Consider the following 122,045-nt stretch of genomic DNA (forward strand, 5'->3'; position numbering starts at 1 on the left):
GGGAGGAAGAAGCCCTTCTCTACTTGCCCCTCACACTTCACAGTGGTCATTGTTCACTATGGCTGTGCCTCCTTCATGTACCTGAGACCCAAAGCCAGTTACTCTCTTGAGCGGGACCACCTTATTGCTGTCACCTACACTGTGGTAACTCCTCTTCTCAATCCCACTGTTTATAGTCTAAGAAATTGGGCTGTGCAGACAGCCCTGAGAAATGCTTTCTGAGGGAGATTGCTGGGTAAAAGATGAAGGCTACAATAATGGGACAGTTTCCTCTATGTAGGCTGGACATACACCAGAAACCCAGGCCACTGGGCCAGATATTCAGGGCTTTAGACCAAAGCTACCCCACCTCCAATTCCCCAAGAGAGTCCCATCCTGTCTCTTGCATACCACTCGCCCCCCCCCCCCCCCACTCCACCAGGGCTTCTGGGGAATGCAGATGCAGGGCTTCCTGCTCTGGTTACTGTGCTTAACTCACACTGATCTCAGAATCTGAATTTTCACTTTCAGCCTCCCATACACCACACTTAGTTCCTGAAACCCAGTTCATTAAGAATTTTCTAACTGAGCTGAACAAGATGAGGGGAGTTTCAAGTGCCCAAGTTCAAAGCAGGGCTGGCTGGGGTCCTGCCAGGTATACTGTAGAGATTTCTAAAATCATTACATAATTAGATTATCTGACCAATAATATTCTTCCAAGATCTGAAACTCAGTGACTATCAGGTTGGCAAATCAGTTTGAATGCTTTCCTAAATGAAGAGGCCAGTTATTATTATTTTTTCTCTCCCAAAAGGTGTCTTTAATCTTTTTATGTAGTTGTCTTCTTTATCTCTGGCTCATTATTACTTTGCCCTCTTCTTTTTTTTTTTTTTTTTAAACATCTTTATTGGGGTATAATTGCTTTACAATGGTGTGTTAGTTTCTGCTTTATAACAAAGTGAATCAGCTATACATATACATATGTTCCCATATGTCTTCCCTCTTGCGTCTCCCTCCCTCCCACTCTCCCCATCCCACCCTTCCAGGCTGTCACAAAGCACCGAGCTAATATCCCTGTGCCTTGCGGCTGCTTCCCCCCAGCTATCTACCTTACTACGTTTGTTAGTGTGTATATGTCCATGACTCTCTCTCGCCCTGTCAAAACTCACCCCTCCCCCTCCCCATACCCTCAAGTCCGTTCTCCAGTAGGTCTGCGTCTTTATTCCTATCTTACCCCTAGGTTCTTCATGACATTTTTTTCCCTTAAATTCCATATATATGTGTTAGCATACGGTATTTGTCTTTTGCTTTCTGACTTACTTCACTCTGTATGACAGACTCTAGGTCTATCCATCTCATTACAAATAGCTCAATTTCATTTCTTTTTAAGGCTGAGTAATATTCCATTGTGTATATGTGCCACATCTTCTTTATCCATTCATCCGATGATGGGCACTTAGGTTGTTTCCATGTCCTGGCTATTGTAAATAGAGCTGCAATGAACATTTTGGTACATGACTCTCTTTGAATTTTGGTTTTCTCAGGGTATATGCCAAGTAGTGGGATTGCTGGGTCATATGGTAATTCTATTTGTAGTTTTTTAAGGAACCTCCATACTGTTCTCCACAGTGGCTGAACCAATTCACATTCCCACCAGCAGTGCAAGAGTGTCCCCTTTTCTCCACACCCTCTCCAGCATTTATTGTTTCTTGATTTTTTGATGATGGCCATTCTGACTGGTGTGAGATGATATCTCATTGTAGTTTTGATTTGCATTTCTCTAATGATTAATGATGTTGAGCATTCTTTCATGTGTTTGTTGGCATTCTGTATATCTTCTTTGGAGAAATGTCTATTTAGGTCTTCTGCCCATTTTTGGATGGGGTTGTTTGTTTTTTTGTTATTGAGCTGCATGAGCTGCTTGTAAATTTTGGAGATTAATCCTTTGTCAGTTGCTTCATTTGCAAATGTTTTCTCCCATTCTGAGGGTTGTCTTTTGGTCTTGGTTATGGTTTCCTTTGCTGTGCAAAAGCTTTGAAGTTTCATTAGGTCCCATTTGTTTATTTTTGTTTTTATTTCCATTACTCTAGGAGGTGGGTCAGAAAGGATCTTGCTGTGATTTATGTCATAGAGTGTTCTTCCTATGTTTTCTTCTAAGAGTTTGATAGTTTCTGGCCTTACATTTAGGTCTTTAATCCATTTTGAGCTTATTTTTGTGTATGGTGTTAGGGAGTGATCTAATCTCATACTTTTACATGTACCTGTGCAGTTTTCCCAGCACCATTTATTGAAGAGGCTGTCCTTTCTCCACTGTACATTCCTGCCTCCTTTATCAAAGATAAGGTGTCCATATGTGCGTGGGTTTATCTCTGGGCTTTCTATCCTGTTCCACTGATCTATCTTTCTGTTTTTGTGCCAGTACCATACTGTCTTGATTACTGTTGCTTTGTAATATAGTCTGAAGTCAGGGAGCCTTATTCCTCCAGCTCCTTTTTTCGTTCTCAAGATTGCTTTGGCTATTCGGGGTCTTTTGTGTTTCCATACAAATTGCGAAATTTTTTGTTCTAGTTCTGTGAAAAATGCCAGTGGTAGTTTGATAGGGATTGCATTGAATCTGTAGATTGCTTTGGGTAGTAGAGTCATTTTCACAATGTTGATTCTTCCCATCCAAGAACATGGTATATCTCTCCATCTATTTGTATCATGTTTAATTTCTTTCATCAGTGTCTTATAATTTTCTGCATACAGGTCTTTCGTATCCTTAGGTAGGTTTATTCCTAGATATTTTATTCTTTTTGTTGCAATGGTAAATGGGAGTGTTTTCTTGATTTCACTTTCAGATTTTTCATCATTAGTATATAGGAATGCCAGAGATTTCTGTGCATTAATTTTGTATCCTGCTACTTTACCAAATTCATTGATTAGCTCTAGTAGTTTTCTGGTAGCATCTTTAGGATTCTCTATGTATAGTATCATGTCATCTGCAAACAGTGACAGCTTTACTTCTTCTTTTCCGATTTGGATTCCTTTTATTTCCTTTTCTTCTCTGATTGCTGTGGCTAAAACTTCCAAAACTATGTTGAATAAGAGTGGTGAGAGTGGGCAACCTTGTCTTGTTCCTGATCTTAGTGGAAATGCTTTCAGTTTTTCACCATTGAGGATGATGTTTGCTGTGGGCTTGTCATATATGGCTTTTATTATGTTTAGGAAAGTTCCCTCTATGCCTACTTTCTGGAGGGTTTTTATCATAAATGGGTGTTGAATTTTGTCGAAAGCTTTCTCTGCATCTATTGAGATGATCATATGGTTTTTCTCCTTCAATTTGTTAATATGGTTTATCACATTGATAGATTTGCGTATATTGAAGAATCCTTGCATTCCTGGAATAAACCCCACTTGATCATGGTGTATGATCCTTTTAATGTGCTGTTGGATTCTGTTTGCTAGTATTTTGTTGAGGATTTTTGCATCTATGTTCATCAGTGATATTGGCCTGTAGTTTTCTTTCTTTGTGACTTCCTTGTCTGGTTTTGGTATCAAGGTGATGGTGGCTTCGTAGAAGGAATTTGGGAGTGTTCCTCCCTCTGCTATATTTTGGAAGAGTTTGAGAAGGATAGGTGTTAGCTCTTCTCTAAACGTTTGATAGAATTCACCTGTGAAGCCATCTGGTCCTGGGCTTTTGTTTGTTGGAAGGTTTTTAATCACAGTTTCAATTTCAGTGCTTGTGATTGGTCTGTTCATATTTTCTATTTCTTCCTGATTCAGTCTTGGCAGGTTGTGAATTTCTAAGAATTTGTCCATTTCTTCCAGATTGTCCATTTTATTGGCATAGAGTTGCTTGTAGTAATCTCTCATGATTTTTTTTATTTCTGCAGTGTCAGTTGTTACTTCTCCTTTTTCATTTCTAATTCTATTGATTTGAGTCTTCTCCCTTTTTTTCTTGATGAGTCTGGCTAGTGGTTTATCTATTTTGTTTATCTTCTCAAAGAACCAGCTTTTAGTTTTATTGATCTTTGCTATCGTTTCCTTCATTTCTTTTTCATTTATTTCTGATCTGATTTTTATGATTTCTTTCCTTCTGCTAGCTTTGGGGTTTTTTTGTTCTTCTTTCTCTAATTGCTTGAGGTGCAAGGTTAGGTTGTTTATTCGAGATGTTTCCTGCTTCTTAAGGTGGGCTTGTATTGCTATAAACTTCCCCCTTAGAACTGCTTTTGCTGCATCCCATAGGTTTTGGGTCGTTGTGTCTCCATTGTCATTTGTTTCTAGGTATTTTTTTATTTCCTCTTTGATTTCTTCAGTGATCACTTCATTATTAAGTAGTGTATTGTTTAGCCTCCATGTGTTTGTATTTTTTACAGATCTTTTCCTGTAATTGATATCTAGTCTCATGGCGTTGTGGTCGGAAAAGATACTTGATACAATTTCAGTTTTCTTAAATTTACCAAGGCTTGATTTGCGACCCAAGATATGATCTATCCTGGAGAATGTTCCATGAGCACTTGAGAAAAATGTGTATTCTGTTGTTTTTGGATGGAGTGTCCTATAAATATCAATTCAGTCCATCTTGTTTAATGTATCATTTAAAGCTTGTGTTTCCTTATTTATTTTCATTTTGGATGATCTGTCCATGGGTGAAAGTGGGGTGTTAAAGTCCCCTACTATGAATGTGTTACTGTTGATCTCCCCTTTTATGGTTGTTAGTATTTGCCTTATGTATTGAGGTGCTCCTATGTTGGGTGCATAAATATTTACAATTGTTATATCTTCTTCTTGGATCGATCCCTTGATCATTATGTAGTGTCCTTCTTTGTCCCTTTTAATAGTCCTTATTTTAAAGTCTATTTTGTCTGATATGAGAATTGCTACTCCAGCTTTCTTTTGGTTTCCATTTGCATGGAATATCTTTTTCCATCCCCTTACTTTCAGTCTGTATGTGTCTCTAGTTCTGAAGTGGGTCTCTTGTAGACAGCATATATAAGGGTCTTGTTTTTGTATCCATTCAGCCAATCTGTGTCTTTTGGTGGGAGCATTTAGTCCATTTACATTTAAGGTAATTATCGATATGTATGTTCCTATTTCCATTTTATATATTGTTTTGGGTTCGCTACTATAGGTCATTTCCTTCTCTTGTGTTTCGTGTCTAGAGAAGTTCCTTTAGCATTTGTTGTAAAGCTGGTTTGGTGGTGCTGAACTCTCTCAGCTTTTGCTTGTCTGTAAAGGTTTTAATTTCTCCATCAAATGTGAATGAGATCCTTGCTGGGTAGAGTAGTCTTGGTTGCAGGCTATTCTCCTTCATCACTTTCAGTATGTCCTGCCACTCCCTTCTGGCTTGTAGGGTTTCTGCTGAGAGATCAGCTGTTAACCTTATGGGGATTCCCTTGTGTGTTATTTGTTGTTTTTCCCTTGCTGCTTTTAATATGCTTTCTTTGTATTTAATTTTTGACAGTTTGATTAATATGTGTCTTGGCGTGTTTCTCCTTGTATTTATCCTGTATGGGACCCTCTGTGCTTCCTGGATTTGATTAACTATTTCCTTTCCCATATTAGGGAAGTTTTGAACTATAATCTCTTCAAATATTTTCTCAGTCCCTTTCTTTCTTTCTTCTTCTTCTGGAACCCCTATAATTCGAATGTTGGTGCGTTTCATGTTGTCCCAGAGGTCTCTGAGACTGTCCTCAGTTCTTTTCATTCTTTTTTCTTTATTCTGCTCTGCAGTAGTTATTTCCACTACTTTATCTTCCAGGTCACTTATCCGTTCTTCTGCCTCAGTTATTCTGCTATTGATCCTATCTAGAGTGATTTTAATTTCATTTATTGCATTGTTCATCGTTGCTTGTTTCATCTTTAGTTCTTGTAGGTCCTTGTTAACTGTTTCTTGCATTTTGTCCATTCTACTTCCAAGATTTCGGATCATCCTTACTATCATTATTCTGAATTCTTTTTCAGGTAGATTGCCTATTTCCTCTTCATTTGTTAGGTCTGGTGGGTTTTTATCTTGCTCCTTCATCTGCTGTGTGTTTTTCTGTCTTCTCATTTTGCTTATCTTACTGTGTTTGGGGTCTCCTTTTTGCAGGCTGCACTTTCGTAGTTCCCGTTGTTTTTGATGTCTGTCTCCAGTGGCTAAGGTTGTTTCAGTGGGTTGTGTAGGCTTCCTGGTGGAGGGGACTAGTGCCTGTGTTGTGCTGGATGAGGCTGGATCTTGTCTCTCTAGTGGGCAGGTTCACGTCTGGTGGTGTGTTTTGGGGTGTCTGTGGCCTTATTATGATTTTAGGCAGTCTCTCTGCTAATGGGTGGGGTTGTGTTCCTGTTTTGCTAGTTGTTTGGCATAGGTTGTCCAGCACTGTGGCTTGCTGGTCGTTGAGTGAAGCTGGGTGCTGGTGTTAAGATGGAGGTCTCTGGGATATTTCCACCGTTTAATATTATGTGGAGCTGGGAGGTCTCTTGTTGACCAGTGTCCTGAAGTTGGCTCTCCTACCTCAGAGGCAGAGCCCTGACTCCTGGCTGGAGCACCAAGAGCCTTTCATCCACACAGCTCAGAATAAAAGGGAGAAAAAGTAGGGAGAATTAGTAGAAGTATGAGTAAAGAAAGAAGGAAAAGAGGAAAGGAAGGAAGGAAGAAAGAAGCAAAGAAGGAAAGAAAGGAGGGAGGGAGGGAGGGAGGAAGGAAGGAAGGAGGGAAAGAAGGAAAAAAGACAGAAAGAAAGATGATACAGTAAAAATAAAATAAAGTATAATATAGTTATTGAATTAAAAAATATTTAGAAAAAAAAAAAAGGGACGGATAGAACCTTAGGACAAATGTTGGAAGCAAAGCTATACAGAGAAAATCTTACACAGAAGCATACACATACACCTTCACAAAAAGAGGTAAAGGGGGAAAAATCATAAATCCTGCTCCCTGAGACCACCTCCTCAATTTGGGGTGATTCGTTGTCTAAAGGAGGGAAGGAAGGAAGGAAAGAAAGAAAGAACGAAGGTAAAGTATAATAAAGTTATTACAATTAAACTTAATTATTAAGAAAAAGAATTTTTAAAAAAAAGTCATGGACGGATAGAGCCCTAGGACAAATGGTGGAAGCAAGAGTATACAGACAGGATCTCACACAGAAGCATACACGTACACATTCACAAAAAGAGGAAAAGGGAAAAAAATCATAGATCTCGCTCCTAAATTCCACCTCTTCAATTTGGGATCATTCCTTGTCTATTCAGGTATTCCACAGATGCAGGGTATATCAAGTTGATTGTGGAGCTTTTATCCGCTGCTTCTGTGGCTGCTGGGAGAGATTTCCCTTTCTCTTCTTTGTTCTCACAGCTCACAGGAGCTCAGCTTTGGATTTGGCCCTGCCTCTGCGTATAGGTCGCTGGAGGGCGTCTGTTTTTTCGCTCAGACAGGACGGGGTTAAAGGAGCCGCTGATTCGGGGCCTCCGGCTCACTCAGGCCGGGGGTTGGGGGATGGGGGTAGGAGGGGCACTACGTGCGGGGCGGGCCTGCGGCTGCAGAGGCAGCGTGACGTTGCGGCAGAGGCCGGCGTGATGTTGCACCAGCCTGAGACCCGCCGTGCGTACTCCCGGGGAAGTTGTCCCTGGATCCCGCGAACCTGGCAGTGGCGGGCTGCACAGGCTCCGCGGAAGAGGGGTGTGGAGAGTGACCTGTGCTCGCACACAGGCCCCTTGGTGGCGGCAGCAGCAGCCTTAGCGTCTCCCGCCCGTCTCTGGGGTTTGCGCTTTCAGCCGCGGCTCGCGCCCGTCTCGGGGGCTCGCGCCCTCAGCCGCGGCTCGCGCCCGTCTCTGGAGTTCCTTTAAGCAGCGCTCTTAAACCCCTCTCCTCGCGCACCAGGAAACAAAGAGGGAAGAAAAAGTCTCTTGCCTCTTCGGCCGGTGCAGGCTTTTCCCCGAACTCCCTCCCGGCTAGTCGTGGTGCACTAACCCCTTCAGGCTATGTTCAAGCCGCCAACCCCAGTCCTCTCCCTGAGCTCCGTCCAAAACCAAAACCCGAGCCTCAGCTCGCAGCCCCGCCCGCCCCGGCGGGTGAGCAGACAAGCCACTCGGGCTGGTGAGTGCCGGTCAGCACCGATCGTCTGTGCAGGAATCTCCCCGCTTTGCCCTCCGCACCCGTCGCTGTGCACTACTCCGCGGTCCCGAAACTCCCCCCTCTGCCTCCCGCAGTCTCCGCCCGCGGAGGGGCTTCCTAGTGTGTGGAAACTTTTCCTCCTTCACAGCTCCCTCCCACTAGTGCAGGTGCCGTCCTTATTCTTTTGTCTCTGTTTTTTCTTTTGCCCTACCCAGTTACGTGGGGAGTTTCTTGCCTTTTGGGAGGTCTGAGGTCTTCTGCCAGCCTTCAGTAGGAGTTCTGTAGGAGTTGTTCCACGTGTGGATGTATTTCTGGTGTATCCGTGGGGAGGAAGGCGATCTCCGCGTCTTACTCTTCCGCCATCTTCAAGGTCCCCCCGCCCTCTTCTTTTTAATTGGCTTTTCTAGTTGGGTAACTTCTATTTCAGAAAATAGATTTATTTCCTATTTTCCTCAATAATAGTTGTTGCTCTCTAATGACCTCCTAATCTTGGGTGTAAGGACCTCTTCACTTGCGTCACTCCCTAGTATGGATACTACTCTTTAGAATCTATGGTGGAACTCTCTATCCTGCCTATTTTACTTTCCACTCACAATATGTCATGCACGGTACCAGACATTTCTGGGGATAAGTAAAGGTGGAATGAATTCACACAGTTGTCAGGAAGGAGTTTGAATACAGATTCTGCCACTTACAGTGTGACCCTGGGTAAGTTATTTAATCTTTCTCAGCTTCAAAGTCCTCACCTGTAAAATGGTTGTAACTTCATAGTTTTGTGTTCCTGACTAAACAGGGTCATACGTATAAATAATTTAGTGCAATAACTGGATCATAATAATCTTCCAATAAATGTCAGCTGCTACTATTAATAATGTGTTAAGCAAAGTGATACTGGCTTTTAGTTTAGGGAGAGGTTATTCTTGGTAGAGGATCAGAGCAGATTTCATGTCTAAAGTAGTACTTGAACTTGTTCCTAAAGAATGAGTAAATTTTGAATGCAGTAAGTGGAAATAAAGTACATATATTCTAAGACAGAACAGAATAACTACAGTCTCAGTGGCAAGGCAATATAGGCTTATTACAGTGTGGTGAGTTGTCCAGAGGAACAAAAATATCTTACAAATGATGGGTGAAGTTAACTTGGGTTAAGATTTCTTTGAGGAGAGCATTGTGAATACGTTGCTTCAGACTTGATGCTTTTGGTAGTGGAAGATAGGACACAATATACCTTTGAGCAGAGAGTGGGGTTGAATCTGGGAAGTGATTTAGGAAGATTAATCCAGCAGCAGAGAGGATGATAAATCTCAGCAAGCAGAAAACAGAGCCAAAAAGATCAGTAAGAAATTCATTGCCATCATTTAAAGAAAGGCAAAAAGACCTGAACAAGGATAGAGGTATTGGACACTGAAAGAAATGGAAACATAAGAGATTCTGAAAATGTAGGATTCGTGTGATTCTTCAATGAGTTAGAAGTAGGACAAGACTTAAGAGAGAGGAAAGAATACATTGGGGGAATATTACATTGGGGGAATATTTTTCAGATAGGAATCCATATTCTTCCATACTCTCAGGGAAGAAACACATCCTCTAGGGAGAATTCAGTGGAAATCAAATTTGGCAGGAAGAAAGCTAGTGCAAGAGAAGAGAATAGGTTGTAGAGAAGTAGGAGATTTAGTTAAATGGCAGAAAGGACTTGGGTTAGTGGGGAGAAAAGCCATGTACTCTAGGCTCCTTTTCACTAGGTCTGGAAGTAATCTCCTCATTGCATTTAGGTATTTGAGCAAATTCATTTCCAAAACATATTCAGTTCATCTAGCATAACATTCCCTAAATGCACACTCAGCAATGATGGGTAAAGATGTTCTAAAAATTGCTATGTAATACTCAAAGGTCAATCTACCTTCCAAATGTGGTAGTCTTAAGTATGAAAGGCTATAAAAATCACGTGAGGGATCTTTCAGTATATGTTCCTGGGAGCCATCTCAATAGAACTTGACACAATTGATCTGGGGTGACAGGCAGGAATAGTTTACAAAATGTGCCTAGGTGATTCAAATTCCCTCCCTTGATTACAAATATGGCCATGTGCTTAAAAAGAACAAATCCTCCTCCCAGGTATATACACACATATACACATAGCAAAGCAGAGGTCCCTCTGATGTGAACATGACCACATATGCTCAACCCATGGTTCTTTTTTTTTTTTGGTGGTACACGGGCCTCTCACTGTTGTGGCCTCTCCCGTTGTGGAGCAGAGGCTCCGGACGTGCAGGTTCAGTGGCCATGGGTCACAGGCCCAGCCGCTCCGCGGCATGTGGGATTTTCCCAGACCGGGGCACGAACCCGTGTCCCCTGCATCGGCAGGCAGACTCTCAACCACTGCGCCACTAGGGAAGCCCCAACTCATGGTTCTTTAAAGAGCCAATTAATTCCATAAAGCTCTGGAGTCAGATTTCTTGAGTTTAAAGCCTAGCTTTGCCACTTTTTAGATGTGTGATCTAGAGGAAGTTTATTAACATTTCTGTGCCTCCATTCTCAATGGCAAAATGAAATTTTAACAGTATCTATTTTGTAGGCCTTTTTGTGATGATTAAGATAAAATCTTTAGAACAGAGTCGGCCATACATGAAACACCCAATATGACCATATTTTATTATTTGGAGTTTCTAGGCAGTATCACTTTAGCATGACATATTTGTTACCTAGTTCATGCTGGCAGAAGCCAGCGCCGGCAGTGTCCAGCACCTTATATTTCATGATATAACCAGCCAAAGAAGAGTAAAGTGCTGTTACCTGGCACTTTACTAGGAAGATGGACCTAGATCCAGAGACCCGAGAAGAGTAGGTACTGGGAAATGGATCAGGCTATAGGAAAAAAGAATCAGATGGCTTCCAGGCAAATGTTTGGCATCAGGGAAGCCCATAAAATGTAAAAGGGAGAGTTCTGTTAAGAGTGGGATAGTTTTTGAGTCCCAACCAAGCAGTAGGAATCATAAAAGAGAAATCAAGAATGTAGCCACAGGGCTGGGTCCCAGGGGCAGGCTCCCCTCTATAAATTTTATAAATATTTAAAGAAGAGAGTTACCAAGGAGCAGCAGGGATTCCAGTTCAAAGTAAGTAAACAGAAGGTCAAGAAAAGATCAGTTTGAAATATGAGGAACTTAACCCTGAGATCAAGAGGAAAATTTGATACAAGTTCTAATTGTTATAATATTATAAATTGAATATTTATAGTCCACAATTATGTATGATAATTTTTTGCTTGAGTGCATGGGTGGTCAGAATCTGATTTCAGAAGATGCTGTATGTAATTCTAACAGTACCATCTTCTTGAGGAATTTTTGTTGATTCTTTAGATAAATACTATCTTCTTTAGCCTCTATATTATTAATCTCTTTTTATGAGATGGTACTACTGGTCCTTTGCCTTAAAGACTCACCACATGCCTAATAATCTGATTTAGGATTTACAGATACTTGGCAGGGTTCAGGAGAAGAATAAAACCATAATCACCTCTGCCTTTGGTTATTACAAACATACATTTTTTAGATTTTCCATATTCAGGCAGTGTGATATTAAATGATACTGATTTTTGATGGCCTACTGGGCTATGAATATTTTCAACTGTAATCATATTTTGTAACTCATAATTTGGTAACACAATTTAGACATTTTTGAACATTTTTTGAAATACTTTTTTTATTGTCATACTTCATAGTACCCAATCGTTTAAGCAAAAATCACTAGAAACACTTATACATTATTAGCAGCAAAGACAGCTTTATAGTTTTAACCAAAATTTCTTTAAATGGCTCCTGTGACAGGATTTGTCCCTTAGCAAGGACTAATTTCTATACAAAGAATGGGATTGAGACTTGAAATAGTAACCAAGTGGCAATATACATGGGTTGGGAGGTGGAGACTGTTCCTGCAGGATACAAAAACAGCTAAGCAGTTTCATACTGAGCAAAGAAATGAACTAAGTCTTCTCACAAGCAAATGACAGCATAAATTTTTACAAGTCAGAACAGAATGTCAGCATTCAAACCTGTTCAGATCAAACCTGGTCTGGAAAATATTTGGAAATAGCACCACCTCTTGTTTTTTTTTCTTTTCTTTTCTTTTTTCTTTTTGAGCTTATTATTATTATTATTATTATTATTAGAGTATAATTGCTTTCCAATGTTGTGTTAGTTTCTGCTGTACAATAAAGTGAATCAGCTATATGTATACCTATATCCCCTCCTTCTTGGACTTCCTTCCCCCACATCCCACTCGTCTAGCTCACCACAGAGCACTGAGCCGAGCTCCCTGTGCTATACAGCAGGTTCCCACTAGCTATCTATTTTACACATGGTAGTGTATTTATGTCAAACCTAATCTCCCAATTCATCCCACCCTCCCCTTCCCCCTCTGTGTCCACATGTCCGTTCTCTACGTCTGTGTCTCTATTCCTGCCCTGCAAATAGGTTCATCTGTACCATTTTTCTAGATTCCACATATATGCGTTAATATACGATCTTTGTTTTTCTCTTTCTAACTTACTTCACTCCGTGGAAGCAACCTAAATATCCATCAAAAGATGGATGAAAAAAAAAAAAAAAAAAGATGGATGGATAAAGAAGATGTGGTACATATATATATATATAAAGGAGTATTACTCAGCCATAAATAGGAACAAAATTGGGTCATTTGTTTTTTTCCTTAATTCTATAAAAATTCTACTGACTCTTAACAATAATAGGAGATAGAAGTAAATCAAAACAAAGATTCTTTTTATCACATTAAAATTTTGGAGAAAATCCAGGGACATACAGGACAAAAAGAAGACCTGCCATGCCCATATTTTGCTGTTCTGAGAGTAATAACATTCACTCTAATGGGGAAGTATGAAAAATGGACAGATTGAGAAGAAAATGTGTGCTGTGCTGGTCTTCTCTGTGTGATTCCATTTTATAGACTAAAATATTGGGGTTTCCCAGAATATCAAATATCTCCATTTTCAAATGTAAGAATTTAAACACATTTCAAGCTCAAGAAACACTGTTTGTAATTTATTTTGGATCTTATGTATCTACTGCACCCAAGCACTTATTTACAGTGTAATTAGCTGTCTATATTTAGATGACAGTACAATTCTCAGAAATATAGAAACCCAATTTGAGTCAGGAACATTTTACTTCATATTGTTCTATCAAAAAGAACTTTGAAAAATGTTTTTTTGAAAGGAAATACTTTATTCTATAATCAGAAAAAAACACAAAATAATAAGGATAGGTAGAACTCAACAAACGAAAAATAGAGACCTTGTTTAATACCCCTCAGCAGTGACTAGTTGCATATAAAACAAACCCATGGCCTCCTCTCCTCCAATTTTATTAATGCCTTTATCTCCCAAGCCTGAGAATTTTTTCAGGTCCTGCAATAAATGTAAAACACACACACACACCCCACACACACACACACACACACACACACACACACGACTATCTTTCCACCCTCTGTACTCGCCTGTCTCCTACATCCCCCAATACTTCCCACAACATCAAGATTCTCTGACCCAGGAATAGCTGCTTATCACTTGCCAAAGTAGGAACTGATGAAGCCAACATAATCATAGCCAGCAGGCTGGCTTCGGCCCCGTGGGTCCATGTATTGCTGCATATGTGAGGCACAGAATGACACTTGTTCTGGGGTTAGGGCCTGAAACATAAAAAAAAAAAAAAAAAGAAATACAGTCATCAGGATTAAAAATAGCTGGCTCTTTGGGGCTTCTAATATGCCCTAAACTCAGGAAATGGAGAGACTTTGGAAGAAGCAGCCAGTCCTGGTCCTATCACGTGCTTTTCTTATAGAAAGAAATCTATAATTTCTAATGAATAAGACCAACTCATCTCTTCAACTTAGTTCTTATCCAAAGAGTCCCATCTCACTCTGACTGCACTATTTACACCATTCTCTAAATTTGGCTTATTAAATAAACAGGATAAATAAATAGCCTTAAAAACCAAGTAGCATGTTTGGGATTGACACTGATAGTCATTAGAGGTTGACTGTAGGTTTTTGAGTTGTGTCAAGACAACATGAGTGATCAAAGCAAATGATATCCAGTGCATAACACTATCTGAGAAAAAGTGGGGGAGGTGAATGTGGTTGCCTATGGTAAGTAGGCAGCCAAGCCTGAGATGAGCAAAATGTTGATTATGATGAGAGTGTAATGAGAGTGGATGCAAACTGGAATCTGACCTGCTTCATGTCCTCTTTGGTAATATAGGCCTTGCCCTCTGCCAGGGCTTGGAAAGCATCCTCTAGTTCATCGCTGGACTTGATGTTCTCTGACTCCTTGACGATCAGGAAGTCGGTATAGTCGGTTTGTGAGATATAGCCCTTTCTGTTGGGAGAAATAGATCAGGAATTGTTCCCTCTCAAGACAAAGAGGAAGGCAGATCCCCTTCTCATCCTACTCAGTGTCTCAGAGACAGAGAGAAGCTGGATTCTCCAAGTGTCTGTCCCATCTCAGCTCTGTGAGACTATGGGGCTATGATCTCTATTTGACCCACATCCTCTTGCCCTTACAGCCAAATAAACAGTTTCCTAAGTTCTAGCCTCTGTTTCCATATGGGTCAGTCAGCCTGACTCTCTAAGTAGAATTTGGGGATTTTCCACTAGCACCAGTCTCTAAGTATCTCAAGCTCTTCAAGTTGAGTTGAAGTCCTCTATTTCTGATTTTTTTGGTCCTTGGTATAAGAAAGAATTGGTCTCTAATAGTAACGTAATCCCTCTATGACTCTGTCCCACCCTCACAATCACACAACAGCCCCATCCGCAGGAGCTGGCCTTTGAATAATCCATGTCTCGTTAAGATCTTACACAAGGGAAGGAATTATTCTCTCAAGTTCCTTTCTCAGAACAAGCTGAAATTCCTAGATCAAACATAAACCAGGAATTGAACAAATTGCAGAGCTGGTGCCTCAGTTGGAGTTAGTGCCATGAACTTCTGAGATAATCCTAAAAGGCCACCAAAAGCTGCTCAATTCATTTATGGTAGTCTGTATATTCCCACTCTCAAGATGAATTAATTTCATATTTTATGGATCATTTTACTTTCTGTGCTTGACCCCCCCCCCCCCCCCACCAAGCCTCATTCCCTGCTACGGTCTGGCCCTTGGTTTTCCTCCTACCTCCCTGGATCAACAGCATCCAGGAATTTCTCAAACTTGGGCTCAGGTTCACCTTCCTCCACCATGGGCAAGTAGTAATTGAGCCCTCTCAGGCAGGACCGGAAATCTTTGTGACTTAAGCGACCTGTCAAATTCTCATCAAAGTGCCTAAAGAATAAAAACATTTTATCAAGTTCAATAAGAATCATATTTAAAAAGGAAAGAATAGTTATTTTTGTACTAGTTGGGGCTTTAGTAGCATTCCATAAGTTTATCAGTTGAGTGGAGAGCTTGCCTGTGTTTCCACACTTTTTTTTTTAAACATAATCGATGGAGGTAAATGAATAAAATGTTGAACATAAAATAAATGTATTTCCTAAAATCAAGGAATCCCATAGACATACTAAAAGCCAAGACTTGAAGCTAAATAACATATCTATATCTTCATTTAAGATCCTACTAAATCACACTGAGGGAAAAAATAATAGTTACTTGGAAATTCATTCTGATTGTCTGGAAAACAAAGAACCAATCAACTATGAAGTTATACTCACCTGAAGGCTGTTTCAAACTCCTGTAGTGTCTCCTCACTCAGACCAGTGATGTCTCTGAAAGGAAAAACAAAAATTAACCTATGAAATAAACAGAGAAATATAAAAAGACATGCCATAAGAATAAGAGAGGAATTTTAGCGACTATTATGCTAGTCAAGTGATCTAGTTCAGGGGTTGGCAAACTATGGTCCGTGGGCCAAATCCAGTCAGTCACTCACTTTTGTATAGTCAATGAACTGAGAATGGTTTTTACATGATTAAAAATAATCAAAAGAAGAAGTCTGTTTCCTTAAACATTAAAAATTGTGAGAAATTCAAATTTCAATGTCCATAAATAAAATTTTACTGGAACATATCCATGCTCATTCATTTATGAATTAACAATAGATGTTTTCTCTTCACAGCAGCAGGGATGAGTAGTTAAACCAGAGGCAATATGTCTCACAAATTGTATGATACTTATTATCAAGATCTTTACAGAAAAAGTTTGCCAGTCTCTGATCCAGATAACTAATGCTGCCAAAAAAGCTATGGAGAACTAAGGCTGCTCTGATATAATTAATTTATTTAGAAAAAAAATTTTCTCTTCTGCTCTATACTTTGAATATTTATTTCATTCTAGACATTTCGGTGGGAATTTTACAAAAGGGAATGCTTTCTGAAGAGGTCATAGATGGTGAATAGACTCAGAGAAATGGATGGTGAGTAGACACAGGGGTTTGGGAGCACTGTGTCCCAGTTTATAATAGCCTCCTATAAAAAGAGAAATAGTCATTCTGTGGGTCAGAAAAGAGAGAGAATATCGGTTCTGGGGATAGTGAGTGTACTATCGCTGAAGCAACTCCTGTATACAGTACCCCAAACTTTAGTTCTTGGAGCTAAGTTTCTAATACCTAACACCACCCACACCCTTGCCCAGCCCTGGCCATGGGTTCTCAATACCTGGCTTGGATCTGTTGTTCCAGACTGTGTTGCCTTCTCATCCCAAGCTGGTAGAGCTGGTCCCACTGCTGAGCCAGCCCAATGGTGCTGTATTTAATGTCCAGGACCAGAGCCTCTTCTAAGTTTTCCCCCAGGTCCTCAATCTTGGTCAGCTTACGCTTCATTGCCTGGATCTCCTTCTGCTTCCTCTGGAAAAAGACAAAGAAGAGAGGCAGTCACCCAAGGTACCAGATCCAAACCTAGGGATGATACAGAAGGTAAGAAGCTGATAAGTTTAGACTTCCCTTCATTGCTCCTTTTCAATTATCTTCAGGAAATTTCCTGTCCTCTGTAAAAAATGAACTACTCAGGAAAACCACCTCAATTATATTTGTATTCCTCATTTATAAAGTGGTGGAAAGGTTAAATGATATGACTTCTATCATTCTGGTAATCTGTAATATATAAATCTAAGTGTCAACAGTTATATACTGCAGATAAAGAAGGGTAGGATTTCCAGGATCCATGCTCCCAGTGATTTGCATCATGAATTATTTGCACTATTGATTGTGGTTGAGCTCTGAGGTCCACTTAAACTTCCCAGTGTTCACACTTCAGTCTCCTTCATTGGCTTGGACAGACTTCCACAAGACTTTTCTGTCATTCAGGCATATTATATGCCAAACATCTACATTTAGGTCATGTTTTCTGAACAGGGGAATGTCTTTTCCTAAAGAGGGGAGGAGTGAATTGGTTGTGATGAGGGGGGTAGTTGTGAAAACATATTAGATATTACAATGGTTTGTGGCCCTCCAAAAATTAATCCTGTCTGACAACATCTTTTTAGCATTAAGTTCTCTGATTAGGGATAAATTAGATTTAATTAGTTAAATTTTTATTCTGGTGGTGGGGGGAAAGAAAATAAGGTTAAGGTTAAAAACACTGTTCTAGCCAACTGTTTGGTTTTTTTTTGGCCATTTTATTTTATTTTTTGAAACATCTTTATTAGAGTATAATTGCTTTACAATGGTGTGTCAGTTTCTGCATTATAACAAAGTGAATCAGTTATACATTTACATATGTTCCCATATCTTTTCCCTCTTGCATCTCCTTCCCTCCCACCCTCCCTATCCCACCCCTCTAGGTGGTCACAAAGCACCGAGCTGATCTCCCTGTGCTATGCAGCTGCTTCCCACTAGCTACCTATTTTACATTTGGTAGTGTATATATGTCCATGCCACTCTCTCACTTTGTACCAGCTTACCCTTCACTCTCCCCATATCCTCAAGTCCATTCTCTAGTAGGTCTGAATCTTTATTCCCGTCTTGCCCCTAGGTTCTTCTGACCATTTTCTTTCTTTCTTTTTTTTTTTTTTAGATTCCATATATATGTGTTAGCATATGGTATTTGTTTTTCTCTTTCTGACTTACTTCACTCTGTATGACAGACTCTAGGTCCATCCACCTCACTACATAAACTCAGTTTTGTTCCTCTTTATGGCTGAGTAATATTCCATTGTATATATGTGCCACATCTTCTATATCCATTTATCTGTTGATGGACACTTAGGTTGCTTCCATGTCCTGGCTATTGTAAATAAAGCTGCAATGAACATTTTGGTACATGACTCTGAATTATGGTTTTCTCAGGGTATATGCCCAGTAGTGGGATTGCTGGGTCTATGACAGTTCTATTTTTAGTTTTTTAAAGAACCTCCATACTGTTCTCCATAGTGGCTGTATCAATTTACATTCCCACCAACAGTGCAAGAGGGTCCCCTTTTCTCCACACCCTCTCCAGCATTTCTTGTTTGTAGATTTTTTGATGATGGCCATTCTGACTGGTGTGAGATGATATCTCATTGTAGTTTTGATTTGCATTTCTCTAATGATTAATGATGTTGAGCATTCTTTCATGTGTTTGTTGTCAATCTGTATATCTTCTTTGGAGAAATGTCTATTTAGGTCTTCTGCCCATTTTTGGATTGGGTTGTTTGTTTTTTTGATATTGAGTTGCATGAGTTGCTTGTATGTTTTGGAGATTAATCCTTTGTCAGTTGCTTCATTTGCAAATATTTCCCTCCATTCTGAAAGTTGTCTTTTCGTCTTGTTTATGGTTTCCTTTGTTGTGCAAAAGCTTTTAAGTTTCTTTAGGTCCCATTTGTTTATTTTTGTTTTTATTTCCATTTCTCTAGGAGGTGTAGCCCACTGCTTCACTCAATTATTAAGAGATAATCTAGATTCAATTTTATTTTCTTACCACATCAAATAATAACAGAAATTTGTCAATGTTGCAAGTTGTAGGCCAGGAGCTTTTGCATTTGTTCCCTTACTTAATCATTAGAGTAAGTCTATAATGTAGCTATTATTGACTCCATTGTATAGATACAGAAATTGAAGTTGAGATTTAAGCAAACTGACATCCATGTCCATGAAGTGGTGGCCAAAGATTAGAATGCAAATTTTTGGCAGGGTTGACACCAGAGACTTAGGCTTTTGACTTTTGGGCCAGGGGACTTACCTAAAAGAATCACCAGTTTCCTTTGAGTAGTTTTTCTTGCACTCTTTGTAATTCCAGCAATGTTTAGAGCTAATGAATGAACATTACTTACTTTATTTGCTTCCAGCTGGGATTCTAGAGTTCCTGTTTCTTTTAGCAAAGATCTAGTTAAGAACCAGAGGAATACATTACTTATAATATCAGAGGTCAGTATTTTACACAAACAGACCAACTCAAAACCCCTACACTTCTATAGTTCTTCCAAGTTATATAGCTTTTCTGAAATGAATTTTCACAATGCCAAATTTTCACAAGACCAAACCCTCTCTGTTTATTGGCAACAAATGAAAAGGAAAGTAAGGCTCTCCCAGTTCTTCTCTGCCTACGAGAAAGCTTCCATACTTCCCTCCTAGTTATTATTCTCAAATATACCCTTAACCTAATGTAGGCAAGACTTCACCTAGTGGGGTGTAGGGCCAGAATGATATACACTTTGCTTCTCTTTCTTACGCCACATTTTACTTAGGGACCATCAGATTGCAATGGGATGAAGATGCTTTAGTACTAAGGCCTCCTTAACTAATTCTTTCAGAATGATACAACAAAACAAACATGATAACATAAAATACTGACCCATCCAGAAAATAATCCCTGGATATGGAGGTCCAGATCAGGAATCAGAAGAGAGAAAAGTGAAATCACACGTTAACATGGTTTACTTAAATGATCTTCTTTCTTCAGATTTATGATACATTCTAAATTCTTTGTACCTAGAAAGCATGAACCTGTTCCAGCCACTATCCCCAAAGTGTCCCCACACTGAGAAGCTCAGAGCCTTCTGTGCATCTCTTTACTTTAGGACGAAAGGCTCAGGTGTCAGGTGATATGCTCAGTGTTGGGCACCTGCTGCCAGGGGAGGAGGGACCAAAACCAGAGGCAGAGGAGGGTGAGCTGTATATCTGCCTTCCGTCAGATGTTTTATTTAGCCATGATACAGAATTTCTTTTTGTTCATTTTCTGATTTATCCTTGTCAATGGGTTTGTAGGAACAGTAGCATGGATTGCCTAAAACAACACTTTAACTCCACAATGCTGACCCACCTGCTGAATATAGTCTACCACCTTTGACCATTTACTCATTTATTATACCCTCTAAGTCTCCTCTTTTCCAGGCCATTTGCCCCAGAAGATGTGACAAATGTTATTTTCATGTATAGAACATTTTGCATTTAATAAAAGCAATTAGCATATATTATCTCACTTGATTCTCTTCACTGTTTTAGTAGTCAAGCAACATAATAATTTCCTATGAAGTATTCACAGTGTACTCTGCTCTGGTTGTGCCAATAAATACATATGTGACCTTGATCAAGTCAATTCATCTACTGAACTTCTTTCCACATTTGGAAGCAGTGGTAATAGGATCAGCTCTGTACACTTTTCAAGGTTGCTCTGAAAGTTGAGATAATGGATCATAGAAATACTTTGTAAAGTACAAAGGGGAAGGCAAACATAAGGGACTGTTACTATTTTTGGACTGTAATTATAGGCAAGAGGGAAATAAAGTATCAAGGAGAGAATACAGAATGGGCAATGAGATGAAATTCTCATTTCTCAATTTTGCAATGATTGATTTAGAGTACAGTCGATTCCAAATACAAAGCACAGACAGGATATGGTGATTTTAGGACAGCATAAATACTGTAAGAGTTCCCCTTCCTTCCCTCAGTTATGTATTTCATCCCTATAGTAAATGGAAAGTATAGTATAGGGATCATGAGTTTGGGGGTATCACAGCACACCTGGTCTGCACGATCCAATCAAGGAAGGCACTGGCATTCTGTTCAAATTCTTGGCACATCTCAAAGTTCTTGACCTGTCTTGACTCTTCCTTTTCCAGCTCCTGCTCCCTTTCCTAAAACCCCAAATCACAGATAGTAATGTGCACATTGCAGGCCTTTCTTTGAATAAAATAACTGTTTCTGAGTCTCACCTGCACATCTTCCCTCTTCCAAATCTCACCTATCTTCCAATACTATTGCCTGTGTGCTCACTTTTCTTCCAGCCCATCTCTTCTCATCTCAGAAATGTGAAAGAAGCTTATGCAACTTCCCATAAGTACTTACAGGTGTTACCAAGCCCAGTAACAAATAAACTAGTAACAAAGGCAAATCTTTCTTCAACTCAATTTTTTTCCAGTTGAAATTTCATTTAAATGAACATAAATGTAGCTTTAAAGGAAAAGATAATGAGTTGCCAAATGAAATTGGTGATTTTATAGTGAAATTTTTCTTTGTAAACTTTTAAAATACTTTCCATAGCTTCAGTAATGAGCATTACTATATACAGACAAAAATTAAACACAAACACATTAAAAAGGCACTTTTGGAGATGTGTATAAAATAGAGAATGCCTTGGAGTATATACACTGTAAAGATATATACAAGCCTCATGAACTTCTCATAACCTATTTTTAGAGCCATCTCCTGGAGCTTGTGCTTGCTTCCTTGAATCACCACTCAACACCCAGATGCTTGAGACTCTAACCTATAGGGCATAGGGCTATGCCTGTTGTGAACATATTTCCAAATTTTTTCTTAGATTGTCTCAGTACATGACTGCTGTCCCAATATAATTATTAATAGTGTTCCTTTCTTTCTCAAAAGTCCCCAAACTTGGATAATATATCAAGTGATCATGCTTACTATAGCCAAAGGAACTCTCTGCTTTGCCCCAAGCTACCTTGACGATGTCAGATAGGTGATTCCAGATCCTTTCTAGCACCTCCACTGTTAACCACGTATAGGGACTAGAGGACACATTTAAGGCCTTAATCTGCTGGTCTAGCTCTAGCAAATAGTTGAAGTCTCCTTGGGCCCTTGCCAAGGAGGCCAAGAAGTCCTCATGGTCCTTCTTCAGCCGCTGAATTGCATCCAGTGAGACACAGTGCACAGGCTCTGACAGGTCCTCCTCAGCATTCTCACACCAGTTGTTGAAAGCTGAAGCCTTGTGTGCAAATTCCATGAATAGATCCTCGGCCTAGAGAGGAAAAAAAAAAGACACCTCCATCTTTTCTGATAAAGCTCGTCAGCAGAAAAGAAGACTGAGGATAAAAAAAATGACTATTGGGGCTTCCCTGGTGGCGCAGTGGTTGAGAGTCCGCCTGCCGATGCAGGGGACACGGGTTCGTGCCCCGGTCCGGGCAGATCCCACATGCCGTGGAGCGGCTGGGCCCGTGAGCCATGGTCGCTGAGCCTACGCGTCCGGAGCCTGTGCTCCGTAACGGGAGAGGCCACAACAGTGAGAGGCCCGCGTACCGCAAAAAAAAAAAAAAAAAAAAAAAAAAAAAAAGACTATTTTCAGGGCCAACACTCTAAGAGGGCAGAACTAAAACCAATGAAGACCATGTGATCAGATGGATGGACATGTAAATTCAAGGTACAAGCCCTGATCCTAGCATTTTCTCTTTTTCTTCCAACAATTACAAATAAAGTTGGATGACTTCTAGGATTATATTAGCTATAAGATTCCAAAAGTGGCAAGGGTAGATTGCAATGATAAGATTTCATGATTTCTTGTTCTGATGTCTGTGTTCCAAGTCTACTTGGCACATAGTAAACATGCACAAATAAGTGTTAAATGAATGAATGGATAATTGATTGAATAAAAAATATCAATTTGTGGCATAGGCATTTCTTCTTTCTCTCCTCTGATCTTCTGCAGACCACACTTCTTTGATGTCTGTTTGCTTATACTGAGTACTCATCCTACCTTCCTTCTGAACCTTGTTCAAGGCTCATCTCATGCCTGAATCCCCTGCTTAAACCCATTTCCTACCCTCTAACCTGTATCCTTATCCATGCAATACTCTTTGGAGTTATTTATATGCTCTGAATGACTTTGAATTTCTAAATGAGAGAAATAGCATGGATTTTCCCAAACAGTAGGTAATAGAAAAGTTTTAGATTTAAAATACATCACATAGGGACTTCCCTGTTGGCTTGGTGGTTAAGAATCTCCCTGTCAATGCAGGGGACACAGGTTTGAGCCCCGGTCCGGGAAGATCCCACATGTTGCAGAGCAACTAAGCCTGTGCACCACAAATACTGAGCCTGCACTCTAGAGCCTGCGAGCCATAACTACTGAAGCCCATGAACCTAGAGCCCATGCTCCACAACAAGAGAAGCCACCGCAATGAAAAGCCCGTGCACCGCAACAAAGAGTAGCCCCCACTCACCGCAGCTAGAGAAAGCCCGTGCGCAGCAAGGAAGACCCAATGCAGCCAAAAATAAATAAATAAATAAATTTGTAACAAAAATTGAAATAAAATACATCATATATTTTGGGTCAGCAGATTGTACTTTCAAAGAGAGTTATGTTATACAGATATGAAAATCAGTTTTCATCTCCAAACATAGGGGTTAAAGAGAAGAAAATTGACCCAAATGGAAGGAGACTGCAAAGGTATTACACCATTACACCTTCTCTGTATTCATTTCAGCAATCTATACACTAAAATAGACCAAACACAGAGAAAACTAATATTGTCTCTACCCAAGAAGGACATGAAAACCTATAAATAATGTCATATTATTTTCATAATATTATGTATCAACTGAATATTTTACAAAGATTTTAAAATCATAAAATAAAATAAAACTCTTTGCAGTTTGAAAATTGAGTAAAATAGAATTAGAACGTGAAGTATCTTCTTATGTAGAATGTGTGTATGTGCATATATGTCTGTGTGTGTGTATATATATATATATATAGATATGGATATGCAGTTTTCCATTAATTGCTTTAACTTTTCACTTAAGATTAATTTCTGTAGGTTCCATGTCCTTCAATAGAGTAGAAATTAATTAAGGGTCTGATTTTGTACTTGTGTGTTTTCTGATTCCTGTAACTCCCTACCTTAACTTGTTGCCAGGTGCAATACTTCCCTTAACTTGTTGCCAGATACAATACTTCTTATGGTCTAGAAATACTCAGCAATTTCACTGACCATCTTGACTTCCTTTTACTATTAATATTTTTATCATCAACATCTAATACCTTAGCAGCCACCACTAGAAAGAACATTTTAAAACTTATATCCATATAGAACATGGTGGTTTATATTGCATTTTCAGATCTATTATCTCTTTTAATACTAATAACATAGAAACAGATATGATGGTGATATTATCTTATTTTATAAATAGAGAAATCAAGGTTCAGAAATGTTAAGTTACACATGCAAGGTCCCCTAGCTAGGAAAGATGAGAACACAAGTTATACTTGTCTAATATTCCTTTTATTTGAGTTAGCAAAAAAGACAAGGACAACCTTGACTCCTACATGCCAGTATTAGTTCTTCCATACAATAAGATCTTCTATCCCTTGTCTCACCTACCTGTTTCCATTATATGTACCTGGCTTCCATCATAAGTCAGCTGGATAACTGATAAATCAGTCAAAAAAATACTCCCTATCAATCTAAAAAATGAATTACTTCTTGCTCATAAGAATGTCTTCCTGATTCTTTGCAATGTACTCACTTAAATGTCTATAGTATTCAAACACGGTTTCCAGTATCTATTTCTGGATTTCATGGCTAAGGTACAGATAATCGAGGCCTGATGGTGATTCATCATTTTTTTTTTTTTTTTTTACCTTCTGTAGGGGCAGCTGTTTTTCCAGCAATTCCTGTCTGTGGGCTTCAGAAGCTTCCAGCAGCTGTTCCCAGAGCCTCAGCAGGGCAGCATGGCGCTCTTTAATGGCTTCAGTCTGGCTGTGCTCAGCAGCCACCAGTTGGTTCTTCAGGTCAGTTATCTCAGACAGTCTCTCTTGCTGGAAACTCTGCAGACTGGCATGCAGTGTGTCCTGAGAAAGACCCATAGAGAAGCTGTGAACAGAAAAATAATGCAGATTCCAAGGCGTCATTCATACCTGGGTTCCACCAGATTGGACCTATACAAGAGTTTAGAGTGATGCCCATGGAAAATGAAATAGGACTTAGAGACTTTTGTAAACATTTGGGATTGGAATTATAGTTAAATTCCAGTGTTTTAAAATTGGATTTTAGATTAGGTACAAAATTAATATTAAGAGAGTATTGAAGCATGATGTGATATTCCAAATTTTTCCAAATCAAAACTAAATTCTTCTTAAGGCTCATATTCTAAGACTCTTTTATATCACTTATTAGATTTTGCATTCTTATTAGCACTAGAAATTGTGGGAGTATGCAAACTAACAAAAGACCTTATATAGGTGCCAGTTATACAAATGATTGTGTGTGTGCATGTGTGTATGCAAATGATATCAGAATCACAAAATTCAGGATGTTCCACTTCCAGCTTTAACAGGGTGGTATTTGACCAATTCTCCCTTTGAGAACAACTTTTAATGCTGGATAGAAGTACAAAAAATCAGCTGTTTGAAAGGGATCAGAATGTAACTCAGGTAGCTATAACTTGAGGGATCAAAATTCCAGGGAGAAGGAAATAGTAGCAAACTAAGAGTAATACTCTCTGTCACTTTCCCCTTTGAAGTATAAGCTGTACAGGGTGAGGTAGTAGAGGAAGCAGATGCTCAGATCTTTTGATCATCTCATGGAACTAAAGGGACAAAAATTGGAGTTCTGGGAAACTGGGGCATCCACGGTTTGAGGAAATCATGAAAAGGGAGCTGCAGAAAAGGAGGCTCAATAATCTCCCTGTATGTCCCCATCAGGGTATTTATAGATTCCTAAACACAAGTCCTAGAAGTCAAGCAGAAAACAGTAGCTAAGAATGTAAAATCTAAAGAATCTAAAGTCTAAAGAATCTAAAATCTAAGAATTTTCTGCAGTCACACAGTGCTGTGATCAGGACACATCAAGTAGGAGCAGACTTAGTGAAAGAGGTTTAGTTGAAACCTCTAAAGTCCCTAGGTTTAAGAGCAAACTGAAAAAAGCTAGTCCTCAGGAAAACTGAAATCACATCTTGAATCATTACTGAAAAAAGTGGGGTTGGATAGGGGATAGGGTAGGGGAGGTGTTAAATTATAGCTTTAAATAAAACTCATGAATTAATTACTTTAAATGTAAATGGATTCACTACTCCATTAAAATCATCAATAGATAATAAATCAATTCTCATCTATATTATATTTATAAAAGATACATCTAAGACTTACAGACACTCTGCACTTCTATGTTCATTGCAACATTATTCACAGTAACCAAGATACAGAAGCAAACTAAGTGCCTGTCAACAGAACAATAGATAAAGAAGATATGTGATATACACATATGGAATATTACTCAGTCAGGAGGAAGAAGGAAATCTTGCTGTTTGCAACAACTTGGATGAAACTTAAGGGCATTATGCTAAGTGAAATGTGTCAGAGAGAAAGACAAATACTGCATAATTTTACTTACATGTGGAAACTAAAAAAGCCAAACTTAGAGAAACAGCCAAACTTAGAGTACATTGGTGGTTGCCAGGGGCTGGGAGGTGAAGGAAATGGGGAGAAATTGGTCAAAGGGAACAAACTTCCATTTATAAGATTAACAAGTGCTGGAGAGCTAATGCACAGCATGGTGATTATAACTAATATTTCTGTATTATGTACTTTAAAGTTGTCAAGAGAGTAGATCTTAAATGTTCTCACCTTAAGAAAGAAATGGTAATTATGTCACAGGATGGAGGTGTTAGCTAATGCTACAGTGGTAACCATTTTGCAATTTATAAATGTACCAAGTCAACAACAAAAACAAAAAATATAAAGGCATAGAAATATTTTTTAAAGGGTTGGAAATAGATATACATTGCAAAGAGTAAACAAAAGAAAATTGGTATCGTATAATAATATATGAAAAAAAATTTAAGAAGTGTTAAAAACAAACGTGTTATTGGAGAGAAAGAGAAACTTTTCATAATTAAAAGAATCAATTCATCAAGATTATTTCATAATTCTAAATGTCAACACAACTTTTAACCTAACTTTAAAATATATAAAAATAAAATGTATAAAATAAAATATTTAAATAACATAAGTAACAAAATCTGATAGGTAATATAAATTATTGCAAAATGCACATTCTTTTCAATTGTACAAAGACTATTCACCAAAAGAGTGAATAAAAAATTTTTTTAAATTTTAAAAAATCAAGTAATATCAAAGGAAGTTAAAAAATAATAAAGATATAAAAAGATATTAATGGAATATAGTACAAAGATACAACAGAGAAAAAAATTGGTTCTCTAATAAAAATGAACACCTACTGGCAAGACTGATGAGGGAGAGAAAACTAGCAAATTATCTCTATCACGAAGGAAAGGGGAACAATATTACAGGTCCTACAGACAATAAAACCACAAATTTAGGAATGAAATAATCCTGTGTGAAGCTTCTGTGTGATATGGGTCTTGGACTTCACGGGCATCTATCAACAAGGCAACCCTGCTCTCACCTGCTTTGCCAGGAGAGTGAGGAAGGCAGCGAGGTCTGCACCATTGCCATTGGTCTTCAGGCTTGTTTCTTTCTCAGCTGAAGAGCAAAGATAATTAATAAGAAGGGAAATAGAGTTGGTCTTGTATCAGCCGTGGTAAGGAGAAAAGGAATATTTACTATAGGCCACAAGACAGCCTCCTAACTCTCAAAGCAGATGATTCATTAGAATATGGGGGGTGTAGGGTCCAGTGAATTGTTTTTCTAGACTTATGCAGGATAAAGCTGACTGAAACAGAGCTGGAGCCAAGAGGACTTTTGAATGTTTCATAAGGAAAACTGCAGACTAGAGATAAATTATAAGTAAGTCAAACACACAGTTTATTGCCTAGAATGTTTTGCCATGGCCCTATCTTGCTGAATATCACATGTGAAATTACCAGTTTCCAAAAAAAGATGTTCTCTGGAATTATAGTACTTAGTTATCCACTCAGCATGTGTCTCTGTGTGTTTGTGTGTGTGTGGGCATATGTGTGCTTGCACATGTGTGAATGTAATTGTAATTGTGTCCAGACAGGATAGGAGTGAGTAATGAAGGGAGCATCTTTATTCCCATGGTAAGCAACAGAGCCCCAGGATCCATTCTATAAATGGAATTATCAGTGTTTCTCAAACCTAAGACCCTGGCCCTCACACATCATACCTATCCAGGCCTCAACCACATCAGCCTTCCAGTTGAACTGCTGAAAGTCATAATCATCTTCTAGTTGTAACTTCCAAGCAGCCATTGCCTTGGCCAGAGAAGGGGTCTTTTCTTTTAGAGCCTCTATCTTGGTAGAAACCTTCTCTTTATGCTGACTTTCCTCCTGTAACACCAAGGCCGAAAGGAGGAGAGACAGATATACTGATGAGTGTCCAGGGCCAGAAATGTGAATTCTTTAGTATTATTAAAAAGCTTTCATCTCTCTCATTCCAAATATATAGCTACTCTCTTCTAGGTCTAGTGAAATTATTCTATTATTCACCTATAATAGAATAATATCTATGCCACCCAGATGATTATTTCTACCCCAGCATTTGGACAATCTTCTCATGTTTGTCCATATAAGTGTGATCTTCTTAGTTGGCATAAGCATCTCAAACGTAAGGAGTCACCTCTGTTTAGGATTCTTTTGTATTCTTTAGGATTCAGCATTTAGATCACTGAGCCTCTGTTAAAACAGGCAGTTAAACAAAACAATGGTTCTCAAATTACAAAGAGGCTTCAGTGGGGTCCTCATCTCTAGAGGCATGCAAAGAAATTTCTTCACATTCTTAAAATACTCTATGACCAAAGCAAGTCACGTATAATATATTTTTAAAGCCCGTATTCTGCAGAGGATAAGAGTAAGAGTGTCAACAAATGATTTTTTTAAAAATCTAAAAAGTGTACCTATAAGAACTTGAAGAAAAAACTTCCAGAAAACAGAAATTGAATAAAAAATTATTTACTGAAACAATAACAAAAACCAGCTTAGAAGAGATTATCAAAGTTCTATGTATGATTTTAGCACTGCTCATGATTCTACATTTGGGCCAGTCCCTTTTTGAAAATCCTTTTTTGACCCGGAACCCCTAGCACAGCTCACCTTGCTCAGGATGTCTTCTCCTTGAGCATACACATTTTGCACTCGGATCTCATGGACAGCGAAGTCATTCTCCAAAGCTTCGAGTTTCTTTAGCAAGCTCTGTGTAAATGAGTCAGTGAGAATCAAAACTTCCAAGACTAGACAATCTATCCCACTTACATTCTGATTCCTTTTGATGCCATTCACCAGGGATGATTCAAGTAAATTGGCAGACCAGATGAGTGTTCCCTTACTCCTGCATAGCTCCACTAAATTCCTCTCCCCAAACTCTTCACTTGCCAGAAAGGCAACCTTACCAGAAAAAGAGCCAAAGGAATACAAGTGACATTGTTTCTAACTTACCATGTGACCTTAGACTTTTCTGGATTTGGGAATGAGTGTTGATCAAGGTAGTACATAAGGATTTCCCCACATTGAAATTTACGTAATTCTAGGAAACATTCCATCTAGTGGAAAAATATTAAGTATCAAGAACATCGTATACTAAGAACTGACCTGAAAGTTTTATTCTTCCACCACAAGAAAGATTCTAATTTTACAGGTGAAAATGCTGACTACTTAAGAAAAGATTCCAAGAGAAGAAAATTGATCCATTCAGCCTGTTACTCACTTGAGTAGCAGCCAAAGTGTCTCCAGAATCCCCTTGGGTAACCATAGCTTCCTTTTCACTGATCCAAGCTTCCTCCTCCTCAGCATTCTCCATGAATTCCAAGTATTCTAGGGACTCTCCCAGCCGAATCCCTCTGTAAGAGGAAAGTAAACCCCAATAGATAAGAAAAAACTAATAAACAGTGGGAGTGAAGCAGAGTGGAACTATCTTGTAAGATTTTAATTGGCTATAGGACTATATGGTTATAAGGGAGAAAAATATCCCTTCATTCATTTATTTATTACTAAGCACTGCATGTAATGTTAAAACTGGAGAGATGTATAAAGTACAATGGGGATGTGGGGGATAACGTGGTATGAAGGATAACATGTGTAGGGCAACAATGATAAAAGACAGCAGCTGCAAGTGAGCACAAGAATAGAGGTATATTCAGAACACAGAGGCAGTGTCATTTCTGCCTGGGGTACATGGGGAAAGCTTCATGGAAGACTTGGCATTTGAGCAGGCACTTAGAAATTAGACAGAGATTGGTAGCTGGGGAGAAATGCTGAGCAAGCACTTAAATATCTTCTCTATACCAACCGAATACCTGTAATCCAAGAAGAGAATTGGGCCTCATAGCCCCAACTCACCGAGCCTTGGTCAACTCTTTGAGCTGGTCCCAGTGTTGAACAAACTGATTCAGCCTCTCCTGGATCTCCTCTCGCCCCACGGCAGCCTTGTCTCCCAGCCTCTCCGCCATATCCAGCACATTCTGAAGAAGAAACCCCCTCCATGTCACATTACCCCGCAACCTCTCCCCATTTATCCACAGTTTCCTGGCAAAAAGTGTCTAGCCCTTCACACCCTCTGGCTCTTTTACAAACTGGAGGTACTCAAGGTGGTCCTGACAATCCTGGGAGAATGAAGAAAGCTGCAGTAAGATCTAGCAAGCTAAACGTCGCCAAGTATTCAAACAAATACCTTGACGTTTGCATGAGGCTACTTTTCAGGATCTGCTTTATGCATTATTTGTGGTCACAGGGTGACCCTGTTGCCAAGCCAAGACTCAGGGCTGCCCTCTTTCCATACGGCTCAGCTCAGGTACAGATTTTCCAGATGTCCCAAACTGTAACCTAATTGTCAGCAATTGTGCCCTGGACTAAAAGTGCTCCTTCCATGGAAGAGCATGAGTTTCCATGCAGATTCTTCTATTCATAGGAGTCAAAATGTGGAGGAGAACACTTGTGAACTCTACGACTAACTCTCTATGTGACCTTGGCATGCCACCTTCATGTTTTGTAGCCTCAACCCATTTATCCATAACATGGACTACTATTAGATTATCCCAGTCTTTTCAGGTTTCATATTCCTACCTGGATGATGGGTTCATGTGTCACCAACTCCCCTTCTAGGCGTTTGTGCTTCTTCAGTAAGTTCTGAACCCCCTGCAGATCCCTCCCATAATCCTGGGATCGCACTCGTACCAACTTCTCCCTAAGACCAAGGAAAATACAAAAAGTGTAGACTTTAGACATCTGAGGTCATCCTAAAATGAAGGTTTTCTAAGAGTGTGTGTTTGGCTGGGGGTGGGGTGGGGGTAAATTCTGGAACACGGTGGTGTCATTAATCACAAAGTTAATTAGAGGCAGAGGCTTTCAGCAAAATATCTGACTGATGGTAATACAAGTTAAAATAACATACTGATCTCTACCATATGCATAGCCGTAACAGCCTTCCCATTACTTCCTTTGCCTGTCTACGTGTGTATATTCTCCATTTTGCTCAAGAACTTACAGTAATGTTTCTCTTTCAAAAAATGTGAAAATTAGAGACACACACACCTACATATATACACATACAAACATATATGCATATATGACTTTTGTCATTTTTGTCTATTAATATCAGTAACTAGGTAAAATAGGTATAAAGAGGGACATTATAGGAATCATGGCCATTGGATAGGTTCTGAGCGTAAAATGTTTGTATATCACCATGAAGCATGGTAAAAGACATCGTAGACAAGATTATATCATCTTACTATTTCTAAAAAGGTTCAAAAATATCCTACTAGTTGTCCTATGCACATTTTTTTCCTCTAATTCATTGATTACAAGTAAGAATCAGCAGGTTTGTAGAAGAGGAACATGATGAGGCAGGGTGGAAGTAGGGCAAATAATTTAATTTCTAAGATATTCCAATCACGTTTTTTATAACAAAAGTAGAATTAGCAATAATACCATACCAGGTACTATGTAACATTTTATGCCAGTGTCAAGTTCAGTGGCATATTACAATAGATACACAAGATACAGAAAGAATCACGACAAAGATCTCATCAGTCCGGTAAGTTGTAAATGCTCAGCTGTCTCATTCAGAATAAGCATTACACATTCTTTCCAAAACAAATATATACAGTTTCTTAATTTTCCTCCCAGAATGTATATGAACTGCTCCCCACTCCTTCCATGCCTGTCTCCCTCTGCCTGCGTACAGTGAAAAAATTTGGGAAAAATAAAACCAATGTTCATTTCAGGCTAAGGCAGACATGATTAAGAAATAATGTGAACTGCAAGAAGCAACTATGTATTTCATTTCAGCATCAAATAAGAACATGTTTGGTGGATTATCTATTTTCTTGGACTAGCCATGCAATGTGAGCTGGCAGTACATACTCTATCCAGAATTCCTCATTGTCTAGGTCCTGGAAGAACTGGAACAAGGCATAAGCCTCTTTCAGTTTCTCATGATGTTCAGCTGCCAATTTCTGGACATTCAGGAAGCGCTCGTTGACATTATCCCTTTTCTCCACAATCTGGTCAGTATTGAAGGTCCCGCTGGAGATCAGATCTGCAGCCAAGGTATTCAGGTCCTTGAGTGCATCCTAGAAAGCCCAAGTGTCCTCAGTGAATAGTATAGTATAGGTATTAAGTAGACCCTGGACTTTAACCACCACTAGTTCAAGTTCAAAGACTGGGTCAAATAGATCATTTTTGAAGATAATGAATTTGACCTTATGCTCTTTTAACTCAGATTGGATAAGGGCAAGACCAGAGGCAATAATGGATAGCATGGCTACATTATTCGAACTATACATTTGGCCTTCTGATGTTTTCCCCTGTATTTTCTTCCTCCTCCCCATATGGAAAATAAGACCTTGGTGAACAATGCTGTGTCTCTGCAGAACTATCTTTTCACAGTGCAGAATATGACGCAGATTGATGGATTGAAATATTCAAGAAGAAGCTACTCTATTGGTAATATTCTTAGGCTGGTCCCACCCAGAGCACAGCCTTCTTCTGTGTCTCTTTGCATTCTAAGTCTGTCGCCTAGTGATGTCACAGGGAATATCATCAAGTCCTGAAACTGAACTTAGAAAGCCTTTGACTTCTTGCCCTTTCTGTGGGTATCTGTGTTACCCAATAAAACCGATAATATAAAATGCTACAGTGTGAAATGAACACCTGTCTGAATGTTTATTACAGCTCTCAGGACACATCTATGCTTGATATTAGGATACAACTGGAATGCTCCATAGAATTTTCAGAGTGTATTTATAGTTCATCTCCACAGCATGTGTCCCCTATTTTTTTTTTTTCAGTTGTTCTGTAAAATAAAATTCTATTTTCTCTCAAAGACCAGATCAGATATTCAGCTTTGGAAGAGATTGAGTTTATATACATAGGTCATTAAAAAGTAAACAAGATCATTTTTAGGATCTACTTCTTGGAGTCTTAGAATCTATTCAATATAATTTAATGAAAATAGGTTAATGGCTTTGAAGCCCATGGACTTGACCAGATTATAATGACTGATGGATGAGAACACTAAGTTCAGTTTTGCAAGCCTATGTTCTCAAGTGGACTCCTAAGACAGGAGAGAGAAATGTCACAAACATTTCCATTCTGGCCAGAGGAGTGGGATTCCAACACTACTTAACCTTTCGGGCCAACATCTCTGTTTCCAATAGCTGATGCTTCTTTAGCAAGTTTCCTGCCGAAGCCAAGTCCCTGGCGTGATCTTTCATGGACAGCAGTGTCTCTGCCTGGGAATGGAAGGATAAACAAATAAAGCTGTCAGACGCAAGCTGTCTTTAAGGAGACCAAGATTAGCAAATACATCCTCCAACTTTTCCCAAGAAGAGTCAAGGAAATTGTTCATGCAAAAGTCTGTTTATCTGACAAGTATTTATTAAGATCCCATGCCCACACCATTTCCAGGTATAATTACCTCTGAGAGCCAGAACTCAAAGTCCCGGATGCCTGTGTTGAACCTCTGCTGGCGACTAGCTTCGTTGAGCTTCTGTCCTTTGTCAATTGTTCTCTCAAACAAGTAGTCCCAGTTTTTCTCCAACTCTTCTACTTGACCCTAGCCTCCCAAAATTGAGTGGTCATTATGGTGTCTAGGGTCCTGTGACAACTTGAAAGGATAACGTAGGGAGGCTCTGGAGTTAGGGTCTAGTCAAAATCTGCCAGTACTGGAATCTTATATATTGATATTTTAAATCAGTTATGCTGGTTTAAATTTGAGAAAGCAACGGGAGGTGTTAGAAGAAATTTTGAATAAAGGGTCATGGGCTGATTACGGAGGCTGATGCCTAAATATCAAAGCTCTTGGTAGTAGGGATAGAAAATATAAGGCAAGCATGATAACACATAGGAATTAAGTCTAAAGCTTTCTTGGAGGTCAAGGTACTGAGTATGATGGGAGTGATAAGGTCTGAGCATCACTATTTTCCTCCTCCTTTGTGCAAAAATCAAAGGGAAGACAATTAACTATGAAACATGTTTCATATCCCTACACATGAAAACATTGAAAGAGTATAAAAGATTTCTCTTCGTGTGCCTTTGTAGCCCAAAATCCATTGTGAGCAGAACCTACCTTCATGGTCTCTTCATTGCCATCACATGCCCTCCTCTCAATCAGAGTGTTCCCCAAGGTGATGACTCCTTTCACCTGTTCAGCTCGGCCATAGACCTCATTTTCAAAGGTCTTGTGCTTCAGATATTTTCTCTGAAGGGAAAGCAGAAACTAAATTACCACCTAATTTAGGAAGCAAGATGAGATAAATTCTGTTTAAAAGGAAGAGTTAACATTTCTATCATAACCAAGGTGATGATAACTTCTGAAGAACTCACTCCACATTAGACTCAGAAGTCCCTGAAGGCAGTGACAGTGCTCTGAACAGTAAGGAAGGGTTCAGTATCACAAGGTGACCATTCATCCAACAATCTTAGTATGTTGAAGTTTTCCAAGATTCTTATCTTGAACTTGCCTGAATGTTGGTGGGGTCTTTGTAAGATTCATCACAGGCTATGGGCAGCATCTCACTGATCCATTCTTCTTGGTCCTTGAGGTCATGGTAGAATTGTTTTAGGTCAGCATAGTCTCCAAGTTTCGTTCGCTCAGCAATCAGCTGTTCTTTGAGAGCTTTCCATCTGGAAGTCGGGGCTAGATCACTCTCTGTCCTCTACCCTTCCACCAAGCTTTGATGCCATATTCATGAATCTTCTTATTTGCTTACCTGCCCTTTCTCTTCTCATTATTTATATATTTATATGTCATATATATAAACATAGTTATATATTATTTATTCATATATTTCCTTATGTATTACATATTATATTATATATTATTATATATTCATATGTTATATATAACACAGTCTCATTATTTTCAGATATAAAATAAAGTGATTAAGTCAGGTAATTTCTAAGGTAACTTCCAAGTCTTTCATTTTATGAGTCTAGATCAGAACATTTCCCAAATTTTCAAGATAGTTTTAAGCATTTAGAAATGAGAACTCAGTGTTACTACCATCCTCAATGTTAACAAAGAGGCCACTTTGCTACATCTACCTATAACTCACAAAACAATTGCTTGGGCCTGACCTGTCTAGTACCCGTTGGCGCCGAGCAGAAATCTCTTCCTGGGCATAGTGGTCATCAGCTATGAGCTGCTCAGCAAAAAGTTCTAGTTCAGTGATCTTATTTTCCTAGATAAAAGAAAGAGAAAAAGCCCAGATGCACGGAAATTAGGCCCTTCATGCAATCCCAGACTCCCTCCTAGAAAAGGTCGGTGATATCTTTGTGGCTTCACAAAGGGAAACAAAACCAAGGCCAAAAGGTAAATGTCTTATGAGGAGGTGGGTTTTAACTCAACAAGAGGAGAAACAATAATGATACTGAAATGAGCTACTTCCCATCTCAGTATGGTGCTGAGTTCCCTATAGAAGAGACACTTCCCATGGCCATTGTAGAAGATGATTCCCACATTGGATGGGATGTTAGGCAGTATATAAAATAGTTTCCAATTTTAAAAGTCAAGTTTTAAAAAGCTGGATTTAAAGTAAAAAGTCCAGTGTCCCATGCTACTTGGCTAAGACTAAGCCACCATGTGCCCTGCCTACTTCAGAGTTTTCTCTAAGAATCAAATGGGAATTAAAATAAGTATAAACCACAAACATGTGTAGAATTTCTGTTATTATTACTAATAGCTATTATTGGAGTTCTTATGTGAGTTGTTATTACCTGGGCAGTGATTGCTTTGTCCAAATCATCACGTTTCTTCATCAAGGCCTCCAGACTGTCTAAGGAACCCTTATCATCTGACCTTAGGTAATTCTCACGTACCACCATCCAGCTCTCAGCCTGATCACAGTTCCCTCGGAAAAACTATGGGGAATAAAGTTGAATGTATATGATATATTCATTCCAGGTGGACAGAGGAAATTATCTCCCCAGTCTCTTGTGATATTGATATAAGGAACCCTGTAAGGTGGGCCAATATTCTTCCAAGAAACATTTATACCATAAATCTTAGATATACTGGATCTTTTACTCTTCCTTGAAAACATGTTTTATGTTCTCATATAAGCTATACTCTCATATAAGTATATATCTCTATATATCTCATATAAGCTATACTCCATCCTTGGAGTATAGGAAATACTCTCACTATTTCCCATATCCTATACATGAATACTGGCTGGTTATTTCTTTAAGACTCTGGTAAACACTATTTTTCAGGGTAAGCTGTGACACTCTCACTCCCTTCCCTTAAAAGTGTTAATCACTCCATCTGCCATAATCTCAAAACACTCATACATTTTATCAGTAATTATCTTACTGTATGAGAATGATCTGCCTACATGTCTAATTTCATTACTTTTAGGAAAGGGACACTATCTTACTAATCTTTGTGTTCCCAGGGCCCTGCACACAGTAGGTTCTCAATAAAACAAAATCAATCAAACCCTCAGTCAATCAATAAAGTATAATCACCCAATTTTATGCCCCCATGCCCTGGGACTGACCCCTATTTTGTTTGCCTTTTTTAACAGGAATAAGGAGTAAAGAACACCACAATGAACAGTCTACAGAGCAGGAAATACAATGTCAAATAATCAAGAGATGCCCTTATGCTTTCACCATGGAAGTCCAGTGAAATAAACACCTGTATTAACCACATAAAGTTGCATAGATGAAACAGAGTGCAGCTAATCCTGCCTAATGATTGGGAATTTGCAGTACCTGCAATTCAAGACACTGATCTAGCATCTTCTTCCGTTGTTTCCAAGCTTTCTCCAACTCATCTCTCTCTAGTTTGACAGCTTGAAGTTCTTCTTCAATTTTAGGGCTGGCACGGTGCCCACTGCTTATAAGATCTGTACCGAAGTCTTCTAAGGCTTGGAAGGTGGGAGCCTCGGCCTCCATTTCAGCAAGATGCTCCTGCGGCGAAAAGTGGGCAGAGACTGGTGAGGCCAGTGACATCTCACCAAAGTTGTAAAATGAGGGAAGGTCGTGAGGTCATGTGATCAGGGACTACAGCTTTTGTAACCATACCTGGTGTCGCTCTATCATGATCTCTGTGCCAGTTAAGTCCTCAGCTAGCTCCTGGGATGATACCATACCACCAATGCCACTGAGCCAATTCTGTTGGTCCCTAGAGAAAGAGAAATATTGACAAGAGAACCTTGTAACTTGCTATAGAACTGTCTGTCCTTGGGCTTTTTCTCCTCTAGAAAACATTTCCATATCAGTATTTTCTATCAGGTTTATATACTTCACAAATTTTAGACTTGTTGTTTTCACTTTATAACTTAATAATAGCATTCCCTTGTCTTTGAAATTTTCTTCACTTATTATCTCTTTTGATTCTTGCAATCATTTTGTGTAGAATTCTGGGAATTCTTTTCTTTCCATTTTGGAGAGGCAGAAGTTGGCCTAGAGAATGTAAGCAATTTGCCCATGTGCTAAAACTAAAAGCAGACATCTGGAGTAGAACCCAGACACTGGAATCCTGGACTGGTATACATTCCATTACTCCTAACAAGTCCTGTTCCTTTAAAGTACATAGATCTTGGGTTTAAAGATCTATTTTAGTATAGAATCTCAGGGAAGGCATGTCTTTCTTCTTACTTTTATTCCCAATAGAATCCAGTACATGATTCTGTCCAACACATACACACACATAGCACCCCCAACCCCTACTCCTGTGCTATTGACTAAATCAGGGCCATTTCCCACTCTTTTAGCAGTCAAGAAATTAGGCAAGGAGAGCTCAAGTCCATCTGCTCCAGATGGTGAATGTCAAATAATAATGCACTGACTTAAAAAATTATATATGATGGTCAGATTAAGCATCTCATGAAGAATGCCCTTGCTCTTGTTTGCTAATTAGGAATCAGTAGCTTTAGGGCAGAATGGTCTCTTCTTTTGTAAACTTATTTATTCACTTATTTAAACAATTAAGTTTTATTGGGTGTTTACTATGCACCAGACATTGTGAAAGAGATATATTTGTGCCTTCCAGGAGCTCACACTTTATATTGAAAGAAGAAAGAAAAAGCAAACAAAACATAGACACTAATACATGTTTTTAAAAAGTACTAAAAAGCAAGACTGTCCTAAAGAGAAAATAAGGTGTTAGAGTTGCTCTGAGGGTGGGGATATTACTTTTGAAATATTGAAGAGTAAGACTTCATAAAGAGAAAGAGGCAGCATTTAACTTGGAATCTTAATTACAGGTAGAACCTATATATACAGAGATAGATGAGCATATATATGATTTGGGGGAATGAGTATGGATGCTATTTATTTATACTGTATGAAAAACTATAGCTTTCCAGAGACCCTGAATTGGGGAAGGGTTTGCCAAGGGCAACTACAATCATTTGCCAAAGTTGCCCCCTTTTTTCTTCAAAAGTGTTGCATTGCAAACTACTACTTCCTGAACACTCAATTCTAAATGATCCTCTCAGCAGACTGATATGATGGGGCAGAATGTGAGAACTGTTCCACAGATAAAGTGCATATTTGCTAAAACGTGATAATGTCTAAAGTCTTTAGCAAGGCAGTGAAACTTCTCCAGGACTTAATTTTAACATTTCTGAGTTTATCTCTTGCTAGTTCTCCTTACCCCTGTGACATACAAAACCCAGGCTCTAGCTGTCCCCACATCATGGATATTCTGTACCTTTCTTATTCTCACACTTTTGTTTGCATAGTTCCATCTATTTGTTAGGATGTGTGTTTTGGGCTGTATTATGTTCTACCATGGTTATCTGTATTCTTCTTTGCTTCTCCAGTAGACTACTCCCCCCCCCATATCCTGTAATTCCTGCTATAGCACCCTATATATAGTATACATGCTATAGAAACTTACTTAATTGGCATAGATAATCTCACATTCCTTCAAACTGAAATATTTCAGTTTGAAGGAATTGGCTTGAAATATTGAAAATGAGAATTTTGTGCCTTACCAGAGGTACAATCTGGACCTAGAGGTACACTCCAAACCCAGCAGTGAAGAGCACCTGTACATAGACTGCTCCTAGATGCTCCACTCATGGGCCAGACTTGGAAATTGCCCACCCCACCAGGTGGAAGTCTGCCTCTGGAGCTTTACCTGGCCTGGCTGAGGAACAGGAAGAATTTTAGGTCCTCCTGTAGGGTCTCCTTACGTTCCTCCGTAAGCCCCAGCAGGTCATCCCAGGCCTGATTCAGCTCCAGTCGCTGCCTTTGCAGGTCATCGGTGGCATCTGGGTGGGACTCACTGAGCCGATCTGCTGTCTCCCCCAGTACAGCCACCTAGGAAGTCAAGAGCTCTGACAATCAGCCTGGAGCCGCACCTGAATCCTAACAAAGGAAGAGTTCCAAGCCCTGGCGGTGCTCCTTCCTCAAATAGACTTCAATGAGGTACAAGAACACCTTGCTACTTTATAAAATATTGTACATTTAAGAATAAGCCTTTGTAAAAATAAACAAATAAACAAACAAATAAATATATAAGAAGGCTATCAGGCAGGGTGATTGACTTGGCTGGTGGCAAGTGTCTAATTCTTAATGTGAAAATCTTTTCAATGTAGACATTTTCTGTGCTTCTTTTTTCTTTACATAATAATGCAAGTTCTATGATGTCTCTGATTTTTCCAGAGTGTATCTGGCAAGCTCTAGAGTTCATTTTTTGGTCAGAGTAAGATTAATCTCCTTCAGTCCCTTGCTAAGGAAACTCTGTACCATACTCAGGCATAGACCTGGCCATTTCCTATTTATCTGAGGCTGCTGATCTCCAACTAACTTTGGTAAGTTCTGGCCTATTGGAACTCACTAAAGAGGTACTTAGATAGTAGGAAGTTAATTTACAATATATTTTCCCTCAATGAAATTTGGTGCAACCACTGTGGAAAACAGTATGGAGGTTCCTCAGAAAACTAAAAATAGAATTACCCTATGATCCAGCAATCCCACCCCTGGGCATATATCCAGACAAATCTATAATTCAAAAGATACTTGCACCCCTATGTTCACAGCAGCACCATTTACAATAGCCAAGGCATGGAAACAAACTAAATGTCCATTGACAGATGAATGGATAAAGGAGATGTGGTATGTATATAAAGGAATATTACTCAGCCATAAAAAGGAATGAAATAATGCCCTTTGCAGCAACATGAATGCAGCTAGAGATTATCATACTAAGTGAAGTAAGTCAGAAAGAGAAAGACAAATACCATACGATATCATTTATATGTGGAATCTAAAATATGACACAAATGAACATATCTATGAAACAGAAACAGAATTATGGACGTAGAGAACAGACTGGTGGTTGCCAAGGGGGAGGGGGTTGGGGGAGGAATGGAATGGGAGGTTGGGGTTAGCAGATGCAAGCTTTTCTATATAGAAAGGATAAACAATAAAGTCCTACTGTATAGCACAGAGAACTATATTCAATATCCTATGATAAACCATAATAGAAAAGAATATAATAAAAGAATGTATATATATATATGTATAACTGAATTACTTTACTGCACAGCAGTAATTAACACAACATTGTAAATCAACTATAATTTTTAACAATTTAAAATGCTTTCCCTCCATGTGAATGGTTCTGGGGCATGCCCTCTTAGTGGACTTGCCTTAGGGACAAGGTAAAAGTATGAGTATGGAATAGGCTAAAAGTACAAGTATGGAGTAGGATAAAACTATAAGAATAAGAGACTCAACAATAAAACCAAAGAAAAGGACATTAATAGGTATAAATATGAAGATGAACGCGTTGGAAAAGCTTAAAAGCACGTCTCACCTTTTCCTCCAGGGGTATGAGGTCTCTCTCAAAGCCCTCGTGCTGTCGCTGAAGGGCCTGAACACTGAACAAGTCTGAGCCAGGGTCAGCAGCACTGAGGGCCTGGCACTTCTTCTCAATCTGTTCCTTGGTGTCATCTGCTTCTCTGGTACACGACAGTGAAGAGTTTAAGAATAATAGGCATACTAGAGGCAGACTAGCTGAGTTCACAAAGAAGTCATCACTACCATCATCATCATCCTTTTTAATGTGTTAGAACTTAGGTGTATTTAATCTTTACAACAACTACTTGAGGCCTAGTTACTATTACCAGTCCCATTCACATATGAGAAAACTATGGCTTAAGAGGCTAAGCAGAAAGAAAAAAAGTTAACTATTTTTTCAAGGTTATACCATTGCCAAATGGTGGAGCCTAACTTTCAACCAGGTAGCCTGATGGCAAAGCTCCATGCTTAACTGTTATGTTTCATGATTTTCCATCTTAAACCATTCTAAACAAGATCTGTCTGAATTTCAGTTTTCCCTTCTCTGAATATTCAAAAATACATTTATACACAGTAAAGGTGTTTGATTTTCATTAGGCTTGTTCATTCGTTTGCTTAATTAGTTGTGTGTGTTTCTTAGTGTAGACACAGATTTGGAAATCAAACATAAAAAATTGTTGAATCAACAGTTAGAGTCAATGTGATGTTTCTTGCCCTCTACTGTCTACTTCTAGTTCAGAAATATAATTACTTAAACCTCTTGTTTCAACTTCAATTTTCATTCACTATCATGAAAACATATAAAGACTGCTAATTATGTATGTACCAGGGCCCAAGCCTAGGTACTAGAAAATTGAAGTTGGTTGTCTGGGAGTAGCCTATGTGCCAAGTGAGGAATCTACTACTGAAGCAACTAATTTCCAATTTTCTCCAGGAAGAAGGGTTAAATTTACAGCTATGGATCTACTATACTAAATAGAATTGGCAGTTCTTGAGTGGGTTCTAGAGTAGCATTGCTTTTCAGGTAAAATTCTTACCTGTGAAACATTTGGACAGCATGGGCACTGCCCAAGAGCTGGCGCTGTTCCTCTGCCAGCCTCTGCAAGGACCCCCAGCGGGCATTCAACTCCTGAAAGAGGCAAACACAGACTTTAGCTAGGGAGCTAACTCAGACAGCTCAGTGGTGTCTAAAGACTAGATGATTGTGGCTAAAACTTCCAAAAGTATGTTGAATAAGAGTGGTGAGAGTGGGTAACTTTGTCTTATTCCTGATCTTAGTGGAAATGGTTTCACTTTTTCACCATTGAGGATGATGTTGGCTGTGGGTTTGTCATATATAGCCTTTATTATGTTGAGGAAAGTTACCTCTAAGCCTACTTTCTGCAGGGTTTTTACCATAAATGGGTGTTGAATTTTATCGAAAGCTTTCTCTGCATCTATTGAGATGATCATATGGTTTTTCTCCTTCAGTTTGTTAATATGATGTATCATGTTGATTGAATTGCATATATTAAAGAATCCTTGCATTCCTGGGATAAATTCCACTTGATCATAGTGTATGATCCTTTTAATGTGCTGTTGGATTCTGTTTGCTAGTATTTTGTTGAGGATTTTTGCATCTATGTTCATTAGTGATATGGCCTGTAGTTTTCTTTCTTTGTGACATCTTTGTCTGGTTTTGGTATCAGAGTGATGGTGGCTTCGTAGAATGAGTTTGGGAGTGTTCCTCCCTCTGGTATATTTTGGAAGAGTTTCAGAAGGATAGGTGTTAGCTCTTCTCTAAATGTTTGCTAGAATTCACCTGTGAAACCTTCTGGTCCTGGGCTTTTGTTTGTTGGAAGATTTTTAACCACAGTTTCAATGTCAGTGCTTGTGACTGGTCTGTTCATATTTTCTGCTTCTTCCTGGTTCAATCTCGGAAGGGTGTGCATTTCTAAGAATTTGTCCATTTGTTCCAGGTTGCCCATTTTATTGGCATACAGTTGCTTGTAGTAATCTCTCATGATCCTTTGTATTTCTGCAGTGTCAGCTGTGACTTCTTTTTCATTTCTAATTCTATTGATTTGAGTTTTCTTTTTTTTCTTGATAAGTCTGGCTAATGGTTTATCAATTTTGTTTATCTTAAAGAACCAGCTTTTAGTTTTATTGATCTTTGCTAGCATTTCTTTCATTTCTTTTTCATTTATTTCTCATCTGATCTTTATGATTTCTTTCCTTCTGCTAACTTTGGGGGTTTTTTTTGTTTTGTTTTTCTTTCCCTAATTGCTTTAGGTGTAAGGTTACATTGTTTATTTGAGATGTTTCTTGTTTCTTAAGGTAGGATTGTATTGCTATAAACTTCCCTCTTAGAACTGCTTTTGCGGCATCCCATAGGTTTTTGGTCATTGTGTTTTCATTGTCATTTGTTTCTAGGTATTTTCTGATATCCTCTTTAGCCACAGCAATCAGAGAAGAAAAAGAAATAAAAGGAATAAAAATTGGAAAAGAAGAAGTAAAGCTGTCACTGTTTGAAGATGACATGATACTATACATAGAGAATCCTAAAGATGCTACGAGAAAACTGCTAGAGCTAATCAATGAATTTGGCAATATATCAGGATACAAAATTAATGCACAGAAATCTCTTGCATTCCTATACACTAATGATGAAAAATCTGAAAGTGAAATTCAGAAAGCACTCCCATTTACCATTGCAACAAAAAGAATAAAATATCTAGGAATAAACCTACCTAAGGAGACAAAAAACCTGTATGCAGAAAATTATAAGACACTGATAAAAGAAATTAAAGATGATATAAACAGATGGAGAGATATACCATGTTCTTGGATTGGAAGAATCAACATTGTGAAAATGACTCTACTACCCAGAGCAATCTATAGATTCAATGCAATTCCTATCAAACTACCATTGGTATTTTTCACAGAACTAGAACAAAAAATTTCACAATTTGTATGGAAACACAACAGACCCCGAATAGCCGAAGTAATCTTGAAAAAAAAAAATGGAGATAGAGGAATCAGGCTCCCTGACTTCAGACTATACTACAAAGCTACAGTAATCAAGACAGTATGGTACTGGCACAAAAGCAGAAATAGAGATCAATGGAACAAGATAGAAAGTCCAGAGAAAAACCCATGCACATAAGGTCACCTTATCTTTGATAAAGGGGGCAAAAATATACAGTGGAGAGAATACAGCCTCTTCAATAAGTGGTGCTGGGAGAACAGGACAGGTACATGTAAAAGTATGAAATTGGAACACTCCCTAACACCATACATAAAAATAAACTCAAAATGGATTAAAGACCTAAATGTAAGGCCACACACTATCAAACTCTTAGAGGAAAACATAGGCAGAACACTCTATGACATAAATCACAGCTACATCCTTTTAGACCCATCTCCTAGAGAAATGGATATAAAGCAAAAGTAAACAAATGGGACCTAATGAAACTTAAAAACTTTTGCACAGCAAAGGAAATCATAAACAAGACAAAAAGACAACCCTCAGAATGGGAGAAAATATTTACAAATGAAGGAACTGACAAAGGATTAATCTCCAAAATTTACAAGTAGCTCATGCAGCTCAATATCGAAAAAACAAACAACCCAATCCAAAAATGGGCAGAAGACCTAAATAGACATTTCTCCAAAGAAAATATACAGATTGCCTACAGACACATGAAAGAATGCTCAACATCATTAATCATTAAATAAATGCAAATGAAAACTACAGTGAGATATCTCACACCAGTCAGAATGGTCATCATTAAAATATTTACAAAGAAGAAATGCTGGAGAGGGTGTGGAGAAAAGGGAACCCTCTTGCACTGTTGGTGGGAATGTAAATTGATACAGACACTATGGAGAACAGTATGGAGGTTCCTTAAAAAACTAAAAACAGAACTACCATACGTTCTAGCAATCCCACTACTGGGCATGTACCCTGAGAAAACCATAATTCAAAAAGAGTCATGTACCAAAATGTTCATTGCAGCTCTATATTTACAATAGCCAGGACATGGAAGCAACCTAAATGCTCATTGACAGGTGAATGGATAAAGAAGATGTGGTACATATATACAATGGAATATTACTCAGCCATAAAGAGGAATGAAACTGAGTTATTTGTAGTGAGTTGGATGGACCTAGAGACTATCATACAGAGTGAAGTAAGTCAGAAAGAGAAAAACAAATACTGTATTCTAGCACATATATATGGAATCTAAAAAAAAAAATGGTCATGAAGAGCCAGGGGCAAGATGGGAATAAAGATGCAGACCTAATATAGAATGGACCCGAGGATAAGGGGAGGGGGAAGGGTAAGCTGGGACAAAGTGAGAGAGTGGCATGGACATATATACACTACCAAATGTAAAATAGATAGCTAGTGGGAAGCAGCCGCACAGCACAGGGAGATCAGCTTGGTGCTTTGTGACCACCTAGGGTGTGGGATACGGAGGGTGGGAGGGAGGCAGAGGCAAGAAGGAAGAGATATAGGGACATATGTATATGTATAACTGATTTGCTTTGTTATAAAGCAGAAACTAACACACCATTGTAAAGGAATTATACCCCAGTAAAGACGTTTAAAAAAAGACTAGATGGGGCTTAAACCCTGGTTGTTTTCATCTTATCTCCTTTAGAAAATGCACAGGTTTCTTTCTTTCTTGGATAGCTTGAACTTGGGTCTCATCTATGCCAATGTAGCTAAGAAAGGAATTAGTTTTCCTCCGAAACTGATGGTCTAGGATGGAACAATCAACCTTAGAGCAGCAATTGCTATTGGCTGCCACAGAGATACATTACAACCTCTGAAAAGTGAGTGGAAAGTGTTGCCTTGGTAGGTAGAAGGTATTACCTTTCTCTATGAGAAATATAATGCCATTCTGCATCGTGAAAGGACTAAACCAGGTAGCTTCTTAGAGCCCTATTTTACTGTAGAGAGTAAGCAAATTGTTCCTATGCACTTTCCTTCTCACTCTTACCCCAGGTCAATCACCACAAAAGGAGGCAGAGAATTCATCCTCACTTGTTTATGACGACTCAGAGAACTGGACTAGACATTCTATTAATTCGTTACATCTCTTATGGAACCACAAGTCCAAATCTGAGTCAGGTCTAGAGTGCCTTCTCCCCCATCTCTACTACCTATATTCTTCTTTCATCAGATTTTACCAGAGTATCTCCTCCAGTAAACTTTCTTGATTAACCACTTCCCACTGTCTGCCTTTTCTTTGTATTCATGCATTTAATCACTGAATTTCTTGTGGTGATGGGGTGTGTGTGTGGCAATTTATAGATTTCAGATCAGTTAAAATGGATACATGGCTGGACTATCTGAACTATTTCCTTTGACCTTTCCTGTAGTTAGCTCCATACTGCCATTACCTTCTGCATGTTCTAGTTGATCTTCAGGATATGCAATTAAGCATTTTTAAATGAAATGAAGATTTCCCAAACCTGGTAGTGAGAAGAAAGAAGGAGCCATAGTTACCTGCTGTATTTGAGCTCCTTCTGGTGTCAGAAGCTCTTCAAATTGAAGATCATCAGCCACCTTGTTGATATCCCTCAGCCGAGGCTCATTGGTCTTCAAATCCTAGGTGGGAAAATGTATCCAGAGCAGTATAAAACCCCTTCTCAAGAATCTTTCATACTTACCTGCTCATCTTTGCCCCGACTTGGCTACAGGTTAAAACGTATTGCTAACCACATTTGCAGTACACAGCAAATTGCCTTCCTCCAGTCTGCCACAAAGAAGAGAACCTTTAAACTCCCTGATACCCAGTGGCTTTCAAAAACGTGGCAAGACAGCTGTTATTTATATGGATTATGGAGCACATTAATTTTCCTAGATTTCTCCCTGGATTAAATTATAACATCAAAGGGGTCTATACCTGAGCCATGTAATGTTCTTTGCTACCAATACAAATTCCTCCATCTTTTGTAGGATTTCATTGTCTGAGTTGCAATTTGCTTATATTAAGATGTTGTAACAGCTCTAGGGAACTCATCACCACGTCTATGGTGATGACATTGTTTATTCCACTATACAATGGCCTTTTAATGAGTTTTCTCATGGAAGTCTCATTCTTGGTATTCTGTTATAAATTGTACCCTTTTTTCTCCCTTCCCTTTCTTTCACTTCTCTCTGTCTCCATATGTATATATATGTACTTTATCTTTATCTATTGATCGATCAATAGCTTTGTATAGCTTTGTATTCCATGTGTAAGGAAAGTACCATATGGAAAAGAAAGAAGGAAGTAGTTTATACTAATTGCTAGTTAAAATAATAGAATGGATCTGAGAGAATAAAGGAGAATGGAAAGGTTTTAGGTAGGCAGAAAATTAGAAATTGTCTGATTGTAAAGTCAGGTTGTTCTTCCCACCTTTCCATCCAAACTTCTGCCCCATAATTAGACCTTGCAAGAGTCTCACAACACCCCATCTCAACCTGGGAAGCAGGAACACAAGACAGTATAGGACAAGTTGTGAAGATTCTGGGAGACCAGCATTTCCAGTAGGATGTGGGAGTGGCAGGAAATGCAGGCTGCAAAGTCAGGGTGACTAGTTTCCTCTGCATTTTCCTTCCACTTGTAATACCCAGAGAAATATTTGAAATGTGGAAGTCTCAGTAGTTTTGGGGAGGATATTTAGCAAATATGAAATTAAGGAGTTACTAAGGAGGAGATATGGGGTAAAAGGAAATGATGATAACCCTTGTAAAGCTGTCTAGAGGAGGTGGTTCTTCTTTCTCACCATTTGGAACTCATCAAACTTTTTCTGCAGCTCCCAAACATCATCTAATTCCACCCCGCTGTTTTCTGCCTTTTTCTCTCGGATCCAGTCCAGCATGTCTCCTGCCTCATAGGCCAGCAAAAACTCATTGTAACGTTGCAGTAGATGACGTCTGCGTTCTTCTGCCCGATCCAGGAGAGAAAGGTACCTGGGTGGAGAAACAAAGAGAATGGGAAATGTGGAATAAGAGATGGAGAAAACACAAAAGAGTAGAAGCAGGGTGAGAAAGGGAGAGAATGAAAGGGAGAAAAATGAGAGGGAGGAAAAAAAGAAAAAGAAAACAGTAAAGAGAAGAGGAAATAAAGATGGAAGGAAAATAGCATTGAGAACAGAGAGAAAAAAGTGTTCCATTTAAAAACAATAAAAATGTCAATGTTCCAACAGTATGACTGTCAATACACCTTCCTCATTCTATAGAAGTGAAAATCTCACATTCCTATTGACAACTGGATATGAAGTAGCTTGGCATAGTAAACAAAGTTCATACGGAAGTCAGAAGACCTTTTGATAACCTTGAAAGAGTGAAAGATTGCCAGGCAGGGAGTCAGAATACGTGACCCTAATATGTGTCTGACCTCTGGCACTTGACTTAATGGTTCTGGGGTTCCCTTTCCTCATTTAAAAAGTAAAGGGTTTGAATTACCCTAAGTTAACTTTCAGCTCTTAAAATCTGTGAATTTGCAAAGCATTCTTAATCTAACAGATATAGACTCGTAAGACGTGTTTTTGACCAATCTGGAATGTTTGGCCAAACACTGTTCTGTTCTCCAGCCTTCAGAACTTACTGGTTTTCAATCTGTTCCTGACGCTGGGTGATGTTGCCTGGTTCTTCTCGCCTCCGTTGCGGGAGCATAGGAAACTCATCACGGGCAAGTTTCCTGACGTAGACAGCTGGCACAAAGCCCTGGTGATCATCAGCTTCCACTTTCCACCAGTCCTAAAGGGAGAGGAAATCCCCACTTCTTCCTTAGTTCTTGGAAAAGCCACATATAGGAGAAGTTTTAACCCTCATAACTAAGTCTCTAGGAAAAGGGACAGGCTGATGGCCAGAAGAAGCAAACCATTGCTTATGGGTAGCATATAATGTTTATATATTACAAAGAACATACATCAGAAGTTGCAGGAAGTGCAGAGATAAGCCTCTTAAGTCAAGGAATTTGATGTTAGATCCTTAACTTTGATGAGGTTTTCAAAAACTGACAGCCATTCTCTTCATGATGGGGCATTTTGTCCACTAGGAATTCACAAAAAACCCATAGGGCCAGGACTGAACTGGGCTTTTCGTGGGTGAAGCACCTGTATATGACAATATTGTATAATAACTTCTCACCATCCCTCTCCCAGAGCCCCTAAAAATTGTGTGTTGCCCTGAAATTCACCTATGCAAATGCTTTATGCTTAAGTATGACCTTTATCTCCACAGGAGGGTTGCTATACTAACTGCTCTGGAGTTAACATCCTCAGAGAATAATGTGGTGAAATGAAGAAGACTGGGCAAAGAGAAAAGAGGACTGGAACACAGCTTATTTGATAATAAAATTCTTGCTTCTCTAAAAAAATTACTTGGCCTCAGAGTAACAAATCCCAAGCTCTCTTCTTTTCTTCTCAATCGTTTTTGGAGATTAATGAAGCATTAGAATATAAAAATATTTCTCATGCTCTTATGAGAAATATATTTAAAATCCTAGACAATACTTTGTCAGTATGCTCACAGTCATAAGGGCTAAAGAAAATCTAAGTTGGCAAAAGACTTATCCTTGAACAGGCTCCTCTTAACACCAGCCATTTTTTTCCATTACTAGGAACACTGGGTCAGAAGAGCAAGGAAAGATGAGAAGAAAGAGGCAGTTTAATCCTGTAAACATATTACAGAATTGTCACTCATAGCTTACATGTCTTTGGGCTAGTTACTTAAGCTCTTTGAGTCCTCACTTTGTTAACTGTAAAATTGGTATTATAATCTCAAAAGATATGTACAGGATCCTACACAGCATCTGAAGGAAAGATACTGCTCAATAAATTATGGTTATTTAAGAGAGAGAGAAATAGAAAAATATTGGCTGGTTAAAATATGGGTATCTGGTAAGGTTGGGAGAGTCGACTGCAAGAGCCACCCTGTTGATGGGAAGAAAGGTAGAAGGGAAAGTCACCTTGTTGATGGAACTGAGCAGTGTTAAGATATCATCTTTCTTCATGGTGACTTCTCGGGGGCTGCGGGCCTGGAAGTCATATAAGGCCACAACCCTCTCTTCTCGAGCAGCTTCCTCCACAGGTGCAGCCTGTTGTTGCTGAACAAAAACAGTAAGCAGAACAAGCCAGTCACCCGTAGGAAAGATTTCTCTGTACAGCCTAGCCATGGTGGGCCGTCTCTGCACCTTGCAGGAGAGAGGAGCCCCTGGCTGAAATCTCTTACATGGCTGCCAGTAACAGAGCTATTGCAATATGCCATCTTCAGAGATATCGTTCCATCCTAACACTTCTCAGGGGACAGGTGGGCTGGGAAATACGAACACAGAGCGAGCAAGTAAGAATGTAAGTTTTCAAAAACATATTAAATGCTCTAAACTACCAGTTCTTAAGCAGGCAATAAAGGATTGTGTGCATCCATGTTCCAGAAAATTGTTTGAGAAAGTGAGAGACCCACTATCTCTCATCACCTTCTCCATTCCCTGGGTCTTTAAAGCATTTTGTCAAGCAACCGTGGACTTTCTTTTTTAGAGATGAGTGATCTACAGCACAGGAAAGGCCACAGAATTTTAAAAATTGAGAACATAAACTGAGATCAAATATCTTGTCTCTCTCTCCTTTTTAACCTGTCCTCTAAGGTATAGTCTTCTCTGATTTTCATTTTTTCCAAATATCATATCTCTCAGAGAATGAACAAAATATAATCCCTCTTCATAAGCAATGGCCCACATCTTCTTCAGATTGGAGCTGAAGATGTACTTCCCCTTACATATCCCTCTGATTTTGTATCCTTCAAATACTGCTTCCTCATAACTTACAATTCATAAATCCACCTGTTTTTGTGTAGGCACTCACTGTGCAGAGCTTGAGGAAGGCACAGCACCGAAGCTCTGTAAATATATATTGACTTGACAGAGTGAGTCTATGTCTTTTCTACTCCCAGTGTATGGATTCAGAGCCCCTCATAAGACAGAATTCCTTGAATGTGAGAAGTGTGTCTCTGTTGCTTCCACTATACTAGGAGATACCCATATCATTTAGTTGATTGCAGCTCCCATCACTCTTCAGGACACTTATTTTCACCTTGCAGTCTAGCCATTCTCACATTCTCAATCCTTTGCATTTCCCATTTCCCAAATACACTTGATTATTTTGTGCTTCAGTGCATTTGCTCTCATAGCTTATTCACTAGAAGAGCCCTTCTTCTCATTATCTGCATAGTAAACTACCCTTAAAAAAATAAACTGGTTTGCCTCAGCTATGAAGATTTTCCTATCCTCCAGCACTCTTATTTCAAGAGAATGAAACACTCCTTTCTTTGAGATTCTTTTTCCTGTTCATATATCTATTATATGCAATTATTTGTTAAAATTTATGACCTAATAGACTGTAATTTTCCTTCAAGTCAGGATTATTTTTTATTCATGCCTGCACATGGTAGACATTTAATAAGTGTCAGTATAAAAAAAAACTAAGAAAGGGAGGAAATAAATCAGGAGGGAATATAAGAGGAGAGATGCAAATAAAAGAAATAGGAAAAGACAGAGAATGAAAGTATAAAATGAAAAAGGAAAGTAAAAAAATAATATACCAGTGAATAAATGATAATACTTACGGAGAAATTCTTATAAACTAAATCTCTGTAGGTGCTACAAAGATGCCACAGTGCCTGCCTAAAGATCGCAGGACTTACTATTTTCTATTGCAGTTGCTTCGACCATGTAAAGTAAAAACTGGTAACAAAGAGAATCTCCTAATTCCTTTTCCTCTGTGGTGGAGAATGTGATTCTTGTCATACCTAAGTCCTTCTTACCTGGCAGGCTTCTGCCTGATCCCGAAGAGCTTGCATACTGTTTCCAAAAGCCTTCAGATCCACTAGAAAGGCCTCATGCTTCTTTAGAAGAGCCTGAATTTGTTGATGGGAAGATCATCAGAAGCAAATACAGGAAGAACACTAAGCATCCCTGGGGAGTGTTTCAACTATTGTTTTGTGTTATACTTATTGTCCTAATTCCTGGTAAGAGACACTCTCCACATATAATAAATTTTTTAACTCTAAATTTGCAAGTATCAAGAAAATAAGAGTTAAATGAACAATATCAATATATTTGCTTTAATCAAAATAAAGTCAAATTGCACAAGTGTCTTCTCAATGCACATCATAGCTGAAAGAGGACACTGCTGAAAACATTGCTTTGTAGGATTAAATATTGGCATAACTTTAGATGCCCATGTCAAGTATTTCTAGTGCATAGGGTTTATGAAATACTATACTGGCTGATCATAAGACAATGAGCAAAACAAAGAAATGGATATAAAGGGTAATTATAACCTTAGAAGTTCTTCTTGCCCCAACGTGTCCGTGTCTGCCTGGCTTTATTACAATAAAGTAATTAAGTATATGTTAAAACTATGGTTGGTTTGTGAAATCCCAAGCTCAGTCTGGGAAATTTAGGATGGGACCAAGACAGGCATAGACGTCTGGTCATGCCTTTTTGGGCTTAGATAATCTCTAAGAAATATGGCTCTCTGTGGGGTTAGGAAAATGTGGTGTATCTTTTGGGATTTCTGTTAACTCAGGTTATCCCAGCAGATGAAGACCAAAGATTATCACTCTGGAAACTCTGAAAAATCTGAGAAAACCTGTAGTTGTCACACAATCTAATCAGGTACTAATTTGGTACTAATTTGGTGAGTACTAGACAATATCCTTCCCTGTGCCCACCTTACCCCAGCTGCTTCTTCATCAGCCCCATAGTTAGTGTTGTCTACTATAGGTTCCCTCTCTCTAATCCATGCTTCTGCTTCATGCAGGTCAGCTAGGTATTGCTGGAACTGGACATTGGCTTCAAGATCATTCTGCCGTCTAGCAGCTCGAGCCTGGAGAGATTCCATATTCTCATTCAAACTCTTGACCCTAGAGGCCACATCTTCTGCAGCAAAGTGTCCTATGGAGTAGTTATAGAAAAGGAGAATTTTACCCTCATTAATATCCACTATACTTTAATCCTTTTGGTGAGCTGGGAGAGAGAAAGGGAGCCATGAGAATGACGCTGCATGTAGCCAATGTGACATTTCACCTGAGTTCCTGGGAACTGGGATGTCATAAGTGAGATTAAGCATCAATAGATGCTAATGAGGGATAGGGTATATGTGTGGTGGTGAATTGGGTGGTACAATCTCTGATATACGGACTGAAAACAAAAGACCTATGTGTGGGTACAGCTCAGAGTTCCAAAAACGTGTATTCTCTAGCTTAAGCAAAAAATTCAGCAGATTTTCATTTTTTTTTAACATCAATGAATTAAAATTCATTCTTAGGATTGTGTTAAGTATGTTTTTTAGAATTTTGTGAACACCTCTACAGATAAACCAAGAAGATACAGTGAAGTGTCAGCAAAAATCCACAAGCAGGTTTTCATTTTTACCCATAAAAGATTGATTACTGCAGGAATTTTTCTCCCATCCTAAACAACTAGAAAACCAGACACAGCATAAGAAACAATGATTTTCAGAAGATAGGCATTCGAGTGTGACTCCCAAGAGAAGGAAAAGAAATGAGCTGTGCCTTATGACTGCCACAGTTTATGCCTGGGGCAGTCTGTAGACTGCAGTGCTGGGAGGACTAGCCCAAATAGAACTAGCAATCACACTATTCTGAGGAGACAGAGATCAGAGTTGGGGGAAGACAAGACAGCTAGAGCTCGTGGAGCAGGGTACTGAGAAGGGTGCTGTACTGGGGATGGAGTTTTGGGGATACACATAGAGGTCCCGTGAAGTATGTGACTGATTACTCCTTTGCACACATGTGTCAGGAAACTCTTCAAGGGTAAGGAAAAGAAGACTGGAAAGCAGTAGGCCAAAACACTCCTAAGGTCACATAGGGCTGTGAATAATTAAAATTAGCTCCCACCAAAGTGGAAAGATTTTATAATACATGAGGTAGTATCCTCAGAAGGGTTATACCTTAGTAGTGGACTAGTCGCTAAATTAGTTCCAGAATAAAAACTTCCCTGGAAGAATCATAAGAAAGCAGATCCAAGAAGCTCAACGATTGCAAAGCTAAAGAAACAAAGACCACTACACCAAGTTATACTGTAATCAAATTGGCGCAAATTGGTGAAAACCAGTGATAAAACAGTCAGAGGAAAAAAAGACCTTACATACAAAGGAGCAAAGATAGTAATGAGAGGAGACTTCTCACCAGAAACTCTGCAAGTCAGAAGACAGGGCAGCAGCATCTTTAAAATGCTCGGAGAAAGACAATATCAGCCAAGAATTTTATATCCAGTGAAAATGTGTTTCAAAAATGAAAGCAAAAGGAAGTCTTTTAGACCAAAACAGAAGCCCAGAGAATTTATTATTAGCAGGGCTTCACTACAGGAAATGTTAGAGGAACTTCATGTAGAAGGAAAATTATACAGGTAAAAGTATCAAAGTAGATAAAGGAATGAAGCCCTAAAATTGAAAAAAACTCATAAATCTGGCACAGTGATGACAGGTCAATTCAATCTGAATCATAACATACCTTCCTCTACCATTTTGTTTCCCCTCTCTGTTATCACTTGGATGCGTGGCTCATGGTTGGCAATATTAGCCTGGATGACTTGGTGTCTGTTCAGAAGATTCTTGGAGGCAATCAGGTCCTTGCCTAGAGATAAAAATAATTTCAAGGTCATTGTTGTAGTGCACAGAATAATAAGAAGCTACTATACTTCTTTTTAACTCTTGGACCTACAATTTCTTCCCATTGAAGTTCATTAAGTGGGCTTCCTAAAATTTATGCTGTTTGTCTGAATTAACTCTGCTCAGCTTGGTTCTTCCGCTTGCCTCTTTGTACTAAGAAAATGCATTATTCTACAAAGGACAATGAATAAATCACTCTTCTCTTTGGATGATAAGTAGAAAGGCATGTAACTCTTCAGCTCAAACTTCCAATAATTTCATGCAACCAATTTTCTTTCAACATATTGTGGTATAAAAAGCAGGATCTTCTATTTGCTTATTTCTATGGATGCCAGAAAGTTATTAAGTCCTCTAAACTAAAAATAACCGGTTTTTAGTTTTCTTTGTAAAGATTAGATGTAACTTACAAAAAGTGCCTCACTCGTTGGTTAACACTAACAAGCACATAGTGCCGTTAATTTCCTGCTTCTAAAGTCCCCAGTTCCAGCTATCTACTTCATCCTCCCTGTCTCCCGTCAACACTTCAACTCTTTTTCCTCCAAAATTTTCTTCCATATAGTTCACACTAAATGTCTCCAGAAACCCTCTATGCCCGTCTCTCCCTCAAAGAGATATTTTCTCTTCTAGGATATTTTCCCAGACTAGCCCCTCTGTTGTCATATGGTCCAGCCTCTCACAGATGTACCCAATACATGTATATTAAGTTTGCATTATATTTATGTGCACTTTTTTCTGTATTTCAATGCAAGTGTCCTGGCACTAACAATGGTGGACTGATTGATTCCAAAGGAAAGAAAATTATATACTTTATCTGCTGCTTCACCCCTTCTATCCTTGTAATAGCTCATACATATCCTTGTGATAGCTCCCCTTATAAAAGGGAGCCACTGACAATATAAACAAAAACACTTTTGACCTCAAACGCTAACCATGACCACTCAGCCAAGGACCTTGGCAATAACTTAGAGCAAGTAGCAAAACCTGGTTACTTTAGCTCTTCCCAGAGGCCTTAAATTCATGGCATTCTTCATGTCTTGTTTTAGGAGGAAAACTTCTCAGTATGAATTATTAAAAAATCTTTTTTTTTGGAAAGCAGGAAAAATGTTCAAGAGTCTAAGGAGAAAGACCTAAGGGCAAACTTTGCTACTGTATCCCAGATCCCTCAAACTATCTGCAGACCTTGGTCTTCTCCTTATGGCTCCGCCTGCTTGGGCTGTACGGCTGTACTAACCAAGGTAGGTGGAAGCTGCAGAAGGTTCAGTCTCTTGGATCCAGGCCTCCTCATCCTCTGTGTCTCTGCAGATCTGGTGCAGGAGGAGAAGGTCAATGAGCTTATTCTTCCGGTTGGCCAGCTGCTTTTTCAGGTCTTCAAACCGAGACACCAGGGACTCCTGCCTTGCCCGTACGTCCCCAGCATTGGGATGGCCTAGTTCTTCAATATATGCTGCCAGGTCTGTGAGGGTGTCCACCTGATCCTGAGGAAGAAATAGAATCGGTGTCAGAAAATCCTATCATTCAGTAGAAAAGGATGAGAGTTTGGTATCTGGCATGGAGGGCAGGACGGGGGGGTGGGTGGTGATGAGGAGAATCAGCTCTATATGTACTCAGGTTTAAACTTCTAATCAAATCAGTGAAATAGAGTGGGAAAGTTTGCTACACTAAGAACCAATTCTTCAAGCTAAAGGCTATTTATAAGAAAGTAGTTCTGAAACCACGTGTTAGAAAGGACAAAATATGTGTAGAGTGTGTCGAAGAAATCAGGGAAACCAGAACTACAAAGGCTTGCTTGTTTGGGAGTAGTGATAAATTGAGGCCCCAAAGAAAACAGCAGGAGGCTTCTTCTATCTCAGTTCCCTTTCCAGCCTCTTTCTCACCCTTTAAAATGAGCTGGAACTGTAAATAACAAGGAAATTTCTGAGGCTTAAGTTTGTTGCGTAACAGGAACCATGCCTATGAGATGAAATGTGATGTCCGAACCTCAGAAAGAAAAATTAAAAGGCCTTTCTTTGGCCACTAACTAGTATGAATTTAAGTAAATAATGGTCCCCATTTGGGTCGTATCTGAGAAAGGAGGAAAATAGAAACAGAAGTTTGAAGGATCTTCCTAGAAATAAAATTTTAATCGTATTACTATATGGTAAAATACATACGAGAGATTCGTCTCATCTTTATTAATGAGGTCAACTGTAACTGGTCTAGCAAGAGCACAGAACACAGGATTTTTGCTTGTCTGCTTGTTTCATTTTGTTGTTGGAATGGGGGTGGTGGTGATAAGAGAAGTTCTTCAAAAAATGGATGAGCAGCAGGTATTGGTTTTACTTATTCTATTTTGCCATCCAGTGTTCAACCTACACAGGGTTTGATCTATCTCTTCTTAATTTGGAACAAACCATTGATCATCAATAGCTTCTTAAAATGTATACTCACTTCTCCATAAAGAAATAAAGGCGCCACAAAGAGTTAAAATTAAAATCTCCTACTAGCCAACGGTTCTCATCTCTTAGGACATTTTAACTTTGAAAAACATCATTGTGTCATAGAGTGATTTTCAAACATCATAATTGTTATCATGATTATGGTTCCATTTTACTAGTTGAAAGCTAATGTAGTGCAAGAGGCTTCAGGCTAAAGAGACAGACTTGACTGCTCCTCAATTGACATTTTATCCAGCTCTTCACCTGTTTTCATAATAGTTTCCTCGTCGATATAATAAGGACTTTGGGCTAGAGAATATTCATGATCTTTTCCAGCTTTACTAGTCCGTAGCTAAAATTTTTTTTTGCAAGCATGATATCTTAGCCGCTACTCCAACTAGGAGTGTAACCAAGGGGAATTCTATGGGACCTTCCCGGGACAGATCCCTCCCATACCCTCTGTTTTAGCTCCTCTTTGAAGTTGCCAGGTAATAGTATCTGATGCATATTTCCTGACTGCTTCAGATGCTAATACCAGCACCAAATGGAAGAAATTAACTAGAATACTTGATGATCATGAGCACAAAGTCCCCAGACCTTCTGGAACTGAAGGATTAATAATGTTAACTGCCATGTTAGCTCAGCATCAACCAATCAGAGAATTGTGCATGAGCTGATCACAGACCCCCACGATGCCCCCTCTCTCTCCTGGCCTTTAAAAATGCTTTGCTACTCAAAATGGATTAAAGACCTAAATGTAAGGCCACACACTATCAAACTCTTAGAGGAAAACATAGGCAGAACACTCTATGACATAAATCACAGCAACATCCTTTTTGACCCACCTCCTAGAGAAATGGAAATAAAAACAAAAATAAACAAATGGGACCTAATGAAACTTCAAAGCCTTTGCACAGCAAAGGAAACCATAAACAAGACCAAAAGACAACCCTCAGAATGGGAGAAAATATTTGCAAATGAAGCAACTGACAAAGGATTAATCTCCAAGATTTACAAGCAGCTCAATAACAAAAAAACAAACAACACAATCCAAAAATGGGCAGAAGACCTAAATAGACATTCTCCAAAGAAGATATACAGATTGACAACAAACACATGAAAGAATGCTCAACACCATTAATCATTAGAGAAATGCAAATCAAAACTACAATGAGATATCATTTCACACTGGTCAGAATGGCCATCATCAAAAAATCTAGAAACAGTAAATGCTGGAGAGGGTGTGGAGAAAAGGGAACACTCTTGCACTGTTGGTGGGAATGTAAATTGATACAGCCACTATGGAGAACAGTACGGAGGTTCCTTAAAAACCTAAAAATAATACTACCATATGACCCAGCAATCCCACTACTGGGCATGTACCCTGAGAAAACCATAATCCAAAAAGAGTCATGTACCAAAATGTACATTGCAGCTCTATTTACAATAGCCAGGACATGGAAGCAACCTAACTGTCCATTGACAGATGAATGGATAAAGAAGATGTGGCACATATATACAACAGAATATTAGCCATAAAAAGAAACGAAATTGAGATATTTGTAGTGAGGTGGATGGACCTAGAGTCTGTCATACAGCATGAAGTCAGAAAGAGAAAAAGAAATACTGTATGCTAACACATATATATGCAATCTAAGAAAAAAAAAGTCATGAAAATCCTAGAGGTAAGACAGGAATAAAGACACAGATGTACTAGAGAATGGACTTGAGGATATGGGGAAGGGGAAGGGTAAGCTGTGACAAAGTGAGAGAGTGGCATGGATATATATACACTACCAAACATAAAATAGATAGCTAGTGGGAAGCAGCCACATAGCACAGGAAGATCAGCTCGGTGGTTTGTGACCACCTAGAGGGGTGGGATAGGGAGAGTGGGAGGGAGGGACACACAAGAGGGAAAAGATATGGGAACATATGTATAACTGATTCACTTTGTTATAAAGCAGAAACTAACACACCATTGTAAAGCAATTATACTCCAATAAAGATGTAAAAAAAAAATGCTTTGCTGAAACCCTTTGGGGAGTTCTGGATTTTTGGGGCTCAAGCTGAGGCAAGAGATAGATGGCCCCCAGGCTGGACAGTTTCTCCCCTGTGGACAGACACTCCAAAATAACAGGAGAGAGGAGTTGAACCCTGCCTAGGTAAGAGCTAAAAAACCACATATTCCTCATTCTTGAAGTCAAGGAGACCTTCCAAACTACACATGTGCAGAAAAGCTCCCTGAAAGTAGAAAGGAAGAGTGCGCCACCCCATAGTAGGTGATGTCAACCTACCCATAGGCCTCTTTGCTAAAATCCATCTTGGCTAAGAGATGTGCATGCACACAAGGGAGAACACTGAGATATACCAAATATAGACTCAGAACCAGAAAAAGCAAGATGACTAGCCAAAGGAAACCCGGAAGAAATGCCCCATATAAGTGATTCAAACTATCACGAGGGTGTGACTCTCTCTCTGAGCCCACCTGTGTGTCTATCCACACATACTCATTTTCCTCCTAATAAACACTTTACTTGTTTCACTACTTTCCGTCTCTCTGTGGAAATTCATTTCTACACAGCTGATGGGCCAGGGCCTTGTCACTGGCCACTGGTCCCTGGTTGTCTAGTGGCTAGGATTCAGTGCTCTCACTGCCTCAGTCCGACCTCAACATCTCTCCGGGAACCAAAACCTTGCTCCAAGCTGCTACAGGCTGAGACCATCTGAAATCAAAGCCACCCATTCTTGCATGGCCCTGCAATCAACCTTTCTCTTCTCCAAACTCCGAGATTTCACTTTGTTGGGCCTCACTGTGTGTTGGGCACAAGAGCTTGTGTTCCATAACAGAACAAATTCCAAACTAGGGTCAAATACTCCTACTTATTGCATGTTTACACATGCTGTTCCTCTTCTTTATATGTTTTTAGTTACTTTTCACCAAATCTTTTCTTTTCCCTTCTTTGAAAATCTGTTCCAAACTCTCCTCCTCCATGTAGATTTCAAAGCTATCTTTGTATGGTTTTCCTAACTCCAGCCTTTTACTTCAAGCTCCATTAAGCCATACCTAGAGCTATGTAAGTGACTGGGTTTGCTTTGTTTATTTCTATTTTCTGTAGATTATTCTGTCTTTTCCTTTTAACCAAGAGTAACCAAAGAGCAGACATCATAAAAGTGTATTGTAACAGGAAAAATCAGTGGGACTTTGTAGGGAAGAGCAGAATAATTTTTAAATACAAGCTAGGATTCCTGGGACGAGAGATTGAGTCAGCTGGAAGTGGATTTCCGCTGAGTTCTCCAGAAACTCACATACAGTATCGATACTCTAGAAAAGTATTGGATAAATTTATTTAAACTAACAGTCTGGTGGGATTTCAGTGGGTAACTCTGAAACTAAGAGCCTAGACATCTGCTTCTTAGTCCTGGCCCTGCTATTAATTTTCTCTGTGACATTAGGGAAGTTACTTCACTTCTCTGGGTTTCAATTTTCTTAAGAAAAAAAAAATGGTATGATTAAAAATATTTTCAAACTTTGAGTTGCAGGATGCCAGAATAGAAAGAGGAAATTTTATAAAAACTTTTATTTTACAGGTGAGGATACAGAGGTGTGAAAATATACACCAAATATCACAGAACTAGTAAGTGATAAGGCTATATATAAAACCCAGGTTTTTGGATTGAGAGTACAATGTTATATTTAGAAGAGTCAATAAAGTCTTACATCAGCCATGGGGTTCTGAGAAAAGACACAAGGCACCCAGGAGAAAGGCTGGATTAAAGGAGATATTGGAAAGAGGTAGTTGACCAACTAAAAGTTTTGAATTTTTACCTTTGGTTTCCTGCTCTCTCTCTGTTTTTTTTTAAACAATAATTACTTATGATCAGTGTGCTCAGAACATATACAGGTGAGTTGGCCTATAATTGGCCAAAGAGCTAGCAACAAACCTGACGAGCAGCCATGGCAGACTCCAGGAGGCCGTGTTTCCTGAGCAGATTCTGTATATCAGCCAGACCTTTCCCATAATCCTCAGACCTAGCCTGCCATTCCACCTCCTCCAGCCAGTGCTTCAGGTCTTCTGCATTATTTTCAAATTGCAGCTGCTTGTTAGCTTCATATAACTGAGTCCCTAGGAAAAGACAGCAAGTATAAGATAACTGATAACTGTCATAACTGATCCTCATTATATGCTAATACATGTTACATCAATTTAAGGAGCAATATAATATTTTGACCCTCCAGTGGGAAAAAGTATAACTGTTTCACATGTGATTATATAAGAAATTATCATAAATTTGTAGAATTCAGAGGGTATTTGTTTTTGAAGATAGTAGTGTTCGCAAAACAAAGATAAACGATTTGTTCATTTCTTGTTGAGGTATAGTGCTGCTATGTTAGATTTTAACTATCTTGGGTATTTTCATGTCACTTGTTACTCTCTATCGAGACCTCCTTTTCAAAGGGATTCAAACACAAACACTGCGTTTTCTGAGAGAAGTATAAAACTTGGGGTTGGCTCAGTTTGAAATTTTGCAGTGTCTTTTCCTAAATATCTTTCTCAGAACTTTGCTAGGCCCCTCTCTTAGTGCCTCTCCTTCATCACCAACCACGCCTTACAATTTTTTCTTCCAGAGAATATCTTGATTATCCACATTGTTCTCAGCTAAATTCTTTATTCTATGATCTTATAGCAATTATTTGTGTTATTTCTGTGAAGCAATTACTATGATGTAGAGTAGCAGCAACTTATTGTTACAATCAAGTTGAATTTTTTTTTCCTAAACCAAAACTCAGGATGACATCCGACAAAATCAGTATGATGTATTTTTTCTATAACCAGGGCAGAGTCATGTCTATAGGTGATGTTTATAACAAGGGGGATATGGACAGAGAAACTTCATTATTGGTGTTAATTATGGCAATTGATTAATTTTCCAAAATAAAAGGTGAAGTTAAATTTAAGTAGAGGCTCTTCAAGCAGACATGGGAATTTTCTAAGAGCTTACAACAAAGCCTGAACATGCTCAGATAGGTAAAATAAGTCATCAAGCCCTATTCATAAGAATAAAACATCATGGGAACATCATATGGGGCACCAACAATATTTTAATGTCTAATTTTATACCCTGGGTCAGAAAACCTTGTTTCATCTATAGAACCAAAATATGTATAATATAATTTAAGGACACTAGTTTTAGGTGCATAGCCAATACTGAATTCATGGTATCTGAATATTTATTCAAGAGGAAGAAAAAAGTGAAGAAAACAAAAGTAATTTCAGTTGAAAAGACTTACATACATGAAGAAAACATAAAATTGTGTTAATATATAGTGTGATATATTAATCACACTAATATATAGTGTGATTATATTAATATATAGTGTGATATATTATCACACTAATATATAGTGTGATAAATTTAGGTTAGATTTTTAAATTTCTTGACCAATACAGGAATACACAGGGAAACAAATGAGTAGCATCCCTTCTTATAGAAGTCACTAGGTAAACTCAAGGTGGAAAAGATGAAGACGGTGGGTTTCAGAATTTAGGAATTCGTTTTCAACAAGACTCTGCTTCTGACCTTTCTGTGCTGTAGCCTCCAGCAATTCCGTCCAGAGTTTGGCAACTTCACTCAAACGAGCATCCACACTTTCAGAGGCATAATGATTGCTCTCAATCATCTCCTGGCCAGTTTTCTGTATGTTATTGAGCTGGATCTCATTAGCTGCCAATTCTTCTTCAAAGACTTGCTGCTTTTGAACCTGGCTCTTCAAGTTCTGTGTATCCTGAGACAAAATGAAAACAATTAAGGAGAACCATTCCTTGAAGAATGAGGAGCAGACATTCTGAGGACAGGAATTTCTTTTCACTATAAATCTAACTGAACTAAGAAGAGGATATAAGGCAGAACTGTCCTAGTCCAAGTATAGAGGCAGAAGAGGCTTAGGAAACTGTGTGACCAATCTCTCCTCTATACAAATGACAGACGTGGCTAATCAACCCCTGAATTTATTTCTGTTGAGTCTGGATATAGTCTGAAGACCATTTTAAATACGACACCCCATGCAAGCACTAACAATCTATCAGAGCTGTCATAAAAGATGGAGATTATTTTCCATTCCTGTCCTAGTATATGAAACATCCATCCTTTTGTCCCATATACAGAAGACCTGTTTACCCTGCATACACTGGAACCATAACTCCTCAGGAGAACACAAGCACATAGTGCTGAGTTTTACAGAATGAAAGGTACAGATTAGATGCTCAAAGTTCTATAAAAAAAAGTGAGAACAAAAGCATCAGAGGTATACATTTAAGACTAAATGTTATCTAGAAAGTAAATACTGTGAATAGATATTGGCCTAGAAATCAAGAGACTAATTCTAGCCCTGATTATAAATGCAAAAATTTGTGAGTATATATGTGTGTGCATAATAGTTTATATTGTGAGTGAAAAATATGTGTTTTACACAAGCAGAAGGTAAAGAAACCTATGTATAGCTCAGAGATAATTCAGAAAATTTTCAAAGTCATACAAACTAAGACAGGAGAGGGAGAGAATTCAAGCCCAGTTTTTACCTTCTCCAAAAAGAATTCATACTTCTACCCCTTATGTTAAACTGCATTCTAAACATTGATTCTTGGCTAACCTTGGGCAACTCACTTCACAATTCAGATCCTTGGTTTCTTCATCTGTAAAATAAGGAGTTGTTCCTTTCCAGCTACAAAACCACATAAGTCTATATTATATCAAACCATTAGGCTACTTTTGAGTTCCGGGTAGCTTGAATGTACATTATGATTAGACACAACATTTTCCTACTATAAGCGTGCAGAGGGCAACAGAGGGCTAAATAAGGAGAGTTCCTCCTTTTCTCCGTTCTGTTACGGACCACTGGAAATTGTGCCAGAGAAAAGGGGTGATGGGCAACAGGGTGTAGGAAAACCAGAAACTTGATGTACAGCCTTGGAGGAGTCATTGCCCTTCTCTGAGTATCTGTCTCTCCATCTATAAAATGAGGCTCACCAGCTGAACGCTATTGTCCTTTCAGTTCCAAGACTAATTCCATGAAATTCAGTCCCAATGAGTATGTCCAGGGTCTGCAGTTTGCAAATCCTGCCTACCTTGTAATCTTCATCATCTGCCAACTTTTTCTTCTTGTTTATCCAGTTCTTTAGGTCATCTGAGTCCTGATACAGTTGCTGCAGAAGCAATGAATCCTCCAGCAATCTGCGTCGAGTGGCAGCCCTTTCACGTAAAGCATTCTGTCGGGCCAACAGCTGCAAAAAACATAAACAAACTCACTGTCAGCAAAATCAAATATGGATACATGAGATTCACTGCCCATCAAGGTTATCATGCTCTAACACTTTCCCTGATCCCGTGCATAAGCAGGCAGAGGCACATATGGGACATTGGACATACCCCATCCCGGATAGCAGCAATGTTCTCTGAATCATAATGGTCATTATCAATCAGTTTGGTTGCAGTCTTGTCTAAGGTCTGGAAAAAGAAAAAAAAAAGGAGTGGTTTTCCCTGAGTGGCCACTGAGTAAGTGGCCACAGTTTGGCTAACTGTTTAAAAAGGAAGCATGACAATGTCGGAAGTAGACAAGTTTCAGGGTCAGAAGATCTAGGTTCTACTTCTGACTTCTGTTATAAATTGTATCTCAAAATGTATTGTATCTCAGGCAGGTTAATTACCTTCTCTATGTCACAATTTTTTTAAAAATCTAGTTTACAGTAAATGAATCCTGATGTCACTACGAGGTGAATATCTGATCTAGTCTTAAATTTTTAAGAGGAAGCATTATTGATATAGTCACATCCAGTGCCACCAGTCTCTATCTATCATCTATCTATCTATTCATCCTTCCATCCATCATATATCATATATCTTTTTATCTACATCTATATCTATAGCTACATGGGGAATGGAGTCACAAATTGCAGACATGAATTTTTACTCATATTCATTCATGATTCCCAAAATTGCTAGGGCTCAGGATGGATTAATTGATTGGGAATAAGAAAATGATCTAAAATAAACAATAGCATTTTATGAACTGTAATTTATTTTACACGGTTAGCTTTTACCAGTGAAAATCAACTTAACAAGCATATGGACTGGGAATGACCATATTAATCTCTGTACTGACTGAAGATTAAGAGAGAAGACTTGGAATTTTGTTTTTAGTGTGGTTGTTGCTGCTGCTGGTGGTATACATGCACACGTACAAGGTTAAAGTCAGCACTGTCCTAGGGAACATACAGTAGATTGGACAAATAAAGTCTTCCTCACACTTCTCTGAGACTTGCTTATGTATTGACATAAGACATTTTCTGGGACATTGTACTTACAGTTCACAGGAAGACTACAGTAGCATTAAATGAGAAACACATAGATGAAGGTATACAGGAAAAATTAGATACTACTTAGATATCTAGATATTACTAAAGAAAACCAAATGGAGATATTATCAGAGGGGAAAAATATAAAAAGCAAATAATACATTCAAACTTTTAAGTTATGATTCTATGTTGGATATGGATCCAATAGTTTCTACTTATACTGCAGAAAAAATAAGACAATCATGCACTTCATCAGAAAATATAAATGGCTCAAAATCTTTAAAACTTTCTAAATATGTTTTGTGGAATACAAATGTATTGATAAAATATGGGTATGATTATTTTTCTGGATGTTTTCTCTTTAAAGAACAACCCTCATGTTATGTCTGATAGTCATGAGTGATTCTAAGGATTGGTATTGTATGGGATGATATGTACAAACATGAAGCCAATACCCAAACCAGGGCCCATTTCTTACTGTGATCTTCTCCTCCTGGGCAGTAAAGGCTTCCTCAAAGTCATCATGCTTCTGAAGAAGGGCTTCAACACTGCCCAAGGAGTTTCCCAAGTCCTCATTTTCCAGGAAGGCCTATAGAAGACAGAAAGATACATCCCAGCTGTACCTCACTGGTGGGAAACATTCCCTTTGGAATATCTCTGAGAAAGGAGTAAGGAAGGAGGTGAGGGGAATAGAGAGCAAGGTGGGAATTAGCACAAAGTAGGAGAGGAGATAGAGGTTAACATTTAGCAGCAGGAGGTTCAGAGTCCCTTCCCAATCTTCTCATACAACTTTATCACTTTTATCTCTGTGTCTGAACCAACCAATCTAGGCACTATTCTGAGATCTCAAATACTCAAGAGGACCACTCACCTCCTCCAGGAAATCTCTCGTTAACCCTGCCTGACTCATTACATTTTCTCTTGCTGAACTCTTAACAACTGGATATTCATTTCACCTCATGTTCAGTAGAGCTTAAAGACTCTCTGCTTTGTATTTAGGTATTTTTCTGTGCGTTTGTCCACGAGGGAATTTCAAGAGTCTCACAGAGAGGGCCAATCTTTTCTCTTCCTTGTGGCTCACCCTTCAGTTCCCAGGTGAACTGAAGTGGTTGTAAGGGTGTTGATAGTAGTAAATAAGGAGAAGGAGAAATGGCTTCTGGACACTTTCTGAGCCCCTTTGTTACCTCTTGTCTACTCATCCAACTGTCCACTTGCTCACTGTCACGGTAGAAGAGGTGTAGTTCCAGGCACTGCTCATACTGCTGCCAACGCTTGTCCCACAGTTCCAGCAGAGCATCCCAATGGGAGGTAAGTACTGCCATCTTTGGAAAGGAAGAGATAACGTGCCAGGAAGATACTAATTAATTTATTTTATCCTATATTCACTGAGCATCTAATAAAAGCAAGGCTTTTTGAAGGATACAAAAATGAATAGGAAATGGGATTTTCTCTTAAGGCTGCAACATCTAAGTGAATCACTGTAGTATAGGAAAAATGGGATAAATGCCATAACAGAGGTACACCACACTTAATATGTATAAATAAAGAAGGAAAGATTAATTCAGATTTGAAGAAGCAGGGAGTAGAAGTATAGAAAGTATTGTATCAAACAAAGATTTGAAGGGCAGGGAGGTGTGTATCGGGATTGTAGGAGGACATAATACCACAAGCAAGTAATTACTCCAAGTAATCATTAGATTATATGAAGTGCTCCAGAGAAAAGTGCAGTGTCTAAAAAAGATAAACATTTAATGAAATTCAAATTTATAGGGCACTTAAATGATCAGATTGAGAAGTTTGCATTCTATTCCAAAAGCAAATAAGAACCATCACGGTGAAAGTGACATTCTCAAACTCATAAAAGCCTTTGTTTCTGCCCAAGCATCTGCCCAAGAAATTCCAGCTTATTAAAACAGCTGCTGTGTTAACTCCATTAAAAAGACAGTAACAATTCTCAGAATCCCAGGATAATAGGTAAGTTTTCAAGGATTTAGGGTCCCACTATTCCTTTGGCAGGAAATAGTTAAAAATAAAAATCCGTAGTATAATTTTCCCATAGAGTCCTTGATGAACTGAAAATATGGTCATCTCAACCTTCATCATATAGCACTCGGGGTTGTGCTTGGAATCTAATGATATGAAAAGAGCCTGCAAATCTTATTTCAGTTATCATCCCAAGGAGTTCCTGTGACTCTGTGACTGGAGTAAAATGTCTCAGGGATCAGGAGGTTTATGTGAGCCCTTGGGATCTAGGAGTTTAGGATGATGGCAAACCTTAATCTTCATTCAGTGGAATTCTGAGTGTTTAAAGCTTTCCTGTTGCTTAATGGAGATTTGAGAAACACAGATATAGGAAAATCAGTTTGATTTGAGGTTGTATAGAGGAGAGAAGAAAGGGATCCATGTGCCAGGAACCATGCTAGGTACCTTAGGGAACCCAAAGATGAATAAGGTGCAGTCCTCAAAGAATTAACAATCTAGAGATGAGCATGGGAAAGTGATAAAACAGAGCACATGTGACAAGGCAAGATGGTATGGAGGCTTCAAATTAGGTAGAAGGTAGGTGATGAAATTAGTTAGGTTGATGAAGTAATGTCTCAGAGGTGAGGGAGCACACATCAAGTCTTGAGAACTTCAAATGCCTCAAATTAGCTAAAGCAACATATGAAGGAAGCAGGGTGATATTTGAGCCCACATTAAGATGTTTATACGTCTTCTGTCCTCTTTCAGAGATTGTCATATTAGTATGAGATTAAGTGAAGGCTTAATAGGTATCAAAATTTCACAAATTCTGTTAAACTAGATTACCTTATCCATGACTTCATCAGATGCTTCATGACTGGCATCCAGCAGGGCTTGACCAGTCTCATTAGCAGATTGAAATCGGTCATCATAAGAGTCAATCTCATGCTGTGGTCACGAGACAAAATGTTTTAAAATGCAGCAAGAAACCTTCTGGCATTGTTGGAAACCGCCCTCTTCCTCCTACTGGGGAGACCTTTCCTCTCTACCTTATGCTGCTGATGCCTGTCCAGTAGGGCTTCCCCACCAGTCACATCTGTGGGCAGCTCATCAGCATTGATCAAAGCAGTCTTCTCCTTCATCCAGCCTGAGAGCTCATCATAGTCAGATAAGAACCGCTGGTACCTGAGGGAAAGGTAAGGGGAAAGACAGGAAGGAGGAATCAGATACAAATGGACTTTGAACAAAGAGTCAGGGTTGGGTTAGGCTAAGATGTACAACATGTGCCTTGCCCTAATCCTACACCTCCCATTCCTCTGATGTACTTCCTATTCCTTTAGCAGTGCAGGTTGTAAATTCTTCACTCCAGGTTGTATATTCCTAGGGCAGATGCGTCATTGTGTGATAAAGCACTTGGACATGACATCTCCAACATCACAAAGTCACATCCCAGATGCATTTGAAGTAGAATAAAGTACTCACAAGGAGGCCAATAAATAAGGACATAACATAACCAACAGGAAGCCTAAGGGACGACTACAGTTAGGGTTAGGAGCCCTCATGTATTTTAGTTCACCCTTCACCATACCAGTAAAAACAAAAACTACAAAAAAAGATTACCTATTCAAAAAAAAATCAAAAGCTCACCAGTTCATTTTAAATCATATCAATAAGATAAACACTATTTTCTAGTGATTTAATAACTAATCATAAAAATTAACTACTGAAATGTTGTCCAGATTTTTTGTAAGCTGACCTACATTCCAGAAATAATTCTAGATTTATTTTGTGTTCTTCAGCTTGGAAATTAATTCCAGTTCCTTAGCTAGGGCCAGGATTTTAACATGTGTCTTCAGCTAATTTTTCAGTTCCATGGACCACTTCATAGCTTCTTACAACTGTACAAACAGAGGAAGACAGGAAGGGTACAGGTGAAAGGAGGTGTCACGCTGAGGATTATATCAGCCTTCAAAGGACTTCTCCTGGCAAATTAAAATTTCTTTTGCCTCTACTGAGCAGGCAGGAGGGCTGGGTCACTCATTATTTTACTCCTTTCACTCTTTTATTCCTGCTTTTGATGTTATACTTTGACCTAGAGATAAGTAAAGCAATAGAGAAGAAGGATTTCTCACCTATAAGAAGCCTGCAGCTTTTCATATCTGCTGGTAGCCAAGGTGCGAATGTGCCCCCAGTTGGAGACCAGATCCTCTTTCATCTGCTGGATCTGCGCTGCATCTGAAGGATGGGAAAGCTTCAACTTGTCTGCTTTGGCACATAACTCCTTCACCTTTGGGATAAAAAAGAAACCTAGTATGTGAAGGTAGTCAACCGTATGGTGATGGATGGCAACTTTGTAGTATATATGGATGTCTAATTATAATGCTGTACATCTGAAACTTATATAAATAAAAAAAAATGATAAAGAAACACAGTGGGAAATCCAAGCATTCTGATCCTCTTGGCAAAGTTTTATGGGAAGAATGTAACATAATAATCATAAGAATTAGAATAATTTATTAGTGCTTTTATATTGATATATTTATATTAATATACTCATGTAACTATATTAACAATAATAATTTACTGATTACATTTTGTCTCTCATTGTGCTAAGCACTTCATATGCATTTTCTTGTTTTATAGTCTTCCTTTAATAATACTGTGAGGCAAAACTATTCTTGCTCTCCTTGTATGTGAAAACTGAGAGGTTGAGTATTTTATTTGCCCAAGGTCATTGAGCTAGTCAATGTCAGAAGCAATGTTTAGACATACATCTGTCCTTCATTACCCTCTATACTAACTCCATAAACATTATTGTGGGAACCAGAAAGACATTTCTGCCAAGGAAAATTTCTGCCAAGAAAATTTCAGTAATGCCAGGCTGTTTTGAGCACAATTCTTGAGGAGCAGGGTTACTAGGGCAAATTCCACATGTTACCATTAGTTCTTCTACTATACCCAACTATAATTAGGTGTTGTCTAGGATTTGAGATTTCATTATCATTATTCATTAAATCATGGTATTTTATCATCCATAATTAGAAAAAAAAAAAAAAGACCAAAGAGAAAAAATGAGGAAGAACAAAAGAAGTAGAATGGTGAAATCATTTTCAGAAACGACCCAGGCACAGAGCTATGATTAAAGCATAACAAGTAGGGATCTTCCTGTGGGCTGACTCCACTGTAGAAGCTCAGGCATAATTAGTTTAAGTTATGGTTAAATTGTGATGGGAAGAAGTAAGAATGGGAATCATTCAAGAAAACAGGCTTGCTCCAATTTCTAGTGTGTCTATACCTACTGTAGGTATAGGAACCGGGGTTTTCCAATTTCCAGAAGAAAACCCAAAGGTGGGTTTAGTAATGTGTTGTTGTCGTTGTTTTAACATCTTTATTGGAGTATAATTACTTTACAATGGTGTGTTAGTTTCTGCTTTATAACAAAGTGAATCGGCTATACATATACATATATCACCATATCTCCTCCCTCTTGCATCTCCCTATCCCACCCTTCTAGGTGGTCACACAGCACCGAGCTGATCTCCCTGTGCTATGCAACTGCTTCCCACTAGCTGTCTATTTTACATTTGGTAGTATATATAAGTCCATGCCACTCTCTCACTTTGCCCCAGCTTATCCTTACCCCTCCCTGTGTCCTCAAGTCCATTCTCTACGTCTGCATCTTTATTCTTGTCCTGCCCCTAGGTTCTTCAGAACCATTTTTTGTTGTTGTTATTGTTCTTTTTAGATTCCATATATATGTGTTAGCATATGGTATTTGTTTTTCTCTTCCTGACTTACTTCACTCTGTATGACAGACTCTAGGTCCATCCACCTCACTACAGATAACTCAATTTCATTTCTTTTTATGGCTGAGTAATATTCCATTGTATATATGTGCCACATCATCTTTATCCATTCACCTGTCAATGGACATTTAGGTTGCTTCCATGTCCAGGCTATTGTAAATAGAGCTGCAATGAACATTGTGGTACATGACTCTTTTTGAATTATGGTTTCATCAGGGTATATGCCCAGTAGTGAGACTGCTGGGTCGTATGGTAGTTCTATTTTTAGTTTTTTAAGGAACCTCCATACTGTTCTCCATAGTGGCTGTATCAATTTACATTCCCATCAACAGTGCAAGAGGGTTCCCTTTTCTCCACACCCTCTCCAGCATTTATTGTTTGTAGACTATTTGATGATGGCCATTCTGACTGGTGTGAGGTGATACCTCATTGCAATTTTGATTTGCATTTCTCTAATGATTAGTTATGTTGAGCATCCTTTCATGTGTTTGTTGGCCATCTGTATGTCTTCTTTGGAGAAATGTCTCTTTAGGTCTTCTGCCCACTTTTGGATTGGGTTGTTTGTTTTTTTGATATTCAGCTGCATGAGCTAGTAATGTGTTTTAAGTGTCTGAGTTTATTATAAAAGGGGAAGAAGAAACTTACTCCCTTTTTGACTGAGCGAAGCACAAGAAGAAACAAGGTTCAGCCCCAACAGGAGAAAGCGTAGTTAGATAAAAGAAAAGACTCTCTGGCCATAGGGTACTGAGTGAGATTAGGAAACCATTCTTGAAGCTATCTATTTTGGTTTAAATTATGAAATATATTACAAAAAGCTTGAGTGTATATAAAACATATATGTATATTTAAATAAAAATAATTAAATAAATTAAGAAATATCCAAGATTCATGTACAAGTTATAAACTAGAATAAGGAGGTATATTCAAGTGGCACAAAATTTCTCCTTCATTGAAATAGTGAATTTACTGTGTCCTATGGAGATGAGATGAACACCAAATGCCTTTTCTAGCTCAAGGGATTAGCCATTCCTCTAACAGGCTTACCTTGTCATTCATGACTGCAAGGTTCCTCTCAAGTGTCTTGTGACTGTGAAACAGTGCCTCAGAGTTCACAAGGTCTTTGCCATAGTCTTCAGAGGTGACTTGAGGCTCCTTCTCTTTAATCCACTGGATGGCTTCAGTCACATCCCTGTCAGACATCTCCATGAGCTCCAGCAAAGGAAGAAGGCAGGCATTCCAGGGCAAACAGCACACAGCAAGGACCAGTCTAGCTCACTCAGTCAGAAATTACCCTATCTTCCCCCACACTAGCAAAAAACATAAGGTAAAATGTTCTTTACTGCTTTTAATGGTTTCCATTGAGAGTTAGAGACTTGGGCATCATGACAATTGAGCCTCCAGATATATTTCCTGTATCTGGGTCAGCTCTTCATGAATGTCCTTCTTCCCAACTTCACCCTCCATTCCCTTCCGGTTCTTAACCTGCTTTTCTTGCCTCTGCAGAGCTTCCATCACTAATTTACCAGTGCTATTTGTATTGCTTTAAGCTCCATTAGACACATACTTGGCTATAGAGTGGGTCACAATTTTCTTAACTACTCTCTCCCTTGTTGTCTTTAAAGACAAGCACGTGAGTTTCTTTTTTTAGAGGTATTGGCCACTAATTGCTAACAGTAGACAGAGGCTAACACAAATAACAAGCATGGTGCTATTGCAGTTTCCTACAGTTCAATGGTGAGATTCCTACCTTTTGAATCGCTGGAGGTCTGCAGCGCTGGACAGCTTTTTCTGTCGTTGGAGAGCCAGACCATGGAGCCGCTCCCAGGCTGCATTCACTTCCTCCTGCTTTGACTGAATTAAGGGCAGCTCAGGATGCTTTTCCTGTGGGAGAAAGTCAATGATGGACTAATGCAAAAAATCATTTAAACACTTCTTATTTCACACTTCACTTTATCTCTGCTCTCTAACTCTTACTTGATCCACCTCACCAAAATCTAGAAAACCAAACCGCCAGATATTTTGCCCACAGCTCCAGACTAGCTTACTAACACAGCCTTGCCCAACCTCATTATTTTCAGAACTCCATCATGTTGATGCCTGCTAACTCCCTTTAAGATCCTGGAAACCAAGGAAAAGAAGAGAAAATTCCTTTTGTGAAATCTGACTTAATTTTTCAAAACTCTAATACTGTGGGTCTTGGTTCTTTTGGGGTCCTAATACCTTTGAGAAGCTAATGAGAGCTATTTCCCTCTTTGCAGAATTATACAGACATGCAGATAAACTTAATTTTGCAGAAAACTCCACGCATTTTTGAAAACTAACTGAAGCAATGAGATTTATGAATACTAGATTAAGCTAGCAGCATCAGTCCATTTTGATACTTGGCAATTTTGAGTAGTTCCCAAATACCCAAGTCTCCCTACTCCTCCTAACCCTGTTTATTCCCATTTCCATTTCTATTTTGAAGCCTCATCAGACTGAATTTTCTACTTCTCCTTCCTTGCTTATAAATAGAAATGATATTCTATGAGCCCCAGCACTTAGGCATCAAGAGGCCTTTCAGCTTCTGTTCTTACCTTCTTGGAACACATAAAAAAAGCATGATTTACTGAAAGATGAGAGAGCATATGGAGAAAACCTTCATTTTCCTTGCTAAATCTCCATACATGGGAGCAAGGCCATTTTAGACACTCCACCCCAACTGACTCATTGCATAACTGCAGTGACTTAAGAATACCAGGTGATATCAGCAGAATAACCCAGCTGAGCAGCTGAGTCACTGAATCATGAATCTGATTCACTCAAAAAAATAGGTTGTTTGTTGTTTTCAGTTTTGTGGTAGTTTGGTAGAGAGTAATAGATAACTTAAAAATCTCCACAATAACAAAAAGGTGATAGAGGGAGAAAATTTGGGACTGTTGGAAATGTGACCTGGAAAAAAATTGAGAAATATGTTATTTTCCCCTACTCCAGTATCCGTTCATCCTGAAATCTTGGTTCTATTAACACAGAAACATCATTCCCATTATAAAGCTGCAGTGATAATGAAACCTTAAATGGAAAAGCACGATAGCCAACTGTTAGAATTTCTAATTCCTTCATGTACATATAAAATCAGACTGACTTCCCAGTTCTCACATATGTTAGGATTATTTATTCACACACTGAGTTTTACATGCCCAGAAATTAAAAACTTATTTAAGCACTTTCTTAAGAAAATGAAGATAAATCTGCCTCCTTTTCCCTTCCCCCCAAAACACAAAAAAATTAGTTTAATTATATCATGTATATTATGATAGCCCACTGTTATTTTATATTCTTTGCCACTTTATTCTGGTTCTTCTTCACGAAGAAAGAGTGCTTCATAAACTTGAGAAATCAATGTACTGCATGGTGCAGGAGTAACCCCATTGTGGATTGAATTCCTTTCTGTAAACACACATACACTCACTCTCTCATCTCCATTTCCGTGGACTGGCAAGGGATACATTCAGAAAGGAGAGGAAACTGCTCTGGGCATGTTGCTCCAGGGACAGGCATACCTCTGCTTTCTCACAATGTCCTATATCTTTCATGTCCCATCTACTAATGGCCAGAGAGTCTTCTTGAAGATCAGACCCTTTCGCTGGCTTGGCTCTCTTGTTCCCCACCTCACCTCAGCACACTCATTGGCATATTGGTTCACTCCATTCAACCTCTCCTTTCGAACTGCCAGATCTGCTTGGAAATCTTCAAACTTCTTATGCAGAACCTCTGTGCGCTCCCAGTCCTCACCCAGCTCCACTGATGTCACTATAGCCTCCTGTAGACAGAGAAAACTCTGGTAAGTCACCCGTAAACACTTAGGAATTCCTGCAGTTCAAATGCCCAAAACCCTTGCTCACATTCCCAGGATGACTCAGAAGGAGATACTGGTGGAACTTGGGAGAACCAACCCTTCAGGAAAGAGCCAGAAGCAGCAGTGTATTTCCTGAGGTGGCGTTCTGGCCCAGGGAACAGTGGTCTTTGGGGTAATTCTTTGGAGAGACCAGGAACATTGTTGGCAAAAGCCCCTGGGAATACCCTTTTGTGTATTGGAACCTGAAAAATAAATTCATCCTGGTTCTACTCAATTCAGCAAACTGAGCATTTACAAAAGTATTGTGCTAGGCACTTGCTTGTGTAAATGTTCAGTCCTAACCACAGGATTATGTAGAAAATAAAAACCTCCCTAGTTATAGGTACTGAGAGACAAAGAATTAGGGAAAGAACTGCAATGCTCTAAGCTGGACACAGAGTAAGAGCAAAAATCTAGGAGTGAAGACTCATGGAAGGTAGAATGGGGACAATCCTGGATCATCTTTCAATGCAGTTTTTATGTAAGTCTTGCCTTCTTCATATTCAGATTCATACATTTAGACTTATCCCCCTACAGTGTTAACTACCTCCAGAATACCCCTAAATCTTTGCCAACATTCCTCTTTCTTCCAAGGAACTAAGCCCAGAAAGAGACATCCTAACTTCTTTATGAAAGGCCTGCATTAAATTGCTATGGGATGTCTGGGGCAGATGGATGGGAAGTCCTATATGCATACTGTTTGGTCCTATACCTTGTCTCCAATCCACTCCAAGATGTCAGCACACTCCTGTAAGTACTGCTGAAGCTTCAGGGCCCGCAGCAGCAGGGTGCTCTTCTCTTGAGTCAGCTCCAGAAGCAGGTCCCACAGGTGGCTGAGTTCCTCCAGAAGGACCTATGGGGAAAGTAAAACAACTCAGGCACAGTACCTGCTGTGGAGCAGCAGGTATAGACTCAGAGACCTGTGCAGAGAGGGGCCTGGATAAAAATCCCTCCTCCCATTCACTCGTGCATTAATTGATCAGCAAATATTTAAAGGAGGAAATAAGACATGTATGTGAATAGCAATTAAACCATATGATCTTCCATAATAGAAAAAAATGAATAATGTTTTGGTGTTTTCGAGGATGAAGTGATTACAGACAATAAGACAGGATAGAATAAGAATTCATGAAAGAGTGCTCATTTGAATTGGACCTTGAGGGATAGGTAGAATTTTGATAGGTAGACAATGGGCAGAGGGTGTTCAAAGTACTGAAAAAGACATAGAAAAAACTTAGCATCGACTGTTTGTCAGAAAGGATAAGAGTTACAATGTTTTTCTGACTTATAAAGGAAATAGTGGCACCAAAGCAAGGAGAATTTGAGAGTATATAGTTGAGGGCTCTAATGTCAAGTTAGCTTAGAAGACCAGATTTTACATATACTGTAAAATTGAAGGTGTCATATATGTTATGCCTTCAAGATTCTTGTATTTTTCAACTACTTCATGGTCCTAAGGTAACATGTAGGATGTAGACCACATTTATCTCTGAATCCTGCCATGGTACAGATTGATACAGCCCCAGTGATTCTGATAGATGTGAAGATGTTTCAAACATTTCTCAAATATTTTAATTAATGTAAGGGATTGGTTTTTGTATAAATTATACAAAGTGATTTCTATTTTATGACAATAAATAAAATTTGAGATTTTCTTGTTAGAGTCTTCTTTCTAATAAGGTTTATTCTGGTTAATGTCTGTATCGCCTGACCATGTTTTGTTGACAGTAAAGCAAACTAGAATTTGTATGCTAAATATGGAACTACAGCCCTAATTTTTAAATACAACACAAAAATTTTTTTTGAATTTTTAAAAATATTTAAACAGTAAAATAAGTTCACTTATACAAAAGGAACCTGAATTGACTGTATCAACACAAACTTGTTGGAAGAGTATATGAATTAAGTCAGAAAAAAAGCTGATACATTAGTAGTGGGTTCCATAGTGGTAGTGATCTTCAGTCTTCAGGGTTTAGGGAAGACAAGGGATTTTAGGAGGTTTTTTTTCCCCAAAATGAACAAATGAGAGGGTTTGGAGAACTACAATAGTAGTCATAGTATGTGGGCTGTGAAGAGAAAGAGGCATCATAGACAAACGGAGAAAGATTTCGGAGAAGTTTCAAAGAAAGAGCATCCCTTGTTTAGAGAGTTTAAGGGACAAGGACTCTGAGGCTAGAAGAATTAAGTAGAAAGGACATTTCAGAAAACCAATTCATCTGGGTTGAAGTGGGTTTGATCTTGAGCCACCTATACTGTGGTGGCATAAGCAGGAATGTGATGTTATTTGATGACAGCTTTGTATCATAGCTTTTCTCCCCATTCCAAGGAACACTAGGACATCCCATCATTTTTCCTGCCCTAACCCAAGTAAAAGATATAGGAAGTACCATGGTTCCAAGCCAGTTATATCAAGGTTTATACCTGTTGTAATCAATTAAAACTCTGATAACATAATCAACATGATAACTTAATTAGAAACATCTCTCACAGAGCCCTGCCATAAATTTACCTTGGTGTCCTCATGGGCAAAATGCCCCTCAGGAAATCGAATTTTCCTGGTTTCTTCCAGCTCAGGAATGACCCTCGATTTTGCTTGCACCTCTGCTTCAAAGGATTCATGCTTCTGATATTTCCCCTGAAGATTAGAAATCAGAGTTTATGGCTAATGCAGCCTGGTCTCTCTGGAAGGGAGGTTCTTTTATTCCTCTTCTTTCTTGCAGTCAGAACTACTTGTTTCCCAACCTAGATTAAGTGATAACCTATGACCATACCTGGAGAAGTCCTATCCTAAAAGAAACGGTGGTGGTACCACTGCACTTAGGTTTTCAAAGGGTCCTAGGCTCAATGTCCAGGACCATAGTGGAAGTTTTTTTCCAGCCCCCACTGCTTTCGGGGAATTTCCAGTAAATATTATTTTAAATTCTCAATTGCCTTCTGTGGAAATGAAATAATGTAACACAGAGTTTTTCCTCTTCAGAAAAGAGGAACTAAATGTTACTGAAAGTAGTGAACAATGAGGAAGATGATCATGGCAACAATGGCTTTTTTTTTTAATTGAGAGGTTTATGCATGCCAGATTATGTTTTTGCTGTCATATATAAATTGATCCATTTAGTAGATAACACTTTGTTCTTGTTCCAGGTGCTTCCTCTCCAATATCCATTGCACATTTTAGGCATGCAAGCCTTTCTACTGATCCTGACTGTGCCTCTTTCTATAACATTGTACAAGTAGGAGTGGGAGCTTCCACCAAAGCTCTCCACCTGACTCCTCTCATTCGAACTTAACAAGAGGCATGAATAGCCATTTGGTAAAAACCCTGGTTCAATCACATCTTTCTGAGGAGAGCGAAGAGCAGTTGTTTCAGAAACATTGATGTCTCTTCACCTCAATTCCATCCTTGATGTCACAAAATATTGAAATCACAGTGTGTCATAAATTCTTTGAATTCTCAGTGTTTTGCCCATGGGTTAACTTCAGAATGAGTTTATAAAATATTATCTAGGATGAGTTTCCTTTGTAAATAAGACATTGAGGCTTAAGGAGTTGAAGACATATGCTATTTAAAGACAGAATTACAGTCCCCAAAGTCTAATCTTTCTGTTATATCATCCCTCTACAGTTTATCAGATGTACACCTACGTTATGAAAATGTTTCCCTCCCTAGAGATCTTAGAGTCTACTCTGGGGAAGTCAATGAAACTAAATGACCTGTATGTTAGTTGGGTCTTCATAGCTTTTATCGCCTGCAATCTTGATTTTCTCCAAGATCCATTTCTCGAGGTCATCTGCGTCTCGTATGAAAACCTGGTAATAATAGGAATCTTCAAGCTTCTGACCCCTCTCAGCAACCAGTTCCTTGAACCTCCGGTACCGGGTCAACACCTCCTGACGTCTCTCCTGGATCTCTTCTGCTGTTTCCAGCACCTTTGGCCCACCACTCTCCATAGCCTGCAAGTTAAAAATCCTCTACCTGTTGTTGGTTCTCAGATCTCTAGTATACTGTCCTTTTATATGTCTCAAGGCATTTACTCATATTGGACTTATGTTCAGATATCTTTAAGCCTATAAAAGCCTGTTTTTAGAAAGACAGTAGTACATTTATATAATTTTAACCATATACAGCTACAACCTAGGCTAATAACTCTTGATCATTCAGAACACTTTTTCAACTTTTCACATAAGTGTGTGCTAACGTTAATAAATTTAATAAACTTAATAAATTTTGATAAATGCTTATTATTGCACTAATAATCGAAGACAAGTTTAAATTAGCAAAATCACAGAGTTTCAGATTGATAAAAAAGAAATATAATTTTATTGCTTTCAAAGGCTGAAGAGTTGTTAACATGTACTGATAATGATGAACTTAGTTTAATGAATAAATAAAAGTGGCTTGCAATTAACTTGATGAATGATATACCCCAAAGTTTGAAAAGGTTGAATTCTTCTTACATAAAAATATAGCTAATATATTGTTTACTCTTTTTATTTGCTTTATTTATAAACACTACAAATCAAAAGTTTGGCACATTTGCAACCTAATTATCACAAATTTCAAATTTTTAACATCTTGGTAATTGGCTTTTGCTATATAAAACATTGTATTACTATCAAACAACATAAAATATTATTTTCCTATAGTGGAATCCAACCTATTTGTGACAACATCCAGCAAAATCTCCATAGGGTCCATCTTCATTCTTCTGGATATAAGCACAGTTTTCCTAGCTTACCACAATGAAAACATTCAATATAAAGTTTAAATTTTAGTGTCCTTCTGCTATACATAATTGCTATTCTGTGGATGGCCTTTACAAGTTTGGCTATAGAATTAAATCCTTCTATGGAGACTCAAACCTTTACTGTGTGTTACTTTGCTCCAAGTTACTAGGTTGTTCTCCATGTGAACCCATAGAAACAGGTCATTGCTAGATTTTGGTGCTGTATACTGGAAAGCTCAAGGTCATTGTTTACAGTGAGACATTCATAAAAAGAGTTAAAATTAAACTTCTTTACCTCTTAAGAATCAAGAAACAATTCTTGCTGATCCTGTCAAAGATAGTACAGAAAAGTCAAAGGAGACAGCTTTCCTAATTATATTGGTGACAAATTGTACTGTAAAGAATTCTGTACTCACGGTTTCCTTTGGAAAGTGTTACGCTTTTCCTAAAGGTCAAGAACCTGTCAAAATAAAATGTATCCAAAAGACACACAGAGAGAGAGAGAGAGAGAGACAGAGAGACAAAGGGAGAGAAAGAGAAACAATTCACATGTAGTTGTCTAGTCTAATTCAGATAGAGATGAGAGAAACGTTACATATGTGGCAAGACAAAGAAAAAAAGTAGCCCTTCACTTGGGCCAGAATCCCGCCAGCTACAATCTACATTATCTTCAGGAGACAGATTCAGCTGAGGCAGCTGCTAACTTTCACAGATGCTGGGTGACTCAGCGGCCTGTGGGACTATGGCTCTCAAAGTTTCTCAACAGGACTTTATAAAAAATGAAAGCAAAAATTTTAGATGAAAAATTAGAAAAAAACTCAATTATAGATGTAAGATAGAGTCAGTGTTATGATGGTGTTTTGTTTCTTTGATTAGTTTTAAATTTTATATCTGAGAATTGTAAATCAGGAAGGAATTCTGGGATGCCCATTCTTCACACTCTGTGAAGAATTACAAGAACTCAGGGCATACATATGTTCTTGTTCTAACCTATCTCTAGGAAATGCAAATCAACGACTCCATCAAAACCCAACTACAGATTTTTAGCAGCCTTTAAGCAACAATACATCCTATTTTTTTGCTGTAGAACCTTTGTTAAAATAGAAAATTTTACTCTTTGCCTCACAGATTGGGTTTTTAAAAGTCGGATTTAGCCTTACCCTTAATCATTTAAATAAAAAGAACAAAGGAAGTAAGATATATGCTTTTTTATTTGTATTTTGTGAAACAAAAATTAGGATACTTCATTTGACAAACTAATGAAGTCATAAAATATTTGAATATTGGACAGAGTTCTAAACTGTAGGATAAAAGTCATCCTAATCTATGTATTATTTTTAATGGAGAGAAAAGAAACAGAAATCCTTCTCCAAACATATAGTTTGTAAAGGCAACTTTACAAAAATGAAACAAACCAAAAGAAAATAGTGGGATGGTTTCAGACCCTCCTACAAAACAGGGGGTCTATCCATGCCAAACTTCATTCCAATACAAATCCAATTTGAATAATCTAGCTTTCACGGTCTACTAGGGTAGATCAAGGTTCTACACTTCTAGTTTCTTTTCTTCCTGGATCATCTCACCCAATGAAATTGAGAGAGCTTTAAATTCTCTTCTTGAAAGTATAATATTTACTTTTTCACATAGTTTCTTTATATTAAAATCAAATTTGGGTGCTAAATGCATGAACACAAGTCTTAGAGAATGCATTATATCACATGAACCAGGGAAACTCTGACTGGAGTTGGTTAGGGAGGAAATATATTTTTAATCTTTATCCAAGAGATAAGAATCAATTTGAATCTACCGTGTCTTGTTTATATATTGACATGATTAATTTACATTAATTTCTACTCTTTAGAAGATTCTGTGAAGCAGATATTATCAACCTCATTTTTATATGAGAAAACAAAAGTAGTCTCTGAGAGGTAGTCTCATCCCATGGTTGTTTGGTTTGTAATTATTTAAACAAAGGATAAAATCCATGTGAGTGTGACCATCATGCCCCTCATCTGTTTTAGTCAATCTTCTCTTAGTCCACCAATATTTCTGGTTGACTTATTCCAGGATCTTCTCACCAAGAGTGTCAACCATGTGATAGCATTGTAACCAAAGAAATATTAGGACTCAATTAGCAGGATTGGTCATCATGAAATAGAATAAAAGTGGACCAGAACAATAGTCATTAGGTATCAATGTGGAAATGCACAGGAGACAAGGAAGAGAATTTATACATCAAGACAGAAGTGTTCTTTGAGTTTTCAGTTTGCACCCAAGAGAGATTCATGCTAATAGTTTCTGTGCCAACACCCTGGCTGCCACTCTGGCTGCTGCTGACTTTAAATTCAGTCCCACCCTATCTTCTCACTCCCTTTAGATTGACAGAGTTTATTCAGTCTCTGAGCATGTTTACCATTATTAGTACAAGTATCAGGGTGTCTCCTTGGGATTGATGGAAGGGTATGATGAAAAACTCTTAAACCCTGGTAGCTTAACACTTGGACCTCTGACCTTCTTGCCACTATTATAGTTTTCCAAGAATGTTTATTGGCTCTGAGGACATGGAGGCCTTGAGTACAGGGGACACAGGTAAAGAATGTATGAGAGACACTGTGGATATTTAGAATCATGTATAATCTTTAAAATTGCATGTAGCCATGTACATAAATGAGTGCTAAGAGGTTACAGGGAAAGCGTGAGCTGATGACAGACAGCTTCATTAAAGAGAAGTCTTATATTCAGTTTTACAGGGTGGGAGTAATTTGGAGAGCTGTTTTATTTGATCATGGTTATCAGCTCTGGGCAGAACTGCACTTCACACACTAGTTTTATCAGCACTGCCCAGCTTGCCGGAGTCTCTTCTCAGTTATCAGATCTTCTTTTCCTGGACTCAGAAACTCCAAGAGATGCTTTATATGCCCAAATTCTAAAGTCTCCCCAATTTGCAACACTAAAATTCATATGCTTACTATGGATATTTTGGAGTTCAACTTTCTCGGCCCATTTACCAACAAGGAAAAATATGTTAACTTTAACGTAAAACTAAGTTTTCCCATGAAATAGAAGTCATCATTATTTTATTTTAAAAATTTTATTTTTGTTTCTCTAGAGTTAGTTCTCATTTTAAAAGATCTCAAATGGGGCTTCCCTGGTGGCGCAGTGGTTGGGGGGTCCGCCTGCCAATGCAGGGGACGCGGGTTCGTGCCCCGGTCCAGAAAGATCCCACATGCCGCAGAGCAGCTGGGCCCATGAGCCATGGCCGCTGGGCCTGCGCGTCCGGAGCCTGTGCTCCGCGACGGGAGAGGCCGCATCGGTGAGGGGCCCGCGTACCGCAAAAAAAAAAAAAGGTATCGAATGGTTGTCTCCTAAATGGGTTAAAATATTAAATATTGTCATTCAGAAAAATAGCAGGACCTTTTTGCAGTGAACTGTATCCACTTTAACTCTTATCTTTTCGGGTCCTCTAAAGTTATTTGTCCCTTAACTCTATAAGGAAAATTACATAATTAAAGTTTACAATCCTATAATAAAAAATAAAACTCTTTTTTTCCCCCTTACCATTATCTTCTCTCACTCTCCCTTACTTATTTTATTATTTTTCTGTTTTATTTATTTGGTATTACTGCATTGAATAAGAAAAAACAAAACCCATGATGTCTCCTTTAACAACAAACTATGTAATTATAATTGAAAAAGACCTTGGGATAATGGAAAGTGCACTGGATTTGAAAGGGAAACCATCAAATCTGAAGACTCAATTCTACCATTTTATAATCAGATGAATATTGGAAATTTGCTTAAATTTTATTAAGTATATAATGGAAATAGTAATGACAAGGCTACTTATTCCAGAGAATTTTTATATGACTTAGTTTAGATGGTTGGTTAAAAAGCACTTTATTTAAATATACACAAAAAAAGAATTTTTATTGTGATGAATAATGCCAAACACATATATTTCATTTACTTCAAGTCATCTATTTTGTTCTGAATCAGAAATCTGGAGTGCTTATTTTTTAAAGAATGATTTGCAATGTATCATTAGAAAATCTTATGTAAAATTGCTGAATGTTTCCATCCAGTACTAATTATCTCTGAGTACAGCAACCCTTAAGGAAACCACATAAACTTAAATCTTTACAAACTTTATAAAAATGGCATTTTTGGTGACACGGTCCTACTCAGGGAAGAAAGAGCACAACCAAAAAAATTATTTCTTATTAGAATAAAGGAAAGTAGGAGCCAGGACTAAACATTATTTCCTTTATAACCATGACTAAACTATGAAGTTTAATTCTTATATTTAAGGGATTAGATTCCCAAGATATCAATAAAATCCCATTAAACATGTAAATAAAGGCCAGTCATTGAAATTTAAGTGGATTATCTGTGACATTGCTTCATTTAACTATTAAAATTTACTCTAAGTGTAAATACCCTATGCATCTTATCTTTATTCATTATCTCTGGCTCCCCTGCCATCCTCTGTTGAATGTGTGAATAGCCTGAGTTTTCTGTAACATAACTTTTTTATAAATTATAATTATGTCAGGAGGCAAAGAATGCCTCTGTTTATTTACTCTTTTAGTGAAGCATTACTGAGCATTTCTCTGGGCAAAGAATTCTAACAGGCATGGGGAATATAGAGATGAACAAAATAAGATACCTACTTTCAAAGAGTTCACAAACTAGAGGGCTCACAGAAGACATGCAAACCATGACACAGGATAGAATAAAAACCATACTAAGTAGAAGCTCAAGAAATGTGTTACAGAAACACAAAACAAAGAATGTTTCTTTCTTGTTTCAGCTAACTATAGCAGGAGATATTTTGCCAAATCTGGCTCCCTGTGCACCGATGCCAAATAAAAATACAGAGACAGAGAACTGGAAGATAAGAAATAGAGAGGCTTTTTATTTTCTTTGCCAGGCAAAGGGAAGACACAGTAGGCTAACGCCTCAAGAACTGTGCCCCCCTCCTTGAAGAATTGGAAAAGATTTTATACGTGGGGCTCATGGTCTGGGGTAGGTGATAAGGATCAAAGTAGTGAAGGTCTTGCATTTCTTTTCTTCTGCAAATTCATGGCCAAAGCTGGCATCAGGAAGCTCAACAACCTGCTCTGTTGTCACCGAAGTTATGGGTCATGACTTTCTTTCTGAAATGAAGAGTGCTACAAGAGAGTTGTAAGGGAAGAAGAAATGCCAAGTGCAAAGGGTAATTCATATGGAGTCAGAGAATAATCAGTTTTGTGAAGGACAAGTCTAGCTACAAATGTTTGTTAGTAGTAACAGCTAAAGAATAACCAAGATTGCTTAACTCTTTCAGGCCTGTTTATGTTGTTTCCCCAGCCTGTTCATTGTTTCCTTATTTTCTTTGTTTATCAAAAAAGTCTCATTTCTATTTTTGCTGCAACAATGTCAGGACAGAGGTAGAATTTTATGAGTCCTTCTGGATTCAAAGAATAAACGACGGGACTGTGTGAGTCTTCACCCCCATTTTCTTTGTATTCTATCATTAATCAACCTCTGAGGACATTTCCTAAGTGAACAGAGATTGGATGGATAAATGTCCCACTTAGAGTCAATGCACAGAAAAAATAAACACAACAGGAACACACTGAAAACATAAATACAGATACTGGCATAAATATACTTTGTTAATGGGTATGTCTTTTCTCTTATTTGATAGTAGATCGGCATGTGTGCACTTTTATTGCTTCCTTGATCTCTTTACTCCTTAGACTAGATAATTGAGTTAAAGGATGGCCATAACACTGCAAAGAGTGGGTTGATGGCTGTGTCCCAGGAAAAGGAATCCTTAGTAGAGAAGCACAGGGATATAAAGGCTACATTTCCAAAAAAATATCAAGAAAATAGCAAGGTGGGAAGCATATATAGAAAAGGCCTTTGGTTTCAACCAACAGAGCAGATAATGTAGGATTACTGCAATGATACAAACATAACCCAAAACCACAAGCAGTATAGCCATGATGATCTCCACAGCATGTACAATTTCTACAACCTTGATTAAAATAATCTATCAGTGTTCATGCATGTCAGATTCAGGATGAGATCAAAGTTGCAAAAGATATTTTGAATTTGATTTGGACCACAAAATAATAGTGTAGATATTCAAGCAATCTCAGGAAGTGACATGAAGGAGCCACAGAAGCAACAGCCTACAGTCAGCTGAGTGTAGGGCTGAGATGTTATGATTGTGGGGTAATAAAAGGGGTTGCAGATGGCCAGGTATCTGTCCGTAGCCATGGTGGTGAGCTTGTAAAGCTCAGAAATGACAAGAGAGTAAAATAAATACATATTCAGGAGGCAGTCAGAGAAATGGTCTTCTGCTCACTGACTTGATTGGAGAGTATCTTGTGGATGATGGTTGTAGTATACCAGATCTCCAGGAAGGACAGGACACTGATGAGGAAATACATAGGAGTGTGGAGGTGGGAATCCAGTTTGATGAAAAAGAAGACCATAAGGGTCCCAGTGATGATGAACAGGTAAATTAGGAGCAAGAGATAAAAATAAGAGTTCATCTTCCTGCAAATGAAAAAAAAAATCCAGTGAATATGAATTCAATCACTGCTGTATGACTTTTACTTAAAATCTTCTCAATGGGGGGCAGAAAAAAAAAATAGAAAAAAGAAAGTAGTAATTGGATAATCAATTCATTCATTTATTATATTTTTATTTGTTCATTCAAGTATTTGGTCAGAGCTTACTATGTCCCATATAATATGGTCGAATGAGAGGGATCACTTAAAAAGAACCAATATTCCAAATGCATAAATTGCTGTATTTCTCCTAGCTAGCCACAACATAAGATTCAGCTTATATAGGCAATTGCCTCTGTTACCCAAGAACACAACTTTATAATTAGCAGAATTGTCCCCTTTATATTTCCTTCATTTCTTTCACCCATATCAGCCCCTCTCCTGCTCAGAATAAAGAATAAATCAGGGTTCAGCTCAAATAATACTTCCCATGAATTATTCTAGTTAGATTAAATTTTTCTCTCTGTGGTACTCTCATAGCAATTAATTTTGCACTTTCTATATCATGGCTAATAATACAATACCTTGTCTGCATCTCCAATTCCTTTTTATACTCTATTTTAATCAGATGTTTTACACTAATAAGTGCTCAGTAAACATGTGTGAATGTGGGGAGGCAGGCTTGCCCACCAGCACACTTAAGCAGTCATGGCTCCAACACAATAGAAAGGCATACACAGCCCACATATAGGAGACATCCTCGTACGCTGTTGGTGAGACTGTAAATTGGTGCAACTACTATGGAAAACAGTATGGAGATTTCTCAAAAAATTAAGAATAGAACTAGTACATGACCCAGCTATTCCACTCCTGGATATTCAACCAAAGAGCACAAAAACTCTAATTTGAAAATATATTTGCACCCCTACATTCATGGCAGCATTATCTACAATAGCCAAGATACGGAAGCAACCTGTGTCCATTGAGGCACAAAGGGATAAAGAAGATGTGACACACACACACAATGGATTATTAGTCAGCCATAAAAAAACCGAAATCCTGCCATTTGCAGCAACATGAAGGAAACTTGAAAGTGTTATGCTAAATGAAATGAGTCAGGTGGAGAAAGACAAATAATATATGATTTCACTCATATATGGAATCTTAAAAAGCAAACACAATAAAGCAAAAAAAACAAATACAGAAAACAGATTAGTGGTTAGCAGAGGGGAAGGCTAAACGCTAATTGGGTTAGTTGGGGAGAGGGTAAAATGGTGATGGATGGTAAGTAGACTTGTGGCGGTGATCTCTTTGTAGCGTATACAGATGTTGAATTATAAGGCTTTCCACTTGAAACTTACATAATAAAAAATATATGAATGGAAATGAATTTTATTGAAAGTGGAGAGGTAAGTAGCATATGGCTGAGCAAGTTGAATTCACAACTATGGCAATTTTGACCTGAATTTTGAAAAGTGAGAAAAAGTTTGTCATCTCCCTTTTTCCTGTAGATGAGTGCAATAAATTCAGTTCTTCTCAGTTGGCATGTCCTATGTGGAGCAAACAAATAACATGGGGGAAGAAAATGATATATGTAATTGGAGTTGGAAAGAGTGTTTGACTACTTGATCTCCAATCCTTTTTGGAAGAAGATAGGGAATAAATATATAAATGAAACAAATGCCTTAACCCACTTAATGGAACCTTCATTCTTCCAGTTCTTTAGACCAAATTCTTTGGAGTCAAGCTTGTCTCCTCTCTCACGCCCCATATTCAATCAGTAAGCAAATCAATTAGTGATACCGTCACAATATTTCTAGAACCAACTACTTTTTTTTAAAATTACAACTTCTTTATTATATAGAGTTTTAGTAATTTCTTATTGGACAACAGATAACATTTTAAAGAAAGAAACAATATAAATTATATCCTTCTCCTCAAGAATAGACCTAATATAACTGCTTTAGGAGTCTCTTCACTTTGCATAGCAGATATCCTAAAAGTTTATTGTGATATGATTTGAGATCTCTGGATGTTTTGGGCAGAAATTATTTAAAACAAAACCAGAGAGAAGTCACTTTGGCCACTGAAAGTCCTGGGAATGTCACAACAGCACTCCTGGTACTGTTGGAGAGAGTCCCCTATAGTCTTGAGATATTATAGTAGTTTTTGAGTCATGAATTTAGGGACTCAGGTTTTAGGAGCCGAGGCAATGCCAAGGGCCCCATGATGCCTGGTGATATTTGAAGGAATCTGATTCTTAGGATTCAGATGTAATGACCAAATGGACTTCTCATTCTAATTGTCAGAAGGAGGCCAAATTGCTGAATTGCTCTCTTGCTAGTATAGAGAAAAGGGCACTGCAGTGTATCATGGAACTCCACAAGGTTAGAAGGCTTTATATGTAGCCTATTTTAATGTCGGGTTTAATCCTGGGTTTAAAAACAAAACTCATAAAAATACATTGATTTCATTTACCATCTTCTCTCTTTTAAAATTACTACCCATAGGTGTACGACTTAATATTTGGAAATGGCAGGCCACAGGATTCATCCTTTTTATTTAAAATAGTGTGTGTGTGTGTGTGTGTGTGTGGAGGTGTGTTTATTTTTTTGCATATAACCTATGCACTTCCTCCCATATACTTTATTTTTTTTAACATCTTTATTGGAGTATAATTGCTTTACAATGTAGTGTTAGTTTCTGCTATATAACAAAGTGAATCAGCTATAGGTATACATATATCCCCATATCCCCTCCCTTTTGAGCCTCCCTCCCACTCTCCCTATCCCATCCTTCTAGATAGTCACACAGTACTGAGCTGATCTCCCTGTGCTATGGAGCTGCTTCTCACTAGCTATCTATTTTAGATTTGGTAGTGTATATATGTCAATGCTACTCTCTCACTTTTCTTTTACTTCACTATGTATGACAAACTCTAGGTCTATCCACCTCACTACAAATAACTCAATTTCATTTCTTTTCACAGCTGAGTAATATTCCATTGTATATATATGCCACATTTTCTTTATCCATTCATCTGTCGATGGACATTTAAGTTGCTTGCGCATCCTGGCTATTGTAAATAGTGCTGCAATGAACATTGCAGTACATGACTCTTTTTTTTTTGCGGTACGTGGGCCTCTCACTGTTGTGGCCTCTCCCGTTGCAGAGCACAGACTCCGGACGCGCAGGCTCAGCGGCCATGGCTCACGGGCCCAGCCGCTCTGCAGCATGTGGGATCTTCCCAGACCAGGGCACAAACCCGTGTCCCCTACATTGGCAGGTGGACTCTCAACCACTGCGCCACCAGGGAAGCCCCATGACTCTTTTTGAATTACAGTTTTCTCAGGGTATATGCCCAGTAGTGGGATTGCTAGGTCATATGGTAGTTCTAGTTTTGATATTTTAAGGAACCTCCATACTGTTCTCCATAGTGGCTGTATCAATTTACATTCCCACCAACAGTGCAAGAGGGTTCCCTTTTCTCCACACCCTCTCCAGTATTTATTGTTTCTAGATTTTTTGATGATGGCCATTCTGACTGGTGTGAGGTGATACCACACTGTGGTTTTGATTTGCATTTCTCTAATGATTAATGATGTTGAGCAGCTTTTCATGTGCTTCTTGGCCATCTGTATATGTTCTTTGCAGAAATGTCTATTTAGGTCTTCTGCCCATTTTTGGATTGAGTTGTTTGTTTTTTTGATATTGAGCTGCATGAGCTACTTGTAAATTTTGGAGATTAATCCTTTGTCAGTTGCTTCATTTGCAAATATTTTCTCCCATTCTGAGGGTTGTCTTTTCATCTTGTTTATGGTTTCCTTTGCTGTGTAAAAGTTTTTAAGTTTCATTAGGTCCCATTTGGGTTTTTTTTGTTTGTTTTTATTTCCATTTCTTCAGGAGGTGGGTCAAAAATGATCTTGCTGTGATTTATGTCATAGAGTGTTCTGCCTATGTTTTCCTCTAAGAGTTTTATAGTGTTTGGTCTTACATTTAGGTCTTTAATCCATTTTGAGCTTATTTTTGTGTATGGTGTTAGGTAGTGTTCTAATTTCATTCTTTTACATGTAGCTGTCCATTTTTCCCAGCACCACTTATTGAAGAGGCTGTCTTTTCTCCATTGTATGTTGTTGCCTTCTTTAGAACCAACTACTTCTTAAAACATTCATACTGCAACCCTGGCCCAAGCCATCAACCCTTGCCTGGATTTTGCATAACCTCCAAGAGTGTCTGCTTTTGTCGTTGCTCTCTTTCAGTCTATCCTCAGCACCAAACTAAGATAAATCTTATTAAAAGGTAAATGAAATAATTTTGCTTCTCTGCCAAAAACCCTCCAATGGGTCCCACTTAATGAAAAGCAAAAACCTTTACAATGGTCTTTTAGTTCTTATGTAATCTGGCCCAAGAAAATTTTTTCTGACTTCATCATCTATGTCTCCACACCCACCCCAATCACTCTATCCACGTGCCACCTGGAACGCCCTTACATTAGAGCCTTTGCACTTCCATGCCCTCTACCTAGAACATTCTTCCTTGAAATATTCACATGCTTAGAACTTATTTTCTTATACTTCTTTTGGCCATAATTCAAATAATACTTGCTGAGAGATGCCATTCCTGATTACCTTACTTAAAATTAATCACATTCCAGCCCCCAAACTCCTTATTCGCTAACCGTATCTTATTGTTTTTTCTCCCTACCATCTCTTACTACCATTTAAAATATAATTGCATTTTATTTAGATTATTGTCCACCATCCTTTCATATATAGACTCCGTGAGTACAAGGATTGTTTTCTGTTTTTTTTTTTTTTTTCAATACGCGGGCCTTTCACTGTTGGGGCCTCTCCCGTTGCGGAGCACAGGCTCTGGACGTGCAGGCTCAGCGGCCATGGATCACGGGCCTAGCCGTTCCGTGGCATGTGGGATCTTCCCAGACGGGGGCATGAACCCGTGTCCCCTGCATCGGCAGGCGGACTCTCAACCACTGCGCCACCAGGGAAGCCCCAGTTTTCTGTTTTTAAAATAGTTTTATATGTAATGCCTAGAACAGCAATTGGTACAGAGTTGGCATGTAATTCCCTCTTTAGAATTACATGATATATACCATTTCTATTCCTCTCAGGTTGCTGTTACATACAGAGAAAGTTTCTTGAAATGCCTAAGACAGAGATAGTTCAAAGTCCCTATGGCTGATGGAAAAGATATAATTAGGTAACCATACTCATATTACAGAGGAAAAGTGGTGAAAGTGTTAATTGTGTCAGGCTATAAATATGTGCAAATGAATAGGTTAGAATAGTGATGGGAGGAGAAATTCTGAACTTATAAGTAAAATATCTAAGAAATTGTTTCCTAGCTGTATAATGATCAACATTTTAAAACCTTCAGCCTGCAATTAAGTTTTAGATTTTTCATACCTACTTGCCCTAAGGTAAATGAATTTAAAAGAGTAACAAACACTCTCTTTTTCTAGGAATCTAGATGCTCTGTTTCAATAGACAAACCTCTGAAAATCTATTATTCAAACTGCAGGAAAGTTAACACGAGCAAAATAATGTCAGCAATGGAACGGTAACTCATAGCATCTCCTCCTTTTTGCACCCTTCATAGATGTGACAGTACAGAAAATCAGAAGTCATGAAGCAATTCAATAGTTATTTATTGAGGCCATTATTATGTAGAGCCCAGTGCGAGGCACAGGGAGCAATGCACAATGAACCAATGACACAGTGCTTCAAGTCGGATGTATTAATGATAATTCAAGGTAGAAAGCAGGCAGTGTCATAAGAGTGGTACAGATAAAGTACAATGAAACTTCAGAGAAGTTACTGCCCATTGTCTCTGGAGTCCGAGTGTTGGGATTCCTGTCCTTGTTCGGCTACTTTTATGGGTAAATTACTTACCTGCTCTTTGTCTCAGTATTTTCAACTGCAAATTAGAAATGATGAGATGACTCATATTGTAAGTATTAAATAAAGTAAGAGATGTGAAACATTATGTGCTTGGCACATAGAGAAAATAAATTGCTAGTTATAATCAAAATAATTATTTATTCTCATTTGTTAAAGGGATGAATAAGTTAAAATATGCTTATTAGGAGAGTTTAAGAACAGCACAGTCAGTAATGCTGAGACACTACTATTAAGTATTGCTGTGGTGAGAAAAGCATGGCAGTTTGAAGTCTGGACTCATTTTTGTTACTTGCTCTATCATTAGCCAACTATGTGAACATAAAAAGTCTGTTTGCTTCAATTTTTTTTTTCTTTTCTTGATCTGCATAATGGATGTGATAATATCAACTGCATGAGTTTGTTATGAGGATTAAGTGAGTTAATCCAGTGAAAACTTGGCTTATAGGCCATAGTTCTTATTAAAACCGGCCTCAAGTCCTCAAGCCCATGTTGGTTTATACCAAAAACCCTTCCTAAATTAAATGCAAGTAGAGTTCTAAAGATATATAAATAAAGATTAAAAAATAAAGGTAAGTATATGATAAATATTTTTCATGTCTCAGAACAAATACAGTTTCTCTTTGCAATTTTTCTTCATTTTCTAGCACAGTTACTACTTCTGCTATGATTTTATGAATTTTGTTGTTATTACTTTTTATATTGTACTTTTATGGGCCTCTCCAATTCTTTAGTGGAGACTCTTTTAGGTAGAGGTTCTATGTTTGTCCAGAATTTACCACACTGCTTGACATGTAAAATTTGCTCAGTAATTAATTGTTCAATATGTTCATGCAGATAAGGTTTCTGACATTTAAAAAATGATGGAAAGTAGTTAACAGGGAAGATAAATAGCCATCTTCAGATTACATGCTTCATTAGTTATGAAGGATTTTCAGTAAGTGATTATATATTCTTTCATTCATTTATTTATGTATTTAATATAATCTCCCCAAAATGTCATAAAATATAATAAGCAGGCTGGTGAGGTGGAAAGCAGTGTGAGAGAACTCACTGCTCAACCCTCAGCAATGTGAATTCAAAGAAAATCACTGTAAGAAATTCCACCAGTAGATTAGCGCCGTGATCTCCCTTCTGAATGCTGTCCTTAATTTTGATCATCAGACACTGCTGTATCTTTTCCTTTTGTTTTTCTCTCAGTTTGGAATCTTCTTTATTCAACACACATGAACACACGCACGCATGCACAGATACACAGGTTAGCTAGGAAAATTACATTCACAATTTGGAGTGAGGGCGTATTTAATCTTAGAATGCTTTTAAGCAGTGTAGTAAAGCGATAAGATCTAAGTTTTGAGAAATAAAGTAGTCTCAGTTGGGAGAGCAGATAGAAGGTGAGAAAGTACGGATGTGAAAAGGTAGTTTCAGCTATATACATTTTTAGGGACAATGATAAATTTTGAGGGACTAGGAAAGTGATAAATAAATTTTATATTTTAAGGCAGGACAAGAACTTTTCAGCATAAAATTCTCTCTGTGTGTCCATTTGGGCCTCCTCTCTCTCTCCTTAATGTGCAATGTGCATCTGCATTACACATCAAAAAGAACTTCTCAAAGATGGGAGTGTCTGCTGGACCATAAAGATCGTTTTGTTTTATTTTGTTTTCCTTTCTTCTGACCCTAGCAAGGTAACTTCTTTAAAAAAAATATTGTTCTTTCCCAACTCTGTAGGGAGTCATGATGACTTGATGCTTGTTTTGTAACTGTTTACCTGGACTATGTATCCTTGTTGAACTTTATGTAAAATATCAATGTCATTTTGATGCATGATACTTTGTCTCAAAAATGTATCTGACTGTGCCTTTGACCTCTAACAGGAGGAACAGTTCTCAGAGCTTACTGAGAGCCTGTCTCCCTCGTTGTAATGCTCAGTTTGGCTCAAATAAAGTTCCTTTAATTCTTCTTAACTTGATTGTTAATTGGACTTTCATTGAGAAATTGATTATATACTACAAAATCTTAAAACAGACAAAACATAAGAAAACTGTGTAACCCTTTCATATGGAGATTTATGTGAATCAATTCTGTAACAATATTGCACTTAGAAAAGTACAGTTAAAATAATTAATCTATCAGTAATTTCATTCCTCATGTTTTATGAAGAACATTAAAAATATATACACTATTTAAACCCAGTTACACTTCTCATATCCCTTTTCCCCCTTCCCTTATTTTCTTACACTAAGTATACTTTCTGAAGACATTCCTTTACCAAGACTTCTCCACCCACAACCTATGATTTTTCTCACATTTTCTCTCTTCTCTATCTGAATTCTTTATTAAATAGCATTATCCTCTTCTTATAAGACATTTCCCTTTACTTCTGTCTTTGCATCTGACTTTTAAGTATCATAAGACTTAAGGGTGAGGATGAGGGCATGACTATGGCACACTGGTGGGGAAGTGAGGCTGACTACCATAGGATTCCTGTAGGTGGGCTAGGGAAGAGTGAAAATCTACTAACATTTGCATAGTAATCAGCTTTATTATTGCATCCCCATGAGGTGTGAACCTTGGAGAAAAGCACCTTTTATGAAGCATGTATAAAGAGAAGAATCCACAAGAGAAAGAGTCCTCAAACAAAATAAGATTAAAAAACATAAAGAGTCCAGCATCCTGAAATCCAAGGGAGAAGAGGTTGAAAGGGAAGCATTGTTGTCCAATATGGTTGGTCAGTTGTCTGGGACAGTCAGAATGCAGCACGGTGATATTGGTTTATTTACTCAGTAGGTATTTATTGATATTATTGCTTAATTAATAAGTACAATACATTTGATTACAGTGAAACCAAGGGTTACATTTTTCAATTTATCATGAAAAAATATTGATTAGCTAATGAATGGATTAGTTTTATTACTTTACTTATTTTTAGAGACAAGGTTTTTGTTTGTTCATTTATTGCACTTAAAATATTCTTCAGTGACCTTCTTGACCTGGGATTCTTTGCCATAGTCCTTAACTACCACAGAACTGCAACCAACCCTTTTATGGGGTTTCTCTCTCTGTCAGTTTTAAAGAGGCCTATCCATTCTCCTCATTTCTAGTGGTCATTGATATTAATGAAGTTGATTTGGGGTTCAGCAAAACAGCCTCCACTAACTCGACACACACAGGCTCAATACAGGTAGACACAGGGCTTAGTGCCTGTTATTGACACAGACATGGAATTAATATTGTGTAGTACTGCCAAGATATAAATCATACAAGGAATTCATAATAGAACCTGCTGAAAAACATCTAGACTGCTATTTATCAATACATGAATACTCAATTAGAAATTAGGGTTATTCTTCAAGTATATCCATCGTGAATACCATGGAGAGAACTTAGTCTTATGAAGATGGTTTTCAATTACCATGTCTTACAAACAGAAGTCTCGACTCTGTTAAAATTAGTAAATTTTTACCCAGATTATTTCCACAAATTAAATTTACCTTGAATAAATTGAGTGGCGGAAAACTTAATCAAAAAAGTCAGATCCAAAAAAAAAAAAAAAAGTCAGATCCAAAATATGTCAAATTGAATAAAGGTTGAAATAAACTATTGAGTTCAGTTATCAGTGAACTTTTTTTATTGGTGACTTTTGGGAGACCAGTTTCAGCAAAAGGCTGTTGGGAAAAGACGTATTGCAGAGAGTTGAGGATAAAAAGGCTCCAACAATTATATAGACTCCCAACTACTAGATCTTACTTGAGGTCCCTGGTCTTATGAAAAATGATGTTAGCTTGACTTATGTGCTTTTTTTATAGCTTCCTTTATCTCTTTATTCCTCAGATAGATAATGGGGTTAAAAAAAGGGAGACAAAACTACAAAGGCCAGAGCAATGGCTATATCACAGAATAAGGAGTAGGTGGCAGAGAAGTGTAGGTACATGAGAGCCACACTGCCAAAGAAAACCAGAAAGACAGTGAGGTGGGAGACGTATGTGGAAAATTCCTTGCAATGACCCTCAGCTGAACAAATACATAGAATTACAGCCACAATACCGACATAGGACATGAAAATGAGCATCACACCTGTAATGATCTCCACTGCATGGACAACATCCACTGCCTGAATCATGACGATGTCTTGTGTGTCTAGGCAGGCCAGGCTTGGCACTGGGAAGAAGTCACAAAAGATATGCTCAAGGTGATTAGAGCCACAAAATAGCAGTGTGGAGATCCAGGCAGCCTCAGTGAGGGGCATGATAAAGCCACAAATACAGCAGCTTAAAGTCAGCCGGGCACATTGTTTAGGGGTTATGATAGTTGGATAATGAAGAGGGCTACAGATGGCCAGGTAGCAGTCAAAAGCCATAGCTGTCAAGAGACAAAACCTCACTTATGCCTGTGGAATGGAAGAAATACATCTGCAGGAGACAAGCACTTAAGGAAATACTCTTGTCACTAAGCAGGCAAGACAGCACCTTTAGTATGGTAGCTGTGGTTTACCAGATCTCCAGGAAAGAAAGGGTGCTAATAAAGTACATGGGAGTGTGAAGGTGAGTATTCAACTGGACCACTGTGATGATGACTAGGTTTCCAACAACAATGAAAGCATAAATGAAGAGCAGTGGAACAAAACAGATGATAGGATCTCCCCAGGAATAAGGGAAAGCAGAGAAGATAAACTCCTGAGCAGTGGTTTGATTGGGGCTCTCCATCTCCAGGTGAGAAATGAGGATTTCAATTCCTACTGCACTCAAGCTTTCTAGGAGATGCTTACTATTGGTCATAGAGTGAGTACACTTACCAAATGACAGCATCTGAATAAATCCCTGTATTGGGGCTATAGAAGAAGAAGGAATATTCCATATTCCATAGATGCTTACAATTAAAATTGGAGTATGGAAAAAAAAGTACAGTCAGAAAACACAGCCAGTATTTTAGACCAATGATTCTCAAAATTCATGGGGCTTCCCTGGTGGCTCAATGGTTGAGAGTCCGCCTGCCGATGCAGGGAACACGGGTTCGTGCCCCGGTCCGGGAGGATCCCACATGCCGCGGAGCGGCTGGGACCGTGAGCTATGGCCGCTGAGCCTGCGCGTCCGCAGCCTGTGCTCCGCAATGGGAGAGGTCCCAACAGTGAGAGGCCCGCGTACCGCAAAAAAAAAAAAAAAAAAAAAAATTCAGCATGCATCAGGATCACTTGGAGGGCTTGTTAAAACTGAGATTACGGGTCCCCATCCTGAGAGTTTCTAATTCAGTACATCTGGGGTAGGGTCAAAGAATTTTCATTTCTACCGGATTTCCAGGCAATGCTGTCTGCTAATCAGAGGACCATATTTTAAAACCACTGCATTTAGACAAAGAAAGAACTAGATGAGGTAGTGAAAGAATAGCAAGGTGATGTTTTTGCCCATATTCAAGTCTTACTGATTTTCTAACAATCTTCCCATAACTGTTTCAAAATTCTTCCTTATAAACTCTCAGTTCCCCATCTGATTCTTGGCATATGATTTAACTGAACATTTTAATGATGAAGACAGACATCATTAATAAATTCCAACCTCTTCCTCCTTTTTCTGCCTCTAAATAACACATCCTCTCTTTCATCTCTCTTTTCCTTCTCCATCTTCTAGGAAAATGGATCTGAAATGTATTTTGTACCAGAAGCCTTTAGTCAAATTAAATAATTGATGGAAACTGACTATGTCAAGCAATAAATGCAAAGCTTTTCTAGTATAATTATATTGGGTGGTTGGGTGGAGAGAGAGAGCTGTAGTGTTCTGTAGAATACAGTTTAAATACAACACATTTTAATATATTGTCCTATTCATTTATCTCCTGTTCAGAACCATTTGCTTTACTTTCTTTAATGATTTCCTCTCTTCTGCTATCAAATATGCACAAATCTTATCTTGAGAGGAAAGTCCTATCTCTATTCAGACTACTTCTCTCCTTTGTGTCAACATCATTATTTCCTATCATGTTAACACGTATTTACTGTTTTCATTCCCTCCTGAATCCCTTTGAATCAATTATCTTTCAACTTTCCATATCTCTTTTCTTAAATTATACCAATGACTTTCTGATTGAAAATTCAATGGCCTCCCTCTGTCTTTGTTGCCACTAACCTTTGAAGGTTAATCACCCAATCCTTGGAAGTCTTTCCTTCTTTTGCCTATTCCACACTACATTATACAGGTTTACCTCATTGGCTACTCTGTCTTCCACCTCCCAAGTTTATGGAAATAACACAAAATTCTATCTTTGTTCTTTGTTTCTCATTCCATCTTCCCTTCTTCAGAGACAACTCATTTATTCAAGTTTATTGATAAGGTCCTTAGGTTTTCAACTCTCATTAATTAATGTGACTCCAGAATTCCTTGTTTTGTATCTCAGTCCTGAGCCCCACATTTTCTTTAGGACTCTCCCACTTAGATGAATCACCTTGACCCAAAGTTGCCACCTCCATCTATTATAGAGTGAATTGGGTCCTTCCCCCAAAATTCATATGTTGAAATTCTAACCCTGATACCTCAAAATGTGACTGTATTCAGAGATAGGGCCTGTAAAGAGATAATTAAATTAAAATGAGGTTATTAGGTTGGGCCCTAATCTGATATGACCAGTGTCATAAGAAGAGGAAATTTGGACACAGTTTCAGAAGGAGGCTTACAGGAAAATTCAAGGAAAAGCAGCCATCTACAAGCCAAGGAGAAAGTCCTTGGAAGAAATCAACTCTGTCAAAACCTTGATCTCAGACTTCTAGCTTCCAGAACTATGAGAAAATAAATTCTTGTTCAAGCCATTCAGTCTGATACTTTATTATCAGTCCTAGTAAATTAACACACCATCCTTACCCCCAACACTCAACCAATTTCCCTTGCTGATTTTCTTATTTTTGTTCTTCTAGATACCAACTTTACACATTTTTGCATCTATTGTCCCATCATGTCTCAAACCTAATTAATCATCAAAGTCTGCTTAACTTTTTTTTTGCTGTATTACCAATACCTTTTATTTCCATTGTCTTACCCCTAATTTAATGTCTAGTCATAATGTCTACACTATTTTTTTTTTTTTTTTAAAACATCTTTATTGGGGTATAATTGCTTTACAATGGTGTGTTAGTTTCTGCTTTACAACAAAGTGAATCAGCTATACATATACATATGTTCCCATATGTCTTCCCTCTTGCGTCTCCCTCCCTCCCACTCTCCCCATCCCACCCTTCCAGGCTGTCACAAAGCACCGAGCTAATATCCCTGTGCCTTGCGGCTGCTTCCCCCCAGCTATCTACCTTACTACGTTTGTTAGTGTGTATATGTCCATGACTCTCTCTCGCCCTGTCAAAACTCACCCCTCCCCCTCCCCATATCCTTAAGTCCGTTCTCCAGTAGGTCTGCGTCTTTATTCCTATCTTACCCCTAGGTTCTTCATGACATTTTTTTCCCTTAAATTCCATATATATGTGTTAGCATACGGTATTTGTCTTTTTCTTTCTGACTTACTTCACTCTGTATGACAGACTCTAGGTCTATCCATCTCATTACAAATAGCTCAATTTCATTTCTTTTTAAGGCTGAGTAATATTCCATTGTGTATATGTGCCACATCTTCTTTATCCATTCATCCGATGATGGGCGCTTAGGTTGTTTCCATGTCCTGGCTATTGCAAATAGAGCTGCAATGAACATTTTGGTACATGACTCTCTTTGAATTTTGGTTTTCTCAGGGTATATGCCAAGTAGTGGGATTGCTGGGTCATATGGTAATTCTATTTGTAGTTTTTTAAGGAACCTCCATACTGTTCTCCACAGTGGCTGAACCAATTCACATTCCCACCAGCAGTGCAAGAGTGTCCCCTTTTCTCCACACCCTCTCCAGCATTTATTGTTTCTTGATTTTTTGATGATGGCCATTCTGACTGGTGTGAGATGATATCTCATTGTAGTTTTGATTTGCATTTCTCTAATGATTAATGATGTTGAGCATTCTTTCATGTGTTTGTTGGCATTCTGTATATCTTCTTTGGAGAAATGTCTATTTAGGTCTTCTGCCCATTTTTGGATGGGGTTGTTTGTATTTTTGTTATTGAGCTGCATGAGCTGCTTGTAAATTTTGGAGATTAATCCTTTGTCAGTTGCTTCATTTGCAAATGTTTTCTCCCATTCTGAGGGTTGTCTTTTGGTCTTGGTTATGGTTTCCTTTGCTGTGCAAAAGCTTTGAAGTTTCATTAGGTCCCATTTGTTTATTTTTGTTTTTATTTCCATTACTCTAGGAGGTGGGTCAGAAAGGATCTTGCTGTGATTTATGTCATAGAGTGTTCTTCCTATGTTTTCTTCTAAGAGTTGTCTACACTATTGTAATGGGTTTCCAAATGTTTCTGCTTCCGGTCTTACTTTTCTCATACAAGCCTCCATTCCCTCAAGATTAATCTTGCTAGAGCATCAGTTTACTCATGTGACTCCCCTTCCACACCTATACTTAAGTTTTACATTCTCATCATTTTCTTCCTCTAAATTGTTCCTTCTTTAAAAAGGAAACAATCTCAAATCCTCTAGGGTAACACTTTTCTAATCACTGAGATAGGAAAAAATAAGCTCCCTTTTTGCCTGTCATTGATTAATAACCTTGTGTTGTGTGTGCATTAGGAAAGGGCACTTTATTAATGGTCTATTATTTATATTAGCTATAGATATACTTGTTCATTGATTATGTGATTAAGTCCCAACAAACTCCCAACTACATCGTCTTTCTTTAATATTGCACTGAAACGATTTTTTGTTATTTCAGCAGAAAACAAAGTCATCTTATCTACTGCTGCTGTAAAAATTATTCATTACCAATCCAGTTTAGTAAACCTGTTATTAATCCAAACATGTCACTTTCATTTTCTGGTCTCTGAATATTCCTGAAAGAAATCTTTCCCGCCTGAAATATCCTCTTGTTCTTTCCAAGCTCTGCCTCCTTTATATTTTTTTTTGAATTTTTGAATTTTATTTATTTTTTTAATACAGCAGGTTCTTATTAGTTATCCATTTTATACATATTAGTGTATATATGTCAATCCCAGTCTCCCAATCTGCCTCCTTTTTAAACTAACCAAATTCTACATGTGTCTTTTCTAGTTTTAAAAAGCTAATCCCGGGCTTCCCTGGTGGTGCAGTGGTTGGGAGTCCACCTGCCGATGCAGGGGACACGGGTTCGTGCCCTGGTCCGGGAAAATCCCACATGCCGCGGAATGGCTGGGCCTGTGAGCCATGGCCGCTGAGCCTACGCGTCCGGAGCCTGTGCTCCGCAACGGGAGAGGCCACAACAGTGAGAGGCCCGCGTACCGCAAAAAAAAAAAAAAAAAAAAAGCTAATCCCACGTCTCTAATCACTCTATTTCCTGTAATATTTATATATCTATATATCTTTCCCTCTTAAGATAATTTTCCTCTTTAAGTGTTCTTGAGTTTTTATATGCATATGTGATCTTTCCCATAAGTCTTGATGTCCTCAGTAATAGTCACCACATCTTGTGACTATGGTCCTATGAACTAAACTGGTCTACTAGTTCAAGAAAGTGCCCCTGAGCAGACCCAGATCTAATTCCCTATTCTATTGAAGAGATGTGGCCTAGCCAAAGAAAAGGTAAGGAAAATCGAAACCAAAAAGAAAAACTATTAGACTTTCCCCAGTGAACACTCTATCTTTATCCAAAGCGCAGTAAAGTCTAGTACAATTGTCAATGACGTTAATGCCTAACAGTGAACTGGAAATCTCACTTGATTCCTGAAACATTGATTCCTGAAACATATCAGAAATCAATCACAATGCTCATTTGTTGTTTTAAAGCCATCCCATGAGTTTGACCCCTTTGTATCCCACTCATTTCTTGGGAAATTTAGTAACTGAAATCATTTTTCTTTGTACTAACTTGCCTTATAACAATCTTTCCTGATTTCCCCTTGCCCAGACGTCCCAACAGTTACTCACAGTATCTATATTCATACTAGGGCTGTCTATTGTCATGTGTGAGTATTTTTCTTTCTCTGGATATCTACCATTCCCCAAAATTAGTTAATTTACTCACTTTGTTGCTGTTGGGTTCCAAAGTTGGAAGAAACATGGGTGAAGACTCTATCTTTCTCTACCCTGATGTGGTCAACCAAGTAAAGCTACTGAGATAAGAGACAAGCATCTTTTTCTCTTCTGCTATGTTTCTACCCTAAGCTCTCCATCTAAACAATATTTCCTTCATCAGTCAGTGATTAAAAAGATCTGACTTTCTGGTAGAGCTCTCTCCATCTCCCACACACCTTTGTGTGGACAAGTATATATATATATATATATATATATAATTACCGAGGTCCAGCCTCAGCAGAACAGGATTGCCTGAGGGGAGACAGAGTCGGAGAGGACAGAAGACACAACACCTCTTAGGATGCAGGAATTCTGACAAACTTTATTGCACACACTATACTTTTTTATACTTTCAAAACAATAAACTGATTTTAGTTTATTACTTTATCAATCATCACCATCATTTTCTCAAACCAAAAAGAACCTTTTACATAAGCATTTCACACACGCAGTTTACATAATTTTCTTATTATATCTGTAATTGTCCCTTGTGATTGAGAGCATTTGTCCCTTGTGGCTAAAAAACGTCCTTTGTGGTTTCCTCAAAATTCTCAAAAGTCGTCATGTCCTTTTCCTTGGTTCGCTTTGCTTCAGTGCTTTACTCCCACATACTCTGCGTCAGCGCCCTTTTCTTTGTACGTTTCGCCTCAGTGGTGCAGGTAAGAAGCCTTGTCACGTCTCACTCTTGGCTTAACCTAAAGACTCTTAAAGCTTTTTAATATTTAATCATCATTAAATCAAAAGCATTTCATCAAAGCATTCTTAAAACTTCTTAATTTTATTTATATACATTTTCATAAAACACAAAAATATATACTAACAGGTGGACACAATTTATGTGGCCACTCACTACACGTACGGGGAAGCCAAAGCGGTGGGTTTGGGGGCCATGGTGGTGAACATTGAATCTTTAATCTAGACTTTAGATCTTCCTGAAAATATTTACAATAGATCTTTTGTCCCTTATACTTATTAATATACAACCCAGGTTTACAGTTTAACTTTAATGTTGCAGCTGTATGTTCCATTAAAAAGTGTTTCATCATAACTTTATTTCTTATTAAACTTCCCTTGTGCCAATACCAATGTACTCCAAATATATCTTGCACTCCCCATTTTGGTCATATATCATCTAACTTTTCCATTAACGTAGGCTATTGCAATATAAACATTCCTATAACATTACTTTTAATCCAATATGCAGGTCAACAAGTAGGAACAGCTGGTGTAGTTGGAGGGGGATTTTTGGGTTTTTCCCACTTTACTCTATATAGAAGCCCCCATGAGTAATGGGAATATTAGTACTAATACAAGCAAATACTCAGAGCTTTTATTATATACATGGGAAATTGAGAGAATCCACGCTGTGGGAAGCTTTGCTTTCCCATGACGTACATACCCGTGCCTGCCATGCAAGCACTATTGTTCTCAGCCTTGCTGAGGCACAACAGCACTTTTCAGGGTCTCAGCCTTGCTGAGGCACAGCAGCACTTTTCAGGGTCTCAGCCTTGCTGAGGCCCAGCAGTACTTTTCAGGGGTCTTAGCCTTGCTGAGGCCCAGCAGTACTTTTCAGGGGTCTCAGCTTTGCTGAGACCCAGCAATACTCTTCAGGTGGCTCTCCACATATAATTTTTTACATCTTTATTGGAGTATAATTGCTTTACAATGGTGTGTTAGTTTCTGCTTTATAACAAAGTGAATCAGTTATACATATACATATGTTCCCATATCACCTCCCTCTTGCGTCTCCCTCCCTCCCACCTTCCCTATCCCACCCCTCCAGGCAGTCACAAAGCTGATCTCCCTGTGCTATGCAGCTGCTTCCCACTAGCTATCTACCTTAGGTTTGGTAGTGTATATATGTCCATGCCTCTCTCTCGCTTTGTCACAGCTTACCCTACCCCCTCCCCATATCCTCAAGTCCATTCTCTAGTAGGTCTGTGTCTTTATTCCTGTCTTACCCCTAGGTTCTTCATGACATTATTTTTTTTCTTAAATTCCATATATATGTGTTAGCATACGGTATTTGTCTTTCTCTTTCTGACTTACTTAACTCTGTATGACAGACTCTAGGTCTATCCACCTCATTACAAAGAGCTCAATTTCGTTTCTTTTTATGGCTGAGTAATATTCCATTGTATATACGTGCCACATCGTCTTTATCCATTCATCCGATGATGGACACTTAGGTTGTTTCCATCTCCAGGCTATTGTAAATAGAGCTGCAATGAACATTTTGGTACATGACTCTTTTTGAATTATGGTTTTCTCAGGGCATATGCCCAGTAGTGGGATCACTGGGTCATATGGTAGTTCTATTTGTAGTTTTTTAAGGAGCCTCCATACTGTTCTCCACAGTGGCTGCATCAAGTTACATTCCCAACAACAGTGCAAGAGGGTTCCCTTTTCTCCACACCCTCTCCAGCATTTATTGTTTCTAGATTTTTTGATGAATGGCCATTCTGACTGGTGTGAGATGATACCTCATTGTAGTTTTGATTTGCATTTCTCTAATGATTAATGATGTTGAGCATTCTTTCATGTGTTTGTTGGCAGTCTGTATATCTTCTTTGGAGAAATGTCTATTTAGGTCTTCTGCCCATTTTTGGATTGGGTTGTTTGTTTTTTTGTTATTGAGCTGCATGAGCTACTTGTAAATTTTGGAGATTAATCCTTTGTCAGTTGCTTCATTTGCGAAGATTTTCTCCCATTCTGGGGGTTGTCTTTTGGTCTTGTTTATGGTTTCCTTTGCTGTGCAAAAGCTTTGAAGTTTCATTAGGTCCCATTTGTTTATTTTTGTTTTTATTTTTATTTCTCTAGGAGGTGGCTCAAAAAGGATCTTGCTGTGCTTTATGTCATAGAGTGTTCTGCCTATGTTTTCCTCTAAGAGTTTGAAAGTTTCTGGCCTTACATTTAGGTCTTTAATCCATTTTGAGCTTATATTTGTGTATGGTGTTAGCGAGTGGTCTAATCTCATACTTTTACATGTAGCTGTCCAGTTTTTCCAGCACCACTTATTGAAGAGGCTGTCTTTTCTCCACTGTACATTCCTGACTCCTTTATCAAAGATAAGGTGACTATATGTGCATGGGTTTATCTCTGGGCTTTCTATCCTATTCCATTGATCTATCTTTCTGTTTTTGTGCCAGTACCATACTGTTTTGATTAATGTAGCTTTGTAGTATAGTCTGAAGTTAGGGAGCCTGATTCCTCCAGCTTCATTTTTCGTTCTCAAGATTACTTTGGCTATTTGGGGTCTTTTGTGTTTCCATACAACTTGTGAAATTTTTGTTCTAGTTCTGTGAAAAATGCCACTGGTAGTTTGATAGGGATTGCACTGAATCTGTAGATTGCTTTGGATAGTAGAGTCATTTTCACAATGTTGATTCTTCCAATCCAAAAACATGGTATATCTCTCCATCTATTTGTATCATCTTTAATTTCTTTCATCAGTGTCTTATAATTTTCTGCATACAGGTCTTTTGTCTCCTTAGGTAGGTTTATTCCTAGATATTTTATTCTTTTAGTTGCAATGGTAAATGAGAGTGTTTTCTTGATTTCATTTTCAGATTTTTCATCATTAGTGTATAGGAATGCCAGAGATTTCTGTGCATTAATTTTGTATGCTGCTACTTTACTAAATTCATTGATTAGCTCTAGTAGTTTTCTGGTAGCATCTTTAGGATTCTCTATGTATAGTATCATGTCATCTGCAACAGTGACAGCTTTACTTCTTTTCCGATTTGGATTCCTCTTATTTCCTTTTATTCTCTGATTGCTGTGGCTAAAACTTCCAAAACAAGGTTGAATAATAGTGGTGAGAGTGGGCAACCTTGTCTTATTCCTGATCTTAGTGGAAATGCTTTCAGTTTATCACCACTGAGGACGATGTTGGCTGTTGGTTTGTCATATATGGCCTTTATTATGTTGAGGAAAGTTCCCTCTATGCCTACTTTCTGCAGGGTTTTTATCATAAATGGGTGTTGAATTTTGTCGAAAGCTTTCTCTGCATCTATTGAGATGATCATATGGTTTTTCTCCTTCAATTTGTTAATATGGTTTATCACATTGTTTGATTTGCATATATTGAAGAACCCTTGCATTTCTGGAATAAACTCCACTTGATCATGGTGCATGATGCTTTTAATGTGCTGTTGGATTCTGCTTGCTGGTATTTTGTTGAGGATTTTTGCATCTATGTTCATCAGTGATATTGGCCTGTAGTTTTCTTTCTTTGTGACATCCTTGTCTGGTTTTGGTATCAAGGTGATGGTGGCCTCATAGAATGAGTTTGGGAGTGTTCCTCCCTCTGCTATAGTTTGGAAGAGTTTGAGAAGAATAGGTGTTAGCTCTTCTCTAAAGGTTTGTTAGAATTCGCCTGTGAAGCCATCTGGTCCTGGGTTTTTGTTTGTTGGAAGATTTTTAATCACAGGTTCAATTTCAGTGCTTGTGATTGATCTGTTCATATTTTCTATTTCTTCCTGAATCAGTCTTGGCAGGTTGTGCTTTTCTAAGAATTTGTCCATTTCCTCCCAGTTGTCCATTTTATTGGCATAGAATTGTTTTTTGTAATCTCTAATGATCTTTTGTATTTCTGCAGTGTCAGCTGTTACTTCTCCTTTTTCATTTCTAATTCTATTGATTTGAGTATTCTCCCTTTAGTTCTTGATGACTCTGGCTAATGGTTTATCAATTTTGTTTATCTTCTCAAATAACAGGCTTTTAGTTTTATTGATTTTTGCTATCATTTCATTTCCTTTTCATTTATTTCTGATCTGATTTTTATGATTTCTTTCCTTCTGCTAACTTTGGGGGGTTTTGTTCTTCTTTCTCTAATTGCTGTAAGTTCAAGGTTAGGTTGTTTATTCGAGATGTTTCCTGTTTCTTAAGGTAGGATTGTATTGCTATAAACTTCCCTCTTAGAACTGCTTTTTCTGCATCCCATAGGATTTGTGTCGTCATGTCTCCATTTTCAATTGTTTGTAGGTATTTTTTAAATTTCCTCTTTGATTTTTCTTCAGTGATCATTTCCTTTTTAAGTAGTGTATTGCTTAGCCTCCATGTGTTTGTATTTTTTACAGATCTTTTCCTGTAATTGATATCTAGTCTCATAACATTGTTGTCGGAAAAGATACTTGATACAGTTTCAATTTTCTTAAATTTACCAAGGCTTGATTTGTGACCCAAGATATGAACTATCCTTGAGAATGTTCCATGAGCACTTGAGAAAAATGTGTATTCTGTTGTTTTTGGATGGAATGTCCTATAAATATCAATTAAGCCCGCCTTATTTAATGTATCATTTAAAGCTTGTGTTTCCTTATTTATTTTCATTTTGGATGATCTGTCCATTGGTGAAAGTGGGGTGTTAAAGTCCGTTTTATGAATGTGTTACTGTTGATTTCCCCTTTTATGGCTGTTAGTATTGGCCTTATGTATTGAGGTGTTCCTATGTTGGGTGCATAAATATTTACAATTGTTATATCTTCTTCTTGGATTGATCCCTTGATCATTATGTAGTGTCCTTCTTTGTCTCTTCTAATAGTCTTTATTTTAAAGTGTATTTTCTCTGATATGAGAATTGCTACTCCAGCTTTCTTTTGGTTTCCATTTGCATGGAATATCTTTTTCCATCCCCTTACTTTCAGTCTGTATGTGTCTCTAGGTCTGAAGTGGGTCTCTTGTAGACAGCATATGTATGGGTCTTGTTTTTGTATCCATTCAGCCAATCTGTGTCTTTTGATGGGAGCATTTAGTCCATTTACATTTAAAGTAATTATCGATATGTATGTTTCTATTCCCATTTTCTTAATTGATTTGGGTTCGTTATTGTAGGTCTTTTCCTTCACTTGTGTTTCTTGCCTAGAGAAGTTCCTTTAGCATTTTTTGTAAAGCTGGTTTGGTGGTGCTGAACTCTCAGCTTTTGCTTGTCTGTAAAGGTTTTAATTTCTCCATCAAATCTGAATGAGATCCTTGCTGGGTAATCTTTGTTGTAGGTTTTTCTCCTTCATCACTTTAAATATGTCCTGCCAGTCCCTTCTGGCTTGCAGAGTTTCTGCTGAAAGATCAGCTGTTAACCTTATGGGGATTCCCTTGTGTGTTATTTGTTGTTTTTCTCTTGCTGCTTTTAATATGTTTTCTTTGTATTTAATTTTTGACAGTTTGATTAATATGTTTCTTGGCATATTTCTCCTTGGATTTAGCCTGTATGGGACTCTCTGTGCTTCCTGGACTTGATTAACTATTTCCTTTCCCATATTAGGGAAGTTTTCAACTATAATCTCTTCAAATATTTTCTCAGTCCCTTTCTTTTTCTCTTCTACTTCTGCAACCCCTATAATTCGAATGTTGGTGCATTTACTGTTGTCCCATAGGTCTCTGAGACTGTCTTCAATTCTTTTCATTCTTTTTTCTTTATTCTGCTCTGCAGTAGTTATTTCCACTATTTTATCTTCCAGGTCACTTATCCGTTCTTCTGCCTCAGTTATTCTGCTATTGATCCCAACTAGAGTACTTTTAATTTCATTTATTGTGTCGTTCATGCTGTTTGTTTCATCTTTAGTTCCTTTAGGTCCTTGTTAAATATTTCTTGCATTTTGTCTATTCTATTTCCAAGATATTGGATCATCTTTACTATCATTATTCTGAATTCTTTTTCAGGGAGATTGCCTATTTCCTCTTCATTTGTTAGGTCTGGTGGGATTTTATCTTGCTCCTTCATCTACTGTGTGTTTTGCTGTCTTCTCATTTTGCTTATCTTACTGTGTTTGGGGTCTTCTTTTTGCAGGCTGCAGGTTCATAGTTCCCATTGTTTTTGGTGTCTGTCCCCAGTGGCTAAGGTTGGTTCAGTGGGTTGTGTAGGCTTCCTGGTGGAGGGGACTAGTGCCTGTGCTCTGGTGGATGAGGCTGGATCTTGTCTTTCTGGTGGGCAGGTCCACGTCTGGTGGTTTGTTTTGCGATTTCTGTGGACTTATTATGATTTTAGGCAGCCTCTCTGCTAATGGGTGGGTTTGTGTTCCTGTCTTGCTAGTTGTTTGTCATAGGGTGTCCAGCACTGTAGCTTGCTGGTCGTTGAGTGAAGCTGGGTGCTGGTGTTGAGATGGAGATCTCTGGGAGATTTTCACCATTTGATATTATGTGGAGCCGGGAGGTCTCTTGTGGACCAGTGTCCTGAAGTTGGCTGTCCCACCTCAGAGGCACAGCACTGACTCCTGGCTGCAGCACCAAGAGCCTTTCATCCACATGGCTCAGAATAAAAGGGAGAAAAAGTAGAAAGAAAGAGTTAGTAGAAGTAGAAAGAAGGAAAGAAAGAAAGAAAGAAAGAAAGAAAGATAGGAGGGAGGGAGGGAGGAAGGAAGGGAGGAAGGAAGGAAAAAAGAAAGAAAGAAAGAAGATAAAGTAAAATATAATAAAGTAAGATAAAATATAAAAAGGTAATTAAAATAAAAAAGTAATTATTAAGAAAAAAATTTTTTTTTAAAAATAAGGACGGATAGAACCCTAGGACAAATGGTGAAAGCAAAGCTATACAGATAAAATCTCACACAGAAGCATACACATACACACTCACAAAAAGAGGAAAAGGGGAAAAAATCATAAATCTTGCTCTCAAAGTCCACCTCCTCAATTTGGGATGACTTATTGTCTATTCATGTATTCCACAGATGTAGGGCACATCAGGTTGATTGTGGATATTTAATCCGCTGCTTCTGAGGCTGCTGGGAGAGATTTCCCTTTCTCTTCTTTGTTCCCACAGCTCCCAGGGGCTCAGCTTTGGATTTGGCCCCGCCCCTGCGTGTAGGTCGCCAGAGGGCGTCTGTTCTTCGCTCAGACAAGATGGGGTTAAAGGAGCAGCTGCTTTGGGGGCTCTGGCTCACTCAGGCCAGGGGGAGGGAGGGGCACGGAGTGGGCTAATGCTCTCAAGACTGTGTGACCCACTGATTTATCTTCCTACTTAAACAAAAGAATTTTTGAGTAGTAAGAAGTTTTATAGTGTTTAAGGAGCAGGGTATGATCAGCTCTTGGAAAATTCTCAGACTGGTTGGCATCAAGGTGAAGTTCCAAGCATCATCAACCTTCTGGTTTCAACCTGTCTAGGGTCTATGTTCTTATGGTCAGCAGTTTTCATCTGGAGAGCGTCTGCTCCCTGTAAAAACAACTTAGGAATGTGTGTCAGGCCTTTATCTATATCTTTCAGTGAACTGGGAGTTTGGTGATTCTGCTGTGTGGTGGATTTATAGTCTAAATAGCTACCAGTTGTTCAGCCCAATAGCTATTCTTTATTTCTACATCTTCACATTTCCTGATCATTAACTCTTTTTCTTTTATGGTAGAGAGATTTTTTATTTATTTTGTTTTTACATCTTTATTGGAGTATACTTGCTTTACTATGTTGTGTTAGTTTCTGTTGTTCAACGAAGTGAATCAGCTATATGTATACATATATCCCCATATCCTCTCTCTCTTGCACCTCCCTCCCACCCTCCCTATCCCACCCCCCTAGGTCGTCACAAGGCACCGAGCTGATCTCCCTGTGCTATGCAGCAGTTTCCCACTAGCCATCCACTTTACATTTGGTAGTATATATATATGTCAATGTTTCTCTCTCAGTTCATCCCAGCCTCCCCTTCCCCCACTGTGTCCTCAAGTCTGTTCTGTATGTCTGTGTCTTTATTCCTGCCCTGCCACTAGGTCCATCAGTACCATTTCTCTAGATTCCATATATATGCATTAACATACAGTATTTGTTTTTCTCTTTCTTACTTACTTCACTCTGTATGACAGACTCTAGGTCCATCCACCTCACTACATAAACTCAGTTTCGTTCCTCTTTATGGCTGAGTAATATTCCATTGCATATATGTACCACATCTTCTTTATCCATTCCTCTGTTGATGAACATTTATGTTGCTTCTATGTTCTGGTTATTGTAAATAGTGCTGCAATGAACATTGTGGTACATGACTCTTTTTGAATTATGGTTTTCTCAGGGTATATGCCCAGTAGTGGGATTGCTGGGCCATATAGTAGTTCTATTTCTCATATTTTAAGGAACCTCCATACTGTTCTCCATAGTGGCTGTATCAATTTACATTCCCACCAACAGTGTAGGAGGGTTACCTTTTCTCCAAACCCTCACCAGCATTTATGTTTCTAGGTTTTTCAATGATGGCCATTCTGACTGGTGTGAGGTGATACCTCATTGTGGTTTTGATTTGCATTTCTCTAATGATTAGAGATGTTGAGCATCTTTTCATGTGTTTGTTGACAATCTTTATGTCTTCTTTGGAGAAATGTCTATTTAGGTCTTCAGCCCATTTTTGGATTGGGTTGTTTTTTGTTTTGATATTGAGCTGCATGAGCTGCTTGTATATTTTGGAGATTGATCCTTTGTCAGTTGCTTTGTTTGCAAATATTTTCTCCCATTCTGAGTGTTGTTTTTCATCCTGTTTATGGTTTCCTTTGTTGTGCAAAAGCTTTTAAGTTTTATTAGGTCCCATTTGTTTTTTTATTTTTGTTTTTAGTTCCATTACTCTAGGAGGTGAATGATCATTAACTCTTGAGTCAGCCTCTTACTTCAAAAAACGAGGACATTGGGGCTTGCATATGGTTTAATTTCTGCTGCAGAAACAACCGAAGAGTTTCTAGTAACAGGAGAGGAAAATGTCCTGACTCATGGTCGTTCCTGTCATGTGTCCTCTATCTCCTGGTCTGTGGATTGGGACCCTCTGAAGTGCCTAAAGTCCCTCTCTCCCCTTTACATTTAGATCATACAACATGTCCACATAAGCAGCACTAAAGTCTGTAATGGAAATGCATGAAAACCTACTGGTTATTGTGGTGCTCTTGCCAAATCCTCCTTGATTTTCCCTGACTTACTCCTACATATTCAGATTTTTTTATTTTTATTCTAGTCTTCAACTCTCTACTCCCCAAACCTAGTTTGAATTAACTCAATCAGTTTTATTATCCCTTCAGGAGACCTCAAATCATCTACTAAATGTACCAGGCCTTTGGGATCATTTTTCATTTCATGGTCTCATCCTTCTTACAGATCAGATAGTGGGCTACCACAATATTATCTCCTGATTAACTCATTTATTTGACATCTCAGGATTATTTTTCAAATTATTTCCATTGTACTATATGGGAAAAAATGTAGAAAAAATATTTATTAAGTCCTCAACCCTTCCAGAAGCTCATTGCTCTTCCAGAATTTTTATTAAGGGTGCTAATAAACTTTACTGACCAAGATGGTATATCATCTTGCATTTACTTTTTGATAATTTATTGAGCTGTATTCTTCTATATTTGTGATATAATACAGTAAAAAGTAGTATATATATACACATACATACCAAAATGTATATATATATATATATATATATATATATATATATATATATATAAATGTATAAGGTGTATAGATATTTATATATAAATATATATTTCACCTAGTAACTTAAATTATTTGAATAAAACTAAAGTATCCTCCCTGACAATGCCTATTCACTAACCTTTCATTTCCAACCTATCACCAAATCTTAATACTTCTCAAATCTCTCTAAATTCAGTATATTTTCCTCCATTTCCATTTTATAAGCAAATCAAAGTTACTAATATCTCTTCCAGACCTATGGGGTAATAGTTATTCTCCCCAAAGTCAAACTGGCTACTCATTTTTTTCCAAATAGTATCCAGAAGTTTCACTATAAAATGAAATCTAATAGGGCTCTATGGCCCCAAACCTTTTGATCAATCACATCTGATAAAAACAAAGAATTCTAATCATGTTCCACAGGACTTACACTGTCTTCTCTCAAAGGGCATCATACCGCCCTTCAGAGATTCTCTGTACTTCAGCCACACCGGTTTTCTTTTAAGCCCTCAAGCAAGTCAAACTCCTGCCACAGGCCTTTTTCACACTGTGTTTCCTCTGACTGAAGATACTTTTCATTCCTGTTCATTTTCAGAGTTTAGCACAAAAGTCACTTCTCAAGAGAAGCCTCAGCTGACCAACTCCCACTCTAACTCCCAGCTGTTGTTAAGTTTCTTTGACACATGCTCTGCAATGACCAATGTCCTTTCACTTGGAACTCTTACCTCAGATTATTAATTCATTAATTTGTGCTCAAGATCTACCTCTCTCATTAGAATGTAAGCTCTGTAAAACTTGGATTTGTTTTTAACTCCCTGTTTTATCACCAGAACCTAAAAGAGTTCCTGTCACTTATTAGATGACTCAAGGGATATTTACTGAATGGGTAAGTGGATAGATGGGTGGATGACATGCTGGCCGCTCACCAGTGGCACCACAGTGCAGCTGTATCATCTGCCTTGGGTACCCTAGGTCTCTGGCCTAGAAGTTGGCTTTTCTTTAATGAAAAGCCAACTTCTAGCCTTGATTTTTAAAATACCATGTCTCAAGATATCCTTTTCCAATTATTTGGTGGGGGATGGTGGAGGGGTTGAGGTAGAGGGAACAGCATTCTCTGTTTTTTTTTTTTTGTATTTAAGTATAATTTACAATGTTGTGTTAGTTTCAAGCATACAGCAAAGTGATTCAGTTTTATTTTTTTTCAGATGCTTTTTCCATTATAGATTATTACAAGATATTGAGTATAGTTCCCTCTGCTCTGCTCTGCTCTATGGCACATGAGGAGAAGTTGTGAGAAGAACCTTATACAGCAGTCTGTGTGCAGACATGCCTGGTTATGCAGAAAGAACCTTCAACAAAGGATGGAAGACGAACCCTACAGGAAACAAAACAAAAACTGGTTTCCTACCAGAATAGTTAGGGGTGGCATGGAGCACAAATAAATTTGCTACATACAAAGTAGACCTAAGAATACTCCAGGATGGAATTTCTTAAACAAAATAGGAACCTAACTGACTTCTTATATGGAGTACTGAGCTACCAGTCATTCATAACTTTCCAACCAGATTCTCTTACTGAAATCTTGTCCCATACTGGATCATTTTTATCTAGTCTGGATAATAAAATTCTAGGATCATTACAACAGCAAAAGGAGGAAAGATTGCAGTAGGGGAAATTTGGTGCTATCCTGGACAGAGAGGAATGAATTCTTCAGTTTAGAGAAAAAACAAAAGACATTCCTAAATATCTTCAACCTATGTTCACCAACACTTGCTAGATTCCTGGTTCACCCTCAGAAAATCACAGAGCTTTGGGTTACTTGGGGCAATTACGTGTAGTTACTGCCACCTTGAGGTCATCTCGAAAACCTACTTCTTCTAACTTCGCTGAGCAGAGGAAAATACAATGCAAGACACAATCAGTCCCTTTTGTAAAGTGCCTTAGAAACTAGATAACAATTTATATCAGTGTAGCATCATGTGCTTATATCATCATTTACATTCATCATTTACATCATGTACATTTATCTCCTCAGTGTATATTCTCTACCTGGGCTTTCTAAGCCAATAGTGTAGATGAAAGCCAGAATAAATCACAGTTGTCAACTCACATGTCTCGTAGAATGATTTCAAAAGGAAGAATGGTTGAGAAGGCTTGTTAAAATCTAAGTCTTACATCAAAATATATTCAAGGTAAGTGACTTGGAAACTTCTATCCCAAAGAAAATAATCCAACTTTCTATTGTACCATTATACCAGCTAACCTAGATTCTAAGAAAGAAGTAAACCATGGTATAGTACAGGGAAATTTAAAGTAATTCAGTTTGTGTAAACTTGTAAGCTGATACCAAATCAATCATGGAGTTTATCTGAATGCATTTCTGCTATTAGTTATTTTAAACCATATTTTCACTAGTGAATACAGTAATAATTGACACCACGGTCGTGTTTTTATTCTGGATATATCAATACATTTTGAAACTACAAAATTACACAAGCCCTAAATTACTGTCATAACACTAAGAAGCAATAACTTGCCATATTTCAAACCCCTGGAGGAGTTATATCCCTGTTCCCAAAATCATCCTGTTCTTTACTTTGTTAATTGGTGATCCCAAGACTAGAGTCCCAGAGTGAAGTGCTTACATCAGTATTTGGCTTTATAAGCCTGAGAAGCTGTCTGTCATTTGTCATGGCCAGGGAACAAGACTGGCCAAGTCAGTAAGCATTTCCTCCAATAACTTTCTACCACTTGCATGTCAATAATTCCTTTTTTTTTTTTTCTTCTGACACTCATGAGGTGATGGCTTAACCAATTTAAGAATACAGGAACATTTATTTGGGTGCACAAGAGCTTCTTTCCCTGGGCCAAAATTCTTAAGCCCCAATATGAAACTAAAAGGAAAGAAAATTCTGAATCCAAACACCACTACTCCAGTACCTTTAAATTATTTCCCTCATCTCAGTAAGTCAATATATGTCAAGTAAAAAAAAATACTATGAGGGCTTCCTTGGTGGCGCAGTGGTTGAGAGTCCCCCTGCCGATGCAGGGGACAGGGGTTCGTGCTCCCGTCCGGGAAGATCCCACATGCCGCGGAGCGGCTGGGTCCATAAGCCCTGGCCGCTGAGCCTGTGCGTCCGGAGCCTGTGCTCCGCAATGGGAGAGGCCACAACAGTGAGAGGCCCGCATACCGAAAAAAATATATACCATGAAATTTAAGTTCTAATTCATTTTGCCCCCTTTGCTGAGTAAATCTTAGTAAATCATGTATTTTAGTAATGTGACAGTCTCAAAATTAGACATTAGGGTGGAGAGCTCAGTGTTTTCAACAGTAAAGCATCTCATCACCAATTTTAGTGTAAAGTAATATCTGAGAAAACCTTGAGAGTAAAAAGAGGAAGTCCTGAAATAAAGCAGAGTAAAGGAATTCTTGTTCTAGCAAGGATCATCAGAGAAACCCTCCTGGAGGATGGTCTGTCTCAGACAAAATGATCAAATAGGGGATGAAAATAGCAGAAAAGGCAGAGAGGTAGGAAAGTATGCCTTGTCCACTGTTGTAAGGGTCAGAGAACAATAGCTATGATGAACCAGGAACTGCATCCATTCATATACTTTCCCTGTGGCATGCAATGCAGATGAGATTAATGATGCCAGTTCTAGGTGTGTACAGTAGGAAAGAACTGGGCTATATAACCCCTGATGCTTTCATAGAGGTTCAGTCTCCTTTCCTGCTCCAGCACTGAGTCTCATCTTTATTCTACTTAAAATGGGGAGATCATCACAGAGCCACTGATGCCTTTTCTGCCACCAGAATTATCCAAGGTTTACGGTATTAGTTTGGGAAAAAGAAAAAATAAAAGAAAATAAATTTGAGATGCAGATTGCAGAATGGGAGAGAAGAAAGACTATATGGGAGAAGCATTCGAGTTGGAAAGAAAAGAATTTCACCTTATAATTTAACTAAATCCCCACTTGGTACAAGTGTTCCAACTTCCCTCTCATGCCTAACCTTTCTAACCCTAAATTTTGCACATAACTGCTTATCACTGAATTTTGGGTTTTGTTTTCTGAATTCTTTATCTTATTTCCTAACCACCATAATGTTCTACTCCTGATTTTCAATTAAAATTTATTTTCCAGAAATATCCACTTACTCTTTCCTGGCAGTTCATTCACTTCACCATGTTCTGGACCCGGGCTGGACAGTTTCCACACTTTATCTCCTAACCAACCTATAAACACAGGCGATACTAAGAAATATTTAACAAACTGCATGGTGCAAGGATTGACCAACTAGAACAAGTGTCCACTGTAAATGGCCAGTATAGTCATACAAGACAGTTATCACTTCACTGACTTTATCTTCTACAATTTTCTCCCTCATTCCACTCCAGACACACTGGCCTCCTCAGAGTTCCTCAAGCTTCCAGGAACACTCATATTTCAAAGACATTTGTAACTGTTGGGTTTTTGTCTGCCTAAAAGATCTTTTTCTGAGTGTATTTGGTTTGTACTTATCACTTTCTATTCTATATGTTTTATTCATTTTACTCATTTTATTCATGTCTCTACCCATTAGAATGTACACTCCATAATGGTAAAGATCTTTTTTTATTTTGTTTCCTGTTTCACTTCCAGCATATGGAAGGGTGACTGGCACAGAGCCTGGGCTCAGTGATTATTTTTGTCTAAATTAATTTACTAATTTAATCTACAGAACAGTGCCCTGATATAGATAATTTTATTATCTCCATCTTATAAAAAGGGAAATTGCAAATCAGAGAGACTGTATAATTTGTCCAAGAATACACAGACAGTCAGTGGCAGAGCCTGGATTAATCTCCATCTATTTGATTACAAAAGTCATGCTTTTTCTACCGTGCCATGCTGCCTTTAAGGAGAAAATGGTTCATGGTTGGTGTCCGGTCCAACACAGATGTAGATGTGTGGATTTTGTGCCCTCTTAAATTCCCTTCTGGCCAAAGAATTGTATTCCCCATGATGGATCTAAATCGCTCTCAACATGGCTTATACTTTTATGTTTAGATCTTGAGTTTCCAGGATATATACTAGGGCCTTAAGGAAGTGCAAAACAGAAACAACAGTGTAGAAGAGGAGGGATTGGAGCTTAGGGAGATTGATCCACAGGCACTCACCAACAATTAGAGGTAAAAGAGAGAGAGAAAAAGGCAATTATCTCAAGTTTCTAGTTTGGAAAATTAGGTGGTAAACAAAAATAAGAAAGGAGGAATTCATTTACCATAGACGGGAAGGTATACATGGGAGAAGTTTTGATACGTCTTTAGGACTTTAGAATTTTAGGGCCGAGATATCTGAGTATCCAACTGGTTCACGGCCCAACTCATTATGTCCTTTCCCATGTAATGTGCTTCTCATTTTGATTACCTGTCCTATATCTCTGGTTATGAATTTTCCTGTTTCCTTCATCATGTCATTATTTCTGATTTAGCTTCATAACAATTTGGCTGAAATAAAGTGGCTTAAAATTTAGAGCAATGCAGACTGAAGTAGAGGGGAGAGCAAGGTGAGAAGAGTGGAGATGAAGCTGGGGTGCTAACTCAGTAGGAGGGCTTATTCTGCTGGAGGCATCAGCATTCCATGGAACTACATCCAAAGAGACAAGGCAAAGCAGAGATTGGCTCAGGATATATCAGTAACTGGAACAATCCAATGTGGCAGGAAGTGTCTGTAATTTAAACCAGCGGTTCCCAGCCTTTTCAGCATCAGGAACCGGTTTTATGGAAGACAATTTTTCCACGGGCGTGGGTGGGAGATAGTTTCAGGATGATTCAAGCACATTACATTTATTCCGTGGCTGATCTGACAGGAGGCGGAACTCAGGCAGTAATGAGAGCGATGGGGAGCGGCTGTAAATACAGATGAAGCTTCACTTGCTCACCCACCACTCACTTCCTGTTGTGCAGTCAGGTTCCTAACAGGCCAGGGACCGCCACTGGTCCCTAGCCCAGGGCTTGGGGACTCCTGATTTAAACCTTATGGGAGCCCCATAAAAAAATATGAGACTCAAAGAAGGCCAGGCAACTGAGGCTTATATTACCATCCTGAGCTAAGCAGAAGCGGGTAGAGGTCTGGGGCTTCAAAAGGGAGGAAGAAAATTCACAGGAAGATAAGAAGAACAGATGTTTGGTAAATAGATGTTTGCCCTACCATGCAGATAAGTCTTTCTGATGTAAAAAGTTACCTTTGGTAATACCTCTCTTTCTGGTAGAGGCCCCCTATCTAAATTCTTTTAGGTAGGTTTAGGGAGATGTAAAAAGGTTTTCCTGAGTCTGCTGGTTCTTAATTGCCTTTAGCTCAAAATCCACATGTCAAAGTGCAATATTTGGGGGTGACATTGTACTCCTCCTCATTCCTAACTCTTATTTAGACTCTTCAGTAGGTTTTGCATCATTTGCTCATGTGTCTCTTGGATTTGTTGCTTTAAGCAATTGTCCTCCAACTCTGGGATTTCTTTCCCCTGCCTATTCTGACTACTGGCCCTGACCAATTATTGGCTCACATGGCCATCTTAACTCCTAAGGGAAGGGAGCTTGGGACTGGAAAGATGGATGTAAGAGGCAATAGGATCTAAGAAAAACATAACTATCTTCTCTACTTGAAATTGCTATTGTCTACTAGCTGTATCCGTGCCAGATTCAACCTGTAGTTTTTCCCTATATCTCTTTCTGGAGGCTGTTGCTGGCACTTCTGATGTGTGATTGATGTGGCATTCCTTAATCAGATTACCAAAAGTTGGGTGTTGATTTTATTTTTGCAGAAAGCAGAACAGAGGAATCATATATATATATAACCTAAATGACAACACAGGAAGGATGAAAGTATTTGGTGTTTGGAAAAGAGAACAAAATCCAGTGTAAAGAAGGGGATAAACTTCAACTTACATTCTTCAAGCTGTCAAAAGCTGGAGAAAAACTACAGCTGAAATCTGGAGGTCATAGTTTCATTAAGGTGAGAACTTCACGGAGGAAAGGCAACTCTCCAAAAGGATAATGTTTTGTGTTCACTTTCAGCAAACTGGACAGGTGCTATTGAAGAGGATATGGTGTGGAAGACCCTGATATTTAGTTCACTTACAGCTCACAGAACTTAGGAGCTTCCTTTTAGGAAATACACATCCTAGACACACAGTTAAGAAGACATGGACTTCATAAGGCAGAGACACATGCTGTGGTACCCACACAACCCTACAGACTGTTGAATACTTAGTGTTCAACACTAAGTCTAATGCAGGCGGTTTGCCCAAAGTTGGACCAATTATTCTGAAAGAGGTATATAAAAGTAGACACAGACCAGGTATACCTTGAGGACACATTTCTCAAAGCCGATTCCTTGCACCTGCCATAGTCCAGGGAAATTGAGTCAGGATAAACCCGTACTGCTGACTTTTCATCTCTCCCTCATACCAGTACATCTTGCTGCCACTACTTGGTCCTCTTCCCCATTTCTTAGCTTTGTTTGCACTGGCTGCTGTCTCCCTTTTTAAGAGTGGGGTGGAGACTTGAGACACTGGCATATGTGACCTTGTTAAGTAGGAGTGTATATCTCGAGCCAGATTTAACTTCAGAAGAGTGATTCAAGAGTGAACAATGTACTAGGAGGAAGGAAAGAAGATAATTTTATGAGAAGAAAAGAAAGATGCACTTTAGGAGGACAGTGGAAGCATTGAAGGGGTAATTGATCAACTTCATCTCAGACTATGTATATGTTTTCTCCATCCAGGTTATTAAGGTCAAAAATTGAAATGAAATGGATCAATTCAGATCAACTGGTCTAAACAGCATTTAATTGAAGAATACCTAATACAGACAGCCTCTTCAATCAGACTGTGAGTTACTGGAGAGCAGCCGTACACAGGTTCCTTCCCAAACCCAGGCTAGTCAGAATGGGATAATTCCTGGATAAACAATTCCATACAGATGAGTAAAAATAACCAAATTCACAGGAAATCAAATATGAAAGATTTATAGCATGAAAAGATTGTCAACCTCACAGATAATCTGAAAAATGAAGTTAATATAAAATTTACTTTTTTCTTATGTTTAAGTGTACTAGAAGACCGCTAAGGTTCCAAAAGAGGGCTTGGCAAAATTTTTCTGTAAAGCACCAAATAGTATATATTTTAAGCTATGTGGGTCCTAGAGTCTCTGTTACGGATGCTTAACCTTGCACTGGCTACAAAAGGAGCCATAGACAATCCATAGATGAATGAGCATGTCTGTGTTCCAATAAAACTGTACGGTGGACAATGAAATTTGAATTTGATATAATTTTCATGTGCCACATTCTTCTTTTGATTTTTTCCCTAAGCATTAAAAAAATATACATAAGAAAATTTTTTGATAATTTAAACTTCACCAAAATGAACATGTCTTTTCAAAAGTTACCTTTAAATCATGAAAAGGCAAGCCAAAGATTGAGACATAGTATTTGCTAGTCACATAGCCACTAAAGACCCTGTACCCAGAATTTATAAAGGATTCTCAAAACTCAGTATTATGCAAACAAACAGCTGAATTTTTAAGATGGGCAAAAAGAAATACATAGGTGGCAAATAAGGACATAAAAAGATGCTCAACCTTATTTATCTTTAGGGAAATGCAAAATAAAACTACAGTGAGATACCACTATGCACCAATTAGAATGACTAAAATTTAAAAAGATTGACCATACCAGGGGCTGATGAAGATGAGGAGGAAGTAGAACTGTCATGCAATGGTGGCAAGAATGTTAAGTGGTACAGAACTTGGCAAAAAAGTTGGATAGTTTGTTTGTTTTTTAAAATTAACATGCACTTACAATGCTAAACTCTGAGGTGGATGCAGAGCAACTGATATTCTCACACATTGCTCAGGGGAATGAAAAATGCTACAGCCA

At 38.4% G+C, this 122,045-nt stretch overlaps 1 protein-coding gene and 3 pseudogenes across 4 annotated transcripts; 1 reads left to right on the forward strand and 3 right to left on the reverse strand.

Annotated features, from left to right (window-relative positions):
* Nucleotides 1–246, forward strand: part of LOC116764097 — an 891-nt pseudogene extending 645 nt beyond the window's left edge.
* A 13,023-nt stretch (nucleotides 247–13,269) lies between these two features.
* Nucleotides 13,270–80,870, reverse strand: SPTA1 (spectrin alpha, erythrocytic 1). Of its 4 annotated transcripts, none has more exons than XM_032653005.1 (53): nucleotides 80,632–80,870; nucleotides 80,511–80,543; nucleotides 79,203–79,442; nucleotides 78,001–78,126; nucleotides 76,204–76,344; nucleotides 75,270–75,416; nucleotides 73,362–73,495; nucleotides 72,659–72,803; nucleotides 69,941–70,095; nucleotides 68,858–68,993; nucleotides 68,655–68,756; nucleotides 67,031–67,168; nucleotides 66,325–66,435; nucleotides 64,921–64,998; nucleotides 64,620–64,775; nucleotides 63,076–63,280; nucleotides 61,438–61,619; nucleotides 56,310–56,553; nucleotides 54,921–55,043; nucleotides 53,123–53,340; nucleotides 52,206–52,298; nucleotides 50,356–50,493; nucleotides 48,991–49,142; nucleotides 48,167–48,353; nucleotides 46,902–47,003; nucleotides 42,442–42,533; nucleotides 41,421–41,565; nucleotides 39,738–39,919; nucleotides 37,673–37,772; nucleotides 37,361–37,558; nucleotides 36,359–36,502; nucleotides 35,720–35,823; nucleotides 35,104–35,266; nucleotides 34,710–34,841; nucleotides 34,059–34,196; nucleotides 33,769–33,873; nucleotides 32,504–32,712; nucleotides 31,202–31,322; nucleotides 30,479–30,600; nucleotides 29,847–29,979; nucleotides 29,237–29,335; nucleotides 28,312–28,474; nucleotides 27,631–27,707; nucleotides 24,846–25,055; nucleotides 21,930–22,226; nucleotides 20,990–21,102; nucleotides 19,821–19,838; nucleotides 19,300–19,351; nucleotides 16,710–16,897; nucleotides 15,768–15,821; nucleotides 15,235–15,381; nucleotides 14,300–14,444; nucleotides 13,270–13,756 (listed from the first exon to the last, which is right to left on the reverse strand). In XM_032653005.1, exons 3-53 carry the CDS (start codon nucleotides 79,437–79,439, stop codon nucleotides 13,631–13,633), a joined length of 7,227 nt encoding a protein of 2,408 aa, XP_032508896.1. In that variant the 5' UTR covers nucleotides 79,440–79,442; nucleotides 80,511–80,543; nucleotides 80,632–80,870; the 3' UTR covers nucleotides 13,270–13,630. The 4 variants fall into 4 exon arrangements, with proteins under 4 accessions (XP_032508896.1, XP_032508870.1, XP_032508878.1 ...); XM_032652979.1 differs by having other exon boundaries at nucleotides 19,821–19,865; XM_032652987.1 differs by having other exon boundaries at nucleotides 19,821–19,865; nucleotides 79,203–79,457.
* A 5,023-nt stretch (nucleotides 80,871–85,893) lies between these two features.
* Nucleotides 85,894–86,760, reverse strand: LOC116764147 (annotated as a pseudogene).
* A 9,612-nt stretch (nucleotides 86,761–96,372) lies between these two features.
* LOC116747301 lies at nucleotides 96,373–97,339 on the reverse strand (annotated as a pseudogene).
* Nucleotides 97,340–122,045: the final 24,706 nt, after the last annotated feature.

Source organism: Phocoena sinus, chromosome 1, assembly GCF_008692025.1.
Source record: "Phocoena sinus isolate mPhoSin1 chromosome 1, mPhoSin1.pri, whole genome shotgun sequence".
Taxonomy (NCBI): domain Eukaryota; kingdom Metazoa; phylum Chordata; class Mammalia; order Artiodactyla; family Phocoenidae; genus Phocoena; species Phocoena sinus.

Excerpts from the sequence above, each read along its gene's own strand:
- SPTA1 (XM_032652996.1), bottom strand. The coding sequence starts at position 79,439 with ATGGAGAGTGGTGGGCCAAAGGTGCTGGAAACAGCAGAAGAGATCCAG. Across the intron at positions 73,496-75,269 it reads ATGCCAATGAGTGTGCTGAG|GAAAAGCATCCTGAGCTGCC; the intron begins GTGAGGTGGGGA and ends TTTCTCCCACAG. Across the intron at positions 19,352-19,820 it reads AGGGATTATTTTCTGGATGG|ATCTTTGCTAAAAGAAACAG; the intron begins GTCAGTATTTTA and ends GTTCTTAACTAG.